This window comes from Stegodyphus dumicola, chromosome 11 (assembly GCF_044657685.1).
Source record: "Stegodyphus dumicola isolate Sdum_Otavi_A_Nest chromosome 11, ASM4465768v1".
Classification (NCBI taxonomy): domain Eukaryota; kingdom Metazoa; phylum Arthropoda; class Arachnida; order Araneae; family Eresidae; genus Stegodyphus; species Stegodyphus dumicola.
Window position 1 is genome coordinate 115,666,281 of NC_140778.1, and position 121,896 is coordinate 115,788,176.

The 121,896-nt window shown below is 34.2% G+C and overlaps 19 non-coding genes and 18 pseudogenes across 19 annotated transcripts; all 37 read left to right on the forward strand.

Annotated features, from left to right (window-relative positions):
- Window positions 1-3,142: 3,142 nt before the first annotated feature.
- On the forward strand, window positions 3,143-3,216 carry LOC146994276 (U2 spliceosomal RNA; annotated as a pseudogene).
- Window positions 3,217-3,408, forward strand: LOC146994277 (U2 spliceosomal RNA). Its single transcript, XR_015044247.1, has one exon. It is a non-coding gene; the product is annotated as a U2 spliceosomal RNA (small nuclear RNA).
- A 6,122-nt stretch (window positions 3,409-9,530) lies between these two features.
- LOC146994278 (U2 spliceosomal RNA) lies at window positions 9,531-9,604 on the forward strand (annotated as a pseudogene).
- On the forward strand, window positions 9,605-9,796 carry LOC146994279 (U2 spliceosomal RNA). Its single transcript, XR_015044248.1, has one exon. It is a non-coding gene; the product is annotated as a U2 spliceosomal RNA (small nuclear RNA).
- Window positions 9,797-15,913: 6,117 nt separating this feature from the next.
- LOC146994280 (U2 spliceosomal RNA) lies at window positions 15,914-15,987 on the forward strand (annotated as a pseudogene).
- On the forward strand, window positions 15,988-16,179 carry LOC146994281 (U2 spliceosomal RNA). Its single transcript, XR_015044249.1, has one exon. It is a non-coding gene; the product is annotated as a U2 spliceosomal RNA (small nuclear RNA).
- A 6,115-nt stretch (window positions 16,180-22,294) lies between these two features.
- On the forward strand, window positions 22,295-22,486 carry LOC146994282 (U2 spliceosomal RNA). The gene has a single exon (XR_015044250.1). It is a non-coding gene; the product is annotated as a U2 spliceosomal RNA (small nuclear RNA).
- Window positions 22,487-28,601: 6,115 nt separating this feature from the next.
- Window positions 28,602-28,675, forward strand: LOC146994283 (U2 spliceosomal RNA; annotated as a pseudogene).
- Window positions 28,676-28,867, forward strand: LOC146994284 (U2 spliceosomal RNA). The gene has a single exon (XR_015044251.1). It is a non-coding gene; the product is annotated as a U2 spliceosomal RNA (small nuclear RNA).
- A 6,115-nt stretch (window positions 28,868-34,982) lies between these two features.
- On the forward strand, window positions 34,983-35,056 carry LOC146994285 (U2 spliceosomal RNA; annotated as a pseudogene).
- On the forward strand, window positions 35,057-35,248 carry LOC146994286 (U2 spliceosomal RNA). The gene has a single exon (XR_015044252.1). It is a non-coding gene; the product is annotated as a U2 spliceosomal RNA (small nuclear RNA).
- A 6,111-nt stretch (window positions 35,249-41,359) lies between these two features.
- Window positions 41,360-41,433, forward strand: LOC146994287 (U2 spliceosomal RNA; annotated as a pseudogene).
- Window positions 41,434-41,625, forward strand: LOC146994288 (U2 spliceosomal RNA). Its single transcript, XR_015044253.1, has one exon. It is a non-coding gene; the product is annotated as a U2 spliceosomal RNA (small nuclear RNA).
- Window positions 41,626-47,729: 6,104 nt separating this feature from the next.
- Window positions 47,730-47,803, forward strand: LOC146994289 (U2 spliceosomal RNA; annotated as a pseudogene).
- LOC146994290 (U2 spliceosomal RNA) lies at window positions 47,804-47,995 on the forward strand. The gene has a single exon (XR_015044254.1). It is a non-coding gene; the product is annotated as a U2 spliceosomal RNA (small nuclear RNA).
- A 6,100-nt stretch (window positions 47,996-54,095) lies between these two features.
- Window positions 54,096-54,169, forward strand: LOC146994291 (U2 spliceosomal RNA; annotated as a pseudogene).
- Window positions 54,170-54,361, forward strand: LOC146994292 (U2 spliceosomal RNA). The gene has a single exon (XR_015044255.1). It is a non-coding gene; the product is annotated as a U2 spliceosomal RNA (small nuclear RNA).
- Window positions 54,362-60,463: 6,102 nt separating this feature from the next.
- On the forward strand, window positions 60,464-60,537 carry LOC146994293 (U2 spliceosomal RNA; annotated as a pseudogene).
- Window positions 60,538-60,729, forward strand: LOC146994294 (U2 spliceosomal RNA). The gene has a single exon (XR_015044256.1). It is a non-coding gene; the product is annotated as a U2 spliceosomal RNA (small nuclear RNA).
- A 6,105-nt stretch (window positions 60,730-66,834) lies between these two features.
- Window positions 66,835-66,908, forward strand: LOC146994295 (U2 spliceosomal RNA; annotated as a pseudogene).
- LOC146994296 (U2 spliceosomal RNA) lies at window positions 66,909-67,100 on the forward strand. The gene has a single exon (XR_015044273.1). It is a non-coding gene; the product is annotated as a U2 spliceosomal RNA (small nuclear RNA).
- Window positions 67,101-73,207: 6,107 nt separating this feature from the next.
- On the forward strand, window positions 73,208-73,281 carry LOC146994297 (U2 spliceosomal RNA; annotated as a pseudogene).
- Window positions 73,282-73,473, forward strand: LOC146994298 (U2 spliceosomal RNA). The gene has a single exon (XR_015044257.1). It is a non-coding gene; the product is annotated as a U2 spliceosomal RNA (small nuclear RNA).
- Window positions 73,474-79,584: 6,111 nt separating this feature from the next.
- Window positions 79,585-79,658, forward strand: LOC146994299 (U2 spliceosomal RNA; annotated as a pseudogene).
- Window positions 79,659-79,850, forward strand: LOC146994300 (U2 spliceosomal RNA). Its single transcript, XR_015044258.1, has one exon. It is a non-coding gene; the product is annotated as a U2 spliceosomal RNA (small nuclear RNA).
- Window positions 79,851-85,962: 6,112 nt separating this feature from the next.
- LOC146994301 (U2 spliceosomal RNA) lies at window positions 85,963-86,036 on the forward strand (annotated as a pseudogene).
- On the forward strand, window positions 86,037-86,228 carry LOC146994302 (U2 spliceosomal RNA). Its single transcript, XR_015044259.1, has one exon. It is a non-coding gene; the product is annotated as a U2 spliceosomal RNA (small nuclear RNA).
- Window positions 86,229-92,343: 6,115 nt separating this feature from the next.
- Window positions 92,344-92,417, forward strand: LOC146994303 (U2 spliceosomal RNA; annotated as a pseudogene).
- On the forward strand, window positions 92,418-92,609 carry LOC146994304 (U2 spliceosomal RNA). The gene has a single exon (XR_015044261.1). It is a non-coding gene; the product is annotated as a U2 spliceosomal RNA (small nuclear RNA).
- A 6,109-nt stretch (window positions 92,610-98,718) lies between these two features.
- On the forward strand, window positions 98,719-98,792 carry LOC146994305 (U2 spliceosomal RNA; annotated as a pseudogene).
- Window positions 98,793-98,984, forward strand: LOC146994306 (U2 spliceosomal RNA). The gene has a single exon (XR_015044267.1). It is a non-coding gene; the product is annotated as a U2 spliceosomal RNA (small nuclear RNA).
- Window positions 98,985-105,095: 6,111 nt separating this feature from the next.
- On the forward strand, window positions 105,096-105,169 carry LOC146994307 (U2 spliceosomal RNA; annotated as a pseudogene).
- LOC146994308 (U2 spliceosomal RNA) lies at window positions 105,170-105,361 on the forward strand. The gene has a single exon (XR_015044268.1). It is a non-coding gene; the product is annotated as a U2 spliceosomal RNA (small nuclear RNA).
- A 6,110-nt stretch (window positions 105,362-111,471) lies between these two features.
- On the forward strand, window positions 111,472-111,545 carry LOC146994309 (U2 spliceosomal RNA; annotated as a pseudogene).
- On the forward strand, window positions 111,546-111,737 carry LOC146994310 (U2 spliceosomal RNA). Its single transcript, XR_015044262.1, has one exon. It is a non-coding gene; the product is annotated as a U2 spliceosomal RNA (small nuclear RNA).
- Window positions 111,738-117,843: 6,106 nt separating this feature from the next.
- Window positions 117,844-117,917, forward strand: LOC146994311 (U2 spliceosomal RNA; annotated as a pseudogene).
- LOC146994312 (U2 spliceosomal RNA) lies at window positions 117,918-118,109 on the forward strand. Its single transcript, XR_015044263.1, has one exon. It is a non-coding gene; the product is annotated as a U2 spliceosomal RNA (small nuclear RNA).
- Window positions 118,110-121,896: the final 3,787 nt, after the last annotated feature.

Sequence of the window (121,896 nt, forward strand, 5' to 3'; positions counted from 1 at the left end):
CAAGACGAATGGTGAAAAAATAAGGCAGTTGATGCCAAAGTTCGCTGCGTTCAAAGAAGAAATGAAAGCTGAAGAAGTTCCGTTAAAGAAGAGATGGAACTGTTAAAGTAAAAATGAAACTGGGGAAAGAAAGATGGAAGCTGTTAAAGCAAAAATGAAAGAGCGACAAAAAAAAAAAAAAAAAAAAAAAAAAAAAAAAAAAAGGGATGGAAACTGATCATGAATCAGTTAAAGGGGAGAAAGTCGTTGAAGGAAAGATGGAATCTTGTCAAGAATCCGTTAAATCAGAGATAAGGGCTGCTAAAGAGGAAATGAAAAGTGAAATTACCTGCATAAGAGAAAACACATCTGAGGCTATGGAAGTCAGAACAGACTCAGTTGAAAGTAAAGTTGGACAAATTGAAGCAAAGGTTTCTTCTGTCAAAGAACAAATAGAAAAGCGAGTTTCATCCGTGAACAACAAATCGTTTATAGAGTTTCTTGTGTCAAAAAAAACAAACAGAAAGAAGATTTTTCTGCCGTCCAAACGCAAATCGAACAACAAATTGATGATAGGTTTTCTGCAGGCGCCAAAGAAGTTCACGTGTTGAAGAATTTCGTAGCGACGCCAGGGAGCAATACTGATGGATTACCCATGCCTGCTCGTTCCTCTCTGAATCTATCCAAGTATGATGAGAAGAGCTCCTCTCATATATATATAAGACACAATTTTCTATAGTGGCGGATGCGAATGCATGGGATTCACAAGTTAAGGCCTGTCGTCTCGCCTCTTCTCTAAGAGCAGACGCTGCGGATATTCTTCAACCTCGTTCAGAAAACCAGAGACTAGACTTTGAAGCTCTAACCGACAGAAGTGTTTAAAAGAGTACAGCAGGCTTCAATTAAAATCGTCTCACCATAATCCCCCAGAAACACTTCAGGAACATGCCACGGATGTCGAAACGTTCTCATCTCGCCTTTTTTTTAGAATGCCCGTCAGAAACAAGAGAAATCCTGTTCTTGCAGTACTTCATGGACATCATCTGGGAACCTGAATTATAGAAAGCACTGCGAATGGCGGATGTCAAAGACTTAAAAAAAAAGCACTGGGGTGTACTCCATGAAATTGGAGGTGGAAATTCTGCTTTTCACCTCTCTGGAATGGGATTACATATCTTGCAATCCGAGCCGTGTTGCTGTGTATTTTTTATTACTCACTACATCTATACCATTAGATGTTCCTAAAAAGGTTAGCGATAAAAGAACTTATACATTATCAAGTAAAGTTTTTTCAGTGATTTTCTCCTGTTTCCGTACCTAAGATTTTTCAAAATCAATATCTGCATTAAAAATGGGTTATAATATCAAACTCCAGCTACAGCTTATTTCTAAGCACCACCCACTGCGAGACGCTGGCACTGTGCATACAGTGTTTTGAATTCTTTATTGCAGAAAAAAAGTGAAAAAAAATTAAATAGAAATAATATAGGACGTTAATAATATAAAATTGTGACACTTTAAAGTAAGCCATATTCAATTATATTCTTCCTCCTTTGCAAGGGCCCACCAGCGGCCGAGCGGTAAAGTCGCTGAACACTGGTAGTTCGGTCCGAGGTTCGAATCCCGCGAACGGGCTGGCTGCATGGGCGTTTTCGTGGTTTTCCCCATGTGTAACGTCTATACGAGCCAGTTTCCCTTCCTCCACGAAGGCATACCTCCTCTTAGGCAGATAGCCCTCGAGGCTTTGCCATAATCACACACACACTTCCTCCTTTGCAAGTTTTCTCTTTCTTTCTCTTTAAATGCTATTTTTAACGGTACAAATCTCTATCATAAAACCATGTTCTGCCGAATCTTGCGTCCATAAGCGCGCAAACGCGTTCATGTATCGTCTCATTAATACAAGAAGATGCTAATAGCTAATAAAGTATTATGCCTGAACTGAAAACTGCGTCTCGATTCAGATGTTAAATATAAACAAAACATTAAGAAGTTCCGAAAATAATCGATTACGCGAGCTTTAATTAACACTGGGTGAAATTTCAGTTGCTCAAGTAACATCTGATGTTTAATAAATGCAGGAAACGATGGTTAGTAAATTTCAAAACGGAAAAACATTAAAATAAGTATAAAAAGAATTTAATCTGAATTCCATTTCTATTAGCTTGGTTTGCACTGAAACTTATGAAATGATATAATTACATTGTTTCTTGACCACAACACCTAAAAATTGCAGTGGCTCTTATTATATTCATATTGATATAAATTCTAAAAAAAATTGCATTTGTTCTTAATATCTTTATATTAATTATAACAAGCTAATAGAAATAGACACTAGATAATTTTTTTTAATATATATACATTTTTCTTTCTCTTTAGGAGGGAGGCTTGTTTTATAATTATTGTTTCTGTGTGAAATTTGAATTATGAGCAGCATAATATGGAAGGAAATTTCAGTGGACTTTATATCTGTTTTTTATATATATCTGATTTGGAAAAAAGTTATCGTAGACTTATACAAATACTATTCACACATGTAATAGTTCAGATATTTTACTTCTGCATTTTAAAAAATTTTCTTCCGCACGTAATAAAAAGCGAATTGTAAATTTTATTTGCTACACGAATTTTTCAAATCTTATCGCCTTAAAATGGCGAAAACATACTGTAAACTTGATAAGTACGTTTGCTTGTTGGTCTCATTTTGATTCGAAGGTGTCTTTCTAAAGCATCTTCTTTGCAGTCATTTAGCAGAGCTTATTTGTTTACGCCGGCTTCACTCTCCTCGCAAAGCGATACCACAGACGTACTCTGTATGTATTCCAGCCTCTTTGGGCCTAATAAATCGAATACAGAATTTGTACTACGATATTTGTTTTTGCTTCATTTAGTACGAAACAACCTGTATATCTCTTGCCCAATACAGAAATGATACTTGATATTGTGTTTACATATTGTAACAATTTGTACTACGATATATGTTTTTGCTTCATTTAGTACGAAACAACCTGTATATCTCTAGTCCAATACAGAAGTGATACTTGATATTGTGTTTACATATTGTAATTTTGTGGCCTTCCCTAGGATGAGAGAAAAAACATTTGACCAGTAGTTAACAGTTAGAAGAAACTATGGGCAGTATTTCTTGCAACCACTACACGTTATCGCTTCTCGGCCTGTTGGCTAAGATCAAGTGTAGTATCTGTTCTTATCAGATTAAAATCTGATATGACACTTATCGCTTCTCGGCCTGTTGGCTAAGATCAAGTGTAGTATCTGTTCTTATCAGATTAAAATCTGATATGACACTTACAGAGTGTCCTGATTTTAATCTAATTTTTGAACACTCGGCTTGCGGTTAGGTATTTATACCGCCCTTGCCAAAGGTTGGCCCGTTATTGCACAGCCTCCGGGAGCGGCCTTACTAAAATTAAGAAAAGAATTTGCACGTTGCTTGTTTCCCTAAGTCTCACAGCATGGCAGGAAAGAGAAAGGCAATGTTTATAATATGCTACACACAATATCATTATATCATATCACGTAGTATCACACATAAATATCATTTTCCGATAATACGTTCGTTATACGAAAAGTTAGTGCGTTTCGCAAATTTATTGCATAGATATAAAAGGGTATTGAGTTTCTTGTGTCAGGTATAGTTAATTATCCAGAAGTGTAGGAAAAATCGCAGACATTTCCGAAATTTAGTGCTATTATTCAGAGTAACTTTTAAAGTATTATTCGAAAAGAATAAAGCTAATTAAATTTATTTTTTAATTTTTAGTAAAGAACTAAACTACTTACATTATTAAATTTTAAAATATTTATAAACTGAGATACTCCTCACACGTGCAATCAGAGCTGTATTACGTGATACTTTTATTGACGTCCGTTTCTCCTTCATATGTTACTAAAACGTTAGCATTGAAAGCTCTATAAAATGTAAAATATAAATATTTCCATTGTTTTCATTAACACTGTAGCTGGAAATTTTTGTTCAAAAATCTCAATTTGTATGCTCTGTGTTTTGGGAAAAGGGGCCATTGCATCAAACATTTGCAACACCTTATTTCTAAGCCCCGCCTACTAAGAGAAACACTGCATTCCTCATAAGATGAGTTGAATTTCTACTGAATGTCGATGGTGCGTATTTCTATTATTTATCCGATTATCGTATTTCTATTTTAGTATTATTTTTAAATGTTAAATATATAAGCATAATAATTCTTTTTCCTAGTGCTTTTCGCCTATCATTATGTTTTACTATTTGAAAACTGCAATGCATCATTTCAAAGATAAGCAGTGGTCACTTTTTTTAATATACATCGTTTCTCAAGATCTGCTAGTGATTTATACACATACGTGTAGCGCAATGGTTTAAGAACACTATTTTTAAAATTCGAATTTGAAGAGGCAAGTCTAAAGTTGTTTAAGTAATGGTACGATTAAAGAAGTTCAGGTTTAGGGTAATTCTTTACGTATAAATTTGAAAGAGATACTTACAATAACATCAAGTCATTTAAATTATATAGCTAGTAACAGGTTGATTGGTTAAGAGCCTTAGCTTTTTTTATACTTTCTTATTAAAAAAAAAATTATTTAGGAAATCTGCAGGAAGTATGGAAAATAATAAAATAAAGTTAAATACAAATAAAATATGATGTTTGTAATATAAACGCTGACACTTTAAAATAAACTACATTCAACCATATTCTTTCCCGTTGGAAATTTTTTCTGTTTTGCTTTGTCTGTTCTTTACTTACGGTTTGAACTCCAATGTTAATGACAAGCATGATCAGTCCGTTATATATGTTTCTTTGTGTATTTTACACGGAAAATACGTTCAGAAGCCTATCTGAATGTTATCCACATATTTAACATTTAATTCATTCACTTATTTTTGCATCTATAAAAATATTCGTTTGCAGGAAAATAAAGTGTGAAAATAAAGTGAAAATAAAGTGATTTTTTTTTGCTACAAGAATTTTTGAATTTTTAGCCATGTCACAATCTCGTCTTAAATTTGACGAAACACACTGCAATTTGAGAAGTTCTTTGTTTCTGCCTCTCTTCACTATTAAAGGCAAGGCATTCTTGCCCTCACTTGGCAGGGCCTATTTGCTTCCCTCTGCTTCATTTTCCTAACAGAGCGACCGCACACCCGACATCTCCATGTATCCTAATCTCCTTGTTTTGAACACAATAGGCTTTGTAGAAAGTCTTGTATTTGCCCACGTCTCTCTATTACTTTTCTATTGACCGTGTACCGCGTTAACAGACAGTTAACGCTGAAAAAAACTAAACTGGCATATAAACCAGTTTAGTTTTTTTAGATTAAATTTGAAAAATATTATGCAGAACAAAGTTTGAATTTTTAACAAAACTAAATTGAAATCTTCAGTTCCAGGTACACCTTCTTTTATTTCCAAGCCTCTTCTTCTGCGTACTGTGCTCTGAGAAGCAATTGTAGCTCCTAAATTTAAAATCGTTTAAATGTCAGTCGGAATTTCAAGAAGACGAATAAAATCAAATTACTAAATTTCAAATAACTTCGAATGTAATATATTCCAAATGATCAGAAAGTAAATGGAGGATTAATACCTGCATTTTTAGTTACAATGATTGGTTCGCATGTTTTTCTAATATCCCTAACCTACTTATTATGCTGAATTTTTTGCACACACAATCCACATTTTATTACGGTCATTTGCTGTTCTTATATTTTCACTTAGTCGTGCAGTCATGTTACGAATTTTGTATTTAGTTTGATATTTTTAGTAGAATTATAATTAAAATTTTTGAGTTTCCCCATCTATAGAGCGCGGGGTAAATTTTAACAGACAGCTGCAACGTCGGAAAAGTAAAAATATAGGAGCACGTGCTTCTAACACTGAACAAATGGATAATTCTTTAATTTCAATTGAAATGCCAGAAACGTAATAGAATACTGTGTTAGCTGTAACCGTAATTCCATCCTCTTTGTTTACCGGAAATTGCGAGAAGTAAAGAAATTACTGGAAATTTTTGGCGACCGATTGAAAGCTGTAAAATACCGGAGAGAGACATCTTAGTTCAGTTGCTGAATTAGTGTTATTGCGCCTTGTTTTAGTACTGTGTGAACTGAAATATCAGATTTAGCTTTCTCTTTAGAAGCGCATTTTGTGGGGGGGGAGGGAATTTTCTATCAATTAAAAATTTTTAGTAGTTTGAAGTCTAACTACTGATTATACTGCGTGATATTGTGAACACTTGTACGAATATCTCTGATGAAAATTCCAACGTTCTGTTATATTTCTTTTGATAAGGATAATTTTTGTGAAAATTTTATCACACTTTTTTCATTCATTCTGTTACGAACCCGTACGCAAGCAACACTTTTTGGTGTCATAGGGTTATTGAATGCCAGTGACAAGACGAATGGTGAAAAAATAAGGCAGTTGATGCCAAAGTTCGCTGCGTTCAAAGAAGAAATGAAAGCTGAAGAAGTTCCGTTAAAGAAGAGATGGAACTGTTAAAGTAAAAATGAAACTGGGGAAAGAAAGATGGAAGCTGTTAAAGCAAAAATGAAAGAGCGACAAAAAAAAAAAAAAAAAAAAAAAAAAAAAAAAAAAAAGGATGGAAACTGATCATGAATCAGTTAAAGGGGAGAAAGTCGTTGAAGGAAAGATGGAATCTTGTCAAGAATCCGTTAAATCAGAGATAAGGGCTGCTAAAGAGGAAATGAAAAGTGAAATTACCTGCATAAGAGAAAACACATCTGAGGCTATGGAAGTCAGAACAGACTCAGTTGAAAGTAAAGTTGGACAAATTGAAGCAAAGGTTTCTTCTGTCAAAGAACAAATAGAAAAGCGAGTTTCATCCGTGAACAACAAATCGTTTACAGAGTTTCTTGTGTCAAAAAAAACAAACAGAAAGAAGATTTTTCTGCCGGCCAAACGCAAATCGAACAACAAATTGATGATAGGTTTTCTGCAGGCGCCAAAGAAGTTCACGTGTTGAAGAATTTCGTAGCGACGCCAGGGAGCAATACTGATGGATTACCCATGCCTGCTCGTTCCTCTCTGAATCTATCCAAGTATGATGAGAAGAGCTCCTCTCATATATATATAAGACACAATTTTCTATAGTGGCGGATGCGAATGCATGGGATTCACAAGTTAAGGCCTGTCGTCTCGCCTCTTCTCTAAGAGCAGACGCTGCGGATATTCTTCAACCTCGTTCAGAAAACCAGAGACTAGACTTTGAAGCTCTAACCGACAGAAGTGTTTAAAAGAGTACAGCAGGCTTCAATTAAAATCGTCTCACCATAATCCCCCAGAAACACTTCAGGAACATGCCACGGATGTCGAAAAGTTCTCATCTCGCCTTTTTTTTAGAATGCCCGTCAGAAACAAGAGAAATCCTGTTCTTGCAGTACTTCATGGACATCATCTGGGAACCTGAATTATAGAAAGCACTGCGAATGGCGGATGTCAAAGACTTAAAAAAAAAGCACTGGGGTGTACTCCATGAAATTGGAGGTGGAAATTCTGCTTTTCACCTCTCTGGAATGGGATTACATATCTTGCAATCCGAGCCGTGTTGCTGTGTATTTTTTATTACTCACTACATCTATACCATTAGATGTTCCTAAAAAGGTTAGCGATAAAAGAACTTATACATTATCAAGTAAAGTTTTTTCAGTGATTTTCTCCTGTTTCCGTACCTAAGATTTTTCAAAATCAATATCTGCATTAAAAATGGGTTATAATATCAAACTCCAGCTACAGCTTATTTCTAAGCACCACCCACTGCGAGACGCTGGCGCTGTGCATACAGTGTTTTGAATTCTTTATTGCAGAAAAAAAGTGAAAAAAAATTAAATAGAAATAATATAGGACGTTAATAATATAAAATTGTGACACTTTAAAGTAAGCCATATTCAATTATATTCTTCCTCCTTTGCAAGGGCCCACCAGCGGCCGAGCGGTAAAGTCGCTGAACACTGGTAGTTCGGTCCGAGGTTCGAATCCCGCGAACGGGCTGGCTGCATGGGCGTTTTCGTGGTTTTCCCCATGTGTAACGTCTATACGAGCCAGTTTCCCTTCCTCCACGAAGGCATACCTCCTCTTAGGCAGATAGCCCTCGAGGCTTTGCCATAATCACACACACACTTCCTCCTTTGCAAGTTTTCTCTTTCTTTCTCTTTAAATGCTATTTTTAACGGTACAATTCTCTATCATAAAACCATGTTCTGCCGAATCTTGCGTCCATAAGCGCGCAAACGCGTTCATGTATCGTCTCATTAATACAAGAAGATGCTAATAGCTAATAAAGTATTATGCCTGAACTGAAAACTGCGTCTCGATTCAGATGTTAAATATAAACAAAACATTAAGAAGTTCCGAAAATAATCGATTACGCGAGCTTTAATTAACACTGGGTGAAATTTCAGTTGCTCAAGTAACATCTGATGTTTAATAAATGCAGGAAACGATGGTTAGTAAATTTCAAAACGGAAAAAAATTAAAATAAGTATAAAAAGAATTTAATCTGAATTCCATTTCTATTAGCTTGGTTTGCACTGAAACTTATGAAATGATATAATTACATTGTTTCTTGACCACAACACCTAAAAATTGCAGTGGCTCTTATTATATTCATATTGATATAAATTCTAAAAAAAATTGCATTTGTTCTCAATATCTTTATATTAATTATAACAAGCTAATAGAAATAGACACTAGATATTTTTTTTTAATATATATACATTTTTCTTTCTCTTTAGGAGGGAGGCTTGTTTTATAATTATTGTTTCTGTGTGAAATTTGAATTATGAGCAGCATAATATGGAAGGAAATTTCAGTGGACTTTATATCTGTTTTTTATATATATCTGATTTGGAAAAAAGTTATCGTAGACTTATACAAATACTATTCACACATGTAATAGTTCAGATATTTTACTTCTGCATTTTAAAAAATTTTCTTCCGCACGTAATAAAAAGCGAATTGTAAATTTTATTTGCTACACGAATTTTTCAAATCTTATCGCCTTAAAATGGCGAAAACATACTGTAAACTTGATAAGTACGTTTGCTTGTTGGTCTCATTTTGATTCGAAGGTGTCTTTCTAAAGCATCTTCTTTGCAGTCATTTAGCAGAGCTTATTTGTTTACGCCGGCTTCACTCTCCTCGCAAAGCGATACCACAGACGTACTCTGTATGTATTCCAGCCTCTTTGGGCCTAATAAATCGAATACAGAATTTGTACTACGATATTTGTTTTTGCTTCATTTAGTACGAAACAACCTGTATATCTCTTGCCCAATACAGAAATGATACTTGATATTGTGTTTACATATTGTAACAATTTGTACTACGATATATGTTTTTGCTTCATTTAGTACGAAACAACCTGTATATCTCTAGTCCAATACAGAAGTGATACTTGATATTGTGTTTACATATTGTAATTTTGTGGCCTTCCCTAGGATGAGAGAAAAAACATTTGACCAGTAGTTAACAGTTAGAAGAAACTATGGGCAGTATTTCTTGCAACCACTACACGTTATCGCTTCTCGGCCTGTTGGCTAAGATCAAGTGTAGTATCTGTTCTTATCAGATTAAAATCTGATATGACACTTATCGCTTCTCGGCCTGTTGGCTAAGATCAAGTGTAGTATCTGTTCTTATCAGATTAAAATCTGATATGACACTTACAGAGTGTCCTGATTTTAATCTAATTTTTGAACACTCGGCTTGCGGTTAGGTATTTATACCGCCCTTGCCAAAGGTTGGCCCGTTATTGCACAGCCTCCGGGAGCGGCCTTACTAAAATTAAGAAAAGAATTTGCACGTTGCTTGTTTCCCTAAGTCTCACAGCATGGCAGGAAAGAGAAAGGCAATGTTTATAATATGCTACACACAATATCATTATATCATATCACGTAGTATCACACATAAATATCATTTTCCGATAATACGTTCGTTATACGAAAAGTTAGTGCGTTTCGCAAATTTATTGCATAGATATAAAAGGGTATTGAGTTTCTTGTGTCAGGTATAGTTAATTATCCAGAAGTGTAGGAAAAATCGCAGACATTTCCGAAATTTAGTGCTATTATTCAGAGTAACTTTTAAAGTATTATTCGAAAAGAATAAAGCTAATTAAATTTATTTTTTAATTTTTAGTAAAGAACTAAACTACTTACATTATTAAATTTTAAAATATTTATAAACTGAGATACTCCTCACACGTGCAATCAGAGCTGTATTACGTGATACTTTTATTGACGTCCGTTTCTCCTTCATATGTTACTAAAACGTTAGCATTGAAAGCTCTATAAAATGTAAAATATAAATATTTCCATTGTTTTCATTAACACTGTAGCTGGAAATTTTTGTTCAAAAATCTCAATTTGTATGCTCTGTGTTTTGGGAAAAGGGGCCATTGCATCAAACATTTGCAACACCTTATTTCTAAGCCCCGCCTACTAAGAGAAACACTGCATTCCTCATAAGATGAGTTGAATTTCTACTGAATGTCGATGGTGCGTATTTCTATTATTTATCCGATTATCGTATTTCTATTTTAGTATTATTTTTAAATGTTAAATATATAAGCATAATAATTCTTTTTCCTAGTGCTTTTCGCCTATCATTATGTTTTACTATTTGAAAACTGCAATGCATCATTTCAAAGATAAGCAGTGGTCACTTTTTTTAATATACATCGTTTCTCAAGATCTGCTAGTGATTTATACACATACGTGTAGCGCAATGGTTTAAGAACACTATTTTTAAAATTCGAATTTGAAGAGGCAAGTCTAAAGTTGTTTAAGTAATGGTACGATTAAAGAAGTTCAGGTTTAGGGTAATTCTTTACGTATAAATTTGAAAGAGATACTTACAATAACATCAAGTCATTTAAATTATATAGCTAGTAACAGGTTGATTGGTTAAGAGCCTTAGCTTTTTTTATACTTTCTTATTAAAAAAAAATTATTTAGGAAATCTGCAGGAAGTATGGAAAATAATAAAATAAAGTTAAATACAAATAAAATATGATGCTTGTAATATAAACGCTGACACTTTAAAATAAACTACATTCAACCATATTCTTTCCCGTTGGAAATTTTTTCTGTTTTGCTTTGTCTGTTCTTTACTTACGGTTTGAACTCCAATGTTAATGACAAGCATGATCAGTCCGTTATATATGTTTCTTTGTGTATTTTACACGGAAAATACGTTCAGAAGCCTATCTGAATGTTATCCACATATTTAACATTTAATTCATTCACTTATTTTTGCATCTATAAAAATATTCGTTTGCAGGAAAATAAAGTGTGAAAATAAAGTGATTTTTTTTTGCTACAAGAATTTTTGAATTTTTAGCCATGTCACAATCTCGTCTTAAATTTGACGAAACACACTGCAATTTGAGAAGTTCTTTGTTTCTGCCTCTCTTCACTATTAAAGGCAAGGCATTCTTGCCCTCACTTGGCAGGGCCTATTTGCTTCCCTCTGCTTCATTTTCCTAACAGAGCGACCGCACACCCGACATCTCCATGTATCCTAATCTCCTTGTTTTGAACACAATAGGCTTTGTAGAAAGTCTTGTATTTGCCCACGTCTCTCTATTACTTTTCTATTGACCGTGTACCGCGTTAACAGACAGTTAACGCTGAAAAAAACTAAACTGGCATATAAACCAGTTTAGTTTTTTTAGATTAAATTTGAAAAATATTATGCAGAACAAAGTTTGAATTTTTAACAAAACTAAATTGAAATCTTCAGTTCCAGGTACACCTTCTTTTATTTCCAAGCCTCTTCTTCTGCGTACTGTGCTCTGAGAAGCAATTGTAGCTCCTAAATTTAAAATCGTTTAAATGTCAGTCGGAATTTCAAGAAGACGAATAAAATCAAATTACTAAATTTCAAATAACTTCGAATGTAATATATTCCAAATGATCAGAAAGTAAATGGAGGATTAATACCTGCATTTTTAGTTACAATGATTGGTTCGCATGTTTTTCTAATATCCCTAACCTACTTATTATGCTGAATTTTTTGCACACACAATCCACATTTTATTACGGTCATTTGCTGTTCTTATATTTTCACTTAGTCGTGCAGTCATGTTACGAATTTTGTATTTAGTTTGATATTTTTAGTAGAATTATAATTAAAATTTTTGAGTTTCCCCATCTATAGAGCGCGGGGTAAATTTTAACAGACAGCTGCAACGTCGGAAAAGTAAAAATATAGGAGCACGTGCTTCTAACACTGAACAAATGGATAATTCTTTAATTTCAATTGAAATGCCAGAAACGTAATAGAATACTGTGTTAGCTGTAACCGTAATTCCATCCTCTTTGTTTACCGGAAATTGCGAGAAGTAAAGAAATTACTGGAAATTTTTGGCGACCGATTGAAAGCTGTAAAATACCGGAGAGAGACATCTTAGTTCAGTTGCTGAATTAGTGTTATTGCGCCTTGTTTTAGTACTGTGTGAACTGAAATATCAGATTTAGCTTTCTCTTTAGAAGCGCATTTTGTGGGGGGGGAGGGAATTTTCTATCAATTAAAAATTTTTAGTAGTTTGAAGTCTAACTACTGATTATACTGCGTGATATTGTGAACACTTGTACGAATATCTCTGATGAAAATTCCAACGTTCTGTTATATTTCTTTTGATAAGGATAATTTTTGTGAAAATTTTATCACACTTTTTTCATTCATTCTGTTACGAACCCGTACGCAAGCAACACTTTTTGGTGTCATAGGGTTATTGAATGCCAGTGACAAGACGAATGGTGAAAAAATAAGGCAGTTGATGCCAAAGTTCGCTGCGTTCAAAGAAGAAATGAAAGCTGAAGAAGTTCCGTTAAAGAAGAGATGGAACTGTTAAAGTAAAAATGAAACTGGGGAAAGAAAGATGGAAGCTGTTAAAGCAAAAATGAAAGAGCGACAAAAAAAAAAAAAAAAAAAAAAAAAAAAAAAAAAAAAAAAAAAAGGATGGAAACTGATCATGAATCAGTTAAAGGGGAGAAAGTCGTTGAAGGAAAGATGGAATCTTGTCAAGAATCCGTTAAATCAGAGATAAGGGCTGCTAAAGAGGAAATGAAAAGTGAAATTACCTGCATAAGAGAAAACACATCTGAGGCTATGGAAGTCAGAACAGACTCAGTTGAAAGTAAAGTTGGACAAATTGAAGCAAAGGTTTCTTCTGTCAAAGAACAAATAGAAAAGCGAGTTTCATCCGTGAACAACAAATCGTTTACAGAGTTTCTTGTGTCAAAAAAAACAAACAGAAAGAAGATTTTTCTGCCGTCCAAACGCAAATCGAACAACAAATTGATGATAGGTTTTCTGCAGGCGCCAAAGAAGTTCACGTGTTGAAGAATTTCGTAGCGACGCCAGGGAGCAATACTGATAGATTACCCATGCCTGCTCGTTCCTCTCTGAATCTATCCAAGTATGATGAGAAGAGCTCCTCTCATATATATATAAGACACAATTTTCTATAGTGGCGGATGCGAATGCATGGGATTCACAAGTTAAGGCCTGTCGTCTCGCCTCTTCTCTAAGAGCAGACGCTGCGGATATTCTTCAACCTCGTTCAGAAAACCAGAGACTAGACTTTGAAGCTCTAACCGACAGAAGTGTTTAAAAGAGTACAGCAGGCTTCAATTAAAATCGTCTCACCATAATCCCCCAGAAACACTTCAGGAACATGCCACGGATGTCGAAAAGTTCTCATCTCGCCTTTTTTTTAGAATGCCCGTCAGAAACAAGAGAAATCCTGTTCTTGCAGTACTTCATGGACATCATCTGGGAACCTGAATTATAGAAAGCACTGCGAATGGCGGATGTCAAAGACTTAAAAAAAAAGCACTGGGGTGTACTCCATGAAATTGGAGGTGGAAATTCTGCTTTTCACCTCTCTGGAATGGGATTACATATCTTGCAATCCGAGCCGTGTTGCTGTGTATTTTTTATTACTCACTACATCTATACCATTAGATGTTCCTAAAAAGGTTAGCGATAAAAGAACTTATACATTATCAAGTAAAGTTTTTTCAGTGATTTTCTCCTGTTTCCGTACCTAAGATTTTTCAAAATCAATATCTGCATTAAAAATGGGTTATAATATCAAACTCCAGCTACAGCTTATTTCTAAGCACCACCCACTGCGAGACGCTGGCGCTGTGCATACAGTGTTTTGAATTCTTTATTGCAGAAAAAAAGTGAAAAAAAATTAAATAGAAATAATATAGGACGTTAATAATATAAAATTGTGACACTTTAAAGTAAGCCATATTCAATTATATTCTTCCTCCTTTGCAAGGGCCCACCAGCGGCCGAGCGGTAAAGTCGCTGAACACTGGTAGTTCGGTCCGAGGTTCGAATCCCGCGAACGGGCTGGCTGCATGGGCGTTTTCGTGGTTTTCCCCATGTGTAACGTCTATACGAGCCAGTTTCCCTTCCTCCACGAAGGCATACCTCCTCTTAGGCAGATAGCCCTCGAGGCTTTGCCATAATCACACACACACTTCCTCCTTTGCAAGTTTTCTCTTTCTTTCTCTTTAAATGCTATTTTTAACGGTACAATTCTCTATCATAAAACCATGTTCTGCCGAATCTTGCGTCCATAAGCGCGCAAACGCGTTCATGTATCGTCTCATTAATACAAGAAGATGCTAATAGCTAATAAAGTATTATGCCTGAACTGAAAACTGCGTCTCGATTCAGATGTTAAATATAAACAAAACATTAAGAAGTTCCGAAAATAATCGATTACGCGAGCTTTAATTAACACTGGGTGAAATTTCAGTTGCTCAAGTAACATCTGATGTTTAATAAATGCAGGAAACGATGGTTAGTAAATTTCAAAACGGAAAAAAATTAAAATAAGTATAAAAAGAATTTAATCTGAATTCCATTTCTATTAGCTTGGTTTGCACTGAAACTTATGAAATGATATAATTACATTGTTTCTTGACCACAACACCTAAAAATTGCAGTGGCTCTTATTATATTCATATTGATATAAATTCTAAAAAAAATTGCATTTGTTCTTAATATCTTTATATTAATTATAACAAGCTAATAGAAATAGACACTAGATAATTTTTTTTAATATATATACATTTTTCTTTCTCTTTAGGAGGGAGGCTTGTTTTATAATTATTGTTTCTGTGTGAAATTTGAATTATGAGCAGCATAATATGGAAGGAAATTTCAGTGGACTTTATATCTGTTTTTTATATATATCTGATTTGGAAAAAAGTTATCGTAGACTTATACAAATACTATTCACACATGTAATAGTTCAGATATTTTACTTCTGCATTTTAAAAAATTTTCTTCCGCACGTAATAAAAAGCGAATTGTAAATTTTATTTGCTACACGAATTTTTCAAATCTTATCGCCTTAAAATGGCGAAAACATACTGTAAACTTGATAAGTACGTTTGCTTGTTGGTCTCATTTTGATTCGAAGGTGTCTTTCTAAAGCATCTTCTTTGCAGTCATTTAGCAGAGCTTATTTGTTTACGCCGGCTTCACTCTCCTCGCAAAGCGATACCACAGACGTACTCTGTATGTATTCCAGCCTCTTTGGGCCTAATAAATCGAATACAGAATTTGTACTACGATATTTGTTTTTGCTTCATTTAGTACGAAACAACCTGTATATCTCTTGCCCAATACAGAAATGATACTTGATATTGTGTTTACATATTGTAACAATTTGTACTACGATATATGTTTTTGCTTCATTTAGTACGAAACAACCTGTATATCTCTAGTCCAATACAGAAGTGATACTTGATATTGTGTTTACATATTGTAATTTTGTGGCCTTCCCTAGGATGAGAGAAAAAACATTTGACCAGTAGTTAACAGTTAGAAGAAACTATGGGCAGTATTTCTTGCAACCACTACACGTTATCGCTTCTCGGCCTGTTGGCTAAGATCAAGTGTAGTATCTGTTCTTATCAGATTAAAATCTGATATGACACTTATCGCTTCTCGGCCTGTTGGCTAAGATCAAGTGTAGTATCTGTTCTTATCAGATTAAAATCTGATATGACACTTACAGAGTGTCCTGATTTTAATCTAATTTTTGAACACTCGGCTTGCGGTTAGGTATTTATACCGCCCTTGCCAAAGGTTGGCCCGTTATTGCACAGCCTCCGGGAGCGGCCTTACTAAAATTAAGAAAAGAATTTGCACGTTGCTTGTTTCCCTAAGTCTCACAGCATGGCAGGAAAGAGAAAGGCAATGTTTATAATATGCTACACACAATATCATTATATCATATCACGTAGTATCACACATAAATATCATTTTCCGATAATACGTTCGTTATACGAAAAGTTAGTGCGTTTCGCAAATTTATTGCATAGATATAAAAGGGTATTGAGTTTCTTGTGTCAGGTATAGTTAATTATCCAGAAGTGTAGGAAAAATCGCAGACATTTCCGAAATTTAGTGCTATTATTCAGAGTAACTTTTAAAGTATTATTCGAAAAGAATAAAGCTAATTAAATTTATTTTTTAATTTTTAGTAAAGAACTAAACTACTTACATTATTAAATTTTAAAATATTTATAAACTGAGATACTCCTCACACGTGCAATCAGAGCTGTATTACGTGATACTTTTATTGACGTCCGTTTCTCCTTCATATGTTACTAAAACGTTAGCATTGAAAGCTCTATAAAATGTAAAATATAAATATTTCCATTGTTTTCATTAACACTGTAGCTGGAAATTTTTGTTCAAAAATCTCAATTTGTATGCTCTGTGTTTTGGGAAAAGGGGCCATTGCATCAAACATTTGCAACACCTTATTTCTAAGCCCCGCCTACTAAGAGAAACACTGCATTCCTCATAAGATGAGTTGAATTTCTACTGAATGTCGATGGTGCGTATTTCTATTATTTATCCGATTATCGTATTTCTATTTTAGTATTATTTTTAAATGTTAAATATATAAGCATAATAATTCTTTTTCCTAGTGCTTTTCGCCTATCATTATGTTTTACTATTTGAAAACTGCAATGCATCATTTCAAAGATAAGCAGTGGTCACTTTTTTTAATATACATCGTTTCTCAAGATCTGCTAGTGATTTATACACATACGTGTAGCGCAATGGTTTAAGAACACTATTTTTAAAATTCGAATTTGAAGAGGCAAGTCTAAAGTTGTTTAAGTAATGGTACGATTAAAGAAGTTCAGGTTTAGGGTAATTCTTTACGTATAAATTTGAAAGAGATACTTACAATAACATCAAGTCATTTAAATTATATAGCTAGTAACAGGTTGATTGGTTAAGAGCCTTAGCTTTTTTTATACTTTCTTATTAAAAAAAAAATTATTTAGGAAATCTGCAGGAAGTATGGAAAATAATAAAATAAAGTTAAATACAAATAAAATATGATGCTTGTAATATAAACGCTGACACTTTAAAATAAACTACATTCAACCATATTCTTTCCCGTTGGAAATTTTTTCTGTTTTGCTTTGTCTGTTCTTTACTTACGGTTTGAACTCCAATGTTAATGACAAGCATGATCAGTCCGTTATATATGTTTCTTTGTGTATTTTACACGGAAAATACGTTCAGAAGCCTATCTGAATGTTATCCACATATTTAACATTTAATTCATTCACTTATTTTTGCATCTATAAAAATATTCGTTTGCAGGAAAATAAAGTGTGAAAATAAAGTGAAAATAAAGTGATTTTTTTTTGCTACAAGAATTTTTGAATTTTTAGCCATGTCACAATCTCGTCTTAAATTTGACGAAACACACTGCAATTTGAGAAGTTCTTTGTTTCTGCCTCTCTTCACTATTAAAGGCAAGGCATTCTTGCCCTCACTTGGCAGGGCCTATTTGCTTCCCTCTGCTTCATTTTCCTAACAGAGCGACCGCACACCCGACATCTCCATGTATCCTAATCTCCTTGTTTTGAACACAATAGGCTTTGTAGAAAGTCTTGTATTTGCCCACGTCTCTCTATTACTTTTCTATTGACCGTGTACCGCGTTAACAGACAGTTAACGCTGAAAAAAACTAAACTGGCATATAAACCAGTTTAGTTTTTTTAGATTAAATTTGAAAAATATTATGCAGAACAAAGTTTGAATTTTTAACAAAACTAAATTGAAATCTTCAGTTCCAGGTACACCTTCTTTTATTTCCAAGCCTCTTCTTCTGCGTACTGTGCTCTGAGAAGCAATTGTAGCTCCTAAATTTAAAATCGTTTAAATGTCAGTCGGAATTTCAAGAAGACGAATAAAATCAAATTACTAAATTTCAAATAACTTCGAATGTAATATATTCCAAATGATCAGAAAGTAAATGGAGGATTAATACCTGCATTTTTAGTTACAATGATTGGTTCGCATGTTTTTCTAATATCCCTAACCTACTTATTATGCTGAATTTTTTGCACACACAATCCACATTTTATTACGGTCATTTGCTGTTCTTATATTTTCACTTAGTCGTGCAGTCATGTTACGAATTTTGTATTTAGTTTGATATTTTTAGTAGAATTATAATTAAAATTTTTGAGTTTCCCCATCTATAGAGCGCGGGGTAAATTTTAACAGACAGCTGCAACGTCGGAAAAGTAAAAATATAGGAGCACGTGCTTCTAACACTGAACAAATGGATAATTCTTTAATTTCAATTGAAATGCCAGAAACGTAATAGAATACTGTGTTAGCTGTAACCGTAATTCCATCCTCTTTGTTTACCGGAAATTGCGAGAAGTAAAGAAATTACTGGAAATTTTTGGCGACCGATTGAAAGCTGTAAAATACCGGAGCGAGACATCTTAGTTCAGTTGCTGAATTAGTGTTATTGCGCCTTGTTTTAGTACTGTGTGAACTGAAATATCAGATTTAGCTTTCTCTTTAGAAGCGCATTTTGTGGGGGGGGGGAGGGAATTTTCTATCAATTAAAAATTTTTAGTAGTTTGAAGTCTAACTACTGATTATACTGCGTGATATTGTGAACACTTGTACGAATATCTCTGATGAAAATTCCAACGTTCTGTTATATTTCTTTTGATAAGGATAATTTTTGTGAAAATTTTATCACACTTTTTTCATTCATTCTGTTACGAACCCGTACGCAAGCAACACTTTTTGGTGTCATAGGGTTATTGAATGCCAGTGACAAGACGAATGGTGAAAAAATAAGGCAGTTGATGCCAAAGTTCGCTGCGTTCAAAGAAGAAATGAAAGCTGAAGAAGTTCCGTTAAAGAAGAGATGGAACTGTTAAAGTAAAAATGAAACTGGGGAAAGAAAGATGGAAGCTGTTAAAGCAAAAATGAAAGAGCGACAAAAAAAAAAAAAAAAAAAAAAAAAAAAGGATGGAAACTGATCATGAATCAGTTAAAGGGGAGAAAGTCGTTGAAGGAAAGATGGAATCTTGTCAAGAATCCGTTAAATCAGAGATAAGGGCTGCTAAAGAGGAAATGAAAAGTGAAATTACCTGCATAAGAGAAAACACATCTGAGGCTATGGAAGTCAGAACAGACTCAGTTGAAAGTAAAGTTGGACAAATTGAAGCAAAGGTTTCTTCTGTCAAAGAACAAATAGAAAAGCGAGTTTCATCCGTGAACAACAAATCGTTTACAGAGTTTCTTGTGTCAAAAAAAACAAACAGAAAGAAGATTTTTCTGCCGTCCAAACGCAAATCGAACAACAAATTGATGATAGGTTTTCTGCAGGCGCCAAAGAAGTTCACGTGTTGAAGAATTTCGTAGCGACGCCAGGGAGCAATACTGATGGATTACCCATGCCTGCTCGTTCCTCTCTGAATCTATCCAAGTATGATGAGAAGAGCTCCTCTCATATATATATAAGACACAATTTTCTATAGTGGCGGATGCGAATGCATGGGATTCACAAGTTAAGGCCTGTCGTCTCGCCTCTTCTCTAAGAGCAGACGCTGCGGATATTCTTCAACCTCGTTCAGAAAACCAGAGACTAGACTTTGAAGCTCTAACCGACAGAAGTGTTTAAAAGAGTACAGCAGGCTTCAATTAAAATCGTCTCACCATAATCCCCCAGAAACACTTCAGGAACATGCCACGGATGTCGAAAAGTTCTCATCTCGCCTTTTTTTTAGAATGCCCGTCAGAAACAAGAGAAATCCTGTTCTTGCAGTACTTCATGGACATCATCTGGGAACCTGAATTATAGAAAGCACTGCGAATGGCGGATGTCAAAGACTTAAAAATAAAGCACTGGGGTGTACTCCATGAAATTGGAGGTGGAAATTCTGCTTTTCACCTCTCTGGAATGGGATTACATATCTTGCAATCCGAGCCGTGTTGCTGTGTATTTTTTATTACTCACTACATCTATACCATTAGATGTTCCTAAAAAGGTTAGCGATAAAAGAACTTATACATTATCAAGTAAAGTTTTTTCAGTGATTTTCTCCTGTTTCCGTACCTAAGATTTTTCAAAATCAATATCTGCATTAAAAATGGGTTATAATATCAAACTCCAGCTACAGCTTATTTCTAAGCACCACCCACTGCGAGACGCTGGCACTGTGCATACAGTGTTTTGAATTCTTTATTGCAGAAAAAAAGTGAAAAAAAATTAAATAGAAATAATATAGGACGTTAATAATATAAAATTGTGACACTTTAAAGTAAGCCATATTCAATTATATTCTTCCTCCTTTGCAAGGGCCCACCAGCGGCCGAGCGGTAAAGTCGCTGAACACTGGTAGTTCGGTCCGAGGTTCGAATCCCGCGAACGGGCTGGCTGCATGGGCGTTTTCGTGGTTTTCCCCATGTGTAACGTCTATACGAGCCAGTTTCCCTTCCTCCACGAAGGCATACCTCCTCTTAGGCAGATAGCCCTCGAGGCTTTGCCATAATCACACACACACTTCCTCCTTTGCAAGTTTTCTCTTTCTTTCTCTTTAAATGCTATTTTTAACGGTACAATTCTCTATCATAAAACCATGTTCTGCCGAATCTTGCGTCCATAAGCGCGCAAACGCGTTCATGTATCGTCTCATTAATACAAGAAGATGCTAATAGCTAATAAAGTATTATGCCTGAACTGAAAACTGCGTCTCGATTCAGATGTTAAATATAAACAAAACATTAAGAAGTTCCGAAAATAATCGATTACGCGAGCTTTAATTAACACTGGGTGAAATTTCAGTTGCTCAAGTAACATCTGATGTTTAATAAATGCAGGAAACGATGGTTAGTAAATTTCAAAACGGAAAAACATTAAAATAAGTATAAAAAGAATTTAATCTGAATTCCATTTCTATTAGCTTGGTTTGCACTGAAACTTATGAAATGATATAATTACATTGTTTCTTGACCACAACACCTAAAAATTGCAGTGGCTCTTATTATATTCATATTGATATAAATTCTAAAAAAAATTGCATTTGTTCTTAATATCTTTATATTAATTATAACAAGCTAATAGAAATAGACACTAGATAATTTTTTTTAATATATATACATTTTTCTTTCTCTTTAGGAGGGAGGCTTGTTTTATAATTATTGTTTCTGTGTGAAATTTGAATTATGAGCAGCATAATATGGAAGGAAATTTCAGTGGACTTTATATCTGTTTTTTATATATATCTGATTTGGAAAAAAGTTATCGTAGACTTATACAAATACTATTCACACATGTAATAGTTCAGATATTTTACTTCTGCATTTTAAAAAATTTTCTTCCGCACGTAATAAAAAGCGAATTGTAAATTTTATTTGCTACACGAATTTTTCAAATCTTATCGCCTTAAAATGGCGAAAACATACTGTAAACTTGATAAGTACGTTTGCTTGTTGGTCTCATTTTGATTCGAAGGTGTCTTTCTAAAGCATCTTCTTTGCAGTCATTTAGCAGAGCTTATTTGTTTACGCCGGCTTCACTCTCCTCGCAAAGCGATACCACAGACGTACTCTGTATGTATTCCAGCCTCTTTGGGCCTAATAAATCGAATACAGAATTTGTACTACGATATTTGTTTTTGCTTCATTTAGTACGAAACAACCTGTATATCTCTTGCCCAATACAGAAATGATACTTGATATTGTGTTTACATATTGTAACAATTTGTACTACGATATATGTTTTTGCTTCATTTAGTACGAAACAACCTGTATATCTCTAGTCCAATACAGAAGTGATACTTGATATTGTGTTTACATATTGTAATTTTGTGGCCTTCCCTAGGATGAGAGAAAAAACATTTGACCAGTAGTTAACAGTTAGAAGAAACTATGGGCAGTATTTCTTGCAACCACTACACGTTATCGCTTCTCGGCCTGTTGGCTAAGATCAAGTGTAGTATCTGTTCTTATCAGATTAAAATCTGATATGACACTTACAGAGTGTCCTGATTTTAATCTAATTTTTGAACACTCGGCTTGCGGTTAGGTATTTATACCGCCCTTGCCAAAGGTTGGCCCGTTATTGCACAGCCTCCGGGAGCGGCCTTACTAAAATTAAGAAAAGAATTTGCACGTTGCTTGTTTCCCTAAGTCTCACAGCATGGCAGGAAAGAGAAAGGCAATGTTTATAATATGCTACACACAATATCATTATATCATATCACGTAGTATCACACATAAATATCATTTTCCGATAATACGTTCGTTATACGAAAAGTTAGTGCGTTTCGCAAATTTATTGCATAGATATAAAAGGGTATTGAGTTTCTTGTGTCAGGTATAGTTAATTATCCAGAAGTGTAGGAAAAATCGCAGACATTTCCGAAATTTAGTGCTATTATTCAGAGTAACTTTTAAAGTATTATTCGAAAAGAATAAAGCTAATTAAATTTATTTTTTAATTTTTAGTAAAGAACTAAACTACTTACATTATTAAATTTTAAAATATTTATAAACTGAGATACTCCTCACACGTGCAATCAGAGCTGTATTACGTGATACTTTTATTGACGTCCGTTTCTCCTTCATATGTTACTAAAACGTTAGCATTGAAAGCTCTATAAAATGTAAAATATAAATATTTCCATTGTTTTCATTAACACTGTAGCTGGAAATTTTTGTTCAAAAATCTCAATTTGTATGCTCTGTGTTTTGGGAAAAGGGGCCATTGCATCAAACATTTGCAACACCTTATTTCTAAGCCCCGCCTACTAAGAGAAACACTGCATTCCTCATAAGATGAGTTGAATTTCTACTGAATGTCGATGGTGCGTATTTCTATTATTTATCCGATTATCGTATTTCTATTTTAGTATTATTTTTAAATGTTAAATATATAAGCATAATAATTCTTTTTCCTAGTGCTTTTCGCCTATCATTATGTTTTACTATTTGAAAACTGCAATGCATCATTTCAAAGATAAGCAGTGGTCACTTTTTTTAATATACATCGTTTCTCAAGATCTGCTAGTGATTTATACACATACGTGTAGCGCAATGGTTTAAGAACACTATTTTTAAAATTCGAATTTGAAGAGGCAAGTCTAAAGTTGTTTAAGTAATGGTACGATTAAAGAAGTTCAGGTTTAGGGTAATTCTTTACGTATAAATTTGAAAGAGATACTTACAATAACATCAAGTCATTTAAATTATATAGCTAGTAACAGGTTGATTGGTTAAGAGCCTTAGCTTTTTTTATACTTTCTTATTAAAAAAAAAATTATTTAGGAAATCTGCAGGAAGTATGGAAAATAATAAAATAAAGTTAAATACAAATAAAATATGATGCTTGTAATATAAACGCTGACACTTTAAAATAAACTACATTCAACCATATTCTTTCCCGTTGGAAATTTTTTCTGTTTTGCTTTGTCTGTTCTTTACTTACGGTTTGAACTCCAATGTTAATGACAAGCATGATCAGTCCGTTATATATGTTTCTTTGTGTATTTTACACGGAAAATACGTTCAGAAGCCTATCTGAATGTTATCCACATATTTAACATTTAATTCATTCACTTATTTTTGCATCTATAAAAATATTCGTTTGCAGGAAAATAAAGTGTGAAAATAAAGTGAAAATAAAGTGATTTTTTTTTGCTACAAGAATTTTTGAATTTTTAGCCATGTCACAATCTCGTCTTAAATTTGACGAAACACACTGCAATTTGAGAAGTTCTTTGTTTCTGCCTCTCTTCACTATTAAAGGCAAGGCATTCTTGCCCTCACTTGGCAGGGCCTATTTGCTTCCCTCTGCTTCATTTTCCTAACAGAGCGACCGCACACCCGACATCTCCATGTATCCTAATCTCCTTGTTTTGAACACAATAGGCTTTGTAGAAAGTCTTGTATTTGCCCACGTCTCTCTATTACTTTTCTATTGACCGTGTACCGCGTTAACAGACAGTTAACGCTGAAAAAAACTAAACTGGCATATAAACCAGTTTAGTTTTTTTAGATTAAATTTGAAAAATATTATGCAGAACAAAGTTTGAATTTTTAACAAAACTAAATTGAAATCTTCAGTTCCAGGTACACCTTCTTTTATTTCCAAGCCTCTTCTTCTGCGTACTGTGCTCTGAGAAGCAATTGTAGCTCCTAAATTTAAAATCGTTTAAATGTCAGTCGGAATTTCAAGAAGACGAATAAAATCAAATTACTAAATTTCAAATAACTTCGAATGTAATATATTCCAAATGATCAGAAAGTAAATGGAGGATTAATACCTGCATTTTTAGTTACAATGATTGGTTCGCATGTTTTTCTAATATCCCTAACCTACTTATTATGCTGAATTTTTTGCACACACAATCCACATTTTATTACGGTCATTTGCTGTTCTTATATTTTCACTTAGTCGTGCAGTCATGTTACGAATTTTGTATTTAGTTTGATATTTTTAGTAGAATTATAATTAAAATTTTTGAGTTTCCCCATCTATAGAGCGCGGGGTAAATTTTAACAGACAGCTGCAACGTCGGAAAAGTAAAAATATAGGAGCACGTGCTTCTAACACTGAACAAATGGATAATTCTTTAATTTCAATTGAAATGCCAGAAACGTAATAGAATACTGTGTTAGCTGTAACCGTAATTCCATCCTCTTTGTTTACCGGAAATTGCGAGAAGTAAAGAAATTACTGGAAATTTTTGGCGACCGATTGAAAGCTGTAAAATACCGGAGAGAGACATCTTAGTTCAGTTGCTGAATTAGTGTTATTGCGCCTTGTTTTAGTACTGTGTGAACTGAAATATCAGATTTAGCTTTCTCTTTAGAAGCGCATTTTGTGGAGGGGGGGGGCGAGGGAATTTTCTATCAATTAAAAATTTTTAGTAGTTTGAAGTCTAACTACTGATTATACTGCGTGATATTGTGAACACTTGTACGAATATCTCTGATGAAAATTCCAACGTTCTGTTATATTTCTTTTGATAAGGATAATTTTTGTGAAAATTTTATCACACTTTTTTCATTCATTCTGTTACGAACCCGTACGCAAGCAACACTTTTTGGTGTCATAGGGTTATTGAATGCCAGTGACAAGACGAATGGTGAAAAAATAAGGCAGTTGATGCCAAAGTTCGCTGCGTTCAAAGAAGAAATGAAAGCTGAAGAAGTTCCGTTAAAGAAGAGATGGAACTGTTAAAGTAAAAATGAAACTGGGGAAAGAAAGATGGAAGCTGTTAAAGCAAAAATGAAAGAGCGACAAAAAAAAAAAAAAAAAAAAAAAAAGGATGGAAACTGATCATGAATCAGTTAAAGGGGAGAAAGTCGTTGAAGGAAAGATGGAATCTTGTCAAGAATCCGTTAAATCAGAGATAAGGGCTGCTAAAGAGGAAATGAAAAGTGAAATTACCTGCATAAGAGAAAACACATCTGAGGCTATGGAAGTCAGAACAGACTCAGTTGAAAGTAAAGTTGGACAAATTGAAGCAAAGGTTTCTTCTGTCAAAGAACAAATAGAAAAGCGAGTTTCATCCGTGAACAACAAATCGTTTACAGAGTTTCTTGTGTCAAAAAAAACAAACAGAAAGAAGATTTTTCTGCCGTCCAAACGCAAATCGAACAACAAATTGATGATAGGTTTTCTGCAGGCGCCAAAGAAGTTCACGTGTTGAAGAATTTCGTAGCGACGCCAGGGAGCAATACTGATGGATTACCCATGCCTGCTCGTTCCTCTCTGAATCTATCCAAGTATGATGAGAAGAGCTCCTCTCATATATATATAAGACACAATTTTCTATAGTGGCGGATGCGAATGCATGGGATTCACAAGTTAAGGCCTGTCGTCTCGCCTCTTCTCTAAGAGCAGACGCTGCGGATATTCTTCAACCTCGTTCAGAAAACCAGAGACTAGACTTTGAAGCTCTAACCGACAGAAGTGTTTAAAAGAGTACAGCAGGCTTCAATTAAAATCGTCTCACCATAATCCCCCAGAAACACTTCAGGAACATGCCACGGATGTCGAAAAGTTCTCATCTCGCCTTTTTTTTAGAATGCCCGTCAGAAACAAGAGAAATCCTGTTCTTGCAGTACTTCATGGACATCATCTGGGAACCTGAATTATAGAAAGCACTGCGAATGGCGGATGTCAAAGACTTAAAAAAAAAGCACTGGGGTGTACTCCATGAAATTGGAGGTGGAAATTCTGCTTTTCACCTCTCTGGAATGGGATTACATACCTTGCAATCCGAGCCGTGTTGCTGTGTATTTTTTATTACTCACTACGTCTATACCATTAGATGTTCCTAAAAAGGTTAGCGATAAAAGAACTTATACATTATCAAGTAAAGTTTTTTCAGTGATTTTCTCCTGTTTCCGTACCTAAGATTTTTCAAAATCAATATCTGCATTAAAAATGGGTTATAATATCAAACTCCAGCTACAGCTTATTTCTAAGCACCACCCACTGCGAGACGCTGGCACTGTGCATACAGTGTTTTGAATTCTTTATTGCAGAAAAAAAGTGAAAAAAAATTAAATAGAAATAATATAGGACGTTAATAATATAAAATTGTGACACTTTAAAGTAAGCCATATTCAATTATATTCTTCCTCCTTTGCAAGGGCCCACCAGCGGCCGAGCGGTAAAGTCGCTGAACACTGGTAGTTCGGTCCGAGGTTCGAATCCCGCGAACGGGCTGGCTGCATGGGCGTTTTCGTGGTTTTCCCCATGTGTAACGTCTATACGAGCCAGTTTCCCTTCCTCCACGAAGGCATACCTCCTCTTAGGCAGATAGCCCTCGAGGCTTTGCCATAATCACACACACACTTCCTCCTTTGCAAGTTTTCTCTTTCTTTCTCTTTAAATGCTATTTTTAACGGTACAATTCTCTATCATAAAACCATGTTCTGCCGAATCTTGCGTCCATAAGCGCGCAAACGCGTTCATGTATCGTCTCATTAATACAAGAAGATGCTAATAGCTAATAAAGTATTATGCCTGAACTGAAAACTGCGTCTCGATTCAGATGTTAAATATAAACAAAACATTAAGAAGTTCCGAAAATAATCGATTACGCGAGCTTTAATTAACACTGGGTGAAATTTCAGTTGCTCAAGTAACATCTGATGTTTAATAAATGCAGGAAACGATGGTTAGTAAATTTCAAAACGGAAAAACATTAAAATAAGTATAAAAAGAATTTAATCTGAATTCCATTTCTATTAGCTTGGTTTGCACTGAAACTTATGAAATGATATAATTACATTGTTTCTTGACCACAACACCTAAAAATTGCAGTGGCTCTTATTATATTCATATTGATATAAATTCTAAAAAAAATTGCATTTGTTCTTAATATCTTTATATTAATTATAACAAGCTAATAGAAATAGACACTAGATAATTTTTTTAATATATATACATTTTTCTTTCTCTTTAGGAGGGAGGCTTGTTTTATAATTATTGTTTCTGTGTGAAATTTGAATTATGAGCAGCATAATATGGAAGGAAATTTCAGTGGACTTTATATCTGTTTTTTATATATATCTGATTTGGAAAAAAGTTATCGTAGACTTATACAAATACTATTCACACATGTAATAGTTCAGATATTTTACTTCTGCATTTTAAAAAATTTTCTTCCGCACGTAATAAAAAGCGAATTGTAAATTTTATTTGCTACACGAATTTTTCAAATCTTATCGCCTTAAAATGGCGAAAACATACTGTAAACTTGATAAGTACGTTTGCTTGTTGGTCTCATTTTGATTCGAAGGTGTCTTTCTAAAGCATCTTCTTTGCAGTCATTTAGCAGAGCTTATTTGTTTACGCCGGCTTCACTCTCCTCGCAAAGCGATACCACAGACGTACTCTGTATGTATTCCAGCCTCTTTGGGCCTAATAAATCGAATACAGAATTTGTACTACGATATTTGTTTTTGCTTCATTTAGTACGAAACAACCTGTATATCTCTTGCCCAATACAGAAATGATACTTGATATTGTGTTTACATATTGTAACAATTTGTACTACGATATATGTTTTTGCTTCATTTAGTACGAAACAACCTGTATATCTCTAGTCCAATACAGAAGTGATACTTGATATTGTGTTTACATATTGTAATTTTGTGGCCTTCCCTAGGATGAGAGAAAAAACATTTGACCAGTAGTTAACAGTTAGAAGAAACTATGGGCAGTATTTCTTGCAACCACTACACGTTATCGCTTCTCGGCCTGTTGGCTAAGATCAAGTGTAGTATCTGTTCTTATCAGATTAAAATCTGATATGACACTTATCGCTTCTCGGCCTGTTGGCTAAGATCAAGTGTAGTATCTGTTCTTATCAGATTAAAATCTGATATGACACTTACAGAGTGTCCTGATTTTAATCTAATTTTTGAACACTCGGCTTGCGGTTAGGTATTTATACCGCCCTTGCCAAAGGTTGGCCCGTTATTGCACAGCCTCCGGGAGCGGCCTTACTAAAATTAAGAAAAGAATTTGCACGTTGCTTGTTTCCCTAAGTCTCACAGCATGGCAGGAAAGAGAAAGGCAATGTTTATAATATGCTACACACAATATCATTATATCATATCACGTAGTATCACACATAAATATCATTTTCCGATAATACGTTCGTTATACGAAAAGTTAGTGCGTTTCGCAAATTTATTGCATAGATATAAAAGGGTATTGAGTTTCTTGTGTCAGGTATAGTTAATTATCCAGAAGTGTAGGAAAAATCGCAGACATTTCCGAAATTTAGTGCTATTATTCAGAGTAACTTTTAAAGTATTATTCGAAAAGAATAAAGCTAATTAAATTTATTTTTTAATTTTTAGTAAAGAACTAAACTACTTACATTATTAAATTTTAAAATATTTATAAACTGAGATACTCCTCACACGTGCAATCAGAGCTGTATTACGTGATACTTTTATTGACGTCCGTTTCTCCTTCATATGTTACTAAAACGTTAGCATTGAAAGCTCTATAAAATGTAAAATATAAATATTTCCATTGTTTTCATTAACACTGTAGCTGGAAATTTTTGTTCAAAAATCTCAATTTGTATGCTCTGTGTTTTGGGAAAAGGGGCCATTGCATCAAACATTTGCAACACCTTATTTCTAAGCCCCGCCTACTAAGAGAAACACTGCATTCCTCATAAGATGAGTTGAATTTCTACTGAATGTCGATGGTGCGTATTTCTATTATTTATCCGATTATCGTATTTCTATTTTAGTATTATTTTTAAATGTTAAATATATAAGCATAATAATTCTTTTTCCTAGTGCTTTTCGCCTATCATTATGTTTTACTATTTGAAAACTGCAATGCATCATTTCAAAGATAAGCAGTGGTCACTTTTTTTAATATACATCGTTTCTCAAGATCTGCTAGTGATTTATACACATACGTGTAGCGCAATGGTTTAAGAACACTATTTTTAAAATTCGAATTTGAAGAGGCAAGTCTAAAGTTGTTTAAGTAATGGTACGATTAAAGAAGTTCAGGTTTAGGGTAATTCTTTACGTATAAATTTGAAAGAGATACTTACAATAACATCAAGTCATTTAAATTATATAGCTAGTAACAGGTTGATTGGTTAAGAGCCTTAGCTTTTTTTATACTTTCTTATTAAAAAAAAAATTATTTAGGAAATCTGCAGGAAGTATGGAAAATAATAAAATAAAGTTAAATACAAATAAAATATGATGCTTGTAATATAAACGCTGACACTTTAAAATAAACTACATTCAACCATATTCTTTCCCGTTGGAAATTTTTTCTGTTTTGCTTTGTCTGTTCTTTACTTACGGTTTGAACTCCAATGTTAATGACAAGCATGATCAGTCCGTTATATATGTTTCTTTGTGTATTTTACACGGAAAATACGTTCAGAAGCCTATCTGAATGTTATCCACATATTTAACATTTAATTCATTCACTTATTTTTGCATCTATAAAAATATTCGTTTGCAGGAAAATAAAGTGTGAAAATAAAGTGAAAATAAAGTGATTTTTTTTTGCTACAAGAATTTTTGAATTTTTAGCCATGTCACAATCTCGTCTTAAATTTGACGAAACACACTGCAATTTGAGAAGTTCTTTGTTTCTGCCTCTCTTCACTATTAAAGGCAAGGCATTCTTGCCCTCACTTGGCAGGGCCTATTTGCTTCCCTCTGCTTCATTTTCCTAACAGAGCGACCGCACACCCGACATCTCCATGTATCCTAATCTCCTTGTTTTGAACACAATAGGCTTTGTAGAAAGTCTTGTATTTGCCCACGTCTCTCTATTACTTTTCTATTGACCGTGTACCGCGTTAACAGACAGTTAACGCTGAAAAAAACTAAACTGGCATATAAACCAGTTTAGTTTTTTTAGATTAAATTTGAAAAATATTATGCAGAACAAAGTTTGAATTTTTAACAAAACTAAATTGAAATCTTCAGTTCCAGGTACACCTTCTTTTATTTCCAAGCCTCTTCTTCTGCGTACTGTGCTCTGAGAAGCAATTGTAGCTCCTAAATTTAAAATCGTTTAAATGTCAGTCGGAATTTCAAGAAGACGAATAAAATCAAATTACTAAATTTCAAATAACTTCGAATGTAATATATTCCAAATGATCAGAAAGTAAATGGAGGATTAATACCTGCATTTTTAGTTACAATGATTGGTTCGCATGTTTTTCTAATATCCCTAACCTACTTATTATGCTGAATTTTTTGCACACACAATCCACATTTTATTACGGTCATTTGCTGTTCTTATATTTTCACTTAGTCGTGCAGTCATGTTACGAATTTTGTATTTAGTTTGATATTTTTAGTAGAATTATAATTAAAATTTTTGAGTTTCCCCATCTATAGAGCGCGGGGTAAATTTTAACAGACAGCTGCAACGTCGGAAAAGTAAAAATATAGGAGCACGTGCTTCTAACACTGAACAAATGGATAATTCTTTAATTTCAATTGAAATGCCAGAAACGTAATAGAATACTGTGTTAGCTGTAACCGTAATTCCATCCTCTTTGTTTACCGGAAATTGCGAGAAGTAAAGAAATTACTGGAAATTTTTGGCGACCGATTGAAAGCTGTAAAATACCGGAGAGAGACATCTTAGTTCAGTTGCTGAATTAGTGTTATTGCGCCTTGTTTTAGTACTGTGTGAACTGAAATATCAGATTTAGCTTTCTCTTTAGAAGCGCATTTTGTGGAGGGGGGGCGAGGGAATTTTCTATCAATTAAAAATTTTTAGTAGTTTGAAGTCTAACTACTGATTATACTGCGTGATATTGTGAACACTTGTACGAATATCTCTGATGAAAATTCCAACGTTCTGTTATATTTCTTTTGATAAGGATAATTTTTGTGAAAATTTTATCACACTTTTTTCATTCATTCTGTTACGAACCCGTACGCAAGCAACACTTTTTGGTGTCATAGGGTTATTGAATGCCAGTGACAAGACGAATGGTGAAAAAATAAGGCAGTTGATGCCAAAGTTCGCTGCGTTCAAAGAAGAAATGAAAGCTGAAGAAGTTCCGTTAAAGAAGAGATGGAACTGTTAAAGTAAAAATGAAACTGGGGAAAGAAAGATGGAAGCTGTTAAAGCAAAAATGAAAGAGCGACAAAAAAAAAAAAAAAAAAAAAAAAGGATGGAAACTGATCATGAATCAGTTAAAGGGGAGAAAGTCGTTGAAGGAAAGATGGAATCTTGTCAAGAATCCCTTAAATCAGAGATAAGGGCTGCTAAAGAGGAAATGAAAAGTGAAATTACCTGCATAAGAGAAAACACATCTGAGGCTATGGAAGTCAGAACAGACTCAGTTGAAAGTAAAGTTGGACAAATTGAAGCAAAGGTTTCTTCTGTCAAAGAACAAATAGAAAAGCGAGTTTCATCCGTGAACAACAAATCGTTTACAGAGTTTCTTGTGTCAAAAAAAACAAACAGAAAGAAGATTTTTCTGCCGTCCAAACGCAAATCGAACAACAAATTGATGATAGGTTTTCTGCAGGCGCCAAAGAAGTTCACGTGTTGAAGAATTTCGTAGCGACGCCAGGGAGCAATACTGATGGATTACCCATGCCTGCTCGTTCCTCTCTGAATCTATCCAAGTATGATGAGAAGAGCTCCTCTCATATATATATAAGACACAATTTTCTATAGTGGCGGATGCGAATGCATGGGATTCACAAGTTAAGGCCTGTCGTCTCGCCTCTTCTCTAAGAGCAGACGCTGCGGATATTCTTCAACCTCGTTCAGAAAACCAGAGACTAGACTTTGAAGCTCTAACCGACAGAAGTGTTTAAAAGAGTACAGCAGGCTTCAATTAAAATCGTCTCACCATAATCCCCCAGAAACACTTCAGGAACATGCCACGGATGTCGAAAAGTTCTCATCTCGCCTTTTTTTTAGAATGCCCGTCAGAAACAAGAGAAATCCTGTTCTTGCAGTACTTCATGGACATCATCTGGGAACCTGAATTATAGAAAGCACTGCGAATGGCGGATGTCAAAGACTTAAAAAAAAAAGCACTGGGGTGTACTCCATGAAATTGGAGGTGGAAATTCTGCTTTTCACCTCTCTGGAATGGGATTACATATCTTGCAATCCGAGCCGTGTTGCTGTGTATTTTTTATTACTCACTACATCTATACCATTAGATGTTCCTAAAAAGGTTAGCGATAAAAGAACTTATACATTATCAAGTAAAGTTTTTTCAGTGATTTTCTCCTGTTTCCGTACCTAAGATTTTTCAAAATCAATATCTGCATTAAAAATGGGTTATAATATCAAACTCCAGCTACAGCTTATTTCTAAGCACCACCCACTGCGAGACGCTGGCGCTGTGCATACAGTGTTTTGAATTCTTTATTGCAGAAAAAAAGTGAAAAAAAATTAAATAGAAATAATATAGGACGTTAATAATATAAAATTGTGACACTTTAAAGTAAGCCATATTCAATTATATTCTTCCTCCTTTGCAAGGGCCCACCAGCGGCCGAGCGGTAAAGTCGCTGAACACTGGTAGTTCGGTCCGAGGTTCGAATCCCGCGAACGGGCTGGCTGCATGGGCGTTTTCGTGGTTTTCCCCATGTGTAACGTCTATACGAGCCAGTTTCCCTTCCTCCACGAAGGCATACCTCCTCTTAGGCAGATAGCCCTCGAGGCTTTGCCATAATCACACACACACTTCCTCCTTTGCAAGTTTTCTCTTTCTTTCTCTTTAAATGCTATTTTTAACGGTACAATTCTCTATCATAAAACCATGTTCTGCCGAATCTTGCGTCCATAAGCGCGCAAACGCGTTCATGTATCGTCTCATTAATACAAGAAGATGCTAATAGCTAATAAAGTATTATGCCTGAACTGAAAACTGCGTCTCGATTCAGATGTTAAATATAAACAAAACATTAAGAAGTTCCGAAAATAATCGATTACGCGAGCTTTAATTAACACTGGGTGAAATTTCAGTTGCTCAAGTAACATCTGATGTTTAATAAATGCAGGAAACGATGGTTAGTAAATTTCAAAACGGAAAAACATTAAAATAAGTATAAAAAGAATTTAATCTGAATTCCATTTCTATTAGCTTGGTTTGCACTGAAACTTATGAAATGATATAATTACATTGTTTCTTGACCACAACACCTAAAAATTGCAGTGGCTCTTATTATATTCATATTGATATAAATTCTAAAAAAAATTGCATTTGTTCTTAATATCTTTATATTAATTATAACAAGCTAATAGAAATAGACACTAGATAATTTTTTTTTAATATATATACATTTTTCTTTCTCTTTAGGAGGGAGGCTTGTTTTATAATTATTGTTTCTGTGTGAAATTTGAATTATGAGCAGCATAATATGGAAGGAAATTTCAGTGGACTTTATATCTGTTTTTTATATATATCTGATTTGGAAAAAAGTTATCGTAGACTTATACAAATACTATTCACACATGTAATAGTTCAGATATTTTACTTCTGCATTTTAAAAAATTTTCTTCCGCACGTAATAAAAAGCGAATTGTAAATTTTATTTGCTACACGAATTTTTCAAATCTTATCGCCTTAAAATGGCGAAAACATACTGTAAACTTGATAAGTACGTTTGCTTGTTGGTCTCATTTTGATTCGAAGGTGTCTTTCTAAAGCATCTTCTTTGCAGTCATTTAGCAGAGCTTATTTGTTTACGCCGGCTTCACTCTCCTCGCAAAGCGATACCACAGACGTACTCTGTATGTATTCCAGCCTCTTTGGGCCTAATAAATCGAATACAGAATTTGTACTACGATATTTGTTTTTGCTTCATTTAGTACGAAACAACCTGTATATCTCTTGCCCAATACAGAAATGATACTTGATATTGTGTTTACATATTGTAACAATTTGTACTACGATATATGTTTTTGCTTCATTTAGTACGAAACAACCTGTATATCTCTAGTCCAATACAGAAGTGATACTTGATATTGTGTTTACATATTGTAATTTTGTGGCCTTCCCTAGGATGAGAGAAAAAACATTTGACCAGTAGTTAACAGTTAGAAGAAACTATGGGCAGTATTTCTTGCAACCACTACACGTTATCGCTTCTCGGCCTGTTGGCTAAGATCAAGTGTAGTATCTGTTCTTATCAGATTAAAATCTGATATGACACTTATCGCTTCTCGGCCTGTTGGCTAAGATCAAGTGTAGTATCTGTTCTTATCAGATTAAAATCTGATATGACACTTACAGAGTGTCCTGATTTTAATCTAATTTTTGAACACTCGGCTTGCGGTTAGGTATTTATACCGCCCTTGCCAAAGGTTGGCCCGTTATTGCACAGCCTCCGGGAGCGGCCTTACTAAAATTAAGAAAAGAATTTGCACGTTGCTTGTTTCCCTAAGTCTCACAGCATGGCAGGAAAGAGAAAGGCAATGTTTATAATATGCTACACACAATATCATTATATCATATCACGTAGTATCACACATAAATATCATTTTCCGATAATACGTTCGTTATACGAAAAGTTAGTGCGTTTCGCAAATTTATTGCATAGATATAAAAGGGTATTGAGTTTCTTGTGTCAGGTATAGTTAATTATCCAGAAGTGTAGGAAAAATCGCAGACATTTCCGAAATTTAGTGCTATTATTCAGAGTAACTTTTAAAGTATTATTCGAAAAGAATAAAGCTAATTAAATTTATTTTTTAATTTTTAGTAAAGAACTAAACTACTTACATTATTAAATTTTAAAATATTTATAAACTGAGATACTCCTCACACGTGCAATCAGAGCTGTATTACGTGATACTTTTATTGACGTCCGTTTCTCCTTCATATGTTACTAAAACGTTAGCATTGAAAGCTCTATAAAATGTAAAATATAAATATTTCCATTGTTTTCATTAACACTGTAGCTGGAAATTTTTGTTCAAAAATCTCAATTTGTATGCTCTGTGTTTTGGGAAAAGGGGCCATTGCATCAAACATTTGCAACACCTTATTTCTAAGCCCCGCCTACTAAGAGAAACACTGCATTCCTCATAAGATGAGTTGAATTTCTACTGAATGTCGATGGTGCGTATTTCTATTATTTATCCGATTATCGTATTTCTATTTTAGTATTATTTTTAAATGTTAAATATATAAGCATAATAATTCTTTTTCCTAGTGCTTTTCGCCTATCATTATGTTTTACTATTTGAAAACTGCAATGCATCATTTCAAAGATAAGCAGTGGTCACTTTTTTTAATATACATCGTTTCTCAAGATCTGCTAGTGATTTATACACATACGTGTAGCGCAATGGTTTAAGAACACTATTTTTAAAATTCGAATTTGAAGAGGCAAGTCTAAAGTTGTTTAAGTAATGGTACGATTAAAGAAGTTCAGGTTTAGGGTAATTCTTTACGTATAAATTTGAAAGAGATACTTACAATAACATCAAGTCATTTAAATTATATAGCTAGTAACAGGTTGATTGGTTAAGAGCCTTAGCTTTTTTTATACTTTCTTATTAAAAAAAAAATTATTTAGGAAATCTGCAGGAAGTATGGAAAATAATAAAATAAAGTTAAATACAAATAAAATATGATGCTTGTAATATAAACGCTGACACTTTAAAATAAACTACATTCAACCATATTCTTTCCCGTTGGAAATTTTTTCTGTTTTGCTTTGTCTGTTCTTTACTTACGGTTTGAACTCCAATGTTAATGACAAGCATGATCAGTCCGTTATATATGTTTCTTTGTGTATTTTACACGGAAAATACGTTCAGAAGCCTATCTGAATGTTATCCACATATTTAACATTTAATTCATTCACTTATTTTTGCATCTATAAAAATATTCGTTTGCAGGAAAATAAAGTGTGAAAATAAAGTGAAAATAAAGTGATTTTTTTTTGCTACAAGAATTTTTGAATTTTTAGCCATGTCACAATCTCGTCTTAAATTTGACGAAACACACTGCAATTTGAGAAGTTCTTTGTTTCTGCCTCTCTTCACTATTAAAGGCAAGGCATTCTTGCCCTCACTTGGCAGGGCCTATTTGCTTCCCTCTGCTTCATTTTCCTAACAGAGCGACCGCACACCCGACATCTCCATGTATCCTAATCTCCTTGTTTTGAACACAATAGGCTTTGTAGAAAGTCTTGTATTTGCCCACGTCTCTCTATTACTTTTCTATTGACCGTGTACCGCGTTAACAGACAGTTAACGCTGAAAAAAACTAAACTGGCATATAAACCAGTTTAGTTTTTTTAGATTAAATTTGAAAAATATTATGCAGAACAAAGTTTGAATTTTTAACAAAACTAAATTGAAATCTTCAGTTCCAGGTACACCTTCTTTTATTTCCAAGCCTCTTCTTCTGCGTACTGTGCTCTGAGAAGCAATTGTAGCTCCTAAATTTAAAATCGTTTAAATGTCAGTCGGAATTTCAAGAAGACGAATAAAATCAAATTACTAAATTTCAAATAACTTCGAATGTAATATATTCCAAATGATCAGAAAGTAAATGGAGGATTAATACCTGCATTTTTAGTTACAATGATTGGTTCGCATGTTTTTCTAATATCCCTAACCTACTTATTATGCTGAATTTTTTGCACACACAATCCACATTTTATTACGGTCATTTGCTGTTCTTATATTTTCACTTAGTCGTGCAGTCATGTTACGAATTTTGTATTTAGTTTGATATTTTTAGTAGAATTATAATTAAAATTTTTGAGTTTCCCCATCTATAGAGCGCGGGGTAAATTTTAACAGACAGCTGCAACGTCGGAAAAGTAAAAATATAGGAGCACGTGCTTCTAACACTGAACAAATGGATAATTCTTTAATTTCAATTGAAATGCCAGAAACGTAATAGAATACTGTGTTAGCTGTAACCGTAATTCCATCCTCTTTGTTTACCGGAAATTGCGAGAAGTAAAGAAATTACTGGAAATTTTTGGCGACCGATTGAAAGCTGTAAAATACCGGAGAGAGACATCTTAGTTCAGTTGCTGAATTAGTGTTATTGCGCCTTGTTTTAGTACTGTGTGAACTGAAATATCAGATTTAGCTTTCTCTTTAGAAGCGCATTTTGTGGAGGGGGGGGGCGAGGGAATTTTCTATCAATTAAAAATTTTTAGTAGTTTGAAGTCTAACTACTGATTATACTGCGTGATATTGTGAACACTTGTACGAATATCTCTGATGAAAATTCCAACGTTCTGTTATATTTCTTTTGATAAGGATAATTTTTGTGAAAATTTTATCACACTTTTTTCATTCATTCTGTTACGAACCCGTACGCAAGCAACACTTTTTGGTGTCATAGGGTTATTGAATGCCAGTGACAAGACGAATGGTGAAAAAATAAGGCAGTTGATGCCAAAGTTCGCTGCGTTCAAAGAAGAAATGAAAGCTGAAGAAGTTCCGTTAAAGAAGAGATGGAACTGTTAAAGTAAAAATGAAACTGGGGAAAGAAAGATGGAAGCTGTTAAAGCAAAAATGAAAGAGCGACAAAAAAAAAAAAAAAAAAAAGGATGGAAACTGATCATGAATCAGTTAAAGGGGAGAAAGTCGTTGAAGGAAAGATGGAATCTTGTCAAGAATCCGTTAAATCAGAGATAAGGGCTGCTAAAGAGGAAATGAAAAGTGAAATTACCTGCATAAGAGAAAACACATCTGAGGCTATGGAAGTCAGAACAGACTCAGTTGAAAGTAAAGTTGGACAAATTGAAGCAAAGGTTTCTTCTGTCAAAGAACAAATAGAAAAGCGAGTTTCATCCGTGAACAACAAATCGTTTACAGAGTTTCTTGTGTCAAAAAAAACAAACAGAAAGAAGATTTTTCTGCCGTCCAAACGCAAATCGAACAACAAATTGATGATAGGTTTTCTGCAGGCGCCAAAGAAGTTCACGTGTTGAAGAATTTCGTAGCGACGCCAGGGAGCAATACTGATGGATTACCCATGCCTGCTCGTTCCTCTCTGAATCTATCCAAGTATGATGAGAAGAGCTCCTCTCATATATATATAAGACACAATTTTCTATAGTGGCGGATGCGAATGCATGGGATTCACAAGTTAAGGCCTGTCGTCTCGCCTCTTCTCTAAGAGCAGACGCTGCGGATATTCTTCAACCTCGTTCAGAAAACCAGAGACTAGACTTTGAAGCTCTAACCGACAGAAGTGTTTAAAAGAGTACAGCAGGCTTCAATTAAAATCGTCTCACCATAATCCCCCAGAAACACTTCAGGAACATGCCACGGATGTCGAAAAGTTCTCATCTCGCCTTTTTTTTAGAATGCCCGTCAGAAACAAGAGAAATCCTGTTCTTGCAGTACTTCATGGACATCATCTGGGAACCTGAATTATAGAAAGCACTGCGAATGGCGGATGTCAAAGACTTAAAAAAAAAAGCACTGGGGTGTACTCCATGAAATTGGAGGTGGAAATTCTGCTTTTCACCTCTCTGGAATGGGATTACATATCTTGCAATCCGAGCCGTGTTGCTGTGTATTTTTTATTACTCACTACATCTATACCATTAGATGTTCCTAAAAAGGTTAGCGATAAAAGAACTTATACATTATCAAGTAAAGTTTTTTCAGTGATTTTCTCCTGTTTCCGTACCTAAGATTTTTCAAAATCAATATCTGCATTAAAAATGGGTTATAATATCAAACTCCAGCTACAGCTTATTTCTAAGCACCACCCACTGCGAGACGCTGGCGCTGTGCATACAGTGTTTTGAATTCTTTATTGCAGAAAAAAAGTGAAAAAAAATTAAATAGAAATAATATAGGACGTTAATAATATAAAATTGTGACACTTTAAAGTAAGCCATATTCAATTATATTCTTCCTCCTTTGCAAGGGCCCACCAGCGGCCGAGCGGTAAAGTCGCTGAACACTGGTAGTTCGGTCCGAGGTTCGAATCCCGCGAACGGGCTGGCTGCATGGGCGTTTTCGTGGTTTTCCCCATGTGTAACGTCTATACGAGCCAGTTTCCCTTCCTCCACGAAGGCATACCTCCTCTTAGGCAGATAGCCCTCGAGGCTTTGCCATAATCACACACACACTTCCTCCTTTGCAAGTTTTCTCTTTCTTTCTCTTTAAATGCTATTTTTAACGGTACAATTCTCTATCATAAAACCATGTTCTGCCGAATCTTGCGTCCATAAGCGCGCAAACGCGTTCATGTATCGTCTCATTAATACAAGAAGATGCTAATAGCTAATAAAGTATTATGCCTGAACTGAAAACTGCGTCTCGATTCAGATGTTAAATATAAACAAAACATTAAGAAGTTCCGAAAATAATCGATTACGCGAGCTTTAATTAACACTGGGTGAAATTTCAGTTGCTCAAGTAACATCTGATGTTTAATAAATGCAGGAAACGATGGTTAGTAAATTTCAAAACGGAAAAACATTAAAATAAGTATAAAAAGAATTTAATCTGAATTCCATTTCTATTAGCTTGGTTTGCACTGAAACTTATGAAATGATATAATTACATTGTTTCTTGACCACAACACCTAAAAATTGCAGTGGCTCTTATTATATTCATATTGATATAAATTCTAAAAAAATTGCATTTGTTCTTAATATCTTTATATTAATTATAACAAGCTAATAGAAATAGACACTAGATAATTTTTTTTAATATATATACATTTTTCTTTCTCTTTAGGAGGGAGGCTTGTTTTATAATTATTGTTTCTGTGTGAAATTTGAATTATGAGCAGCATAATATGGAAGGAAATTTCAGTGGACTTTATATCTGTTTTTTATATATATCTGATTTGGAAAAAAGTTATCGTAGACTTATACAAATACTATTCACACATGTAATAGTTCAGATATTTTACTTCTGCATTTTAAAAAATTTTCTTCCGCACGTAATAAAAAGCGAATTGTAAATTTTATTTGCTACACGAATTTTTCAAATCTTATCGCCTTAAAATGGCGAAAACATACTGTAAACTTGATAAGTACGTTTGCTTGTTGGTCTCATTTTGATTCGAAGGTGTCTTTCTAAAGCATCTTCTTTGCAGTCATTTAGCAGAGCTTATTTGTTTACGCCGGCTTCACTCTCCTCGCAAAGCGATACCACAGACGTACTCTGTATGTATTCCAGCCTCTTTGGGCCTAATAAATCGAATACAGAATTTGTACTACGATATTTGTTTTTGCTTCATTTAGTACGAAACAACCTGTATATCTCTTGCCCAATACAGAAATGATACTTGATATTGTGTTTACATATTGTAACAATTTGTACTACGATATATGTTTTTGCTTCATTTAGTACGAAACAACCTGTATATCTCTAGTCCAATACAGAAGTGATACTTGATATTGTGTTTACATATTGTAATTTTGTGGCCTTCCCTAGGATGAGAGAAAAAACATTTGACCAGTAGTTAACAGTTAGAAGAAACTATGGGCAGTATTTCTTGCAACCACTACACGTTATCGCTTCTCGGCCTGTTGGCTAAGATCAAGTGTAGTATCTGTTCTTATCAGATTAAAATCTGATATGACACTTATCGCTTCTCGGCCTGTTGGCTAAGATCAAGTGTAGTATCTGTTCTTATCAGATTAAAATCTGATATGACACTTACAGAGTGTCCTGATTTTAATCTAATTTTTGAACACTCGGCTTGCGGTTAGGTATTTATACCGCCCTTGCCAAAGGTTGGCCCGTTATTGCACAGCCTCCGGGAGCGGCCTTACTAAAATTAAGAAAAGAATTTGCACGTTGCTTGTTTCCCTAAGTCTCACAGCATGGCAGGAAAGAGAAAGGCAATGTTTATAATATGCTACACACAATATCATTATATCATATCACGTAGTATCACACATAAATATCATTTTCCGATAATACGTTCGTTATACGAAAAGTTAGTGCGTTTCGCAAATTTATTGCATAGATATAAAAGGGTATTGAGTTTCTTGTGTCAGGTATAGTTAATTATCCAGAAGTGTAGGAAAAATCGCAGACATTTCCGAAATTTAGTGCTATTATTCAGAGTAACTTTTAAAGTATTATTCGAAAAGAATAAAGCTAATTAAATTTATTTTTTAATTTTTAGTAAAGAACTAAACTACTTACATTATTAAATTTTAAAATATTTATAAACTGAGATACTCCTCACACGTGCAATCAGAGCTGTATTACGTGATACTTTTATTGACGTCCGTTTCTCCTTCATATGTTACTAAAACGTTAGCATTGAAAGCTCTATAAAATGTAAAATATAAATATTTCCATTGTTTTCATTAACACTGTAGCTGGAAATTTTTGTTCAAAAATCTCAATTTGTATGCTCTGTGTTTTGGGAAAAGGGGCCATTGCATCAAACATTTGCAACACCTTATTTCTAAGCCCCGCCTACTAAGAGAAACACTGCATTCCTCATAAGATGAGTTGAATTTCTACTGAATGTCGATGGTGCGTATTTCTATTATTTATCCGATTATCGTATTTCTATTTTAGTATTATTTTTAAATGTTAAATATATAAGCATAATAATTCTTTTTCCTAGTGCTTTTCGCCTATCATTATGTTTTACTATTTGAAAACTGCAATGCATCATTTCAAAGATAAGCAGTGGTCACTTTTTTTAATATACATCGTTTCTCAAGATCTGCTAGTGATTTATACACATACGTGTAGCGCAATGGTTTAAGAACACTATTTTTAAAATTCGAATTTGAAGAGGCAAGTCTAAAGTTGTTTAAGTAATGGTACGATTAAAGAAGTTCAGGTTTAGGGTAATTCTTTACGTATAAATTTGAAAGAGATACTTACAATAACATCAAGTCATTTAAATTATATAGCTAGTAACAGGTTGATTGGTTAAGAGCCTTAGCTTTTTTTATACTTTCTTATTAAAAAAAAAATTATTTAGGAAATCTGCAGGAAGTATGGAAAATAATAAAATAAAGTTAAATACAAATAAAATATGATGCTTGTAATATAAACGCTGACACTTTAAAATAAACTACATTCAACCATATTCTTTCCCGTTGGAAATTTTTTCTGTTTTGCTTTGTCTGTTCTTTACTTACGGTTTGAACTCCAATGTTAATGACAAGCATGATCAGTCCGTTATATATGTTTCTTTGTGTATTTTACACGGAAAATACGTTCAGAAGCCTATCTGAATGTTATCCACATATTTAACATTTAATTCATTCACTTATTTTTGCATCTATAAAAATATTCGTTTGCAGGAAAATAAAGTGTGAAAATAAAGTGAAAATAAAGTGATTTTTTTTTGCTACAAGAATTTTTGAATTTTTAGCCATGTCACAATCTCGTCTTAAATTTGACGAAACACACTGCAATTTGAGAAGTTCTTTGTTTCTGCCTCTCTTCACTATTAAAGGCAAGGCATTCTTGCCCTCACTTGGCAGGGCCTATTTGCTTCCCTCTGCTTCATTTTCCTAACAGAGCGACCGCACACCCGACATCTCCATGTATCCTAATCTCCTTGTTTTGAACACAATAGGCTTTGTAGAAAGTCTTGTATTTGCCCACGTCTCTCTATTACTTTTCTATTGACCGTGTACCGCGTTAACAGACAGTTAACGCTGAAAAAAACTAAACTGGCATATAAACCAGTTTAGTTTTTTTAGATTAAATTTGAAAAATATTATGCAGAACAAAGTTTGAATTTTTAACAAAACTAAATTGAAATCTTCAGTTCCAGGTACACCTTCTTTTATTTCCAAGCCTCTTCTTCTGCGTACTGTGCTCTGAGAAGCAATTGTAGCTCCTAAATTTAAAATCGTTTAAATGTCAGTCGGAATTTCAAGAAGACGAATAAAATCAAATTACTAAATTTCAAATAACTTCGAATGTAATATATTCCAAATGATCAGAAAGTAAATGGAGGATTAATACCTGCATTTTTAGTTACAATGATTGGTTCGCATGTTTTTCTAATATCCCTAACCTACTTATTATGCTGAATTTTTTGCACACACAATCCACATTTTATTACGGTCATTTGCTGTTCTTATATTTTCACTTAGTCGTGCAGTCATGTTACGAATTTTGTATTTAGTTTGATATTTTTAGTAGAATTATAATTAAAATTTTTGAGTTTCCCCATCTATAGAGCGCGGGGTAAATTTTAACAGACAGCTGCAACGTCGGAAAAGTAAAAATATAGGAGCACGTGCTTCTAACACTGAACAAATGGATAACTCTTTAATTTCATTTGAAATGACAGAAACGTTATAGAATACTGTGTTAGCTGTAACCGTAATTCCATCCTCTTTGTTTACCGGAAATTGCGAGAAGTAAAGAAATTACTGGAAATTTTTGGCGACCGATTGAAAGCTGTAAAATACCGGAGAGAGACATCTTAGTTCAGTTGCTGAATTAGTGTTATTGCGCCTTGTTTTAGTACTGTGTGAATTGAAATATCAGATTTAGCTTTCTCTTTAGAAGCGCATTTTGTGGAGGGGGGGGGGATTTTCTATCAATTAAAAATTTTTAAAAGTTTGAAGTCTAACTACTGATTATACTGCGTGATATTGTGAACACTTGTACGAATATCTCTGATGAAAATTCCAACGTTCTGTTATATTTCTTTTGATAAGGATAATTTTTGTGAAAATTTTATCACACTTTTTTCATTCATTCTGTTACGAACCCGTACGCAAGCAACACTTTTTGGTGTCATAGGGTTATTGAATGCCAGTGACAAGACGAATGGTGAAAAAATAAGGCAGTTGATGCCAAAGTTCGCTGCGTTCAAAGAAGAAATGAAAGCTGAAGAAGTTCCGTTAAAGAAGAGATGGAACTGTTAAAGTAAAAATGAAACTGGGGAAAGAAAGATGGAAGCTGTTAAAGCAAAAATGAAAGAGCGACAAAAAAAAAAAAAAAAAAAAAAAAAGGATGGAAACTGATCATGAATCAGTTAAAGGGGAGAAAGTCGTTGAAGGAAAGATGGAATCTTGTCAAGAATCCGTTAAATCAGAGATAAGGGCTGCTAAAGAGGAAATGAAAAGTGAAATTACCTGCATAAGAGAAAACACATCTGAGGCTATGGAAGTCAGAACAGACTCAGTTGAAAGTAAAGTTGGACAAATTGAAGCAAAGGTTTCTTCTGTCAAAGAACAAATAGAAAAGCGAGTTTCATCCGTGAACAACAAATCGTTTACAGAGTTTCTTGTGTCAAAAAAAACAAACAGAAAGAAGATTTTTCTGCCGGCCAAACGCAAATCGAACAACAAATTGATGATAGGTTTTCTGCAGGCGCCAAAGAAGTTCACGTGTTGAAGAATTTCGTAGCGACGCCAGGGAGCAATACTGATGGATTACCCATGCCTGCTCGTTCCTCTCTGAATCTATCCAAGTATGATGAGAAGAGCTCCTCTCATATATATATAAGACACAATTTTCTATAGTGGCGGATGCGAATGCATGGGATTCACAAGTTAAGGCCTGTCGTCTCGCCTCTTCTCTAAGAGCAGACGCTACGGATATTCTTCAACCTCGTTCAGAAAACCAGAGACTAGACTTTGAAGCTCTAACCGACAGAAGTGTTTAAAAGAGTACAGCAGGCTTCAATTAAAATCGTCTCACCATAATCCCCCAGAAACACTTCAGGAACATGCCACGGATGTCGAAAAGTTCTCATCTCGCCTTTTTTTTAGAATGCCCGTCAGAAACAAGAGAAATCCTGTTCTTGCAGTACTTCATGGACATCATCTGGGAACCTGAATTATAGAAAGCACTGCGAATGGCGGATGTCAAAGACTTAAAAAAAAAGCACTGGGGTGTACTCCATGAAATTGGAGGTGGAAATTCTGCTTTTCACCTCTCTGGAATGGGATTACATATCTTGCAATCCGAGCCGTGTTGCTGTGTATTTTTTATTACTCACTACATCTATACCATTAGATGTTCCTAAAAAGGTTAGCGATAAAAGAACTTATACATTATCAAGTAAAGTTTTTTCAGTGATTTTCTCCTGTTTCCGTACCTAAGATTTTTCAAAATCAATATCTGCATTAAAAATGGGTTATAATATCAAACTCCAGCTACAGCTTATTTCTAAGCACCACCCACTGCGAGACGCTGGCGCTGTGCATACAGTGTTTTGAATTCTTTATTGCAGAAAAAAAGTGAAAAAAATTAAATAGAAATAATATAGGACGTTAATAATATAAAATTGTGACACTTTAAAGTAAGCCATATTCAATTATATTCTTCCTCCTTTGCAAGGGCCCACCAGCGGCCGAGCGGTAAAGTCGCTGAACACTGGTAGTTCGGTCCGAGGTTCGAATCCCGCGAACGGGCTGGCTGCATGGGCGTTTTCGTGGTTTTCCCCATGTGTAACGTCTATACGAGCCAGTTTCCCTTCCTCCACGAAGGCATACCTCCTCTTAGGCAGATAGCCCTCGAGGCTTTGCCATAATCACACACACACTTCCTCCTTTGCAAGTTTTCTCTTTCTTTCTCTTTAAATGCTATTTTTAACGGTACAAATCTCTATCATAAAACCATGTTCTGCCGAATCTTGCGTCCATAAGCGCGCAAACGCGTTCATGTATCGTCTCATTAATACAAGAAGATGCTAATAGCTAATAAAGTATTATGCCTGAACTGAAAACTGCGTCTCGATTCAGATGTTAAATATAAACAAAACATTAAGAAGTTCCGAAAATAATCGATTACGCGAGCTTTAATTAACACTGGGTGAAATTTCAGTTGCTCAAGTAACATCTGATGTTTAATAAATGCAGGAAACGATGGTTAGTAAATTTCAAAACGGAAAAACATTAAAATAAGTATAAAAAGAATTTAATCTGAATTCCATTTCTATTAGCTTGGTTTGCACTGAAACTTATGAAATGATATAATTACATTGTTTCTTGACCACAACACCTAAAAATTGCAGTGGCTCTTATTATATTCATATTGATATAAATTCTAAAAAAAATTGCATTTGTTCTTAATATCTTTATATTAATTATAACAAGCTAATAGAAATAGACACTAGATAATTTTTTTTTAATATATATACATTTTTCTTTCTCTTTAGGAGGGAGGCTTGTTTTATAATTATTGTTTCTGTGTGAAATTTGAATTATGAGCAGCATAATATGGAAGGAAATTTCAGTGGACTTTATATCTGTTTTTTATATATATCTGATTTGGAAAAAGTTATCGTAGACTTATACAAATACTATTCACACATGTAATAGTTCAGATATTTTACTTCTGCATTTTAAAAAATTTTCTTCCGCACGTAATAAAAAGCGAATTGTAAATTTTATTTGCTACACGAATTTTTCAAATCTTATCGCCTTAAAATGGCGAAAACATACTGTAAACTTGATAAGTACGTTTGCTTGTTGGTCTCATTTTGATTCGAAGGTGTCTTTCTAAAGCATCTTCTTTGCAGTCATTTAGCAGAGCTTATTTGTTTACGCCGGCTCTCCTCGCAAAGCGATACCACAGACGTACTCTGTATGTATTCCAGCCTCTTTGGGCCTAATAAATCGAATACAGAATTTGTACTACGATATTTGTTTTTGCTTCATTTAATACGAAACAACCTGTATATCTCTTGCCCAATACAGAAATGATACTTGATATTGTGTTTACATATTGTAACAATTTGTACTACGATATATGTTTTTGCTTCATTTAGTACGAAACAACCTGTATATCTCTAGTCCAATACAGAAGTGATACTTGATATTGTGTTTACATATTGTAATTTTGTGGCCTTCCCTAGGATGAGAGAAAAAACATTTGACCAGTAGTTAACAGTTAGAAGAAACTATGGGCAGTATTTCTTGCAACCACTACACGTTATCGCTTCTCGGCCTGTTGGCTAAGATCAAGTGTAGTATCTGTTCTTATCAGATTAAAATCTGATATGACACTTATCGCTTCTCGGCCTGTTGGCTAAGATCAAGTGTAGTATCTGTTCTTATCAGATTAAAATCTGATATGACACTTACAGAGTGTCCTGATTTTAATCTAATTTTTGAACACTCGGCTTGCGGTTAGGTATTTATACCGCCCTTGCCAAAGGTTGGCCCGTTATTGCACAGCCTCCGGGAGCGGCCTTACTAAAATTAAGAAAAGAATTTGCACGTTGCTTGTTTCCCTAAGTCTCACAGCATGGCAGGAAAGAGAAAGGCAATGTTTATAATATGCTACACACAATATCATTATATCATATCACGTAGTATCACACATAAATATCATTTTCCGATAATACGTTCGTTATACGAAAAGTTAGTGCGTTTCGCAAATTTATTGCATAGATATAAAAGGGTATTGAGTTTCTTGTGTCAGGTATAGTTAATTATCCAGAAGTGTAGGAAAAATCGCAGACATTTCCGAAATTTAGTGCTATTATTCAGAGTAACTTTTAAAGTATTATTCGAAAAGAATAAAGCTAATTAAATTTATTTTTTAATTTTTAGTAAAGAACTAAACTACTTACATTATTAAATTTTAAAATATTTATAAACTGAGATACTCCTCACACGTGCAATCAGAGCTGTATTACGTGATACTTTTATTGACGTCCGTTTCTCCTTCATATGTTACTAAAACGTTAGCATTGAAAGCTCTATAAAATGTAAAATATAAATATTTCCATTGTTTTCATTAACACTGTAGCTGGAAATTTTTGTTCAAAAATCTCAATTTGTATGCTCTGTGTTTTGGGAAAAGGGGCCATTGCATCAAACATTTGCAACACCTTATTTCTAAGCCCCGCCTACTAAGAGAAACACTGCATTCCTCATAAGATGAGTTGAATTTCTACTGAATGTCGATGGTGCGTATTTCTATTATTTATCCGATTATCGTATTTCTATTTTAGTATTATTTTTAAATGTTAAATATATAAGCATAATAATTCTTTTTCCTAGTGCTTTTCGCCTATCATTATGTTTTACTATTTGAAAACTGCAATGCATCATTTCAAAGATAAGCAGTGGTCACTTTTTTTAATATACATCGTTTCTCAAGATCTGCTAGTGATTTATACACATACGTGTAGCGCAATGGTTTAAGAACACTATTTTTAAAATTCGAATTTGAAGAGGCAAGTCTAAAGTTGTTTAAGTAATGGTACGATTAAAGAAGTTCAGGTTTAGGGTAATTCTTTACGTATAAATTTGAAAGAGATACTTACAATAACATCAAGTCATTTAAATTATATAGCTAGTAACAGGTTGATTGGTTAAGAGCCTTAGCTTTTTTTATACTTTCTTATTAAAAAAAAAATTATTTAGGAAATCTGCAGGAAGTATGGAAAATAATAAAATAAAGTTAAATACAAATAAAATATGATGCTTGTAATATAAACGCTGACACTTTAAAATAAACTACATTCAACCATATTCTTTCCCGTTGGAAATTTTTTCTGTTTTGCTTTGTCTGTTCTTTACTTACGGTTTGAACTCCAATGTTAATGACAAGCATGATCAGTCCGTTATATATGTTTCTTTGTGTATTTTACACGGAAAATACGTTCAGAAGCCTATCTGAATGTTATCCACATATTTAACATTTAATTCATTCACTTATTTTTGCATCTATAAAAATATTCGTTTGCAGGAAAATAAAGTGTGAAAATAAAGTGAAAATAAAGTGATTTTTTTTTTGCTACAAGAATTTTTGAATTTTTAGCCATGTCACAATCTCGTCTTAAATTTGACGAAACACACTGCAATTTGAGAAGTTCTTTGTTTCTGCCTCTCTTCACTATTAAAGGCAAGGCATTCTTGCCCTCACTTGGCAGGGCCCATTTGCTTCCCTCTGCTTCATTTTCCTAACAGAGCGACCGCACACCCGACATCTCCATGTATCCTAATCTCCTTGTTTTGAACACAATAGGCTTTGTAGAAAGTCTTGTATTTGCCCACGTCTCTCTATTACTTTTCTATTGACCGTGTACCGCGTTAACAGACAGTTAACGCTGAAAAAAACTAAACTGGCATATAAACCAGTTTAGTTTTTTTAGATTAAATTTGAAAAATATTATGCAGAACAAAGTTTGAATTTTTAACAAAACTAAATTGAAATCTTCAGTTCCAGGTACACCTTCTTTTATTTCCAAGCCTCTTCTTCTGCGTACTGTGCTCTGAGAAGCAATTGTAGCTCCTAAATTTAAAATCGTTTAAATGTCAGTCGGAATTTCAAGAAGACGAATAAAATCAAATTACTAAATTTCAAATAACTTCGAATGTAATATATTCCAAATGATCAGAAAGTAAATGGAGGATTAATACCTGCATTTTTAGTTACAATGATTGGTTCGCATGTTTTTCTAATATCCCTAACCTACTTATTATGCTGAATTTTTTGCACACACAATCCACATTTTATTACGGTCATTTGCTGTTCTTATATTTTCACTCAGTCGTGCAGTCATGTTACGAATTTTGTATTTAGTTTGATATTTTTAGTAGAATTATAATTAAAATTTTTGAGTTTCCCCATCTATAGAGCGCGGGGTAAATTTTAACAGACAGCTGCAACGTCGGAAAAGTAAAAATATAGGAGCACGTGCTTCTAACACTGAACAAATGGATAATTCTTTAATTTCAATTGAAATGCCAGAAACGTAATAGAATACTGTGTTAGCTGTAACCGTAATTCCATCCTCTTTGTTTACCGGAAATTGCGAGAAGTAAAGAAATTACTGGAAATTTTTGGCGACCGATTGAAAGCTGTAAAATACCGGAGAGAGACATCTTAGTTCAGTTGCTGAATTAGTGTTATTGCGCCTTGTTTTAGTACTGTGTGAACTGAAATATCAGATTTAGCTTTCTCTTTAGAAGCGCATTTTGTGGAGGGGGGGGCGAGGGAATTTTCTATCAATTAAAAATTTTTAGTAGTTTGAAGTCTAACTACTGATTATACTGCGTGATATTGTGAACACTTGTACGAATATCTCTGATGAAAATTCCAACGTTCTGTTATATTTCTTTTGATAAGGATAATTTTTGTGAAAATTTTATCACACTTTTTTCATTCATTCTGTTACGAACCCGTACGCAAGCAACACTTTTTGGTGTCATAGGGTTATTGAATGCCAGTGACAAGACGAATGGTGAAAAAATAAGGCAGTTGATGCCAAAGTTCGCTGCGTTCAAAGAAGAAATGAAAGCTGAAGAAGTTCCGTTAAAGAAGAGATGGAACTGTTAAAGTAAAAATGAAACTGGGGAAAGAAAGATGGAAGCTGTTAAAGCAAAAATGAAAGAGCGACAAAAAAAAAAAAAAAAGGATGGAAACTGATCATGAATCAGTTAAAGGGGAGAAAGTCGTTGAAGGAAAGATGGAATCTTGTCAAGAATCCGTTAAATCAGAGATAAGGGCTGCTAAAGAGGAAATGAAAAGTGAAATTACCTGCATAAGAGAAAACACATCTGAGGCTATGGAAGTCAGAACAGACTCAGTTGAAAGTAAAGTTGGACAAATTGAAGCAAAGGTTTCTTCTGTCAAAGAACAAATAGAAAAGCGAGTTTCATCCGTGAACAACAAATCGTTTACAGAGTTTCTTGTGTCAAAAAAAACAAACAGAAAGAAGATTTTTCTGCCGGCCAAACGCAAATCGAACAACAAATTGATGATAGGTTTTCTGCAGGCGCCAAAGAAGTTCACGTGTTGAAGAATTTCGTAGCGACGCCAGGGAGCAATACTGATGGATTACCCATGCCTGCTCGTTCCTCTCTGAATCTATCCAAGTATGATGAGAAGAGCTCCTCTCATATATATATAAGACACAATTTTCTATAGTGGCGGATGCGAATGCATGGGATTCACAAGTTAAGGCCTGTCGTCTCGCCTCTTCTCTAAGAGCAGACGCTGCGGATATTCTTCAACCTCGTTCAGAAAACCAGAGACTAGACTTTGAAGCTCTAACCGACAGAAGTGTTTAAAAGAGTACAGCAGGCTTCAATTAAAATCGTCTCACCATAATCCCCCAGAAACACTTCAGGAACATGCCACGGATGTCGAAAAGTTCTCATCTCGCCTTTTTTTTAGAATGCCCGTCAGAAACAAGAGAAATCCTGTTCTTGCAGTACTTCATGGACATCATCTGGGAACCTGAATTATAGAAAGCACTGCGAATGGCGGATGTCAAAGACTTAAAAAAAAAGCACTGGGGTGTACTCCATGAAATTGGAGGTGGAAATTCTGCTTTTCACCTCTCTGGAATGGGATTACATATCTTGCAATCCGAGCCGTGTTGCTGTGTATTTTTTATTACTCACTACATCTATACCATTAGATGTTCCTAAAAAGGTTAGCGATAAAAGAACTTATACATTATCAAGTAAAGTTTTTTCAGTGATTTTCTCCTGTTTCCGTACCTAAGATTTTTCAAAATCAATATCTGCATTAAAAATGGGTTATAATATCAAACTCCAGCTACAGCTTATTTCTAAGCACCACCCACTGCGAGACGCTGGCGCTGTGCATACAGTGTTTTGAATTCTTTATTGCAGAAAAAAAGTGAAAAAAATTAAATAGAAATAATATAGGACGTTAATAATATAAAATTGTGACACTTTAAAGTAAGCCATATTCAATTATATTCTTCCTCCTTTGCAAGGGCCCACCAGCGGCCGAGCGGTAAAGTCGCTGAACACTGGTAGTTCGGTCCGAGGTTCGAATCCCGCGAACGGGCTGGCTGCATGGGCGTTTTCGTGGTTTTCCCCATGTGTAACGTCTATACGAGCCAGTTTCCCTTCCTCCACGAAGGCATACCTCCTCTTAGGCAGATAGCCCTCGAGGCTTTGCCATAATCACACACACACTTCCTCCTTTGCAAGTTTTCTCTTTCTTTCTCTTTAAATGCTATTTTTAACGGTACAAATCTCTATCATAAAACCATGTTCTGCCGAATCTTGCGTCCATAAGCGCGCAAACGCGTTCATGTATCGTCTCATTAATACAAGAAGATGCTAATAGCTAATAAAGTATTATGCCTGAACTGAAAACTGCGTCTCGATTCAGATGTTAAATATAAACAAAACATTAAGAAGTTCCGAAAATAATCGATTACGCGAGCTTTAATTAACACTGGGTGAAATTTCAGTTGCTCAAGTAACATCTGATGTTTAATAAATGCAGGAAACGATGGTTAGTAAATTTCAAAACGGAAAAACATTAAAATAAGTATAAAAAGAATTTAATCTGAATTCCATTTCTATTAGCTTGGTTTGCACTGAAACTTATGAAATGATATAATTACATTGTTTCTTGACCACAACACCTAAAAATTGCAGTGGCTCTTATTATATTCATATTGATATAAATTCTAAAAAAAATTGCATTTGTTCTTAATATCTTTATATTAATTATAACAAGCTAATAGAAATAGACACTAGATAATTTTTTTTAATATATATACATTTTTCTTTCTCTTTAGGAGGGAGGCTTGTTTTATAATTATTGTTTCTGTGTGAAATTTGAATTATGAGCAGCATAATATGGAAGGAAATTTCAGTGGACTTTATATCTGTTTTTTATATATATCTGATTTGGAAAAAGTTATCGTAGACTTATACAAATACTATTCACACATGTAATAGTTCAGATATTTTACTTCTGCATTTTAAAAAATTTTCTTCCGCACGTAATAAAAAGCGAATTGTAAATTTTATTTGCTACACGAATTTTTCAAATCTTATCGCCTTAAAATGGCGAAAACATACTGTAAACTTGATAAGTACGTTTGCTTGTTGGTCTCATTTTGATTCGAAGGTGTCTTTCTAAAGCATCTTCTTTGCAGTCATTTAGCAGAGCTTATTTGTTTACGCCGGCTCTCCTCGCAAAGCGATACCACAGACGTACTCTGTATGTATTCCAGCCTCTTTGGGCCTAATAAATCGAATACAGAATTTGTACTACGATATTTGTTTTTGCTTCATTTAATACGAAACAACCTGTATATCTCTTGCCCAATACAGAAATGATACTTGATATTGTGTTTACATATTGTAACAATTTGTACTACGATATATGTTTTTGCTTCATTTAGTACGAAACAACCTGTATATCTCTAGTCCAATACAGAAGTGATACTTGATATTGTGTTTACATATTGTAATTTTGTGGCCTTCCCTAGGATGAGAGAAAAAACATTTGACCAGTAGTTAACAGTTAGAAGAAACTATGGGCAGTATTTCTTGCAACCACTACACGTTATCGCTTCTCGGCCTGTTGGCTAAGATCAAGTGTAGTATCTGTTCTTATCAGATTAAAATCTGATATGACACTTATCGCTTCTCGGCCTGTTGGCTAAGATCAAGTGTAGTATCTGTTCTTATCAGATTAAAATCTGATATGACACTTACAGAGTGTCCTGATTTTAATCTAATTTTTGAACACTCGGCTTGCGGTTAGGTATTTATACCGCCCTTGCCAAAGGTTGGCCCGTTATTGCACAGCCTCCGGGAGCGGCCTTACTAAAATTAAGAAAAGAATTTGCACGTTGCTTGTTTCCCTAAGTCTCACAGCATGGCAGGAAAGAGAAAGGCAATGTTTATAATATGCTACACACAATATCATTATATCATATCACGTAGTATCACACATAAATATCATTTTCCGATAATACGTTCGTTATACGAAAAGTTAGTGCGTTTCGCAAATTTATTGCATAGATATAAAAGGGTATTGAGTTTCTTGTGTCAGGTATAGTTAATTATCCAGAAGTGTAGGAAAAATCGCAGACATTTCCGAAATTTAGTGCTATTATTCAGAGTAACTTTTAAAGTATTATTCGAAAAGAATAAAGCTAATTAAATTTATTTTTTAATTTTTAGTAAAGAACTAAACTACTTACATTATTAAATTTTAAAATATTTATAAACTGAGATACTCCTCACACGTGCAATCAGAGCTGTATTACGTGATACTTTTATTGACGTCCGTTTCTCCTTCATATGTTACTAAAACGTTAGCATTGAAAGCTCTATAAAATGTAAAATATAAATATTTCCATTGTTTTCATTAACACTGTAGCTGGAAATTTTTGTTCAAAAATCTCAATTTGTATGCTCTGTGTTTTGGGAAAAGGGGCCATTGCATCAAACATTTGCAACACCTTATTTCTAAGCCCCGCCTACTAAGAGAAACACTGCATTCCTCATAAGATGAGTTGAATTTCTACTGAATGTCGATGGTGCGTATTTCTATTATTTATCCGATTATCGTATTTCTATTTTAGTATTATTTTTAAATGTTAAATATATAAGCATAATAATTCTTTTTCCTAGTGCTTTTCGCCTATCATTATGTTTTACTATTTGAAAACTGCAATGCATCATTTCAAAGATAAGCAGTGGTCACTTTTTTTAATATACATCGTTTCTCAAGATCTGCTAGTGATTTATACACATACGTGTAGCGCAATGGTTTAAGAACACTATTTTTAAAATTCGAATTTGAAGAGGCAAGTCTAAAGTTGTTTAAGTAATGGTACGATTAAAGAAGTTCAGGTTTAGGGTAATTCTTTACGTATAAATTTGAAAGAGATACTTACAATAACATCAAGTCATTTAAATTATATAGCTAGTAACAGGTTGATTGGTTAAGAGCCTTAGCTTTTTTTATACTTTCTTATTAAAAAAAAATTATTTAGGAAATCTGCAGGAAGTATGGAAAATAATAAAATAAAGTTAAATACAAATAAAATATGATGCTTGTAATATAAACGCTGACACTTTAAAATAAACTACATTCAACCATATTCTTTCCCGTTGGAAATTTTTTCTGTTTTGCTTTGTCTGTTCTTTACTTACGGTTTGAACTCCAATGTTAATGACAAGCATGATCAGTCCGTTATATATGTTTCTTTGTGTATTTTACACGGAAAATACGTTCAGAAGCCTATCTGAATGTTATCCACATATTTAACATTTAATTCATTCACTTATTTTTGCATCTATAAAAATATTCGTTTGCAGGAAAATAAAGTGTGAAAATAAAGTGAAAATAAAGTGATTTTTTTTTGCTACAAGAATTTTTGAATTTTTAGCCATGTCACAATCTCGTCTTAAATTTGACGAAACACACTGCAATTTGAGAAGTTCTTTGTTTCTGCCTCTCTTCACTATTAAAGGCAAGGCATTCTTGCCCTCACTTGGCAGGGCCTATTTGCTTCCCTCTGCTTCATTTTCCTAACAGAGCGACCGCACACCCGACATCTCCATGTATCCTAATCTCCTTGTTTTGAACACAATAGGCTTTGTAGAAAGTCTTGTATTTGCCCACGTCTCTCTATTACTTTTCTATTGACCGTGTACCGCGTTAACAGACAGTTAACGCTGAAAAAAACTAAACTGGCATATAAACCAGTTTAGTTTTTTTAGATTAAATTTGAAAAATATTATGCAGAACAAAGTTTGAATTTTTAACAAAACTAAATTGAAATCTTCAGTTCCAGGTACACCTTCTTTTATTTCCAAGCCTCTTCTTCTGCGTACTGTGCTCTGAGAAGCAATTGTAGCTCCTAAATTTAAAATCGTTTAAATGTCAGTCGGAATTTCAAGAAGACGAATAAAATCAAATTACTAAATTTCAAATAACTTCGAATGTAATATATTCCAAATGATCAGAAAGTAAATGGAGGATTAATACCTGCATTTTTAGTTACAATGATTGGTTCGCATGTTTTTCTAATATCCCTAACCTACTTATTATGCTGAATTTTTTGCACACACAATCCACATTTTATTACGGTCATTTGCTGTTCTTATATTTTCACTCAGTCGTGCAGTCATGTTACGAATTTTGTATTTAGTTTGATATTTTTAGTAGAATTATAATTAAAATTTTTGAGTTTCCCCATCTATAGAGCGCGGGGTAAATTTTAACAGACAGCTGCAACGTCGGAAAAGTAAAAATATAGGAGCACGTGCTTCTAACACTGAACAAATGGATAATTCTTTAATTTCAATTGAAATGCCAGAAACGTAATAGAATACTGTGTTAGCTGTAACCGTAATTCCATCCTCTTTGTTTACCGGAAATTGCGAGAAGTAAAGAAATTACTGGAAATTTTTGGCGACCGATTGAAAGCTGTAAAATACCGGAGAGAGACATCTTAGTTCAGTTGCTGAATTAGTGTTATTGCGCCTTGTTTTAGTACTGTGTGAACTGAAATATCAGATTTAGCTTTCTCTTTAGAAGCGCATTTTGTGGAGGGGGGGCGAGGGAATTTTCTATCAATTAAAAATTTTTAGTAGTTTGAAGTCTAACTACTGATTATACTGCGTGATATTGTGAACACTTGTACGAATATCTCTGATGAAAATTCCAACGTTCTGTTATATTTCTTTTGATAAGGATAATTTTTGTGAAAATTTTATCACACTTTTTGCATTCATTCTGTTACGAACCCGTACGCAAGCAACACTTTTTGGTGTCATAGGGTTATTGAATGCCAGTGACAAGACGAATGGTGAAAAAATAAGGCAGTTGATGCCAAAGTTCGCTGCGTTCAAAGAAGAAATGAAAGCTGAAGAAGTTCCGTTAAAGAAGAGATGGAACTGTTAAAGTAAAAATGAAACTGGGGAAAGAAAGATGGAAGCTGTTAAAGCAAAAATGAAAGAGCGACAAAAAAAAAAAAAAAGGATGGAAACTGATCATGAATCAGTTAAAGGGGAGAAAGTCGTTGAAGGAAAGATGGAATCTTGTCAAGAATCCGTTAAATCAGAGATAAGGGCTGCTAAAGAGGAAATGAAAAGTGAAATTACCTGCATAAGAGAAAACACATCTGAGGCTATGGAAGTCAGAACAGACTCAGTTGAAAGTAAAGTTGGACAAATTGAAGCAAAGGTTTCTTCTGTCAAAGAACAAATAGAAAAGCGAGTTTCATCCGTGAACAACAAATCGTTTACAGAGTTTCTTGTGTCAAAAAAAACAAACAGAAAGAAGATTTTTCTGCCGGCCAAACGCAAATCGAACAACAAATTGATGATAGGTTTTCTGCAGGCGCCAAAGAAGTTCACGTGTTGAAGAATTTCGTAGCGACGCCAGGGAGCAATACTGATGGATTACCCATGCCTGCTCGTTCCTCTCTGAATCTATCCAAGTATGATGAGAAGAGCTCCTCTCATATATATATAAGACACAATTTTCTATAGTGGCGGATGCGAATGCATGGTATTCACAAGTTAAGGCCTGTCGTCTCGCCTCTTCTCTAAGAGCAGACGCTGCGGATATTCTTCAACCTCGTTCAGAAAACCAGAGACTAGACTTTGAAGCTCTAACCGACAGAAGTGTTTAAAAGAGTACAGCAGGCTTCAATTAAAATCGTCTCACCATAATCCCCCAGAAACACTTCAGGAACATGCCACGGATGTCGAAAAGTTCTCATCTCGCCTTTTTTTTAGAATGCCCGTCAGAAACAAGAGAAATCCTGTTCTTGCAGTACTTCATGGACATCATCTGGGAACCTGAATTATAGAAAGCACTGCGAATGGCGGATGTCAAAGACTTAAAAAAAAAGCACTGGGGTGTACTCCATGAAATTGGAGGTGGAAATTCTGCTTTTCACCTCTCTGGAATGGGATTACATATCTTGCAATCCGAGCCGTGTTGCTGTGTATTTTTTATTACTCACTACATCTATACCATTAGATGTTCCTAAAAAGGTTAGCGATAAAAGAACTTATACATTATCAAGTAAAGTTTTTTCAGTGATTTTCTCCTGTTTCCGTACCTAAGATTTTTCAAAATCAATATCTGCATTAAAAATGGGTTATAATATCAAACTCCAGCTACAGCTTATTTCTAAGCACCACCCACTGCGAGACGCTGGCGCTGTGCATACAGTGTTTTGAATTCTTTATTGCAGAAAAAAAGTGAAAAAAATTAAATAGAAATAATATAGGACGTTAATAATATAAAATTGTGACACTTTAAAGTAAGCCATATTCAATTATATTCTTCCTCCTTTGCAAGGGCCCACCAGCGGCCGAGCGGTAAAGTCGCTGAACACTGGTAGTTCGGTCCGAGGTTCGAATCCCGCGAACGGGCTGGCTGCATGGGCGTTTTCGTGGTTTTCCCCATGTGTAACGTCTATACGAGCCAGTTTCCCTTCCTCCACGAAGGCATACCTCCTCTTAGGCAGATAGCCCTCGAGGCTTTGCCATAATCACACACACACTTCCTCCTTTGCAAGTTTTCTCTTTCTTTCTCTTTAAATGCTATTTTTAACGGTACAAATCTCTATCATAAAACCATGTTCTGCCGAATCTTGCGTCCATAAGCGCGCAAACGCGTTCATGTATCGTCTCATTAATACAAGAAGATGCTAATAGCTAATAAAGTATTATGCCTGAACTGAAAACTGCGTCTCGATTCAGATGTTAAATATAAACAAAACATTAAGAAGTTCCGAAAATAATCGATTACGCGAGCTTTAATTAACACTGGGTGAAATTTCAGTTGCTCAAGTAACATCTGATGTTTAATAAATGCAGGAAACGATGGTTAGTAAATTTCAAAACGGAAAAACATTAAAATAAGTATAAAAAGAATTTAATCTGAATTCCATTTCTATTAGCTTGGTTTGCACTGAAACTTATGAAATGATATAATTACATTGTTTCTTGACCACAACACCTAAAAATTGCAGTGGCTCTTATTATATTCATATTGATATAAATTCTAAAAAAAATTGCATTTGTTCTTAATATCTTTATATTAATTATAACAAGCTAATAGAAATAGACACTAGATAATTTTTTTTTAATATATATACATTTTTCTTTCTCTTTAGGAGGGAGGCTTGTTTTATAATTATTGTTTCTGTGTGAAATTTGAATTATGAGCAGCATAATATGGAAGGAAATTTCAGTGGACTTTATATCTGTTTTTTATATATATCTGATTTGGAAAAAGTTATCGTAGACTTATACAAATACTATTCACACATGTAATAGTTCAGATATTTTACTTCTGCATTTTAAAAAATTTTCTTCCGCACGTAATAAAAAGCGAATTGTAAATTTTATTTGCTACACGAATTTTTCAAATCTTATCGCCTTAAAATGGCGAAAACATACTGTAAACTTGATAAGTACGTTTGCTTGTTGGTCTCATTTTGATTCGAAGGTGTCTTTCTAAAGCATCTTCTTTGCAGTCATTTAGCAGAGCTTATTTGTTTACGCCGGCTTCACTCTCCTCGCAAAGCGATACCACAGACGTACTCTGTATGTATTCCAGCCTCTTTGGGCCTAATAAATCGAATACAGAATTTGTACTACGATATTTGTTTTTGCTTCATTTAGTACGAAACAACCTGTATATCTCTTGCCCAATACAGAAATGATACTTGATATTGTGTTTACATATTGTAACAATTTGTACTACGATATATGTTTTTGCTTCATTTAGTACGAAACAACCTGTATATCTCTAGTCCAATACAGAAGTGATACTTGATATTGTGTTTACATATTGTAATTTTGTGGCCTTCCCTAGGATGAGAGAAAAAACATTTGACCAGTAGTTAACAGTTAGAAGAAACTATGGGCAGTATTTCTTGCAACCACTACACGTTATCGCTTCTCGGCCTGTTGGCTAAGATCAAGTGTAGTATCTGTTCTTATCAGATTAAAATCTGATATGACACTTATCGCTTCTCGGCCTGTTGGCTAAGATCAAGTGTAGTATCTGTTCTTATCAGATTAAAATCTGATATGACACTTACAGAGTGTCCTGATTTTAATCTAATTTTTGAACACTCGGCTTGCGGTTAGGTATTTATACCGCCCTTGCCAAAGGTTGGCCCGTTATTGCACAGCCTCCGGGAGCGGCCTTACTAAAATTAAGAAAAGAATTTGCACGTTGCTTGTTTCCCTAAGTCTCACAGCATGGCAGGAAAGAGAAAGGCAATGTTTATAATATGCTACACACAATATCATTATATCATATCACGTAGTATCACACATAAATATCATTTTCCGATAATACGTTCGTTATACGAAAAGTTAGTGCGTTTCGCAAATTTATTGCATAGATATAAAAGGGTATTCAGTTTCTTGTGTCAGGCATAGTTAATTATCCAGAAGTGTAGGAAAAATCGCAGACGTTTCCGAAATTTAGTGCTATTATTCAGAGTAACTTTTAAAGTATTATTCGAAAAGAATAAAGCTAATTAAATTTATTTTTTAATTTTTAGTAAAGAACTAAACTACTTACATTATTAAATTTTAAAATATTTATAAACTGAGATACTCCTCACACGTGCAATCAGAGCTGTATTACGTGATACTTTTATTGACGTCCGTTTCTCCTTCATATGTTACTAAAACGTTAGCATTGAAAGCTCTATAAAATGTAAAATATAAATATTTCCATTGTTTTCATTAACACTGTAGCTGGAAATTTTTGTTCAAAAATCTCAATTTGTATGCTCTGTGTTTTGGGAAAAGGGGCCATTGCATCAAACATTTGCAACACCTTATTTCTAAGCCCCGCCTACTAAGAGAAACACTGCATTCCTCATAAGATGAGTTGAATTTCTACTGAATGTCGATGGTGCGTATTTCTATTATTTATCCGATTATCGTATTTCTATTTTAGTATTATTTTTAAATGTTAAATATATAAGCATAATAATTCTTTTTCCTAGTGCTTTTCGCCTATCATTATGTTTTACTATTTGAAAACTGCAATGCATCATTTCAAAGATAAGCAGTGGTCACTTTTTTTAATATACATCGTTTCTCAAGATCTGCTAGTGATTTATACACATACGTGTAGCGCAATGGTTTAAGAACACTATTTTTAAAATTCGAATTTGAAGAGGCAAGTCTAAAGTTGTTTAAGTAATGGTACGATTAAAGAAGTTCAGGTTTAGGGTAATTCTTTACGTATAAATTTGAAAGAGATACTTACAATAACATCAAGTCATTTAAATTATATAGCTAGTAACAGGTTGATTGGTTAAGAGCCTTAGCTTTTTTTATACTTTCTTATTAAAAAAAAATTATTTAGGAAATCTGCAGGAAGTATGGAAAATAATAAAATAAAGTTAAATACAAATAAAATATGATGCTTGTAATATAAACGCTGACACTTTAAAATAAACTACATTCAACCATATTCTTTCCCGTTGGAAATTTTTTCTGTTTTGCTTTGTCTGTTCTTTACTTACGGTTTGAACTCCAATGTTAATGACAAGCATGATCAGTCCGTTATATATGTTTCTTTGTGTATTTTACACGGAAAATACGTTCAGAAGCCTATCTGAATGTTATCCACATATTTAACATTTAATTCATTCACTTATTTTTGCATCTATAAAAATATTCGTTTGCAGGAAAATAAAGTGTGAAAATAAAGTGAAAATAAAGTGATTTTTTTTTGCTACAAGAATTTTTGAATTTTTAGCCATGTCACAATCTCGTCTTAAATTTGACGAAACACACTGCAATTTGAGAAGTTCTTTGTTTCTGCCTCTCTTCACTATTAAAGGCAAGGCATTCTTGCCCTCACTTGGCAGGGCCCATTTGCTTCCCTCTGCTTCATTTTCCTAACAGAGCGACCGCACACCCGACATCTCCATGTATCCTAATCTCCTTGTTTTGAACACAATAGGCTTTGTAGAAAGTCTTGTATTTGCCCACGTCTCTCTATTACTTTTCTATTGACCGTGTACCGCGTTAACAGACAGTTAACGCTGAAAAAAACTAAACTGGCATATAAACCAGTTTAGTTTTTTTAGATTAAATTTGAAAAATATTATGCAGAACAAAGTTTGAATTTTTAACAAAACTAAATTGAAATCTTCAGTTCCAGGTACACCTTCTTTTATTTCCAAGCCTCTTCTTCTGCGTACTGTGCTCTGAGAAGCAATTGTAGCTCCTAAATTTAAAATCGTTTAAATGTCAGTCGGAATTTCAAGAAGACGAATAAAATCAAATTACTAAATTTCAAATAACTTCGAATGTAATATATTCCAAATGATCAGAAAGTAAATGGAGGATTAATACCTGCATTTTTAGTTACAATGATTGGTTCGCATGTTTTTCTAATATCCCTAACCTACTTATTATGCTGAATTTTTTGCACACACAATCCACATTTTATTACGGTCATTTGCTGTTCTTATATTTTCACTCAGTCGTGCAGTCATGTTACGAATTTTGTATTTAGTTTGATATTTTTAGTAGAATTATAATTAAAATTTTTGAGTTTCCCCATCTATAGAGCGCGGGGTAAATTTTAACAGACAGCTGCAACGTCGGAAAAGTAAAAATATAGGAGCACGTGCTTCTAACACTGAACAAATGGATAATTCTTTAATTTCAATTGAAATGCCAGAAACGTAATAGAATACTGTGTTAGCTGTAACCGTAATTCCATCCTCTTTGTTTACCGGAAATTGCGAGAAGTAAAGAAATTACTGGAAATTTTTGGCGACCGATTGAAAGCTGTAAAATACCGGAGAGAGACATCTTAGTTCAGTTGCTGAATTAGTGTTATTGCGCCTTGTTTTAGTACTGTGTGAACTGAAATATCAGATTTAGCTTTCTCTTTAGAAGCGCATTTTGTGGAGGGGGGGGCGAGGGAATTTTCTATCAATTAAAAATTTTTAGTAGTTTGAAGTCTAACTACTGATTATACTGCGTGATATTGTGAACACTTGTACGAATATCTCTGATGAAAATTCCAACGTTCTGTTATATTTCTTTTGATAAGGATAATTTTTGTGAAAATTTTATCACACTTTTTTCATTCATTCTGTTACGAACCCGTACGCAAGCAACACTTTTTGGTGTCATAGGGTTATTGAATGCCAGTGACAAGACGAATGGTGAAAAAATAAGGCAGTTGATGCCAAAGTTCGCTGCGTTCAAAGAAGAAATGAAAGCTGAAGAAGTTCCGTTAAAGAAGAGATGGAACTGTTAAAGTAAAAATGAAACTGGGGAAAGAAAGATGGAAGCTGTTAAAGCAAAAATGAAAGAGCGACAAAAAAAAAAAAAAAAAGGATGGAAACTGATCATGAATCAGTTAAAGGGGAGAAAGTCGTTGAAGGAAAGATGGAATCTTGTCAAGAATCCGTTAAATCAGAGATAAGGGCTGCTAAAGAGGAAATGAAAAGTGAAATTACCTGCATAAGAGAAAACACATCTGAGGCTATGGAAGTCAGAACAGACTCAGTTGAAAGTAAAGTTGGACAAATTGAAGCAAAGGTTTCTTCTGTCAAAGAACAAATAGAAAAGCGAGTTTCATCCGTGAACAACAAATCGTTTACAGAGTTTCTTGTGTCAAAAAAAACAAACAGAAAGAAGATTTTTCTGCCGGCCAAACGCAAATCGAACAACAAATTGATGATAGGTTTTCTGCAGGCGCCAAAGAAGTTCACGTGTTGAAGAATTTCGTAGCGACGCCAGGGAGCAATACTGATGGATTACCCATGCCTGCTCGTTCCTCTCTGAATCTATCCAAGTATGATGAGAAGAGCTCCTCTCATATATATATAAGACACAATTTTCTATAGTGGCGGATGCGAATGCATGGGATTCACAAGTTAAGGCCTGTCGTCTCGCCTCTTCTCTAAGAGCAGACGCTGCGGATATTCTTCAACCTCGTTCAGAAAACCAGAGACTAGACTTTGAAGCTCTAACCGACAGAAGTGTTTAAAAGAGTACAGCAGGCTTCAATTAAAATCGTCTCACCATAATCCCCCAGAAACACTTCAGGAACATGCCACGGATGTCGAAAAGTTCTCATCTCGCCTTTTTTTTAGAATGCCCGTCAGAAACAAGAGAAATCCTGTTCTTGCAGTACTTCATGGACATCATCTGGGAACCTGAATTATAGAAAGCACTGCGAATGGCGGATGTCAAAGACTTAAAAAAAAAGCACTGGGGTGTACTCCATGAAATTGGAGGTGGAAATTCTGCTTTTCACCTCTCTGGAATGGGATTACATATCTTGCAATCCGAGCCGTGTTGCTGTGTATTTTTTATTACTCACTACATCTATACCATTAGATGTTCCTAAAAAGGTTAGCGATAAAAGAACTTATACATTATCAAGTAAAGTTTTTTCAGTGATTTTCTCCTGTTTCCGTACCTAAGATTTTTCAAAATCAATATCTGCATTAAAAATGGGTTATAATATCAAACTCCAGCTACAGCTTATTTCTAAGCACCACCCACTGCGAGACGCTGGCGCTGTGCATACAGTGTTTTGAATTCTTTATTGCAGAAAAAAAGTGAAAAAAATTAAATAGAAATAATATAGGACGTTAATAATATAAAATTGTGACACTTTAAAGTAAGCCATATTCAATTATATTCTTCCTCCTTTGCAAGGGCCCACCAGCGGCCGAGCGGTAAAGTCGCTGAACACTGGTAGTTCGGTCCGAGGTTCGAATCCCGCGAACGGGCTGGCTGCATGGGCGTTTTCGTGGTTTTCCCCATGTGTAACGTCTATACGAGCCAGTTTCCCTTCCTCCACGAAGGCATACCTCCTCTTAGGCAGATAGCCCTCGAGGCTTTGCCATAATCACACACACACTTCCTCCTTTGCAAGTTTTCTCTTTCTTTCTCTTTAAATGCTATTTTTAACGGTACAAATCTCTATCATAAAACCATGTTCTGCCGAATCTTGCGTCCATAAGCGCGCAAACGCGTTCATGTATCGTCTCATTAATACAAGAAGATGCTAATAGCTAATAAAGTATTATGCCTGAACTGAAAACTGCGTCTCGATTCAGATGTTAAATATAAACAAAACATTAAGAAGTTCCGAAAATAATCGATTACGCGAGCTTTAATTAACACTGGGTGAAATTTCAGTTGCTCAAGTAACATCTGATGTTTAATAAATGCAGGAAACGATGGTTAGTAAATTTCAAAACGGAAAAACATTAAAATAAGTATAAAAAGAATTTAATCTGAATTCCATTTCTATTAGCTTGGTTTGCACTGAAACTTATGAAATGATATAATTACATTGTTTCTTGACCACAACACCTAAAAATTGCAGTGGCTCTTATTATATTCATATTGATATAAATTCTAAAAAAAATTGCATTTGTTCTTAATATCTTTATATTAATTATAACAAGCTAATAGAAATAGACACTAGATAATTTTTTTTTAATATATATACATTTTTCTTTCTCTTTAGGAGGGAGGCTTGTTTTATAATTATTGTTTCTGTGTGAAATTTGAATTATGAGCAGCATAATATGGAAGGAAATTTCAGTGGACTTTATATCTGTTTTTTATATATATCTGATTTGGAAAAAGTTATCGTAGACTTATACAAATACTATTCACACATGTAATAGTTCAGATATTTTACTTCTGCATTTTAAAAAATTTTCTTCCGCACGTAATAAAAAGCGAATTGTAAATTTTATTTGCTACACGAATTTTTCAAATCTTATCGCCTTAAAATGGCGAAAACATACTGTAAACTTGATAAGTACGTTTGCTTGTTGGTCTCATTTTGATTCGAAGGTGTCTTTCTAAAGCATCTTCTTTGCAGTCATTTAGCAGAGCTTATTTGTTTACGCCGGCTTCACTCTCCTCGCAAAGCGATACCACAGACGTACTCTGTATGTATTCCAGCCTCTTTGGGCCTAATAAATCGAATACAGAATTTGTACTACGATATTTGTTTTTGCTTCATTTAGTACGAAACAACCTGTATATCTCTTGCCCAATACAGAAATGATACTTGATATTGTGTTTACATATTGTAACAATTTGTACTACGATATATGTTTTTGCTTCATTTAGTACGAAACAACCTGTATATCTCTAGTCCAATACAGAAGTGATACTTGATATTGTGTTTACATATTGTAATTTTGTGGCCTTCCCTAGGATGAGAGAAAAAACATTTGACCAGTAGTTAACAGTTAGAAGAAACTATGGGCAGTATTTCTTGCAACCACTACACGTTATCGCTTCTCGGCCTGTTGGCTAAGATCAAGTGTAGTATCTGTTCTTATCAGATTAAAATCTGATATGACACTTATCGCTTCTCGCCCTGTTGGCTAAGATCAAGTGTAGTATCTGTTCTTATCAGATTAAAATCTGATATGACACTTACAGAGTGTCCTGATTTTAATCTAATTTTTGAACACTCGGCTTGCGGTTAGGTATTTATACCGCCCTTGCCAAAGGTTGGCCCGTTATTGCACAGCCTCCGGGAGCGGCCTTACTAAAATTAAGAAAAGAATTTGCACGTTGCTTGTTTCCCTAAGTCTCACAGCATGGCAGGAAAGAGAAAGGCAATGTTTATAATATGCTACACACAATATCATTATATCATATCACGTAGTATCACACATAAATATCATTTTCCGATAATACGTTCGTTATACGAAAAGTTAGTGCGTTTCGCAAATTTATTGCATAGATATAAAAGGGTATTGAGTTTCTTGTGTCAGGTATAGTTAATTATCCAGAAGTGTAGGAAAAATCGCAGACATTTCCGAAATTTAGTGCTATTATTCAGAGTAACTTTTAAAGTATTATTCGAAAAGAATAAAGCTAATTAAATTTATTTTTTAATTTTTAGTAAAGAACTAAACTACTTACATTATTAAATTTTAAAATATTTATAAACTGAGATACTCCTCACACGTGCAATCAGAGCTGTATTACGTGATACTTTTATTGACGTCCGTTTCTCCTTCATATGTTACTAAAACGTTAGCATTGAAAGCTCTATAAAATGTAAAATATAAATATTTCCATTGTTTTCATTAACACTGTAGCTGGAAATTTTTGTTCAAAAATCTCAATTTGTATGCTCTGTGTTTTGGGAAAAGGGGCCATTGCATCAAACATTTGCAACACCTTATTTCTAAGCCCCGCCTACTAAGAGAAACACTGCATTCCTCATAAGATGAGTTGAATTTCTACTGAATGTCGATGGTGCGTATTTCTATTATTTATCCGATTATCGTATTTCTATTTTAGTATTATTTTTAAATGTTAAATATATAAGCATAATAATTCTTTTTCCTAGTGCTTTTCGCCTATCATTATGTTTTACTATTTGAAAACTGCAATGCATCATTTCAAAGATAAGCAGTGGTCACTTTTTTTAATATACATCGTTTCTCAAGATCTGCTAGTGATTTATACACATACGTGTAGCGCAATGGTTTAAGAACACTATTTTTAAAATTCGAATTTGAAGAGGCAAGTCTAAAGTTGTTTAAGTAATGGTACGATTAAAGAAGTTCAGGTTTAGGGTAATTCTTTACGTATAAATTTGAAAGAGATACTTACAATAACATCAAGTCATTTAAATTATATAGCTAGTAACAGGTTGATTGGTTAAGAGCCTTAGCTTTTTTTATACTTTCTTATTAAAAAAAAAATTATTTAGGAAATCTGCAGGAAGTATGGAAAATAATAAAATAAAGTTAAATACAAATAAAATATGATGCTTGTAATATAAACGCTGACACTTTAAAATAAACTACATTCAACCATATTCTTTCCCGTTGGAAATTTTTTCTGTTTTGCTTTGTCTGTTCTTTACTTACGGTTTGAACTCCAATGTTAATGACAAGCATGATCAGTCCGTTATATATGTTTCTTTGTGTATTTTACACGGAAAATACGTTCAGAAGCCTATCTGAATGTTATCCACATATTTAACATTTAATTCATTCACTTATTTTTGCATCTATAAAAATATTCGTTTGCAGGAAAATAAAGTGTGAAAATAAAGTGAAAATAAAGTGATTTTTTTTTGCTACAAGAATTTTTGAATTTTTAGCCATGTCACAATCTCGTCTTAAATTTGACGAAACACACTGCAATTTGAGAAGTTCTTTGTTTCTGCCTCTCTTCACTATTAAAGGCAAGGCATTCTTGCCCTCACTTGGCAGGGCCTATTTGCTTCCCTCTGCTTCATTTTCCTAACAGAGCGACCGCACACCCGACATCTCCATGTATCCTAATCTCCTTGTTTTGAACACAATAGGCTTTGTAGAAAGTCTTGTATTTGCCCACGTCTCTCTATTACTTTTCTATTGACCGTGTACCGCGTTAACAGACAGTTAACGCTGAAAAAAACTAAACTGGCATATAAACCAGTTTAGTTTTTTTAGATTAAATTTGAAAAATATTATGCAGAACAAAGTTTGAATTTTTAACAAAACTAAATTGAAATCTTCAGTTCCAGGTACACCTTCTTTTATTTCCAAGCCTCTTCTTCTGCGTACTGTGCTCTGAGAAGCAATTGTAGCTCCTAAATTTAAAATCGTTTAAATGTCAGTCGGAATTTCAAGAAGACGAATAAAATCAAATTACTAAATTTCAAATAACTTCGAATGTAATATATTCCAAATGATCAGAAAGTAAATGGAGGATTAATACCTGCATTTTTAGTTACAATGATTGGTTCGCATGTTTTTCTAATATCCCTAACCTACTTATTATGCTGAATTTTTTGCACACACAATCCACATTTTATTACGGTCATTTGCTGTTCTTATATTTTCACTCAGTCGTGCAGTCATGTTACGAATTTTGTATTTAGTTTGATATTTTTAGTAGAATTATAATTAAAATTTTTGAGTTTCCCCATCTATAGAGCGCGGGGTAAATTTTAACAGACAGCTGCAACGTCGGAAAAGTAAAAATATAGGAGCACGTGCTTCTAACACTGAACAAATGGATAATTCTTTAATTTCAATTGAAATGCCAGAAACGTAATAGAATACTGTGTTAGCTGTAACCGTAATTCCATCCTCTTTGTTTACCGGAAATTGCGAGAAGTAAAGAAATTACTGGAAATTTTTGGCGACCGATTGAAAGCTGTAAAATACCGGAGAGAGACATCTTAGTTCAGTTGCTGAATTAGTGTTATTGCGCCTTGTTTTAGTACTGTGTGAACTGAAATATCAGATTTAGCTTTCTCTTTAGAAGCGCATTTTGTGGAGGGGGGGGCGAGGGAATTTTCTATCAATTAAAAATTTTTAGTAGTTTGAAGTCTAACTACTGATTATACTGCGTGATATTGTGAACACTTGTACGAATATCTCTGATGAAAATTCCAACGTTCTGTTATATTTCTTTTGATAAGGATAATTTTTGTGAAAATTTTATCACACTTTTTTCATTCATTCTGTTACGAACCCGTACGCAAGCAACACTTTTTGGTGTCATAGGGTTATTGAATGCCAGTGACAAGACGAATGGTGAAAAAATAAGGCAGTTGATGCCAAAGTTCGCTGCGTTCAAAGAAGAAATGAAAGCTGAAGAAGTTCCGTTAAAGAAGAGATGGAACTGTTAAAGTAAAAATGAAACTGGGGAAAGAAAGATGGAAGCTGTTAAAGCAAAAATGAAAGAGCGACAAAAAAAAAAAAAAAAAAGGATGGAAACTGATCATGAATCAGTTAAAGGGGAGAAAGTCGTTGAAGGAAAGATGGAATCTTGTCAAGAATCCGTTAAATCAGAGATAAGGGCTGCTAAAGAGGAAATGAAAAGTGAAATTACCTGCATAAGAGAAAACACATCTGAGGCTATGGAAGTCAGAACAGACTCAGTTGAAAGTAAAGTTGGACAAATTGAAGCAAAGGTTTCTTCTGTCAAAGAACAAATAGAAAAGCGAGTTTCATCCGTGAACAACAAATCGTTTACAGAGTTTCTTGTGTCAAAAAAAACAAACAGAAAGAAGATTTTTCTGCCGGCCAAACGCAAATCGAACAACAAATTGATGATAGGTTTTCTGCAGGCGCCAAAGAAGTTCACGTGTTGAAGAATTTCGTAGCGACGCCAGGGAGCAATACTGATGGATTACCCATGCCTGCTCGTTCCTCTCTGAATCTATCCAAGTATGATGAGAAGAGCTCCTCTCATATATATATAAGACACAATTTTCTATAGTGGCGGATGCGAATGCATGGGATTCACAAGTTAAGGCCTGTCGTCTCGCCTCTTCTCTAAGAGCAGACGCTGCGGATATTCTTCAACCTCGTTCAGAAAACCAGAGACTAGACTTTGAAGCTCTAACCGACAGAAGTGTTTAAAAGAGTACAGCAGGCTTCAATTAAAATCGTCTCACCATAATCCCCCAGAAACACTTCAGGAACATGCCACGGATGTCGAAAAGTTCTCATCTCGCCTTTTTTTTAGAATGCCCGTCAGAAACAAGAGAAATCCTGTTCTTGCAGTACTTCATGGACATCATCTGGGAACCTGAATTATAGAAAGCACTGCGAATGGCGGATGTCAAAGACTTAAAAAAAAAGCACTGGGGTGTACTCCATGAAATTGGAGGTGGAAATTCTCCTTTTCACCTCTCTGGAATGGGATTACATATCTTGCAATCCGAGCCGTGTTGCTGTGTATTTTTTATTACTCACTACATCTATACCATTAGATGTTCCTAAAAAGGTTAGCGATAAAAGAACTTATACATTATCAAGTAAAGTTTTTTCAGTGATTTTCTCCTGTTTCCGTACCTAAGATTTTTCAAAATCAATATCTGCATTAAAAATGGGTTATAATATCAAACTCCAGCTACAGCTTATTTCTAAGCACCACCCACTGCGAGACGCTGGCGCTGTGCATACAGTGTTTTGAATTCTTTATTGCAGAAAAAAAGTGAAAAAAATTAAATAGAAATAATATAGGACGTTAATAATATAAAATTGTGACACTTTAAAGTAAGCCATATTCAATTATATTCTTCCTCCTTTGCAAGGGCCCACCAGCGGCCGAGCGGTAAAGTCGCTGAACACTGGTAGTTCGGTCCGAGGTTCGAATCCCGCGAACGGGCTGGCTGCATGGGCGTTTTCGTGGTTTTCCCCATGTGTAACGTCTATACGAGCCAGTTTCCCTTCCTCCACGAAGGCATACCTCCTCTTAGGCAGATAGCCCTCGAGGCTTTGCCATAATCACACACACACTTCCTCCTTTGCAAGTTTTCTCTTTCTTTCTCTTTAAATGCTATTTTTAACGGTACAAATCTCTATCATAAAACCATGTTCTGCCGAATCTTGCGTCCATAAGCGCGCAAACGCGTTCATGTATCGTCTCATTAATACAAGAAGATGCTAATAGCTAATAAAGTATTATGCCTGAACTGAAAACTGCGTCTCGATTCAGATGTTAAATATAAACAAAACATTAAGAAGTTCCGAAAATAATCGATTACGCGAGCTTTAATTAACACTGGGTGAAATTTCAGTTGCTCAAGTAACATCTGATGTTTAATAAATGCAGGAAACGATGGTTAGTAAATTTCAAAACGGAAAAACATTAAAATAAATATAAAAAGAATTTAATCTGAATTCCATTTCTATTAGCTTGGTTTGCACTGAAACTTATGAAATGATATAATTACATTGTTTCTTGACCACAACACCTAAAAATTGCAGTGGCTCTTATTATATTCATATTGATATAAATTCTAAAAAAAATTGCATTTGTTCTTAATATCTTTATATTAATTATAACAAGCTAATAGAAATAGACACTAGATAATTTTTTTTTAATATATATACATTTTTCTTTCTCTTTAGGAGGGAGGCTTGTTTTATAATTATTGTTTCTGTGTGAAATTTGAATTATGAGCAGCATAATATGGAAGGAAATTTCAGTGGACTTTATATCTGTTTTTTATATATATCTGATTTGGAAAAAGTTATCGTAGACTTATACAAATACTATTCACACATGTAATAGTTCAGATATTTTACTTCTGCATTTTAAAAAATTTTCTTCCGCACGTAATAAAAAGCGAATTGTAAATTTTATTTGCTACACGAATTTTTCAAATCTTATCGCCTTAAAATGGCGAAAACATACTGTAAACTTGATAAGTACGTTTGCTTGTTGGTCTCATTTTGATTCGAAGGTGTCTTTCTAAAGCATCTTCTTTGCAGTCATTTAGCAGAGCTTATTTGTTTACGCCGGCTTCACTCTCCTCGCAAAGCGATACCACAGACGTACTCTGTATGTATTCCAGCCTCTTTGGGCCTAATAAATCGAATACAGAATTTGTACTACGATATTTGTTTTTGCTTCATTTAGTACGAAACAACCTGTATATCTCTTGCCCAATACAGAAATGATACTTGATATTGTGTTTACATATTGTAACAATTTGTACTACGATATATGTTTTTGCTTCATTTAGTACGAAACAACCTGTATATCTCTAGTCCAATACAGAAGTGATACTTGATATTGTGTTTACATATTGTAATTTTGTGGCCTTCCCTAGGATGAGAGAAAAAACATTTGACCAGTAGTTAACAGTTAGAAGAAACTATGGGCAGTATTTCTTGCAACCACTACACGTTATCGCTTCTCGGCCTGTTGGCTAAGATCAAGTGTAGTATCTGTTCTTATCAGATTAAAATCTGATATGACACTTATCGCTTCTCGGCCTGTTGGCTAAGATCAAGTGTAGTATCTGTTCTTATCAGATTAAAATCTGATATGACACTTACAGAGTGTCCTGATTTTAATCTAATTTTTGAACACTCGGCTTGCGGTTAGGTATTTATACCGCCCTTGCCAAAGGTTGGCCCGTTATTGCACAGCCTCCGGGAGCGGCCTTACTAAAATTAAGAAAAGAATTTGCACGTTGCTTGTTTCCCTAAGTCTCACAGCATGGCAGGAAAGAGAAAGGCAATGTTTATAATATGCTACACACAATATCATTATATCATATCACGTAGTATCACACATAAATATCATTTTCCGATAATACGTTCGTTATACGAAAAGTTAGTGCGTTTCGCAAATTTATTGCATAGATATAAAAGGGTATTCAGTTTCTTGTGTCAGGCATAGTTAATTATCCAGAAGTGTAGGAAAAATCGCAGACGTTTCCGAAATTTAGTGCTATTATTCAGAGTAACTTTTAAAGTATTATTCGAAAAGAATAAAGCTAATTAAATTTATTTTTTAATTTTTAGTAAAGAACTAAACTACTTACATTATTAAATTTTAAAATATTTATAAACTGAGATACTCCTCACACGTGCAATCAGAGCTGTATTACGTGATACTTTTATTGACGTCCGTTTCTCCTTCATATGTTACTAAAACGTTAGCATTGAAAGCTCTATAAAATGTAAAATATAAATATTTCCATTGTTTTCATTAACACTGTAGCTGGAAATTTTTGTTCAAAAATCTCAATTTGTATGCTCTGTGTTTTGGGAAAAGGGGCCATTGCATCAAACATTTGCAACACCTTATTTCTAAGCCCCGCCTACTAAGAGAAACACTGCATTCCTCATAAGATGAGTTGAATTTCTACTGAATGTCGATGGTGCGTATTTCTATTATTTATCCGATTATCGTATTTCTATTTTAGTATTATTTTTAAATGTTAAATATATAAGCATAATAATTCTTTTTCCTAGTGCTTTTCGCCTATCATTATGTTTTACTATTTGAAAACTGCAATGCATCATTTCAAAGATAAGCAGTGGTCACTTTTTTTAATATACATCGTTTCTCAAGATCTGCTAGTGATTTATACACATACGTGTAGCGCAATGGTTTAAGAACACTATTTTTAAAATTCGAATTTGAAGAGGCAAGTCTAAAGTTGTTTAAGTAATGGTACGATTAAAGAAGTTCAGGTTTAGGGTAATTCTTTACGTATAAATTTGAAAGAGATACTTACAATAACATCAAGTCATTTAAATTATATAGCTAGTAACAGGTTGATTGGTTAAGAGCCTTAGCTTTTTTTATACTTTCTTATTAAAAAAAAAATTATTTAGGAAATCTGCAGGAAGTATGGAAAATAATAAAATAAAGTTAAATACAAATAAAATATGATGCTTGTAATATAAACGCTGACACTTTAAAATAAACTACATTCAACCATATTCTTTCCCGTTGGAAATTTTTTCTGTTTTGCTTTGTCTGTTCTTTACTTACGGTTTGAACTCCAATGTTAATGACAAGCATGATCAGTCCGTTATATATGTTTCTTTGTGTATTTTACACGGAAAATACGTTCAGAAGCCTATCTGAATGTTATCCACATATTTAACATTTAATTCATTCACTTATTTTTGCATCTATAAAAATATTCGTTTGCAGGAAAATAAAGTGTGAAAATAAAGTGAAAATAAAGTGATTTTTTTTTGCTACAAGAATTTTTGAATTTTTAGCCATGTCACAATCTCGTCTTAAATTTGACGAAACACACTGCAATTTGAGAAGTTCTTTGTTTCTGCCTCTCTTCACTATTAAAGGCAAGGCATTCTTGCCCTCACTTGGCAGGGCCTATTTGCTTCCCTCTGCTTCATTTTCCTAACAGAGCGACCGCACACCCGACATCTCCATGTATCCTAATCTCCTTGTTTTGAACACAATAGGCTTTGTAGAAAGTCTTGTATTTGCCCACGTCTCTCTATTACTTTTCTATTGACCGTGTACCGCGTTAACAGACAGTTAACGCTGAAAAAAACTAAACTGGCATATAAACCAGTTTAGTTTTTTTAGATTAAATTTGAAAAATATTATGCAGAACAAAGTTTGAATTTTTAACAAAACTAAATTGAAATCTTCAGTTCCAGGTACACCTTCTTTTATTTCCAAGCCTCTTCTTCTGCGTACTGTGCTCTGAGAAGCAATTGTAGCTCCTAAATTTAAAATCGTTTAAATGTCAGTCGGAATTTCAAGAAGACGAATAAAATCAAATTACTAAATTTCAAATAACTTCGAATGTAATATATTCCAAATGATCAGAAAGTAAATGGAGGATTACTACCTGCATTTTTAGTTACAATGATTGGTTCGCATGTTTTTCTAATATCCCTAACCTACTTATTATGCTGAATTTTTTGCACACACAATCCACATTTTATTACGGTCATTTGCTGTTCTTATATTTTCACTCAGTCGTGCAGTCATGTTACGAATTTTGTATTTAGTTTGATATTTTTAGTAGAATTATAATTAAAATTTTTGAGTTTCCCCATCTATAGAGCGCGGGGTAAATTTTAACAGACAGCTGCAACGTCGGAAAAGTAAAAATATAGGAGCACGTGCTTCTAACACTGAACAAATGGATAATTCTTTAATTTCAATTGAAATGCCAGAAACGTAATAGAATACTGTGTTAGCTGTAACCGTAATTCCATCCTCTTTGTTTACCGGAAATTGCGAGAAGTAAAGAAATTACTGGAAATTTTTGGCGACCGATTGAAAGCTGTAAAATACCGGAGAGAGACATCTTAGTTCAGTTGCTGAATTAGTGTTATTGCGCCTTGTTTTAGTACTGTGTGAACTGAAATATCAGATTTAGCTTTCTCTTTAGAAGCGCATTTTGTGGAGGGGGGGGCGAGGGAATTTTCTATCAATTAAAAATTTTTAGTAGTTTGAAGTCTAACTACTGATTATACTGCGTGATATTGTGAACACTTGTACGAATATCTCTGATGAAAATTCCAACGTTCTGTTATATTTCTTTTGATAAGGATAATTTTTGTGAAAATTTTATCACACTTTTTTCATTCATTCTGTTACGAACCCGTACGCAAGCAACACTTTTTGGTGTCATAGGGTTATTGAATGCCAGTGACAAGACGAATGGTGAAAAAATAAGGCAGTTGATGCCAAAGTTCGCTGCGTTCAAAGAAGAAATGAAAGCTGAAGAAGTTCCGTTAAAGAAGAGATGGAACTGTTAAAGTAAAAATGAAACTGGGGAAAGAAAGATGGAAGCTGTTAAAGCAAAAATGAAAGAGCGACAAAAAAAAAAAAAAAAAAAAAAAGGATGGAAACTGATCATGAATCAGTTAAAGGGGAGAAAGTCGTTGAAGGAAAGATGGAATCTTGTCAAGAATCCGTTAAATCAGAGATAAGGGCTGCTAAAGAGGAAATGAAAAGTGAAATTACCTGCATAAGAGAAAACACATCTGAGGCTATGGAAGTCAGAACAGACTCAGTTGAAAGTAAAGTTGGACAAATTGAAGCAAAGGTTTCTTCTGTCAAAGAACAAATAGAAAAGCGAGTTTCATCCGTGAACAACAAATCGTTTACAGAGTTTCTTGTGTCAAAAAAACAAACAGAAAGAAGATTTTTCTGCCGGCCAAACGCAAATCGAACAACAAATTGATGATAGGTTTTCTGCAGGCGCCAAAGAAGTTCACGTGTTGAAGAATTTCGTAGCGACGCCAGGGAGCAATACTGATGGATTACCCATGCCTGCTCGTTCCTCTCTGAATCTATCCAAGTATGATGAGAAGAGCTCCTCTCATATATATATAAGACACAATTTTCTATAGTGGCGGATGCGAATGCATGGGATTCACAAGTTAAGGCCTGTCGTCTCGCCTCTTCTCTAAGAGCAGACGCTGCGGATATTCTTCAACCTCGTTCAGAAAACCAGAGACTAGACTTTGAAGCTCTAACCGACAGAAGTGTTTAAAAGAGTACAGCAGGCTTCAATTAAAATCGTCTCACCATAATCCCCCAGAAACACTTCAGGAACATGCCACGGATGTCGAAAAGTTCTCATCTCGCCTTTTTTTTAGAATGCCCGTCAGAAACAAGAGAAATCCTGTTCTTGCAGTACTTCATGGACATCATCTGGGAACCTGAATTATAGAAAGCACTGCGAATGGCGGATGTCAAAGACTTAAAAAAAAAGCACTGGGGTGTACTCCATGAAATTGGAGGTGGAAATTCTGCTTTTCACCTCTCTGGAATGGGATTACATATCTTGCAATCCGAGCCGTGTTGCTGTGTATTTTTTATTACTCACTACATCTATACCATTAGATGTTCCTAAAAAGGTTAGCGATAAAAGAACTTATACATTATCAAGTAAAGTTTTTTCAGTGATTTTCTCCTGTTTCCGTACCTAAGATTTTTCAAAATCAATATCTGCATTAAAAATGGGTTATAATATCAAACTCCAGCTACAGCTTATTTCTAAGCACCACCCACTGCGAGACGCTGGCGCTGTGCATACAGTGTTTTGAATTCTTTATTGCAGAAAAAAAGTGAAAAAAATTAAATAGAAATAATATAGGACGTTAATAATATAAAATTGTGACACTTTAAAGTAAGCCATATTCAATTATATTCTTCCTCCTTTGCAAGGGCCCACCAGCGGCCGAGCGGTAAAGTCGCTGAACACTGGTAGTTCGGTCCGAGGTTCGAATCCCGCGAACGGGCTGGCTGCATGGGCGTTTTCGTGGTTTTCCCCATGTGTAACGTCTATACGAGCCAGTTTCCCTTCCTCCACGAAGGCATACCTCCTCTTAGGCAGATAGCCCTCGAGGCTTTGCCATAATCACACACACACTTCCTCCTTTGCAAGTTTTCTCTTTCTTTCTCTTTAAATGCTATTTTTAACGGTACAAATCTCTATCATAAAACCATGTTCTGCCGAATCTTGCGTCCATAAGCGCGCAAACGCGTTCATGTATCGTCTCATTAATACAAGAAGATGCTAATAGCTAATAAAGTATTATGCCTGAACTGAAAACTGCGTCTCGATTCAGATGTTAAATATAAACAAAACATTAAGAAGTTCCGAAAATAATCGATTACGCGAGCTTTAATTAACACTGGGTGAAATTTCAGTTGCTCAAGTAACATCTGATGTTTAATAAATGCAGGAAACGATGGTTAGTAAATTTCAAAACGGAAAAACATTAAAATAAGTATAAAAAGAATTTAATCTGAATTCCATTTCTATTAGCTTGGTTTGCACTGAAACTTATGAAATGATATAATTACATTGTTTCTTGACCACAACACCTAAAAATTGCAGTGGCTCTTATTATATTCATATTGATATAAATTCTAAAAAAAATTGCATTTCTTCTTAATATCTTTATATTAATTATAACAAGCTAATAGAAATAGACACTAGATAATTTTTTTTTAATATATATACATTTTTCTTTCTCTTTAGGAGGGAGGCTTGTTTTATAATTATTGTTTCTGTGTGAAATTTGAATTATGAGCAGCATAATATGGAAGGAAATTTCAGTGGACTTTATATCTGTTTTTTATATATATCTGATTTGGAAAAAGTTATCGTAGACTTATACAAATACTATTCACACATGTAATAGTTCAGATATTTTACTTCTGCATTTTAAAAAATTTTCTTCCGCACGTAATAAAAAGCGAATTGTAAATTTTATTTGCTACACGAATTTTTCAAATCTTATCGCCTTAAAATGGCGAAAACATACTGTAAACTTGATAAGTACGTTTGCTTGTTGGTCTCATTTTGATTCGAAGGTGTCTTTCTAAAGCATCTTCTTTGCAGTCATTTAGCAGAGCTTATTTGTTTACGCCGGCTTCACTCTCCTCGCAAAGCGATACCACAGACGTACTCTGTATGTATTCCAGCCTCTTTGGGCCTAATAAATCGAATACAGAATTTGTACTACGATATTTGTTTTTGCTTCATTTAGTACGAAACAACCTGTATATCTCTTGCCCAATACAGAAATGATACTTGATATTGTGTTTACATATTGTAACAATTTGTACTACGATATATGTTTTTGCTTCATTTAGTACGAAACAACCTGTATATCTCTAGTCCAATACAGAAGTGATACTTGATATTGTGTTTACATATTGTAATTTTGTGGCCTTCCCTAGGATGAGAGAAAAAACATTTGACCAGTAGTTAACAGTTAGAAGAAACTATGGGCAGTATTTCTTGCAACCACTACACGTTATCGCTTCTCGGCCTGTTGGCTAAGATCAAGTGTAGTATCTGTTCTTATCAGATTAAAATCTGATATGACACTTATCGCTTCTCGGCCTGTTGGCTAAGATCAAGTGTAGTATCTGTTCTTATCAGATTAAAATCTGATATGACACTTACAGAGTGTCCTGATTTTAATCTAATTTTTGAACACTCGGCTTGCGGTTAGGTATTTATACCGCCCTTGCCAAAGGTTGGCCCGTTATTGCACAGCCTCCGGGAGCGGCCTTACTAAAATTAAGAAAAGAATTTGCACGTTGCTTGTTTCCCTAAGTCTCACAGCATGGCAGGAAAGAGAAAGGCAATGTTTATAATATGCTACACACAATATCATTATATCATATCACGTAGTATCACACATAAATATCATTTTCCGATAATACGTTCGTTATACGAAAAGTTAGTGCGTTTCGCAAATTTATTGCATAGATATAAAAGGGTATTCAGTTTCTTGTGTCAGGCATAGTTAATTATCCAGAAGTGTAGGAAAAATCGCAGACGTTTCCGAAATTTAGTGCTATTATTCAGAGTAACTTTTAAAGTATTATTCGAAAAGAATAAAGCTAATTAAATTTATTTTTTAATTTTTAGTAAAGAACTAAACTACTTACATTATTAAATTTTAAAATATTTATAAACTGAGATACTCCTCACACGTGCAATCAGAGCTGTATTACGTGATACTTTTATTGACGTCCGTTTCTCCTTCATATGTTACTAAAACGTTAGCATTGAAAGCTCTATAAAATGTAAAATATAAATATTTCCATTGTTTTCATTAACACTGTAGCTGGAAATTTTTGTTCAAAAATCTCAATTTGTATGCTCTGTGTTTTGGGAAAAGGGGCCATTGCATCAAACATTTGCAACACCTTATTTCTAAGCCCCGCCTACTAAGAGAAACACTGCATTCCTCATAAGATGAGTTGAATTTCTACTGAATGTCGATGGTGCGTATTTCTATTATTTATCCGATTATCGTATTTCTATTTTAGTATTATTTTTAAATGTTAAATATATAAGCATAATAATTCTTTTTCCTAGTGCTTTTCGCCTATCATTATGTTTTACTATTTGAAAACTGCAATGCATCATTTCAAAGATAAGCAGTGGTCACTTTTTTTAATATACATCGTTTCTCAAGATCTGCTAGTGATTTATACACATACGTGTAGCGCAATGGTTTAAGAACACTATTTTTAAAATTCGAATTTGAAGAGGCAAGTCTAAAGTTGTTTAAGTAATGGTACGATTAAAGAAGTTCAGGTTTAGGGTAATTCTTTACGTATAAATTTGAAAGAGATACTTACAATAACATCAAGTCATTTAAATTATATAGCTAGTAACAGGTTGATTGGTTAAGAGCCTTAGCTTTTTTTATACTTTCTTATTAAAAAAAAAATTATTTAGGAAATCTGCAGGAAGTATGGAAAATAATAAAATAAAGTTAAATACAAATAAAATATGATGCTTGTAATATAAACGCTGACACTTTAAAATAAACTACATTCAACCATATTCTTTCCCGTTGGAAATTTTTTCTGTTTTGCTTTGTCTGTTCTTTACTTACGGTTTGAACTCCAATGTTAATGACAAGCATGATCAGTCCGTTATATATGTTTCTTTGTGTATTTTACACGGAAAATACGTTCAGAAGCCTATCTGAATGTTATCCACATATTTAACATTTAATTCATTCACTTATTTTTGCATCTATAAAAATATTCGTTTGCAGGAAAATAAAGTGTGAAAATAAAGTGAAAATAAAGTGATTTTTTTTTGCTACAAGAATTTTTGAATTTTTAGCCATGTCACAATCTCGTCTTAAATTTGACGAAACACACTGCAATTTGAGAAGTTCTTTGTTTCTGCCTCTCTTCACTATTAAAGGCAAGGCATTCTTGCCCTCACTTGGCAGGGCCTATTTGCTTCCCTCTGCTTCATTTTCCTAACAGAGCGACCGCACACCCGACATCTCCATGTATCCTAATCTCCTTGTTTTGAACACAATAGGCTTTGTAGAAAGTCTTGTATTTGCCCACGTCTCTCTATTACTTTTCTATTGACCGTGTACCGCGTTAACAGACAGTTAACGCTGAAAAAAACTAAACTGGCATATAAACCAGTTTAGTTTTTTTAGATTAAATTTGAAAAATATTATGCAGAACAAAGTTTGAATTTTTAACAAAACTAAATTGAAATCTTCAGTTCCAGGTACACCTTCTTTTATTTCCAAGCCTCTTCTTCTGCGTACTGTGCTCTGAGAAGCAATTGTAGCTCCTAAATTTAAAATCGTTTAAATGTCAGTCGGAATTTCAAGAAGACGAATAAAATCAAATTACTAAATTTCAAATAACTTCGAATGTAATATATTCCAAATGATCAGAAAGTAAATGGAGGATTAATACCTGCATTTTTAGTTACAATGATTGGTTCGCATGTTTTTCTAATATCCCTAACCTACTTATTATGCTGAATTTTTTGCACACACAATCCACATTTTATTACGGTCATTTGCTGTTCTTATATTTTCACTCAGTCGTGCAGTCATGTTACGAATTTTGTATTTAGTTTGATATTTTTAGTAGAATTATAATTAAAATTTTTGAGTTTCCCCATCTATAGAGCGCGGGGTAAATTTTAACAGACAGCTGCAACGTCGGAAAAGTAAAAATATAGGAGCACGTGCTTCTAACACTGAACAAATGGATAATTCTTTAATTTCAATTGAAATGCCAGAAACGTAATAGAATACTGTGTTAGCTGTAACCGTAATTCCATCCTCTTTGTTTACCGGAAATTGCGAGAAGTAAAGAAATTACTGGAAATTTTTGGCGACCGATTGAAAGCTGTAAAATACCGGAGAGAGACATCTTAGTTCAGTTGCTGAATTAGTGTTATTGCGCCTTGTTTTAGTACTGTGTGAACTGAAATATCAGATTTAGCTTTCTCTTTAGAAGCGCATTTTGTGGAGGGGGGGGGCGAGGGAATTTTCTATCAATTAAAAATTTTTAGTAGTTTGAAGTCTAACTACTGATTATACTGCGTGATATTGTGAACACTTGTACGAATATCTCTGATGAAAATTCCAACGTTCTGTTATATTTCTTTTGATAAGGATAATTTTTGTGAAAATTTTATCACACTTTTTTCATTCATTCTGTTACGAACCCGTACGCAAGCAACACTTTTTGGTGTCATAGGGTTATTGAATGCCAGTGACAAGACGAATGGTGAAAAAATAAGGCAGTTGATGCCAAAGTTCGCTGCGTTCAAAGAAGAAATGAAAGCTGAAGAAGTTCCGTTAAAGAAGAGATGGAACTGTTAAAGTAAAAATGAAACTGGGGAAAGAAAGATGGAAGCTGTTAAAGCAAAAATGAAAGAGCGACAAAAAAAAAAAAAAAAAAAAAGGATGGAAACTGATCATGAATCAGTTAAAGGGGAGAAAGTCGTTGAAGGAAAGATGGAATCTTGTCAAGAATCCGTTAAATCAGAGATAAGGGCTGCTAAAGAGGAAATGAAAAGTGAAATTACCTGCATAAGAGAAAACACATCTGAGGCTATGGAAGTCAGAACAGACTCAGTTGAAAGTAAAGTTGGACAAATTGAAGCAGAGGTTTCTTCTGTCAAAGAACAAATAGAAAAGCGAGTTTCATCCGTGAACAACAAATCGTTTACAGAGTTTCTTGTGTCAAAAAAAACAAACAGAAAGAAGATTTTTCTGCCGGCCAAACGCAAATCGAACAACAAATTGATGATAGGTTTTCTGCAGGCGCCAAAGAAGTTCACGTGTTGAAGAATTTCGTAGCGACGCCAGGGAGCAATACTGATGGATTACCCATGCCTGCTCGTTCCTCTCTGAATCTATCCAAGTATGATGAGAAGAGCTCCTCTCATATATATATAAGACACAATTTTCTATAGTGGCGGATGCGAATGCATGGGATTCACAAGTTAAGGCCTGTCGTCTCGCCTCTTCTCTAAGAGCAGACGCTGCGGATATTCTTCAACCTCGTTCAGAAAACCAGAGACTAGACTTTGAAGCTCTAACCGACAGAAGTGTTTAAAAGAGTACAGCAGGCTTCAATTAAAATCGTCTCACCATAATCCCCCAGAAACACTTCAGGAACATGCCACGGATGTCGAAAAGTTCTCATCTCGCCTTTTTTTTAGAATGCCCGTCAGAAACAAGAGAAATCCTGTTCTTGCAGTACTTCATGGACATCATCTGGGAACCTGAATTATAGAAAGCACTGCGAATGGCGGATGTCAAAGACTTAAAAAAAAAAGCACTGGGGTGTACTCCATGAAATTGGAGGTGGAAATTCTGCTTTTCACCTCTCTGGAATGGGATTACATATCTTGCAATCCGAGCCGTGTTGCTGTGTATTTTTTATTACTCACTACATCTATACCATTAGATGTTCCTAAAAAGGTTAGCGATAAAAGAACTTATACATTATCAAGTAAAGTTTTTTCAGTGATTTTCTCCTGTTTCCGTACCTAAGATTTTTCAAAATCAATATCTGCATTAAAAATGGGTTATAATATCAAACTCCAGCTACAGCTTATTTCTAAGCACCACCCACTGCGAGACGCTGGCGCTGTGCATACAGTGTTTTGAATTCTTTATTGCAGAAAAAAAGTGAAAAAAATTAAATAGAAATAATATAGGACGTTAATAATATAAAATTGTGACACTTTAAAGTAAGCCATATTCAATTATATTCTTCCTCCTTTGCAAGGGCCCACCAGCGGCCGAGCGGTAAAGTCGCTGAACACTGGTAGTTCGGTCCGAGGTTCGAATCCCGCGAACGGGCTGGCTGCATGGGCGTTTTCGTGGTTTTCCCCATGTGTAACGTCTATACGAGCCAGTTTCCCTTCCTCCACGAAGGCATACCTCCTCTTAGGCAGATAGCCCTCGAGGCTTTGCCATAATCACACACACACTTCCTCCTTTGCAAGTTTTCTCTTTCTTTCTCTTTAAATGCTATTTTTAACGGTACAAATCTCTATCATAAAACCATGTTCTGCCGAATCTTGCGTCCATAAGCGCGCAAACGCGTTCATGTATCGTCTCATTAATACAAGAAGATGCTAATAGCTAATAAAGTATTATGCCTGAACTGAAAACTGCGTCTCGATTCAGATGTTAAATATAAACAAAACATTAAGAAGTTCCGAAAATAATCGATTACGCGAGCTTTAATTAACACTGGGTGAAATTTCAGTTGCTCAAGTAACATCTGATGTTTAATAAATGCAGGAAACGATGGTTAGTAAATTTCAAAACGGAAAAACATTAAAATAAGTATAAAAAGAATTTAATCTGAATTCCATTTCTATTAGCTTGGTTTGCACTGAAACTTATGAAATGATATAATTACATTGTTTCTTGACCACAACACCTAAAAATTGCAGTGGCTCTTATTATATTCATATTGATATAAATTCTAAAAAAAATTGCATTTGTTCTTAATATCTTTATATTAATTATAACAAGCTAATAGAAATAGACACTAGATAATTTTTTTTTAATATATATACATTTTTCTTTCTCTTTAGGAGGGAGGCTTGTTTTATAATTATTGTTTCTGTGTGAAATTTGAATTATGAGCAGCATAATATGGAAGGAAATTTCAGTGGACTTTATATCTGTTTTTTATATATATCTGATTTGGAAAAAGTTATCGTAGACTTATACAAATACTATTCACACATGTAATAGTTCAGATATTTTACTTCTGCATTTTAAAAAATTTTCTTCCGCACGTAATAAAAAGCGAATTGTAAATTTTATTTGCTACACGAATTTTTCAAATCTTATCGCCTTAAAATGGCGAAAACATACTGTAAACTTGATAAGTACGTTTGCTTGTTGGTCTCATTTTGATTCGAAGGTGTCTTTCTAAAGCATCTTCTTTGCAGTCATTTAGCAGAGCTTATTTGTTTACGCCGGCTTCACTCTCCTCGCAAAGCGATACCACAGACGTACTCTGTATGTATTCCAGCCTCTTTGGGCCTAATAAATCGAATACAGAATTTGTACTACGATATTTGTTTTTGCTTCATTTAGTACGAAACAACCTGTATATCTCTTGCCCAATACAGAAATGATACTTGATATTGTGTTTACATATTGTAACAATTTGTACTACGATATATGTTTTTGCTTCATTTAGTACGAAACAACCTGTATATCTCTAGTCCAATACAGAAGTGATACTTGATATTGTGTTTACATATTGTAATTTTGTGGCCTTCCCTAGGATGAGAGAAAAAACATTTGACCAGTAGTTAACAGTTAGAAGAAACTATGGGCAGTATTTCTTGCAACCACTACACGTTATCGCTTCTCGGCCTGTTGGCTAAGATCAAGTGTAGTATCTGTTCTTATCAGATTAAAATCTGATATGACACTTATCGCTTCTCGGCCTGTTGGCTAAGATCAAGTGTAGTATCTGTTCTTATCAGATTAAAATCTGATATGACACTTACAGAGTGTCCTGATTTTAATCTAATTTTTGAACACTCGGCTTGCGGTTAGGTATTTATACCGCCCTTGCCAAAGGTTGGCCCGTTATTGCACAGCCTCCGGGAGCGGCCTTACTAAAATTAAGAAAAGAATTTGCACGTTGCTTGTTTCCCTAAGTCTCACAGCATGGCAGGAAAGAGAAAGGCAATGTTTATAATATGCTACACACAATATCATTATATCATATCACGTAGTATCACACATAAATATCATTTTCCGATAATACGTTCGTTATACGAAAAGTTAGTGCGTTTCGCAAATTTATTGCATAGATATAAAAGGGTATTGAGTTTCTTGTGTCAGGTATAGTTAATTATCCAGAAGTGTAGGAAAAATCGCAGACATTTCCGAAATTTAGTGCTATTATTCAGAGTAACTTTTAAAGTATTATTCGAAAAGAATAAAGCTAATTAAATTTATTTTTTAATTTTTAGTAAAGAACTAAACTACTTACATTATTAAATTTTAAAATATTTATAAACTGAGATACTCCTCACACGTGCAATCAGAGCTGTATTACGTGATACTTTTATTGACGTCCGTTTCTCCTTCATATGTTACTAAAACGTTAGCATTGAAAGCTCTATAAAATGTAAAATATAAATATTTCCATTGTTTTCATTAACACTGTAGCTGGAAATTTTTGTTCAAAAATCTCAATTTGTATGCTCTGTGTTTTGGGAAAAGGGGCCATTGCATCAAACATTTGCAACACCTTATTTCTAAGCCCCGCCTACTAAGAGAAACACTGCATTCCTCATAAGATGAGTTGAATTTCTACTGAATGTCGATGGTGCGTATTTCTATTATTTATCCGATTATCGTATTTCTATTTTAGTATTATTTTTAAATGTTAAATATATAAGCATAATAATTCTTTTTCCTAGTGCTTTTCGCCTATCATTATGTTTTACTATTTGAAAACTGCAATGCATCATTTCAAAGATAAGCAGTGGTCACTTTTTTTAATATACATCGTTTCTCAAGATCTGCTAGTGATTTATACACATACGTGTAGCGCAATGGTTTAAGAACACTATTTTTAAAATTCGAATTTGAAGAGGCAAGTCTAAAGTTGTTTAAGTAATGGTACGATTAAAGAAGTTCAGGTTTAGGGTAATTCTTTACGTATAAATTTGAAAGAGATACTTACAATAACATCAAGTCATTTAAATTATATAGCTAGTAACAGGTTGATTGGTTAAGAGCCTTAGCTTTTTTTATACTTTCTTATTAAAAAAAAAATTATTTAGGAAATCTGCAGGAAGTATGGAAAATAATAAAATAAAGTTAAATACAAATAAAATATGATGCTTGTAATATAAACGCTGACACTTTAAAATAAACTACATTCAACCATATTCTTTCCCGTTGGAAATTTTTTCTGTTTTGCTTTGTCTGTTCTTTACTTACGGTTTGAACTCCAATGTTAATGACAAGCATGATCAGTCCGTTATATATGTTTCTTTGTGTATTTTACACGGAAAATACGTTCAGAAGCCTATCTGAATGTTATCCACATATTTAACATTTAATTCATTCACTTATTTTTGCATCTATAAAAATATTCGTTTGCAGGAAAATAAAGTGTGAAAATAAAGTGAAAATAAAGTGATTTTTTTTTGCTACAAGAATTTTTGAATTTTTAGCCATGTCACAATCTCGTCTTAAATTTGACGAAACACACTGCAATTTGAGAAGTTCTTTGTTTCTGCCTCTCTTCACTATTAAAGGCAAGGCATTCTTGCCCTCACTTGGCAGGGCCTATTTGCTTCCCTCTGCTTCATTTTCCTAACAGAGCGACCGCACACCCGACATCTCCATGTATCCTAATCTCCTTGTTTTGAACACAATAGGCTTTGTAGAAAGTCTTGTATTTGCCCACGTCTCTCTATTACTTTTCTATTGACCGTGTACCGCGTTAACAGACAGTTAACGCTGAAAAAAACTAAACTGGCATATAAACCAGTTTAGTTTTTTTAGATTAAATTTGAAAAATATTATGCAGAACAAAGTTTGAATTTTTAACAAAACTAAATTGAAATCTTCAGTTCCAGGTACACCTTCTTTTATTTCCAAGCCTCTTCTTCTGCGTACTGTGCTCTGAGAAGCAATTGTAGCTCCTAAATTTAAAATCGTTTAAATGTCAGTCGGAATTTCAAGAAGACGAATAAAATCAAATTACTAAATTTCAAATAACTTCGAATGTAATATATTCCAAATGATCAGAAAGTAAATGGAGGATTAATACCTGCATTTTTAGTTACAATGATTGGTTCGCATGTTTTTCTAATATCCCTAACCTACTTATTATGCTGAATTTTTTGCACACACAATCCACATTTTATTACGGTCATTTGCTGTTCTTATATTTTCACTCAGTCGTGCAGTCATGTTACGAATTTTGTATTTAGTTTGATATTTTTAGTAGAATTATAATTAAAATTTTTGAGTTTCCCCATCTATAGAGCGCGGGGTAAATTTTAACAGACAGCTGCAACGTCGGAAAAGTAAAAATATAGGAGCACGTGCTTCTAACACTGAACAAATGGATAATTCTTTAATTTCAATTGAAATGCCAGAAACGTAATAGAATACTGTGTTAGCTGTAACCGTAATTCCATCCTCTTTGTTTACCGGAAATTGCGAGAAGTAAAGAAATTACTGGAAATTTTTGGCGACCGATTGAAAGCTGTAAAATACCGGAGAGAGACATCTTAGTTCAGTTGCTGAATTAGTGTTATTGCGCCTTGTTTTAGTACTGTGTGAACTGAAATATCAGATTTAGCTTTCTCTTTAGAAGCGCATTTTGTGGAGGGGGGGGGCGAGGGAATTTTCTATCAATTAAAAATTTTTAGTAGTTTGAAGTCTAACTACTGATTATACTGCGTGATATTGTGAACACTTGTACGAATATCTCTGATGAAAATTCCAACGTTCTGTTATATTTCTTTTGATAAGGATAATTTTTGTGAAAATTTTATCACACTTTTTTCATTCATTCTGTTACGAACCCGTACGCAAGCAACACTTTTTGGTGTCATAGGGTTATTGAATGCCAGTGACAAGACGAATGGTGAAAAAATAAGGCAGTTGATGCCAAAGTTCGCTGCGTTCAAAGAAGAAATGAAAGCTGAAGAAGTTCCGTTAAAGAAGAGATGGAACTGTTAAAGTAAAAATGAAACTGGGGAAAGAAAGATGGAAGCTGTTAAAGCAAAAATGAAAGAGCGACAAAAAAAAAAAAAAAAAAAAAAAAGGATGGAAACTGATCATGAATCAGTTAAAGGGGAGAAAGTCGTTGAAGGAAAGATGGAATCTTGTCAAGAATCCGTTAAATCAGAGATAAGGGCTGCTAAAGAGGAAATGAAAAGTGAAATTACCTGCATAAGAGAAAACACATCTGAGGCTATGGAAGTCAGAACAGACTCAGTTGAAAGTAAAGTTGGACAAATTGAAGCAGAGGTTTCTTCTGTCAAAGAACAAATAGAAAAGCGAGTTTCATCCGTGAACAACAAATCGTTTACAGAGTTTCTTGTGTCAAAAAAAAACAAACAGAAAGAAGATTTTTCTGCCGGCCAAACGCAAATCGAACAACAAATTGATGATAGGTTTTCTGCAGGCGCCAAAGAAGTTCACGTGTTGAAGAATTTCGTAGCGACGCCAGGGAGCAATACTGATGGATTACCCATGCCTGCTCGTTCCTCTCTGAATCTATCCAAGTATGATGAGAAGAGCTCCTCTCATATATATATAAGACACAATTTTCTATAGTGGCGGATGCGAATGCATGGGATTCACAAGTTAAGGCCTGTCGTCTCGCCTCTTCTCTAAGAGCAGACGCTGCGGATATTCTTCAACCTCGTTCAGAAAACCAGAGACTAGACTTTGAAGCTCTAACCGACAGAAGTGTTTAAAAGAGTACAGCAGGCTTCAATTAAAATCGTCTCACCATAATCCCCCAGAAACACTTCAGGAACATGCCACGGATGTCGAAAAGTTCTCATCTCGCCTTTTTTTTAGAATGCCCGTCAGAAACAAGAGAAATCCTGTTCTTGCAGTACTTCATGGACATCATCTGGGAACCTGAATTATAGAAAGCACTGCGAATGGCGGATGTCAAAGACTTAAAAAAAAAGCACTGGGGTGTACTCCATGAAATTGGAGGTGGAAATTCTGCTTTTCACCTCTCTGGAATGGGATTACATATCTTGCAATCCGAGCCGTGTTGCTGTGTATTTTTTATTACTCACTACATCTATACCATTAGATGTTCCTAAAAAGGTTAGCGATAAAAGAACTTATACATTATCAAGTAAAGTTTTTTCAGTGATTTTCTCCTGTTTCCGTACCTAAGATTTTTCAAAATCAATATCTGCATTAAAAATGGGTTATAATATCAAACTCCAGCTACAGCTTATTTCTAAGCACCACCCACTGCGAGACGCTGGCGCTGTGCATACAGTGTTTTGAATTCTTTATTGCAGAAAAAAAGTGAAAAAAATTAAATAGAAATAATATAGGACGTTAATAATATAAAATTGTGACACTTTAAAGTAAGCCATATTCAATTATATTCTTCCTCCTTTGCAAGGGCCCACCAGCGGCCGAGCGGTAAAGTCGCTGAACACTGGTAGTTCGGTCCGAGGTTCGAATCCCGCGAACGGGCTGGCTGCATGGGCGTTTTCGTGGTTTTCCCCATGTGTAACGTCTATACGAGCCAGTTTCCCTTCCTCCACGAAGGCATACCTCCTCTTAGGCAGATAGCCCTCGAGGCTTTGCCATAATCACACACACACTTCCTCCTTTGCAAGTTTTCTCTTTCTTTCTCTTTAAATGCTATTTTTAACGGTACAAATCTCTATCATAAAACCATGTTCTGCCGAATCTTGCGTCCATAAGCGCGCAAACGCGTTCATGTATCGTCTCATTAATACAAGAAGATGCTAATAGCTAATAAAGTATTATGCCTGAACTGAAAACTGCGTCTCGATTCAGATGTTAAATATAAACAAAACATTAAGAAGTTCCGAAAATAATCGATTACGCGAGCTTTAATTAACACTGGGTGAAATTTCAGTTGCTCAAGTAACATCTGATGTTTAATAAATGCAGGAAACGATGGTTAGTAAATTTCAAAACGGAAAAACATTAAAATAAGTATAAAAAGAATTTAATCTGAATTCCATTTCTATTAGCTTGGTTTGCACTGAAACTTATGAAATGATATAATTACATTGTTTCTTGACCACAACACCTAAAAATTGCAGTGGCTCTTATTATATTCATATTGATATAAATTCTAAAAAAAATTGCATTTGTTCTTAATATCTTTATATTAATTATAACAAGCTAATAGAAATAGACACTAGATAATTTTTTTTTAATATATATACATTTTTCTTTCTCTTTAGGAGGGAGGCTTGTTTTATAATTATTGTTTCTGTGTGAAATTTGAATTATGAGCAGCATAATATGGAAGGAAATTTCAGTGGACTTTATATCTGTTTTTTATATATATCTGATTTGGAAAAAGTTATCGTAGACTTATACAAATACTATTCACACATGTAATAGTTCAGATATTTTACTTCTGCATTTTAAAAAATTTTCTTCCGCACGTAATAAAAAGCGAATTGTAAATTTTATTTGCTACACGAATTTTTCAAATCTTATCGCCTTAAAATGGCGAAAACATACTGTAAACTTGATAAGTACGTTTGCTTGTTGGTCTCATTTTGATTCGAAGGTGTCTTTCTAAAGCATCTTCTTTGCAGTCATTTAGCAGAGCTTATTTGTTTACGCCGGCTTCACTCTCCTCGCAAAGCGATACCACAGACGTACTCTGTATGTATTCCAGCCTCTTTGGGCCTAATAAATCGAATACAGAATTTGTACTACGATATTTGTTTTTGCTTCATTTAGTACGAAACAACCTGTATATCTCTTGCCCAATACAGAAATGATACTTGATATTGTGTTTACATATTGTAACAATTTGTACTACGATATATGTTTTTGCTTCATTTAGTACGAAACAACCTGTATATCTCTAGTCCAATACAGAAGTGATACTTGATATTGTGTTTACATATTGTAATTTTGTGGCCTTCCCTAGGATGAGAGAAAAAACATTTGACCAGTAGTTAACAGTTAGAAGAAACTATGGGCAGTATTTCTTGCAACCACTACACGTTATCGCTTCTCGGCCTGTTGGCTAAGATCAAGTGTAGTATCTGTTCTTATCAGATTAAAATCTGATATGACACTTATCGCTTCTCGGCCTGTTGGCTAAGATCAAGTGTAGTATCTGTTCTTATCAGATTAAAATCTGATATGACACTTACAGAGTGTCCTGATTTTAATCTAATTTTTGAACACTCGGCTTGCGGTTAGGTATTTATACCGCCCTTGCCAAAGGTTGGCCCGTTATTGCACAGCCTCCGGGAGCGGCCTTACTAAAATTAAGAAAAGAATTTGCACGTTGCTTGTTTCCCTAAGTCTCACAGCATGGCAGGAAAGAGAAAGGCAATGTTTATAATATGCTACACACAATATCATTATATCATATCACGTAGTATCACACATAAATATCATTTTCCGATAATACGTTCGTTATACGAAAAGTTAGTGCGTTTCGCAAATTTATTGCATAGATATAAAAGGGTATTGAGTTTCTTGTGTCAGGTATAGTTAATTATCCAGAAGTGTAGGAAAAATCGCAGACATTTCCGAAATTTAGTGCTATTATTCAGAGTAACTTTTAAAGTATTATTCGAAAAGAATAAAGCTAATTAAATTTATTTTTTAATTTTTAGTAAAGAACTAAACTACTTACATTATTAAATTTTAAAATATTTATAAACTGAGATACTCCTCACACGTGCAATCAGAGCTGTATTACGTGATACTTTTATTGACGTCCGTTTCTCCTTCATATGTTACTAAAACGTTAGCATTGAAAGCTCTATAAAATGTAAAATATAAATATTTCCATTGTTTTCATTAACACTGTAGCTGGAAATTTTTGTTCAAAAATCTCAATTTGTATGCTCTGTGTTTTGGGAAAAGGGGCCATTGCATCAAACATTTGCAACACCTTATTTCTAAGCCCCGCCTACTAAGAGAAACACTGCATTCCTCATAAGATGAGTTGAATTTCTACTGAATGTCGATGGTGCGTATTTCTATTATTTATCCGATTATCGTATTTCTATTTTAGTATTATTTTTAAATGTTAAATATATAAGCATAATAATTCTTTTTCCTAGTGCTTTTCGCCTATCATTATGTTTTACTATTTGAAAACTGCAATGCATCATTTCAAAGATAAGCAGTGGTCACTTTTTTTAATATACATCGTTTCTCAAGATCTGCTAGTGATTTATACACATACGTGTAGCGCAATGGTTTAAGAACACTATTTTTAAAATTCGAATTTGAAGAGGCAAGTCTAAAGTTGTTTAAGTAATGGTACGATTAAAGAAGTTCAGGTTTAGGGTAATTCTTTACGTATAAATTTGAAAGAGATACTTACAATAACATCAAGTCATTTAAATTATATAGCTAGTAACAGGTTGATTGGTTAAGAGCCTTAGCTTTTTTTATACTTTCTTATTAAAAAAAAAATTATTTAGGAAATCTGCAGGAAGTATGGAAAATAATAAAATAAAGTTAAATACAAATAAAATATGATGCTTGTAATATAAACGCTGACACTTTAAAATAAACTACATTCAACCATATTCTTTCCCGTTGGAAATTTTTTCTGTTTTGCTTTGTCTGTTCTTTACTTACGGTTTGAACTCCAATGTTAATGACAAGCATGATCAGTCCGTTATATATGTTTCTTTGTGTATTTTACACGGAAAATACGTTCAGAAGCCTATCTGAATGTTATCCACATATTTAACATTTAATTCATTCACTTATTTTTGCATCTATAAAAATATTCGTTTGCAGGAAAATAAAGTGTGAAAATAAAGTGAAAATAAAGTGATTTTTTTTTGCTACAAGAATTTTTGAATTTTTAGCCATGTCACAATCTCGTCTTAAATTTGACGAAACACACTGCAATTTGAGAAGTTCTTTGTTTCTGCCTCTCTTCACTATTAAAGGCAAGGCATTCTTGCCCTCACTTGGCAGGGCCTATTTGCTTCCCTCTGCTTCATTTTCCTAACAGAGCGACCGCACACCCGACATCTCCATGTATCCTAATCTCCTTGTTTTGAACACAATAGGCTTTGTAGAAAGTCTTGTATTTGCCCACGTCTCTCTATTACTTTTCTATTGACCGTGTACCGCGTTAACAGACAGTTAACGCTGAAAAAAACTAAACTGGCATATAAACCAGTTTAGTTTTTTTAGATTAAATTTGAAAAATATTATGCAGAACAAAGTTTGAATTTTTAACAAAACTAAATTGAAATCTTCAGTTCCAGGTACACCTTCTTTTATTTCCAAGCCTCTTCTTCTGCGTACTGTGCTCTGAGAAGCAATTGTAGCTCCTAAATTTAAAATCGTTTAAATGTCAGTCGGAATTTCAAGAAGACGAATAAAATCAAATTACTAAATTTCAAATAACTTCGAATGTAATATATTCCAAATGATCAGAAAGTAAATGGAGGATTAATACCTGCATTTTTAGTTACAATGATTGGTTCGCATGTTTTTCTAATATCCCTAACCTACTTATTATGCTGAATTTTTTGCACACACAATCCACATTTTATTACGGTCATTTGCTGTTCTTATATTTTCACTCAGTCGTGCAGTCATGTTACGAATTTTGTATTTAGTTTGATATTTTTAGTAGAATTATAATTAAAATTTTTGAGTTTCCCCATCTATAGAGCGCGGGGTAAATTTTAACAGACAGCTGCAACGTCGGAAAAGTAAAAATATAGGAGCACGTGCTTCTAACACTGAACAAATGGATAATTCTTTAATTTCAATTGAAATGCCAGAAACGTAATAGAATACTGTGTTAGCTGTAACCGTAATTCCATCCTCTTTGTTTACCGGAAATTGCGAGAAGTAAAGAAATTACTGGAAATTTTTGGCGACCGATTGAAAGCTGTAAAATACCGGAGAGAGACATCTTAGTTCAGTTGCTGAATTAGTGTTATTGCGCCTTGTTTTAGTACTGTGTGAACTGAAATATCAGATTTAGCTTTCTCTTTAGAAGCGCATTTTGTGGAGGGGGGGGCGAGGGAATTTTCTATCAATTAAAAATTTTTAGTAGTTTGAAGTCTAACTACTGATTATACTGCGTGATATTGTGAACACTTGTACGAATATCTCTGATGAAAATTCCAACGTTCTGTTATATTTCTTTTGATAAGGATAATTTTTGTGAAAATTTTATCACACTTTTTTCATTCATTCTGTTACGAACCCGTACGCAAGCAACACTTTTTGGTGTCATAGGGTTATTGAATGCCAGTGACAAGACGAATGGTGAAAAAATAAGGCAGTTGATGCCAAAGTTCGCTGCGTTCAAAGAAGAAATGAAAGCTGAAGAAGTTCCGTTAAAGAAGAGATGGAACTGTTAAAGTAAAAATGAAACTGGGGAAAGAAAGATGGAAGCTGTTAAAGCAAAAATGAAAGAGCGACAAAAAAAAAAAAAAAAAAAAGGATGGAAACTGATCATGAATCAGTTAAAGGGGAGAAAGTCGTTGAAGGAAAGATGGAATCTTGTCAAGAATCCGTTAAATCAGAGATAAGGGCTGCTAAAGAGGAAATGAAAAGTGAAATTACCTGCATAAGAGAAAACACATCTGAGGCTATGGAAGTCAGAACAGACTCAGTTGAAAGTAAAGTTGGACAAATTGAAGCAAAGGTTTCTTCTGTCAAAGAACAAATAGAAAAGCGAGTTTCATCCGTGAACAACAAATCGTTTACAGAGTTTCTTGTGTCAAAAAAAACAAACAGAAAGAAGATTTTTCTGCCGGCCAAACGCAAATCGAACAACAAATTGATGATAGGTTTTCTGCAGGCGCCAAAGAAGTTCACGTGTTGAAGAATTTCGTAGCGACGCCAGGGAGCAATACTGATGGATTACCCATGCCTGCTCGTTCCTCTCTGAATCTATCCAAGTATGATGAGAAGAGCTCCTCTCATATATATATAAGACACAATTTTCTATAGTGGCGGATGCGAATGCATGGGATTCACAAGTTAAGGCCTGTCGTCTCGCCTCTTCTCTAAGAGCAGACGCTGCGGATATTCTTCAACCTCGTTCAGAAAACCAGAGACTAGACTTTGAAGCTCTAACCGACAGAAGTGTTTAAAAGAGTACAGCAGGCTTCAATTAAAATCGTCTCACCATAATCCCCCAGAAACACTTCAGGAACATGCCACGGATGTCGAAAAGTTCTCATCTCGCCTTTTTTTTAGAATGCCCGTCAGAAACAAGAGAAATCCTGTTCTTGCAGTACTTCATGGACATCATCTGGGAACCTGAATTATAGAAAGCACTGCGAATGGCGGATGTCAAAGACTTAAAAAAAAAGCACTGGGGTGTACTCCATGAAATTGGAGGTGGAAATTCTGCTTTTCACCTCTCTGGAATGGGATTACATATCTTGCAATCCGAGCCGTGTTGCTGTGTATTTTTTATTACTCACTACATCTATACCATTAGATGTTCCTAAAAAGGTTAGCGATAAAAGAACTTATACATTATCAAGTAAAGTTTTTTCAGTGATTTTCTCCTGTTTCCGTACCTAAGATTTTTCAAAATCAATATCTGCATTAAAAATGGGTTATAATATCAAACTCCAGCTACAGCTTATTTCTAAGCACCACCCACTGCGAGACGCTGGCGCTGTGCATACAGTGTTTTGAATTCTTTATTGCAGAAAAAAAGTGAAAAAAATTAAATAGAAATAATATAGGACGTTAATAATATAAAATTGTGACACTTTAAAGTAAGCCATATTCAATTATATTCTTCCTCCTTTGCAAGGGCCCACCAGCGGCCGAGCGGTAAAGTCGCTGAACACTGGTAGTTCGGTCCGAGGTTCGAATCCCGCGAACGGGCTGGCTGCATGGGCGTTTTCGTGGTTTTCCCCATGTGTAACGTCTATACGAGCCAGTTTCCCTTCCTCCACGAAGGCATACCTCCTCTTAGGCAGATAGCCCTCGAGGCTTTGCCATAATCACACACACACTTCCTCCTTTGCAAGTTTTCTCTTTCTTTCTCTTTAAATGCTATTTTTAACGGTACAAATCTCTATCATAAAACCATGTTCTGCCGAATCTTGCGTCCATAAGCGCGCAAACGCGTTCATGTATCGTCTCATTAATACAAGAAGATGCTAATAGCTAATAAAGTATTATGCCTGAACTGAAAACTGCGTCTCGATTCAGATGTTAAATATAAACAAAACATTAAGAAGTTCCGAAAATAATCGATTACGCGAGCTTTAATTAACACTGGGTGAAATTTCAGTTGCTCAAGTAACATCTGATGTTTAATAAATGCAGGAAACGATGGTTAGTAAATTTCAAAACGGAAAAACATTAAAATAAGTATAAAAAGAATTTAATCTGAATTCCATTTCTATTAGCTTGGTTTGCACTGAAACTTATGAAATGATATAATTACATTGTTTCTTGACCACAACACCTAAAAATTGCAGTGGCTCTTATTATATTCATATTGATATAAATTCTAAAAAAAATTGCATTTGTTCTTAATATCTTTATATTAATTATAACAAGCTAATAGAAATAGACACTAGATAATTTTTTTTTAATATATATACATTTTTCTTTCTCTTTAGGAGGGAGGCTTGTTTTATAATTATTGTTTCTGTGTGAAATTTGAATTATGAGCAGCATAATATGGAAGGAAATTTCAGTGGACTTTATATCTGTTTTTTATATATATCTGATTTGGAAAAAGTTATCGTAGACTTATACAAATACTATTCACACATGTAATAGTTCAGATATTTTACTTCTGCATTTTAAAAAATTTTCTTCCGCACGTAATAAAAAGCGAATTGTAAATTTTATTTGCTACACGAATTTTTCAAATCTTATCGCCTTAAAATGGCGAAAACATACTGTAAACTTGATAAGTACGTTTGCTTGTTGGTCTCATTTTGATTCGAAGGTGTCTTTCTAAAGCATCTTCTTTGCAGTCATTTAGCAGAGCTTATTTGTTTACGCCGGCTTCACTCTCCTCGCAAAGCGATACCACAGACGTACTCTGTATGTATTCCAGCCTCTTTGGGCCTAATAAATCGAATACAGAATTTGTACTACGATATTTGTTTTTGCTTCATTTAGTACGAAACAACCTGTATATCTCTTGCCCAATACAGAAATGATACTTGATATTGTGTTTACATATTGTAACAATTTGTACTACGATATATGTTTTTGCTTCATTTAGTACGAAACAACCTGTATATCTCTAGTCCAATACAGAAGTGATACTTGATATTGTGTTTACATATTGTAATTTTGTGGCCTTCCCTAGGATGAGAGAAAAAACATTTGACCAGTAGTTAACAGTTAGAAGAAACTATGGGCAGTATTTCTTGCAACCACTACACGTTATCGCTTCTCGGCCTGTTGGCTAAGATCAAGTGTAGTATCTGTTCTTATCAGATTAAAATCTGATATGACACTTATCGCTTCTCGGCCTGTTGGCTAAGATCAAGTGTAGTATCTGTTCTTATCAGATTAAAATCTGATATGACACTTACAGAGTGTCCTGATTTTAATCTAATTTTTGAACACTCGGCTTGCGGTTAGGTATTTATACCGCCCTTGCCAAAGGTTGGCCCGTTATTGTACAGCCTCCGGGAGCGGCCTTACTAAAATTAAGAAAAGAATTTGCACGTTGCTTGTTTCCCTAAGTCTCACAGCATGGCAGGAAAGAGAAAGGCAATGTTTATAATATGCTACACACAATATCATTATATCATATCACGTAGTATCACACATAAATATCATTTTCCGATAATACGTTCGTTATACGAAAAGTTAGTGCGTTTCGCAAATTTATTGCATAGATATAAAAGGGTATTGAGTTTCTTGTGTCAGGCATAGTTAATTATCCAGAAGTGTAGGAAAAATCGCAGACATTTCCGAAATTTAGTGCTATTATTCAGAGTAACTTTTAAAGTATTATTCGAAAAGAATAAAGCTAATTAAATTTATTTTTTAATTTTTAGTAAAGAACTAAACTACTTACATTATTAAATTTTAAAATATTTATAAACTGAGATACTCCTCACACGTGCAATCAGAGCTGTATTACGTGATACTTTTATTGACGTCCGTTTCTCCTTCATATGTTACTAAAACGTTAGCATTGAAAGCTCTATAAAATGTAAAATATAAATATTTCCATTGTTTTCATTAACACTGTAGCTGGAAATTTTTGTTCAAAAATCTCAATTTGTATGCTCTGTGTTTTGGGAAAAGGGGCCATTGCATCAAACATTTGCAACACCTTATTTCTAAGCCCCGCCTACTAAGAGAAACACTGCATTCCTCATAAGATGAGTTGAATTTCTACTGAATGTCGATGGTGCGTATTTCTATTATTTATCCGATTATCGTATTTCTATTTTAGTATTATTTTTAAATGTTAAATATATAAGCATAATAATTCTTTTTCCTAGTGCTTTTCGCCTATCATTATGTTTTACTATTTGAAAACTGCAATGCATCATTTCAAAGATAAGCAGTGGTCACTTTTTTTAATATACATCGTTTCTCAAGATCTGCTAGTGATTTATACACATACGTGTAGCGCAATGGTTTAAGAACACTATTTTTAAAATTCGAATTTGAAGAGGCAAGTCTAAAGTTGTTTAAGTAATGGTACGATTAAAGAAGTTCAGGTTTAGGGTAATTCTTTACGTATAAATTTGAAAGAGATACTTACAATAACATCAAGTCATTTAAATTATATAGCTAGTAACAGGTTGATTGGTTAAGAGCCTTAGCTTTTTTTATACTTTCTTATTAAAAAAAAAATTATTTAGGAAATCTGCAGGAAGTATGGAAAATAATAAAATAAAGTTAAATACAAATAAAATATGATGCTTGTAATATAAACGCTGACACTTTAAAATAAACTACATTCAACCATATTCTTTCCCGTTGGAAATTTTTTCTGTTTTGCTTTGTCTGTTCTTTACTTACGGTTTGAACTCCAATGTTAATGACAAGCATGATCAGTCCGTTATATATGTTTCTTTGTGTATTTTACACGGAAAATACGTTCAGAAGCCTATCTGAATGTTATCCACATATTTAACATTTAATTCATTCACTTATTTTTGCATCTATAAAAATATTCGTTTGCAGGAAAATAAAGTGTGAAAATAAAGTGAAAATAAAGTGATTTTTTTTTGCTACAAGAATTTTTGAATTTTTAGCCATGTCACAATCTCGTCTTAAATTTGACGAAACACACTGCAATTTGAGAAGTTCTTTGTTTCTGCCTCTCTTCACTATTAAAGGCAAGGCATTCTTGCCCTCACTTGGCAGGGCCTATTTGCTTCCCTCTGCTTCATTTTCCTAACAGAGCGACCGCACACCCGACATCTCCATGTATCCTAATCTCCTTGTTTTGAACACAATAGGCTTTGTAGAAAGTCTTGTATTTGCCCACGTCTCTCTATTACTTTTCTATTGACCGTGTACCGCGTTAACAGACAGTTAACGCTGAAAAAAACTAAACTGGCATATAAACCAGTTTAGTTTTTTTAGATTAAATTTGAAAAATATTATGCAGAACAAAGTTTGAATTTTTAACAAAACTAAATTGAAATCTTCAGTTCCAGGTACACCTTCTTTTATTTCCAAGCCTCTTCTTCTGCGTACTGTGCTCTGAGAAGCAATTGTAGCTCCTAAATTTAAAATCGTTTAAATGTCAGTCGGAATTTCAAGAAGACGAATAAAATCAAATTACTAAATTTCAAATAACTTCGAATGTAATATATTCCAAATGATCAGAAAGTAAATGGAGGATTAATACCTGCATTTTTAGTTACAATGATTGGTTCGCATGTTTTTCTAATATCCCTAACCTACTTATTATGCTGAATTTTTTGCACACACAATCCACATTTTATTACGGTCATTTGCTGTTCTTATATTTTCACTCAGTCGTGCAGTCATGTTACGAATTTTGTATTTAGTTTGATATTTTTAGTAGAATTATAATTAAAATTTTTGAGTTTCCCCATCTATAGAGCGCGGGGTAAATTTTAACAGACAGCTGCAACGTCGGAAAAGTAAAAATATAGGAGCACGTGCTTCTAACACTGAACAAATGGATAATTCTTTAATTTCAATTGAAATGCCAGAAACGTAATAGAATACTGTGTTAGCTGTAACCGTAATTCCATCCTCTTTGTTTACCGGAAATTGCGAGAAGTAAAGAAATTACTGGAAATTTTTGGCGACCGATTGAAAGCTGTAAAATACCGGAGAGAGACATCTTAGTTCAGTTGCTGAATTAGTGTTATTGCGCCTTGTTTTAGTACTGTGTGAACTGAAATATCAGATTTAGCTTTCTCTTTAGAAGCGCATTTTGTGGAGGGGGGGGCGAGGGAATTTTCTATCAATTAAAAATTTTTAGTAGTTTGAAGTCTAACTACTGATTATACTGCGTGATATTGTGAACACTTGTACGAATATCTCTGATGAAAATTCCAACGTTCTGTTATATTTCTTTTGATAAGGATAATTTTTGTGAAAATTTTATCACACTTTTTTCATTCATTCTGTTACGAACCCGTACGCAAGCAACACTTTTTGGTGTCATAGGGTTATTGAATGCCAGTGACAAGACGAATGGTGAAAAAATAAGGCAGTTGATGCCAAAGTTCGCTGCGTTCAAAGAAGAAATGAAAGCTGAAGAAGTTCCGTTAAAGAAGAGATGGAACTGTTAAAGTAAAAATGAAACTGGGGAAAGAAAGATGGAAGCTGTTAAAGCAAAAATGAAAGAGCGACAAAAAAAAAAAAAAAAAAAAAGGATGGAAACTGATCATGAATCAGTTAAAGGGGAGAAAGTCGTTGAAGGAAAGATGGAATCTTGTCAAGAATCCGTTAAATCAGAGATAAGGGCTGCTAAAGAGGAAATGAAAAGTGAAATTACCTGCATAAGAGAAAACACATCTGAGGCTATGGAAGTCAGAACAGACTCAGTTGAAAGTAAAGTTGGACAAATTGAAGCAAAGGTTTCTTCTGTCAAAGAACAAATAGAAAAGCGAGTTTCATCCGTGAACAACAAATCGTTTACAGAGTTTCTTGTGTCAAAAAAAACAAACAGAAAGAAGATTTTTCTGCCGGCCAAACGCAAATCGAACAACAAATTGATGATAGGTTTTCTGCAGGCGCCAAAGAAGTTCACGTGTTGAAGAATTTCGTAGCGACGCCAGGGAGCAATACTGATGGATTACCCATGCCTGCTCGTTCCTCTCTGAATCTATCCAAGTATGATGAGAAGAGCTCCTCTCATATATATATAAGACACAATTTTCTATAGTGGCGGATGCGAATGCATGGGATTCACAAGTTAAGGCCTGTCGTCTCGCCTCTTCTCTAAGAGCAGACGCTGCGGATATTCTTCAACCTCGTTCAGAAAACCAGAGACTAGACTTTGAAGCTCTAACCGACAGAAGTGTTTAAAAGAGTACAGCAGGCTTCAATTAAAATCGTCTCACCATAATCCCCCAGAAACACTTCAGGAACATGCCACGGATGTCGAAAAGTTCTCATCTCGCCTTTTTTTTAGAATGCCCGTCAGAAACAAGAGAAATCCTGTTCTTGCAGTACTTCATGGACATCATCTGGGAACCTGAATTATAGAAAGCACTGCGAATGGCGGATGTCAAAGACTTAAAAAAAAAAGCACTGGGGTGTACTCCATGAAATTGGAGGTGGAAATTCTGCTTTTCACCTCTCTGGAATGGGATTACATATCTTGCAATCCGAGCCGTGTTGCTGTGTATTTTTTATTACTCACTACATCTATACCATTAGATGTTCCTAAAAAGGTTAGCGATAAAAGAACTTATACATTATCAAGTAAAGTTTTTTCAGTGATTTTCTCCTGTTTCCGTACCTAAGATTTTTCAAAATCAATATCTGCATTAAAAATGGGTTATAATATCAAACTCCAGCTACAGCTTATTTCTAAGCACCACCCACTGCGAGACGCTGGCGCTGTGCATACAGTGTTTTGAATTCTTTATTGCAGAAAAAAAGTGAAAAAAATTAAATAGAAATAATATAGGACGTTAATAATATAAAATTGTGACACTTTAAAGTAAGCCATATTCAATTATATTCTTCCTCCTTTGCAAGGGCCCACCAGCGGCCGAGCGGTAAAGTCGCTGAACACTGGTAGTTCGGTCCGAGGTTCGAATCCCGCGAACGGGCTGGCTGCATGGGCGTTTTCGTGGTTTTCCCCATGTGTAACGTCTATACGAGCCAGTTTCCCTTCCTCCACGAAGGCATACCTCCTCTTAGGCAGATAGCCCTCGAGGCTTTGCCATAATCACACACACACTTCCTCCTTTGCAAGTTTTCTCTTTCTTTCTCTTTAAATGCTATTTTTAACGGTACAAATCTCTATCATAAAACCATGTTCTGCCGAATCTTGCGTCCATAAGCGCGCAAACGCGTTCATGTATCGTCTCATTAATACAAGAAGATGCTAATAGCTAATAAAGTATTATGCCTGAACTGAAAACTGCGTCTCGATTCAGATGTTAAATATAAACAAAACATTAAGAAGTTCCGAAAATAATCGATTACGCGAGCTTTAATTAACACTGGGTGAAATTTCAGTTGCTCAAGTAACATCTGATGTTTAATAAATGCAGGAAACGATGGTTAGTAAATTTCAAAACGGAAAAACATTAAAATAAGTATAAAAAGAATTTAATCTGAATTCCATTTCTATTAGCTTGGTTTGCACTGAAACTTATGAAATGATATAATTACATTGTTTCTTGACCACAACACCTAAAAATTGCAGTGGCTCTTATTATATTCATATTGATATAAATTCTAAAAAAAATTGCATTTGTTCTTAATATCTTTATATTAATTATAACAAGCTAATAGAAATAGACACTAGATAATTTTTTTTTAATATATATACATTTTTCTTTCTCTTTAGGAGGGAGGCTTGTTTTATAATTATTGTTTCTGTGTGAAATTTGAATTATGAGCAGCATAATATGGAAGGAAATTTCAGTGGACTTTATATCTGTTTTTTATATATATCTGATTTGGAAAAAGTTATCGTAGACTTATACAAATACTATTCACACATGTAATAGTTCAGATATTTTACTTCTGCATTTTAAAAAATTTTCTTCCGCACGTAATAAAAAGCGAATTGTAAATTTTATTTGCTACACGAATTTTTCAAATCTTATCGCCTTAAAATGGCGAAAACATACTGTAAACTTGATAAGTACGTTTGCTTGTTGGTCTCATTTTGATTCGAAGGTGTCTTTCTAAAGCATCTTCTTTGCAGTCATTTAGCAGAGCTTATTTGTTTACGCCGGCTTCACTCTCCTCGCAAAGCGATACCACAGACGTACTCTGTATGTATTCCAGCCTCTTTGGGCCTAATAAATCGAATACAGAATTTGTACTACGATATTTGTTTTTGCTTCATTTAGTACGAAACAACCTGTATATCTCTTGCCCAATACAGAAATGATACTTGATATTGTGTTTACATATTGTAACAATTTGTACTACGATATATGTTTTTGCTTCATTTAGTACGAAACAACCTGTATATCTCTAGTCCAATACAGAAGTGATACTTGATATTGTGTTTACATATTGTAATTTTGTGGCCTTCCCTAGGATGAGAGAAAAAACATTTGACCAGTAGTTAACAGTTAGAAGAAACTATGGGCAGTATTTCTTGCAACCACTACACGTTATCGCTTCTCGGCCTGTTGGCTAAGATCAAGTGTAGTATCTGTTCTTATCAGATTAAAATCTGATATGACACTTATCGCTTCTCGGCCTGTTGGCTAAGATCAAGTGTAGTATCTGTTCTTATCAGATTAAAATCTGATATGACACTTACAGAGTGTCCTGATTTTAATCTAATTTTTGAACACTCGGCTTGCGGTTAGGTATTTATACCGCCCTTGCCAAAGGTTGGCCCGTTATTGTACAGCCTCCGGGAGCGGCCTTACTAAAATTAAGAAAAGAATTTGCACGTTGCTTGTTTCCCTAAGTCTCACAGCATGGCAGGAAAGAGAAAGGCAATGTTTATAATATGCTACACACAATATCATTATATCATATCACGTAGTATCACACATAAATATCATTTTCCGATAATACGTTCGTTATACGAAAAGTTAGTGCGTTTCGCAAATTTATTGCATAGATATAAAAGGGTATTGAGTTTCTTGTGTCAGGCATAGTTAATTATCCAGAAGTGTAGGAAAAATCGCAGACATTTCCGAAATTTAGTGCTATTATTCAGAGTAACTTTTAAAGTATTATTCGAAAAGAATAAAGCTAATTAAATTTATTTTTTAATTTTTAGTAAAGAACTAAACTACTTACATTATTAAATTTTAAAATATTTATAAACTGAGATACTCCTCACACGTGCAATCAGAGCTGTATTACGTGATACTTTTATTGACGTCCGTTTCTCCTTCATATGTTACTAAAACGTTAGCATTGAAAGCTCTATAAAATGTAAAATATAAATATTTCCATTGTTTTCATTAACACTGTAGCTGGAAATTTTTGTTCAAAAATCTCAATTTGTATGCTCTGTGTTTTGGGAAAAGGGGCCATTGCATCAAACATTTGCAACACCTTATTTCTAAGCCCCGCCTACTAAGAGAAACACTGCATTCCTCATAAGATGAGTTGAATTTCTACTGAATGTCGATGGTGCGTATTTCTATTATTTATCCGATTATCGTATTTCTATTTTAGTATTATTTTTAAATGTTAAATATATAAGCATAATAATTCTTTTTCCTAGTGCTTTTCGCCTATCATTATGTTTTACTATTTGAAAACTGCAATGCATCATTTCAAAGATAAGCAGTGGTCACTTTTTTTAATATACATCGTTTCTCAAGATCTGCTAGTGATTTATACACATACGTGTAGCGCAATGGTTTAAGAACACTATTTTTAAAATTCGAATTTGAAGAGGCAAGTCTAAAGTTGTTTAAGTAATGGTACGATTAAAGAAGTTCAGGTTTAGGGTAATTCTTTACGTATAAATTTGAAAGAGATACTTACAATAACATCAAGTCATTTAAATTATATAGCTAGTAACAGGTTGATTGGTTAAGAGCCTTAGCTTTTTTTATACTTTCTTATTAAAAAAAAAATTATTTAGGAAATCTGCAGGAAGTATGGAAAATAATAAAATAAAGTTAAATACAAATAAAATATGATGCTTGTAATATAAACGCTGACACTTTAAAATAAACTACATTCAACCATATTCTTTCCCGTTGGAAATTTTTTCTGTTTTGCTTTGTCTGTTCTTTACTTACGGTTTGAACTCCAATGTTAATGACAAGCATGATCAGTCCGTTATATATGTTTCTTTGTGTATTTTACACGGAAAATACGTTCAGAAGCCTATCTGAATGTTATCCACATATTTAACATTTAATTCATTCACTTATTTTTGCATCTATAAAAATATTCGTTTGCAGGAAAATAAAGTGTGAAAATAAAGTGAAAATAAAGTGATTTTTTTTTGCTACAAGAATTTTTGAATTTTTAGCCATGTCACAATCTCGTCTTAAATTTGACGAAACACACTGCAATTTGAGAAGTTCTTTGTTTCTGCCTCTCTTCACTATTAAAGGCAAGGCATTCTTGCCCTCACTTGGCAGGGCCTATTTGCTTCCCTCTGCTTCATTTTCCTAACAGAGCGACCGCACACCCGACATCTCCATGTATCCTAATCTCCTTGTTTTGAACACAATAGGCTTTGTAGAAAGTCTTGTATTTGCCCACGTCTCTCTATTACTTTTCTATTGACCGTGTACCGCGTTAACAGACAGTTAACGCTGAAAAAAACTAAACTGGCATATAAACCAGTTTAGTTTTTTTAGATTAAATTTGAAAAATATTATGCAGAACAAAGTTTGAATTTTTAACAAAACTAAATTGAAATCTTCAGTTCCAGGTACACCTTCTTTTATTTCCAAGCCTCTTCTTCTGCGTACTGTGCTCTGAGAAGCAATTGTAGCTCCTAAATTTAAAATCGTTTAAATGTCAGTCGGAATTTCAAGAAGACGAATAAAATCAAATTACTAAATTTCAAATAACTTCGAATGTAATATATTCCAAATGATCAGAAAGTAAATGGAGGATTAATACCTGCATTTTTAGTTACAATGATTGGTTCGCATGTTTTTCTAATATCCCTAACCTACTTATTATGCTGAATTTTTTGCACACACAATCCACATTTTATTACGGTCATTTGCTGTTCTTATATTTTCACTCAGTCGTGCAGTCATGTTACGAATTTTGTATTTAGTTTGATATTTTTAGTAGAATTATAATTAAAATTTTTGAGTTTCCCCATCTATAGAGCGCGGGGTAAATTTTAACAGACAGCTGCAACGTCGGAAAAGTAAAAATATAGGAGCACGTGCTTCTAACACTGAACAAATGGATAATTCTTTAATTTCAATTGAAATGCCAGAAACGTAATAGAATACTGTGTTAGCTGTAACCGTAATTCCATCCTCTTTGTTTACCGGAAATTGCGAGAAGTAAAGAAATTACTGGAAATTTTTGGCGACCGATTGAAAGCTGTAAAATACCGGAGAGAGACATCTTAGTTCAGTTGCTGAATTAGTGTTATTGCGCCTTGTTTTAGTACTGTGTGAACTGAAATATCAGATTTAGCTTTCTCTTTAGAAGCGCATTTTGTGGAGGGGGGGGCGAGGGAATTTTCTATCAATTAAAAATTTTTAGTAGTTTGAAGTCTAACTACTGATTATACTGCGTGATATTGTGAACACTTGTACGAATATCTCTGATGAAAATTCCAACGTTCTGTTATATTTCTTTTGATAAGGATAATTTTTGTGAAAATTTTATCACACTTTTTTCATTCATTCTGTTACGAACCCGTACGCAAGCAACACTTTTTGGTGTCATAGGGTTATTGAATGCCAGTGACAAGACGAATGGTGAAAAAATAAGGCAGTTGATGCCAAAGTTCGCTGCGTTCAAAGAAGAAATGAAAGCTGAAGAAGTTCCGTTAAAGAAGAGATGGAACTGTTAAAGTAAAAATGAAACTGGGGAAAGAAAGATGGAAGCTGTTAAAGCAAAAATGAAAGAGCGACAAAAAAAAAAAAAAAAAAAAAGGATGGAAACTGATCATGAATCAGTTAAAGGGGAGAAAGTCGTTGAAGGAAAGATGGAATCTTGTCAAGAATCCGTTAAATCAGAGATAAGGGCTGCTAAAGAGGAAATGAAAAGTGAAATTACCTGCATAAGAGAAAACACATCTGAGGCTATGGAAGTCAGAACAGACTCAGTTGAAAGTAAAGTTGGACAAATTGAAGCAAAGGTTTCTTCTGTCAAAGAACAAATAGAAAAGCGAGTTTCATCCGTGAACAACAAATCGTTTACAGAGTTTCTTGTGTCAAAAAAAACAAACAGAAAGAAGATTTTTCTGCCGGCCAAACGCAAATCGAACAACAAATTGATGATAGGTTTTCTGCAGGCGCCAAAGAAGTTCACGTGTTGAAGAATTTCGTAGCGACGCCAGGGAGCAATACTGATGGATTACCCATGCCTGCTCGTTCCTCTCTGAATCTATCCAAGTATGATGAGAAGAGCTCCTCTCATATATATATAAGACACAATTTTCTATAGTGGCGGATGCGAATGCATGGGATTCACAAGTTAAGGCCTGTCGTCTCGCCTCTTCTCTAAGAGCAGACGCTGCGGATATTCTTCAACCTCGTTCAGAAAACCAGAGACTAGACTTTGAAGCTCTAACCGACAGAAGTGTTTAAAAGAGTACAGCAGGCTTCAATTAAAATCGTCTCACCATAATCCCCCAGAAACACTTCAGGAACATGCCACGGATGTCGAAAAGTTCTCATCTCGCCTTTTTTTTAGAATGCCCGTCAGAAACAAGAGAAATCCTGTTCTTGCAGTACTTCATGGACATCATCTGGGAACCTGAATTATAGAAAGCACTGCGAATGGCGGATGTCAAAGACTTAAAAAAAAAAGCACTGGGGTGTACTCCATGAAATTGGAGGTGGAAATTCTGCTTTTCACCTCTCTGGAATGGGATTACATATCTTGCAATCCGAGCCGTGTTGCTGTGTATTTTTTATTACTCACTACATCTATACCATTAGATGTTCCTAAAAAGGTTAGCGATAAAAGAACTTATACATTATCAAGTAAAGTTTTTTCAGTGATTTTCTCCTGTTTCCGTACCTAAGATTTTTCAAAATCAATATCTGCATTAAAAATGGGTTATAATATCAAACTCCAGCTACAGCTTATTTCTAAGCACCACCCACTGCGAGACGCTGGCGCTGTGCATACAGTGTTTTGAATTCTTTATTGCAGAAAAAAAGTGAAAAAAATTAAATAGAAATAATATAGGACGTTAATAATATAAAATTGTGACACTTTAAAGTAAGCCATATTCAATTATATTCTTCCTCCTTTGCAAGGGCCCACCAGCGGCCGAGCGGTAAAGTCGCTGAACACTGGTAGTTCGGTCCGAGGTTCGAATCCCGCGAACGGGCTGGCTGCATGGGCGTTTTCGTGGTTTTCCCCATGTGTAACGTCTATACGAGCCAGTTTCCCTTCCTCCACGAAGGCATACCTCCTCTTAGGCAGATAGCCCTCGAGGCTTTGCCATAATCACACACACACTTCCTCCTTTGCAAGTTTTCTCTTTCTTTCTCTTTAAATGCTATTTTTAACGGTACAAATCTCTATCATAAAACCATGTTCTGCCGAATCTTGCGTCCATAAGCGCGCAAACGCGTTCATGTATCGTCTCATTAATACAAGAAGATGCTAATAGCTAATAAAGTATTATGCCTGAACTGAAAACTGCGTCTCGATTCAGATGTTAAATATAAACAAAACATTAAGAAGTTCCGAAAATAATCGATTACGCGAGCTTTAATTAACACTGGGTGAAATTTCAGTTGCTCAAGTAACATCTGATGTTTAATAAATGCAGGAAACGATGGTTAGTAAATTTCAAAACGGAAAAACATTAAAATAAGTATAAAAAGAATTTAATCTGAATTCCATTTCTATTAGCTTGGTTTGCACTGAAACTTATGAAATGATATAATTACATTGTTTCTTGACCACAACACCTAAAAATTGCAGTGGCTCTTATTATATTCATATTGATATAAATTCTAAAAAAAATTGCATTTGTTCTTAATATCTTTATATTAATTATAACAAGCTAATAGAAATAGACACTAGATAATTTTTTTTAATATATATACATTTTTCTTTCTCTTTAGGAGGGAGGCTTGTTTTATAATTATTGTTTCTGTGTGAAATTTGAATTATGAGCAGCATAATATGGAAGGAAATTTCAGTGGACTTTATATCTGTTTTTTATATATATCTGATTTGGAAAAAGTTATCGTAGACTTATACAAATACTATTCACACATGTAATAGTTCAGATATTTTACTTCTGCATTTTAAAAAATTTTCTTCCGCACGTAATAAAAAGCGAATTGTAAATTTTATTTGCTACACGAATTTTTCAAATCTTATCGCCTTAAAATGGCGAAAACATACTGTAAACTTGATAAGTACGTTTGCTTGTTGGTCTCATTTTGATTCGAAGGTGTCTTTCTAAAGCATCTTCTTTGCAGTCATTTAGCAGAGCTTATTTGTTTACGCCGGCTTCACTCTCCTCGCAAAGCGATACCACAGACGTACTCTGTATGTATTCCAGCCTCTTTGGGCCTAATAAATCGAATACAGAATTTGTACTACGATATTTGTTTTTGCTTCATTTAGTACGAAACAACCTGTATATCTCTTGCCCAATACAGAAATGATACTTGATATTGTGTTTACATATTGTAACAATTTGTACTACGATATATGTTTTTGCTTCATTTAGTACGAAACAACCTGTATATCTCTAGTCCAATACAGAAGTGATACTTGATATTGTGTTTACATATTGTAATTTTGTGGCCTTCCCTAGGATGAGAGAAAAAACATTTGACCAGTAGTTAACAGTTAGAAGAAACTATGGGCAGTATTTCTTGCAACCACTACACGTTATCGCTTCTCGGCCTGTTGGCTAAGATCAAGTGTAGTATCTGTTCTTATCAGATTAAAATCTGATATGACACTTATCGCTTCTCGGCCTGTTGGCTAAGATCAAGTGTAGTATCTGTTCTTATCAGATTAAAATCTGATATGACACTTACAGAGTGTCCTGATTTTAATCTAATTTTTGAACACTCGGCTTGCGGTTAGGTATTTATACCGCCCTTGCCAAAGGTTGGCCCGTTATTGCACAGCCTCCGGGAGCGGCCTTACTAAAATTAAGAAAAGAATTTGCACGTTGCTTGTTTCCCTAAGTCTCACAGCATGGCAGGAAAGAGAAAGGCAATGTTTATAATATGCTACACACAATATCATTATATCATATCACGTAGTATCACACATAAATATCATTTTCCGATAATACGTTCGTTATACGAAAAGTTAGTGCGTTTCGCAAATTTATTGCATAGATATAAAAGGGTATTGAGTTTCTTGTGTCAGGTATAGTTAATTATCCAGAAGTGTAGGAAAAATCGCAGACATTTCCGAAATTTAGTGCTATTATTCAGAGTAACTTTTAAAGTATTATTCGAAAAGAATAAAGCTAATTAAATTTATTTTTTAATTTTTAGTAAAGAACTAAACTACTTACATTATTAAATTTTAAAATATTTATAAACTGAGATACTCCTCACACGTGCAATCAGAGCTGTATTACGTGATACTTTTATTGACGTCCGTTTCTCCTTCATATGTTACTAAAACGTTAGCATTGAAAGCTCTATAAAATGTAAAATATAAATATTTCCATTGTTTTCATTAACACTGTAGCTGGAAATTTTTGTTCAAAAATCTCAATTTGTATGCTCTGTGTTTTGGGAAAAGGGGCCATTGCATCAAACATTTGCAACACCTTATTTCTAAGCCCCGCCTACTAAGAGAAACACTGCATTCCTCATAAGATGAGTTGAATTTCTACTGAATGTCGATGGTGCGTATTTCTATTATTTATCCGATTATCGTATTTCTATTTTAGTATTATTTTTAAATGTTAAATATATAAGCATAATAATTCTTTTTCCTAGTGCTTTTCGCCTATCATTATGTTTTACTATTTGAAAACTGCAATGCATCATTTCAAAGATAAGCAGTGGTCACTTTTTTTAATATACATCGTTTCTCAAGATCTGCTAGTGATTTATACACATACGTGTAGCGCAATAGTTTAAGAACACTATTTTTAAAATTCGAATTTGAAGAGGCAAGTCTAAAGTTGTTTAAGTAATGGTACGATTAAAGAAGTTCAGGTTTAGGGTAATTCTTTACGTATAAATTTGAAAGAGATACTTACAATAACATCAAGTCATTTAAATTATATAGCTAGTAACAGGTTGATTGGTTAAGAGCCTTAGCTTTTTTTATACTTTCTTATTAAAAAAAAAATTATTTAGGAAATCTGCAGGAAGTATGGAAAATAATAAAATAAAGTTAAATACAAATAAAATATGATGCTTGTAATATAAACGCTGACACTTTAAAATAAACTACATTCAACCATATTCTTTCCCGTTGGAAATTTTTTCTGTTTTGCTTTGTCTGTTCTTTACTTACGGTTTGAACTCCAATGTTAATGACAAGCATGATCAGTCCGTTATATATGTTTCTTTGTGTATTTTACACGGAAAATACGTTCAGAAGCCTATCTGAATGTTATCCACATATTTAACATTTAATTCATTCACTTATTTTTGCATCTATAAAAATATTCGTTTGCAGGAAAATAAAGTGTGAAAATAAAGTGAAAATAAAGTGATTTTTTTTTGCTACAAGAATTTTTGAATTTTTAGCCATGTCACAATCTCGTCTTAAATTTGACGAAACACACTGCAATTTGAGAAGTTCTTTGTTTCTGCCTCTCTTCACTATTAAAGGCAAGGCATTCTTGCCCTCACTTGGCAGGGCCTATTTGCTTCCCTCTGCTTCATTTTCCTAACAGAGCGACCGCACACCCGACATCTCCATGTATCCTAATCTCCTTGTTTTGAACACAATAGGCTTTGTAGAAAGTCTTGTATTTGCCCACGTCTCTCTATTACTTTTCTATTGACCGTGTACCGCGTTAACAGACAGTTAACGCTGAAAAAAACTAAACTGGCATATAAACCAGTTTAGTTTTTTTAGATTAAATTTGAAAAATATTATGCAGAACAAAGTTTGAATTTTTAACAAAACTAAATTGAAATCTTCAGTTCCAGGTACACCTTCTTTTATTTCCAAGCCTCTTCTTCTGCGTACTGTGCTCTGAGAAGCAATTGTAGCTCCTAAATTTAAAATCGTTTAAATGTCAGTCGGAATTTCAAGAAGACGAATAAAATCAAATTACTAAATTTCAAATAACTTCGAATGTAATATATTCCAAATGATCAGAAAGTAAATGGAGGATTAATACCTGCATTTTTAGTTACAATGATTGGTTCGCATGTTTATCTAATATCCCTAACCCACTTATTATGCTGAATTTTTTGCACACACAATCCACATTTTATTACGGTCATTTGCTGTTCTTATATTTTCACTTAGTCGTGCAGTCATGTTACGAATTTTGTATTTAGTTTGATATTTTTAGTAGAATTATAATTAAAATTTTTGAGTTTCCCCATCTATAGAGCGCGGGGTAAATTTTAACAGACAGCTGCAACGTCGGAAAAGTAAAAATATAGGAGCACGTGCTTCTAACACTGAACAAATGGATAATTCTTTAATTTCAATTGAAATGCCAGAAACGTAATAGAATACTGTGTTAGCTGTAACCGTAATTCCATCCTCTTTGTTTACCGGAAATTGCGAGAAGTAAAGAAATTACTGGAAATTTTTGGCGACCGATTGAAAGCTGTAAAATACCGGAGAGAGACATCTTAGTTCAGTTGCTGAATTAGTGTTATTGCGCCTTGTTTTAGTACTGTGTGAACTGAAATATCAGATTTAGCTTTCTCTTTAGAAGCGCATTTTGTGGAGGGGGGGGGCGAGGGAATTTTCTATCAATTAAAAATTTTTAGTAGTTTGAAGTCTAACTACTGATTATACTGCGTGATATTGTGAACACTTGTACGAATATCTCTGATGAAAATTCCAACGTTCTGTTATATTTCTTTTGATAAGGATAATTTTTGTGAAAATTTTATCACACTTTTTTCATTCATTCTGTTACGAACCCGTACGCAAGCAACACTTTTTGGTGTCATAGGGTTATTGAATGCCAGTGACAAGACGAATGGTGAAAAAATAAGGCAGTTGATGCCAAAGTTCGCTGCGTTCAAAGAAGAAATGAAAGCTGAAGAAGTTCCGTTAAAGAAGAGATGGAACTGTTAAAGTAAAAATGAAACTGGGGAAAGAAAGATGGAAGCTGTTAAAGCAAAAATGAAAGAGCGACAAAAAAAAAAAAAAAGGATGGAAACTGATCATGAATCAGTTAAAGGGGAGAAAGTCGTTGAAGGAAAGATGGAATCTTGTCAAGAATCCGTTAAATCAGAGATAAGGGCTGCTAAAGAGGAAATGAAAAGTGAAATTACCTGCATAAGAGAAAACACATCTGAGGCTATGGAAGTCAGAACAGACTCAGTTGAAAGTAAAGTTGGACAAATTGAAGCAAAGGTTTCTTCTGTCAAAGAACAAATAGAAAAGCGAGTTTCATCCGTGAACAACAAATCGTTTACAGAGTTTCTTGTGTCAAAAAAAACAAACAGAAAGAAGATTTTTCTGCCGTCCAAACGCAAATCGAACAACAAATTGATGATAGGTTTTCTGCAGGCGCCAAAGAAGTTCACGTGTTGAAGAATTTCGTAGCGACGCCAGGGAGCAATACTGATGGATTACCCATGCCTGCTCGTTCCTCTCTGAATCTATCCAAGTATGATGAGAAGAGCTCCTCTCATATATATATAAGACACAATTTTCTATAGTGGCGGATGCGAATGCATGGGATTCACAAGTTAAGGCCTGTCGTCTCGCCTCTTCTCTAAGAGCAGACGCTGCGGATATTCTTCAACCTCGTTCAGAAAACCAGAGACTAGACTTTGAAGCTCTAACCGACAGAAGTGTTTAAAAGAGTACAGCAGGCTTCAATTAAAATCGTCTCACCATAATCCCCCAGAAACACTTCAGGAACATGCCACGGATGTCGAAAAGTTCTCATCTCGCCTTTTTTTTAGAATGCCCGTCAGAAACAAGAGAAATCCTGTTCTTGCAGTACTTCATGGACATCATCTGGGAACCTGAATTATAGAAAGCACTGCGAATGGCGGATGTCAAAGACTTAAAAAAAAAAGCACTGGGGTGTACTCCATGAAATTGGAGGTGGAAATTCTGCTTTTCACCTCTCTGGAATGGGATTACATATCTTGCAATCCGAGCCGTGTTGCTGTGTATATTTTATTACTCACTACATCTATACCATTAGATGTTCCTAAAAAGGTTAGCGATAAAAGAACTTATACATTATCAAGTAAAGTTTTTTCAGTGATTTTCTCCTGTTTCCGTACCTAAGATTTTTCAAAATCAATATCTGCATTAAAAATGGGTTATAATATCAAACTCCAGCTACAGCTTATTTCTAAGCACCACCCACTGCGAGACGCTGGCGCTGTGCATACAGTGTTTTGAATTCTTTATTGCAGAAAAAAAGTGAAAAAAAATTAAATAGAAATAATATAGGACGTTAATAATATAAAATTGTGACACTTTAAAGTAAGCCATATTCAATTATATTCTTCCTCCTTTGCAAGGGCCCACCAGCGGCCGAGCGGTAAAGTCGCTGAACACTGGTAGTTCGGTCCGAGGTTCGAATCCCGCGAACGGGCTGGCTGCATGGGCGTTTTCGTGGTTTTCCCCATGTGTAACGTCTATACGAGCCAGTTTCCCTTCCTCCACGAAGGCATACCTCCTCTTAGGCAGATAGCCCTCGAGGCTTTGCCATAATCACACACACACTTCCTCCTTTGCAAGTTTTCTCTTTCTTTCTCTTTAAATGCTATTTTTAACGGTACAAATCTCTATCATAAAACCATGTTCTGCCGAATCTTGCGTCCATAAGCGCGCAAACGCGTTCATGTATCGTCTCATTAATACAAGAAGATGCTAATAGCTAATAAAGTATTATGCCTGAACTGAAAACTGCGTCTCGATTCAGATGTTAAATATAAACAAAACATTAAGAAGTTCCGAAAATAATCGATTACGCGAGCTTTAATTAACACTGGGTGAAATTTCAGTTGCTCAAGTAACATCTGATGTTTAATAAATGCAGGAAACGATGGTTAGTAAATTTCAAAACGGAAAAACATTAAAATAAGTATAAAAAGAATTTAATCTGAATTCCATTTCTATTAGCTTGGTTTGCACTGAAACTTATGAAATGATATAATTACATTGTTTCTTGACCACAACACCTAAAAATTGCAGTGGCTCTTATTATATTCATATTGATATAAATTCTAAAAAAAATTGCATTTGTTCTTAATATCTTTATATTAATTATAACAAGCTAATAGAAATAGACACTAGATAATTTTTTTTAATATATATACATTTTTCTTTCTCTTTAGGAGGGAGGCTTGTTTTATAATTATTGTTTCTGTGTGAAATTTGAATTATGAGCAGCATAATATGGAAGGAAATTTCAGTGGACTTTATATCTGTTTTTTATATATATCTGATTTGGAAAAAGTTATCGTAGACTTATACAAATACTATTCACACATGTAATAGTTCAGATATTTTACTTCTGCATTTTAAAAAATTTTCTTCCGCACGTAATAAAAAGCGAATTGTAAATTTTATTTGCTACACGAATTTTTCAAATCTTATCGCCTTAAAATGGCGAAAACATACTGTAAACTTGATAAGTACGTTTGCTTGTTGGTCTCATTTTGATTCGAAGGTGTCTTTCTAAAGCATCTTCTTTGCAGTCATTTAGCAGAGCTTATTTGTTTACGCCGGCTTCACTCTCCTCGCAAAGCGATACCACAGACGTACTCTGTATGTATTCCAGCCTCTTTGGGCCTAATAAATCGAATACAGAATTTGTACTACGATATTTGTTTTTGCTTCATTTAGTACGAAACAACATGTATATCTCTTGCCCAATACAGAAGTGATACTTGATATTGTGTTTACATATTGTAACAATTTGTACTACGATATATGTTTTTGCTTCATTTAGTACGAAACAACCTGTATATCTCTAGTCCAATACAGAAGTGATACTTGATATTGTGTTTACATATTGTAATTTTGTGGCCTTCCCTAGGATGAGAGAAAAAACATTTGACCAGTAGTTAACAGTTAGAAGAAACTATGGGCAGTATTTCTTGCAACCACTACACGTTATCGCTTCTCGGCCTGTTGGCTAAGATCAAGTGTAGTATCTGTTCTTATCAGATTAAAATCTGATATGACACTTATCGCTTCTCGGCCTGTTGGCTAAGATCAAGTGTAGTATCTGTTCTTATCAGATTAAAATCTGATATGACACTTACAGAGTGTCCTGATTTTAATCTAATTTTTGAACACTCGGCTTGCGGTTAGGTATTTATACCGCCCTTGCCAAAGGTTGGCCCGTTATTGCACAGCCTCCGGGAGCGGCCTTACTAAAATTAAGAAAAGAATTTGCACGTTGCTTGTTTCCCTAAGTCTCACAGCATGGCAGGAAAGAGAAAGGCAATGTTTATAATATGCTACACACAATATCATTATATCATATCACGTAGTATCACACATAAATATCATTTTCCGATAATACGTTCGTTATACGAAAAGTTAGTGCGTTTCGCAAATTTATTGCATAGATATAAAAGGGTATTGAGTTTCTTGTGTCAGGTATAGTTAATTATCCAGAAGTGTAGGAAAAATCGCAGACATTTCCGAAATTTAGTGCTATTATTCAGAGTAACTTTTAAAGTATTATTCGAAAAGAATAAAGCTAATTAAATTTATTTTTTAATTTTTAGTAAAGAACTAAACTACTTACATTATTAAATTTTAAAATATTTATAAACTGAGATACTCCTCACACGTGCAATCAGAGCTGTATTACGTGATATTTTAATTGACGTCCGCTTCTCCTTCATATGTTACTAAAACGTTAGCATTGAAAGATCTATAAAATTTAAAATATAAATATTTCCATTGTTTTCATTAACATTGTAGCTGGAAATTTTTGTTCAAAAATTTCAATTTGTATGCTCTGTGTTTTGGGAAAAGGGGCCATTGCATCAAACATTGGCAACACCTTATTTCTAAGCCCCGCCTACTAAGAGAAACACTGCATTCCTCATAAGATGAGTTGAATTTCTACTGAATGTCGATGGTGCGTATTTCTATTATTTATGCGATTATGGTATTTCTATTCTAGTATTATTTTTAAATGTTAAATATATAAGCATAATAATTCTTTTTCCTAAGTGCTTTTCGCCTATCATTATGTATTACTATTTGAAAACTGCAATGCATCATTTCAAAGATAAGCAGTGGTCACTTTTTTTAATATACATCGTTTCTCAAGATCTGCTAGTGATTTATACACATACGTGCAACGCAATGGTTTAAGAACACTATTTTTAAAATTCGAATTTGAAGAGGCAAGTCTAAAGTTGTTTAAGTAATGGTACGATTAAAGAAGTTCAGGTTTAGGGTAATTCTTTACGTATAAATTTGAAAGAGATGCTTACAATAACATCAAGTCATTTAAATTATATAGCTAGTAACAGGTTGATTGGTTAAGAGCCTTAGCTTTTTTTATACTTTCTTATTAAAAAAAATTATTTAGGAAATCTGCAGGAAGTATGGAAAATAATAAAATAAAGTTAAATACAAATAAAATATGATGCTTGTAATATAAACGCTGACACATTAAAATAAACTACATTCAACCATATTCTTTCCCGTTGGAAATTTTTTCTGTTTTGCTTTGTCTGTTCTTTAGTTACGGTTTGAACTCCAATGTTAATGACGAGCATGATCAGTCCGTTATATATGTTTCTTTGTGTATTTTACACGGAAAATACGTTCAGAAGCCTATCTGAATGTTATCCACATATTTAACATTTAATTCATTCACTTATTTTTGCATCTATAAAAATATTCGTTTTTTGAATTTTTAAGAAAACTAAATTGAAATCTTCAGTTCCAGGTACACCTTCTTTTATTTCCAAGCCTCTTCTTCTGCGTACTGTGCTCTGAGGAGCAATTGTAGCTCCTAAATTTAAAATCGTTTAAATGTCAGTCGGAATTTCAAGAAGACGAATAAAATCAAATTACTAAATTTCAAATAACTTCGAATGTAATATATTCCAAATGATCAGAAAGTATATGGAGGATTAATACCTGCATTTTTAGTTACAATGATTGGTTCGCATGTTTTTCTAATATCCCTAACCTACTTATTATGCTGAATTTTTTGCACACACAATCCACATTTTATTACGGTCATTTGCTGTTTTTATATTTTCACTTGTTATATGTCATGTTACGAATTTTGTATTTAGTTTGATATTTTTAGTAGAATTATAATTAAAATTTTTGAGTTTCCCCATCTATACAGCGCGGGGTAAATTTTAACAGACAGCTGCAACGTCGGAAAAGTAAAAATATAGGAGCACGTGCTTCTAACACTGAACAAATGGATAACTCTTTAATTTCATTTGAAATGACAGAAACGTTATAGAATACTGTGTTAGCTGTAACCGTAATTCCATCCTCTTTGTTTACCGGAAATTGCGAGAAGTAAAGAAATTACTGGAAATTTTTGGCGACCGATTGAAAGCTGTAAAATACCGGAGAGAGACATCTTAGTTCAGTTGCTGAATTAGTGTTATTGCGCCTTGTTTTAGTACTGTGTGAATTGAAATATCAGATTTAGCTTTCTCTTTCGAAGCGCATTTTGTGGAGGGGGGGATTTTCTATCAATTAAAAATTTTAGTAGTTTGAAGTCTAACTACTGATTATACTGCGTGATATTGTGAACACTTGTACGAATATCTCTGATGAAAATTCCAACGTTCTGTTATATTTCTTTTGATAAGGATAATTTTTGTGAAAATTTTATCACACTTTTTGCATTCATTCTGTTACGAACCCGTACGCAAGCAACACTTTTTGGTGTCATAGGGTTATTGAATGCCAGTGACAAGACGAATGGTGAACAAATAAGGCAGTTGATGTTTGGAATTCGCTGCGTTCAAAGAAGAAATGAAAGCTGAAGAAGTTCCGTTAAAGAAGAGATGGAACCTGTTAACGTAAAAATGAAACTGGGGAAAGAAAGATGGAACTGTTAAAGCAGAAATGAAAGCGCGACAAAAAAAAAAAAAAAAAAAAAAAGGATGGAAACTGATCATGAATTAGTTAAAGGGGAGAAAGTCGTTGAAGGAAAGATGGAATCTTGTCAAGAATCCGTTAAATCAGAGATAAGGGCTGCTAAAGAGGAAATGAAAAGTGAAATTACCTGCATAAGAGAAAACACATCTGAGGCTATGGAAGTCAGAACAGACTCAGTTGAAAGTAAAGTTGGACAAATTGAAGCAAAGGTTTCTTCTGTCAAAGAACAAATAGAAAAGCGAGTTTCATCCGTGAACAACAAATCGTTTACAGAGTTTCTTGTGTCAAAAAAAACAAACAGAAAGAAGATTTTTCTGCCGGCCAAACGCAAATCGAACAACAAATTGATGATAGGTTTTCTGCAGGCGCCAAAGAAGTTCACGTGTTGAAGAATTTCGTAGCGACGCCAGGGAGCAATACTGATGGATTACCCATGCCTGCTCGTTCCTCTCTGAATCTATCCAAGTATGATGAGAAGAGCTCCTCTCATATATATATAAGACACAATTTTCTATAGTGGCGGATGCGAATGCATGGGATTCACAAGTTAAGGCCTGTCGTCTCGCCTCTTCTCTAAGAGCAGACGCTGCGGATATTCTTCAACCTCGTTCAGAAAACCAGAGACTAGACTTTGAAGCTCTAACCGACAGAAGTGTTTAAAAGAGTACAGCAGGCTTCAATTAAAATCGTCTCACCATAATCCCCCAGAAACACTTCAGGAACATGCCACGGATGTCGAAAAGTTCTCATCTCGCCTTTTTTTTAGAATGCCCGTCAGAAACAAGAGAAATCCTGTTCTTGCAGTACTTCATGGACATCATCTGGGAACCTGAATTATAGAAAGCACTGCGAATGGCGGATGTCAAAGACTTAAAAAAAAAGCACTGGGGTGTACTCCATGAAATTGGAGGTGGAAATTCTGCTTTTCACCTCTCTGGAATGGGATTATATATCTTGCAATCCGAGCCGTGTTGCTGTGTATTTTTTATTACTCACTACATCTATACCATTAGATGTTCCTAAAAAGGTTAGCGATAAAAGAACTTATACATTATCAAGTAAACTTT